The following is a 126,511-nucleotide window of genomic DNA, read 5'->3' on the forward strand; positions in this document are numbered from 1 at the left end:
TTTCCAAATTTTCAGTGGCCCCCTGACTAGCCATCTGAATTTCTTAACTACAGAAAGGACTTAAACTTGGCCTTGGTCTTCTGGTTTTTCCCTCTCAAAGAATCTTTGTGGAATTGTTCATTATTAGCAATCACCAAGGCACTTGCCCTTTGGGGAATCTTGACAACCAAACAGTCCTTTCTCCAAGATCAAGCAAAGGTGGAGACCATTGCTGTCCTGAAGTTTCTGAATCCAGATGTGTCAGCTGAAGCCTTCTGCACCTTCTAAAACTTCCAAATACCTGGCTACACTCTTGGGAGGTCTCATCACCTTGCAGCAAAGAAAGGATTGACTCTGAAAGCCAGCAGAGTCAGTTGACTGGGGTTCTGAAGGTTGGCATTGTATGATCCAGCCTTTGATGTCTTCTCCTGCATTTCTGGAAATGCTCTGGAGTTATTATGTATATGGGCTTTCAAGCATATCCTCAGGAATAAAAACCACATCACAGATCAGCCAAACTGTCTTATCATAGACTCTTAGCAAAAAGCTGATTCCCTTGCCACCTGGGGATAATACCAAGTGCCACCAGAAAACACAGTCTGTGTTTGCCCTGATGCACAAATTTGTTCTGCTTGTGGGGGAAATCTGGAGAACTCAAAAGTTACTGACCTACTATGCCACCTTCCCATATATGCTTTCTTGAAGTGGAAATTTATTGTTATGTATTTTGAATCCTCCCTGATGTTCTGTTGGGCACATGACAAAGTTCTGATTTGTTTTGTTTCGTTTTGTTTTGTTTTTGTTTTCCTTTTCTGTCTTTTTTATTCTGGAAAAAATAATCAAACCCAAATGACACTACACAAGAGGTTCATCTTACCCATTAAAAGTTCAATACATGTTATTAATAATGAAGAAGTAAATGAAAAAGCATATATTAAATGTTTATCAGGTGCCATACACTGAACTGAGCAGCAGAAAAACAAATGCAGAAGTGATACAGTTCCTGCCCTCAAGGAGCTTACCTTCTAATAGAAGGATGTAAAATTCACAGGTGGGTGAGACTGGGAAAGGGATCTCTGGTCTGGCAGTCTCCCAGATCAGGAAAGGGATCTTTGGTCTGGCAGCCTCCCACTTAATGAGTCAATCCATAGTATAGCCAGAAACAGTGGTATTGTTAATTTGATTATGGTGTCTGGAGTACTGGAGCTTACCTGTGAGTTGACAGAGTAGATGGAAAAATGGCTCAGGGAGATGGCTAGTTAAGAAATGAAGCTTGATCTAGTCAGGAGTCATCCAGGTATTGTGGGCCACATGAGTTTGTACTCTTACTTACTAATCAGGACAGCTCAGTCCAAGGGAGGAGTTCTTTTTTTAAACAGCATTTTATTTTTCCAAATGCATATATTGATAGTTTTCACCATTCATTTTGTAATATTCTTTTTTTATTTTTATAACTTTTTATTGACAGTACATATGCATGGATAATTTTTTTACAACATTATCCCTTGCACTCACTTTTGTTCTGACTTTTCACTTCCCTCCCTCTACCCTGTCCCCTAAATGGCAGGCAGTCTTATACATTAAATATGTTATAGTATATCCTAGATAGAATATATGTGTGCAATACCGTATAATTCTCTTGTTGCACAGGAAGCATTTCCACCATTCATTTTTGTAAAACTTTGTGTTCTAAATTTTTTTTCTCTCTCCCTTATCTTCTTCCCCCTACCCCCCACCCCCGCCAAAGCAACGAACTATCTGATTCAGGTTAAACATATGCAATTCTTTAAACATATTTTCACAATTGTCATGTTGTACAAGCAAAATCAGATGAAAAGGGGAAAAAACTATGAGAAAGAAAAAAAATACAAGCCAACAGACAATAACAACAAAAGGTAAAAATACTATGCTTTGATCTACATTCAGTCTCCCTAGCTCCCTCTCTGAATGCAGATGGCTCTTTCCATCCCAAGTGAATTGTCTTGGATCATCTTGTTATTGAAAAGAGCCAAGTCCATCATAATCTCATTTTCTAGTCCTTCAATTTGGACAGGAAGAGGGAGAGGGAACAGCAGTAGACTTGATTTGGGTTTGGGAAACAATGATTGGGATTTGGCCTTCTGGACCAGGAATGGCCTCTATGAATATGAGGTTATTCCCTTCGGTTTGTGTAACTTGCATCTGTATCAGTGCCGTTATGTTTCCCCAGAGAGATTTGATGGGCAGTACTCTGCTTCTGATATAACACATTAATGCTGAATCACACAATTCAAAGCCTTGCCTTTTATGACTTGGGACTTCTCGTGGCCACAGATGCAACCTGATTTCTGCCAGCGGTTCAGTCCTACGACAGAGGCAACTGCCATCAGCAGATTTATTGTAGAGGTTCATTAATTCAATATCTGCTGGACAAGGGTGGGTGGTGATTCTAGTTATTGCTATCTTTTTCTATTCTCAGTGGGCTCCTGGCACTCTAAATGGGTTCGAAGTGTCCTCAGTCCCCTAAACCATCAGCAGCTATTTGACAAATTGGAGAACTAACAAAATAAGGAGGAGATGCAATTTCTGGGGCACATGTGGATTTATGTTAGATGAAAGCCGTACAAATAAAGAATCCCCATAGCGGCAAAAGATCTGTCATGATGATGCTTCAAGATATTGCTAGTGCTTAATTTTCAGGTTTCCTGCTCTTTTAGTTCCTCTAAGCAACCTTCTGAAATACTCGAAACCTATAAATTAGGCTTAATATTATGAATTATGATGGGGTTACCCAGTTGCTTCCACAAAAGGAATTTCCACATAGAGTTCCCCACAATGCTGAAATCATAAGTCTGGGGGAGAAAGTATTATTGTCTCTATGGATACAAGTTAAATTCACCTTTCTATATATAGCATAGTCCCCCATGGTCCAGGGGACAGACTCATTCAAGAATCAGAACCTGTATAGTAGCTCAAACTTTACTTTCTATGACAATCACAACTAGGTCTTTCTACTGCCCAAAATGGAATCTGTCACAGAAAAGATTCATTTATTCACTCAAAAATGACCTTTTATACAAACTGTGTTTTCCATCCCTGTTTCTTCCCTGTGCTTAGTCCCTGTGATGGTAAAGAAGTAAAAAGATTAAAAAAAAAAAAAGAAAAGAAAAAGATACCCAGGTCAATGTAAATGTATTCAGACCAAAGCCACAAACAAATGATTATCACTATACCCTATGGAAGCCACAGACATAGGGCATCAAATCTGGCTTTTCTCTTGAAATGTGTGTGTGGGACAGGCTCTGGAACTCACTCCCAAAGTTCCATTCAGATTGCTTCCTCAGATTCCTCAGAGCACTGTTCTCACAAACTCTAGACATAATCCTGAGGAATTAGGGTATTTTTAAATATTATTACCCCCATCTGACAAATTCACCTCAATATCAATTAACTGGTTAGCACCTCCCAAGTATCAATTAATCAATTAATATAAATCAGCTTTTACAAAAAGATATTTACTAAGAAATTATATTGGGCAGCAAAGTGGTACAATGAATTAAAGCAGAGCTTCTTAAATTTTTACCACTTGTGATCTTTTTTCACCTGAGAAATTTTTACATGATCCCAGGTATATGGGTATATAAAACAGGTGTTCAAATAAATTATTTACTGATAATAAATCATAATTTTGCAAACCCCACACTCAAACCACAGTTTAAGAAGCTAGGGATTAGAGACCCAAGTGCAAATTTGACCTCACACACTTACTGTGTGACCTCTGCGAATCACTTAATCCTATCTGTTTAGTTTCCTCTTCTATAAAATAAACTGGAGAAGCAAATGGCAAACCACCCTACTGTCTTTGCCAAGAAATCCCAAAAAGTTCAGAAAGAATCAGAAACAAGTGAACAAGAAGAAGTTATGGTGAGGACCAAAGTACAACAATATTCTCCAGAGAATACTCTGTTCTATAGACACTCACTTGGTCTCCTTAGGAAAAGAGTACTTAAACTTAAAGGGAAAGTCACTCTTTCCCTTATCAGGAGTTATACTTCCTAACCCAAGGAATCCTTTGCTCCCTTCAAGAAGTCTCACAACTTTCCTTTCCAGATGTTTATCTTTCTCTCAAACTCTCCCTCTGAACTTCTTTGTGACAAATGTAACCCAATAAACTCCAGGGGCTTCCTATTATGTCCAGGATTAAATATAAAATAAAATATAAAAAAATAAATAAAATATAAAATCTGCTGTTTGACTTAAAACCTTGACCCCTTCCTATCTTTCTAGTCTTCTTCTACTTTCTTCCTCTACACATACTTTACAATCCAGTACATTGGCTATTTTTCACCTACAAATCTCCATCTTTCAGTTCTATGTATTTTCATTGGCTCTAGCCCATGTTTGGAATGTTCTCCTCCTTTACTTCTGTCTTCATGCTTCCCTGATTTCCTTCAGTTCCCAGCTAAAATCCCATCTTCTATCACAAGCTTTTATTGATTTCCTCTAAATGGTAATGTCTTCATATTTAACCTAGGTCAAATTGCTTGTTTTCTTGGAAAGAGAGGAGGTAAGGGAGGGAGGGAGAAAACTTTAGAATACAAGACTTTACAAAAATGAATGCTGAGAACTATCTTTACATGTATTTAGAAAAATAAAATACTTTTTAAAATTTAATTTAATTTAGAAATCAAAATAAAGAAATAAACAAACAAATCTTAATGCCTTTTCTGTAAGCTTAAGTCCAGTCTAACCTGTCTATAACTTATTCATACATGTTTATTTGCATGTCTCCCTCATTAGACTGTGATCACTTTGAAAGCAGGGGATGTCTTTTGCCTTTCTTTGTATCTTCAATACTTAGCATAATGCCTGGCCCCTTGTACATTCTCAATCTTATTTGATTTGATTTGATTTGACTCCAGTTGAAGGAACTTTTTCATATGTATTATATTGAAAGCCTTCATCCTCAAGATTACCATCTTCTCGAGACCCTGTAGCTTATCAATGTTCTTCCTGAAATGTCACACTTAGAACTAAGCACAATACAAGCAAACCTCAAAGATATTGCAGATTCCGTTCCAGACCACTGGAATAAAGCAAATGTTGCAATAAAGTGAGTCATGTGAATTTTTTTTGTTTCCTGTGCATATATGTTATGTATACACTATTGTAGTCTAATAAGTTGGCAATAACATTGTCTAAAAAACAATGTACATGCCTTAATTTAAAAATATTCTCCTGCTAAAAAAACGTAAGCCATCCTCTGAGCCTTCAGCTAGTTGTAATCTTTTTTGCTGATGGCTGCTGACTGATCAGAGTCAGAGTTGCTGAAAGTTGGGGTAGCTGTGGCAATTTAAAAAATAAGATGAAATTTGCCCCATCAATTGACTCTTCCTTTTATTTGAACACTTAGAGGAGATAGTAGGGTTATTAATTGACCTAATTTCAATATTGTTGTATTTTAAACATAGAAAGGCTTAAAGAGAAGAAAAGAGATGGGGGATTGGTTGGTGTGTGGAGCAGTGAGAACACATACAGCATTCATTGATTAATCTCACTGTTTTATATAGGCCCTGTTTGAGGTGACCCAAATAATTGCAGTAGTAACAGCAAAAATCACTGATCACAGATCACCATTGCAGATGGAAAAATAATGAAAAAGTTTGAAATATTTCAAGAATTATCAAAATGTGACAAGAAACCCAATGTGAGTAAAATGGCACCATTAAACTTGCTTGATCCAAGGTTGCCACAAACTTTCAATTTATTTTTTTTAAAAAAGTCCATATCTCAAAGCTCAATAAAATGTATGGCTGTAATCCAGATGTGCTTGGATCCAGGCTGACTTCAACAGAATCTGATCACCTCCCTAATCCTGGACACTATCTATGCCAAAGAGTTAATAGATCTTGAATTCTTAGGGGAAAAAAAATTGTTAGAAAAACAAAAGTTGTGAGTATTTTATTAAGATGCCAAGTGCTCTACCAGGAAAGGCTTTTGTTTATGAAGCTGTGGTTTGTTTTGTGGTCTCAGTGCTTGTTTTTAATCATTTCTCTTTCTCCCACCCTCTATATTCCTTTTAATTATATTAAACAAAATTTGCTGTTGAAAGGATCCATACGCAGTTCTTTGAAATCTTGCCTTGTGCAACTGGGTGTCTAGCCTCCCCTCCTTTTGTTTAATCAATAGAATCATTCACTTCAGAATTCAATTTTTTTTTTTGTTTTACAATACTAGCTTAAAAAACTTGTAGGTTTCTGCAGCTTCACTGAACATCCATTGGGAATAAACTCACTAAGTGGACTAAGTCACTTAGGAATCTGGCAAAAATAACATTCTTTGTGGGCAGATATCTGTTTACATCATGATAAATTTATTACTGGCTTAAAAAAGTCAGTGTTTTGAGAGAGTTAATCAGTGCAATTTCCAAGGACCCTAATAAAGTCAAGTCCAGTATTTCTGAGCGGCAGCTGGGAGATTGGACTTGGCGTGTAGATTTCTCCCTGTATCTGAGCATTTAAACTATTTTCATTGGCTCCTGTTTCTTTGGATAATTATTTCAACTTTCCAAAGCCATCTTAAAATTGATCTTCAAAGGAAGCAGAGGTATGCAGAGAGCCTGGAAGACTCATCAATGGCTCTTAGGCTCAGTGGTCCCCTTCCAAGATATGGTATATATTAAGTTCCCTCTAGATGTCTGGACCTTAAATGCTCACCCTTCTCATAAACAGGCCTTTTTTAAGGGCTTAGTAAAGGTTTTTTGATGAGTGTCGGGAAGGGGTGAAGAGAGGGAGAATATTTGTTGCTGAAAATAAAATTTGAAAAAATTTAAATGCCAAAAAACCCCAAATGTTCCCTGAGTTGAATGGAAGAATGCTGGAAAGATGCTGTGAATTAAGAATCTCATCTCTCATATAATAGTATGACCAGTGACCTAGGCTTCTCAATGGATATAAAGTCGTTCATTTAATGAATACTTGAAAATCATCACCACCATCATGAGTGTCAGATATTCACAAATTGAGAATGCAAGTGTTTGTTTATTGGTCCCCAATCCATAAAAGCAGACTTTGGATTTATTAATTTAATTTTCTTTATTATTCCTTAACTTTTAGGAGATATTGGGTATTTACAACATGCTTTATTGTTGTGTTTATAGCTTTTTTCCTTTCAGTAACTCTCTAAAGAGATAAAAAGCTTAAGATTAAGAAAGCCAGATTTATATTTTTTAAAGGAGGCTAAAACATACAGAACTTATATCAAGTTGTATGCTATTTTGGGAAGAGAGAAAAATTTGGAACTCAAAACATTTTTAAAGCAAATGTTAAAAACTGGGGGAAAATACTATTAAAAAAGGAGGAGGCTGAATATCCTGGATACATGTAACTCTTTCTCTGCTGATGAAGTTTTTCCTATGACCCCAAACAGGTATTTATCTATTTTGGAGAGTAAACAATTATAATCAGGTCTGGTTAACCTGCCTTTGGCTTAATCATTTGTCTGAAACTCAGAGATAAGCATTTCCTAAGCGGCATATGTCACTCAATTGTTTGTCTGGCTTTAGTTCAAAAGAAAGTGAAGTTTATGAACAGTTCACAAGGATTAGAGCTACTAAATGTTGTATATTGTTTAAAGTCAGACTGGAGAGGCACACAATCACATGGGTAGAAGACCACCCTTAGGGTTGAGAAGGCCTGATTCTGGGCATATATCTTGTGTTAGTGGCTCATCTTAATGCCTCAGGACAGAAAGTTATTTGTCCATTCTTGCAGTTAAGAGTAGTGCTACTAAACCCAGACTAAAAAAAGCCTGAGAATATAAAAATATGGGTTTTTTTTAACTTGTATTATTTTTTGCTAGTGCTTCCCAAAGTCAATTCTCAGGAAAGTAAACCATTTAAAGCCATTTTTAAAGAAAAATCTTAACCCCCCTTAATTCTTAAAATATTTAAATTAAATAAACAAATATTTATTAAGCATTCACTCTATTTAAGGCATTGTACTGTGAACAAACCAAAAAAATGTGTTCAGGGTAGAATGGTGCAATGGAAAGAGCACAAGACTTGGAATTAGAGACTGTAAGTTCAAATGAAGATTTTGACACTCCTGTAAAAATTTGTAAAATGAAAGGATTGAAACTTTGAAAAGCTTCTGATCTCTAATCAGTTCAGTGACTAGCCAAGATTTTAGTAGACAGATGAGGGAGCATACTACCCTCCTCCTGAGAGCAAGGTGGTGGACATAGAATGTGTAGTAAGACATACATTTTTAGATGTGAATGAAGTAAGAATTGGTTTTGTTTCCTCCATGTGTTTATGACAAAAGTTTTGTATTCCTTTCCTTTTTTTCCCAGTGAAGAAAGGAAGAATGGGGGGGGGATGTATATTTTTGTTAATTAGGAAGGAAAGGGAAGGGAGAAGGGAAAAGTAGAAAAGGGGGCAAGAAGGGAAGGAACATGGTGCATTGGATAGAGCACTTTACCTAAAGTCAAGAAGACCTGAGTTCAAATACAGCTTCAGACACTTACTAACTGTGTGACCTTAGGCAAATTAATTAACTTGTCTGCCTCAGTACCCTCAACTATAATATGAGGATAATAACAGTACTTATCCCCCTGGGTTGTTATAAAAATCAAACGAGATAATATTTGTAAAGTACTTAGCACAGTGCCTGGAATTTAAGCACTAAGTTAGAGAAAGGAAGGAAGGAAGGAAAGAAAGAAGAAAGGAAGAAGAGAAGGAAGAAAAGAAAAGGATCTGATTATATGATCTTCAAGGCTTCTTCTAGCTCTAGATGCTATGATGTCAATTTCAATCATATAATTTAGTTAATTTTATAATTTTAAAAATATTTTCTATTTCTAAATCTTTTCTAGCTCTAATAGTGAGCATTTATATAGCACCTTACCACATGGTATCTCATTTGATCATTACAATAACTCTGTGAAATAGGGGATTTAATAGATTTTTGTAATATGTATATATTCATATTTACATATTTTTCACATAATATTTGTATGTTTTGTATAAATATTTTAATATACTTTAATGAGATACTCACACTACATACTTGTGCTCACATATTTTCCTTTCTGGATTGATTCAGTAACTGGCATTCTTTTTCCTTGCTTGCTGAACACATGCCTTAAAATAAATACTCTCCCAGAGATGTCTCAGAAGCGTATATGTTTTAAGTGGCAACTGGAATTCATCTTTCCCAAGGTAGCTGAGTTAGCTGGAGCAATATGTAGCATCTGCTTTCACTCACAATAGGAATTTTTCTTGTCATGTGCCCTCTGATTTGGTTTGTTTTAAGAAGTAAAACCAATTATGGCTGCTCAAGTAGCTATAATTCTCCAAAATAAGATTTTGACTGGAAACTGAGTGGATGCCCATCAGTAGGGAATGGCTGAATGAGTTATGGTAGATGAATGTTACAGAATATTATTGTTCTGTAAGAAATGACCCACAGGATGATATCAGAGAGACCTGGAGAGACTTAAATGACCTGATGCTAAATGAAATGAGCAGAACCAGGAGAACATTGTACACGGCAACAGCAAAATTATGCAATGATCAATTCTGATGGAAGTGCTTCTCTTCAACAATGAGATGATTCAGGTCAGTTCCAATGATCTTGTGATGAAGAGAGACATCTGCATCCAGAGAGAGAATTATGGGAACTGAGTGTGGTTCACAACATAGCATTTTCATTCTTTTTATTGTGGTTTGATTGCATTTTACTTTCTCATTTTTTTCCTTTTTGATTTGATTTTTCTTATGCAGCAAGATAATTGCATAAATATATATACATATATTGGATTTAACATATGTATTTTCCCATGTTTAACATATATTGGATTGCTTGCCACCTAGGGGAGGGTGTGAAGGGAAGAGAGAGAAAACAGGAATACAAGGTTTTGCAAAAGCTAAAACATTATTCATGCATATGTTTTGAAAATTGAAAAGCTTTAATAAAAAAATAAGGTTTTGACTCTATTCTTCCCCTTTCTGAGTCTTACTTTCTTCATCTGTAAAATGGGGATATTCTCACCTACCTCATTGGATTGTTGGGATAAAGTGCCATTAACTAGAAGCTAGTATAATTAGTAGTATTTACACTTTTCCCCCCAGGACTTCAAACTTTTCATAAGAAGTCATCCAGTAACTGTCTCAGGTGTAAGGTTTAAGGATAATTTGCAAGTGAGGAGTGTAAAGGTATAGATGGAGCTCCAAGATCTTCAGTGCTTGGTTTTTTAGTGTTAAATATCATATTTGCAGTTCCTACCCCCTCACTTTTCATCTTCCAACTTTGCTCTCTTATTTTTAATCCAGAACAGGCATTCCTAATCTGGGGTCCATGAACCCACAGAGGAAGCATGTATTGATTTTCAAAACCCATGAAGTTGGAGGAGAAAAATTACATTTTTATTTCCATTCACTTGTAACTGAAATTGAGCATTTCCTTAGATTGTGAATGTAGATATTAAAGCTTGATTCCAAGGAGCCCACAAGCTTTATCAATGTACCAAAAAAAGTCTTGACACAAGAAAATTTAAGAACTCTGAGCCAAAAGTATATCAAACTCAACTTATGACTCAGAAAGAGACTCTTACTGGGGAAGAAGAAAGAAATTACACTAAACATTTGCTATTGCAATTTCTTCAGGTATCTCAAAGCAGTAGAAAGAAGGATATTTGGATTTAAAAGTCCTAGGTTTGAATCCCAGATCTGTTTCCCATTGTTAGCAATCTCAGGCAAGTTATTCTCTCTAGACCACAGTTTCCTCTTCTGTGAAAAGAAAAGGTAAAATTATAAGACTTCTAAAATCCTTTCTAGCTCTAACACCTAATATTAATACGACATTGTAGGGTTTTCAGAGTGCCTTACCACATAGTATGTCATTTGATCATTACAATAAACCTGTATGGTAGGGGATTTAATAGATGTTTTTATATTATATTTTTAAATTACTTGTATTATTTTACATGTGTATATGTTGTATATTTATATATTTTATAAATTTAGACATTATTTATATATTTATATTACATATTTATATATTATTTGTATATTTGTGTTATTTATATATTTTATGTATTTATATTTTGTAGTGTTGCTCAGGGTCACACAGCTAATATCTTAGTGCTGAATATATATTATTAAAAATATGAGGAAAAGTAACCAGAAACCTCCTCTGAGTGGATGATTTAGATGGTATTTTTAAGTTAGATTGAGCTTCTCAGAAAAAGGTGCTATGCTTTTCATCCTAAACCCAATTCTTCCAGAAGAGGGCAGAGGGGAGAAAACTCACCCTCCATTAACTTGCTGATTCTGACCTGGTACCAGCTGCTTACAGAACCCACAACAGTTGAGTAGGCCCCTTGCAAAGCTCTGAATGGAGGAGGGGTGCCTCAGCACATCCCCCCAGAGACACCCCTACTGCTTACAGTGGTGGATGCTGGAGCTGCTCCGCTCAGTGGCTCCCTGCAAAGCTGCTTCCACAGTTAGAAAGAGGGTCTCAATGTGGGTCCCCCCACTCGGACCTGAGGAAGGAGAGAATTGTATTCAGCACATAAACAAACACCAGCATCTTTATTTTCATGCAAATGTACCTGTGTCCTGTAGGAAAGAAAAATCAGACTATTAAATGCATACCTGGCACAGGGCCATGCACATTAGTAGGAACTTAACAAATGTCTATTCAAGAAACAGTAAATTTCTGGGTGTTAAAGAGAGACTCATATTCCCTCCATGTTGCAAAGTTTTACAACAGGGGACTTTTTTGTTGTGGGTTTTTTAAAAATAAAGACAGGTGTGGAATTTTTTCAGTGTGGGGGAAAAACCAGTGAGGAAACCCCCTTCACCAGCAGAGACTCTTGCATTTTAGGGTCTTTTATCCTCTTTTGTCTGCTACCAAATATGATTGGAGAAAGTCTAGCAGGTTGTAGGGGTGATCCACGAGAGAAAGTAAACCCAGCAAAAAGCATAAACATTTGGTCACCTACAGAATGCAAGAACCCTGGAAGGCCTAAAATCTAGGGGAGAGTTGGACAGAGAGAGAGCCAAGAACAAATGAACCTCAAATCTGAGGACATTTATACTAAATTAATCAGAGCTAACCATGGGTAATATTATTCACTTTTATCTTTGCTGATGGACCTAAGTCTCCCTCATTGTTTCCCTCCAGGAAAGAAAGGAAGAGAGAAGAATGAACTCCATCATTTCACAGCCATCATGAGAGAAAATTCTGAACAAGTAGGCTCAATATGTGTATATTTATAAATTATATAGCTGTTGTATTGCACTAATCATGAAGCTCTAAAATAACCTTATGAGAATTGACCCCAAAATAGAATTTATAAAAAAGAATGAACGAAAGATGAAGCAACATTTGGTCCTGGAATAAATTGGGAGCTGCTGGAGTTTGCTGAATAGGAAGTGACACGATCATGTCTTCACTTTAGAAAGATGCACTGGCAGTTCTTTGGAGGATGGATTGGAAAGAGGAAACACTCTGGATGTTCTTCACAATACATCCTTTCTTTGCTGCCCCCACAGCTGCCACTTTAATTCAATACTTTATTACCTTAAAAGAAACTATTGAGGTGGCGAGCCTCCTAGATGGATGATTCACTGTTCCTAGAAAACTGACTATGTCAAATAAGAATGATTTTTTTTCCTTCCTCTGCAACTTTGCTTCTCGTCCACTCTGTGCCTGGAATGTTCTCCTTTTCCCATCTTCACCTATCAAAGTACTACCTTTAAAATATAGTTGAAACGAACTCTTGCAAAACACTCTTTGTGGCCCCCCAGAAGTGATCTCTGGATTCGTCTGGCACTTGTCAGTCAATCAACACAATACATAATGTCTTCCATTATAGTTATAGTTATATAGTTATTATATGTTTATAACTATAAATTCCATATGAAGTTATATATATATAATTATATATTCGATATATATATATTCTATATATAAATTATATATATAAATTATATATCCCATATAGTTATAATATACATTATATATACTATGTTAATATATATATGGTATGTACTATATATAATAATATATAGTATAGACAACATATATATTGTCTTTTCTCCACTAATTAGAATATAAGTTTCTTGCAGGAAGAAACTTTTCTTTTCCAGCTCTGTACCCACAGACAGTATAGTACAGGGTCTTACACAACATAGGCATTCAATGGTTGTTATATAATTGAATAAAATTATTTTAAACTCAATAATAGTCACCTAGTATACAAAGATGCAGAAGATGGTTGAGTGGATAATAATAATCACAATGATAATTAACACTTATATAATACTTTATGAGTTATAAAGTACTTTATATATGGTATGGTCAAGGCTATAGAACTTCATTTCCTACAGTTCATAGCTGATTATAACATATAACGTTGTAAAGGTTATAAAGTGCTTTATATATAGTATGGTCAAGACTGCAGAAGTTTATTTCCCATAATATTTGGCTGACTGTGATATAGTAATATCACCAGGAGAAGATTATAGTCGATGGGAAGCAGTAAACAAGGCTTAAAAGGCAGAACAGCAGTGAATGGGAAAAACCAGGAGAAGACAGATTTTAGGATCTTGGGCCTAAAGCTGGAAGGGAAACTGGGGCCCAGAGAAGTTGAATAACTTACCTAATGCATATGTTGTTTGTCCTTTGTTTTCAAAGAGAACCAATCACTTCACAGGTGATGTCTTGACTTGTTTGTGAATTGGATTTAAGAGATGCACAAAGTCATCAGCCTTACTCTCTCTTCCATAGTCATCAAAGTCTAGTGGTCAGAGAACTGGCAATAGCCCAGTGGCTGACCATGACATCTCTGCTGTCTGACCAAGCTCTAAGGGCTCCATGGCACTTGTTTCAGTCACTTTCATGACCATTGGAACAAATTATTCTCATTCAACCAACTATTCCACCCAAGAAAGTCCACCTGCTTAAGGTAAACATCCCCTAACTCGCCAATGGAATACAGAACTGGAAGAGACCTCAAAGGTCATCAGATCCACTCCCTCCCAGATAAGAAAACCCAGCCCTTCTGAAGTTAAGTGAATATTGGAGGTGGAAGTGGGCCCAGGACCCCACCACGTTAGGCTTCCAGGAATGCTGTTGTTGTTCAGTCATGACTGACTCTCCTGTTTGTCCAGTTGTTTTCAGTCATGATGGCTCTTTTTGACCCATCTGGAGTTTTCTCGGTAAAGATATCAGATTGGTTTGCCCTTTCCTTCACCAGTTCATGGCCCAAAGGTAGGAGAGATGGCTGGCACACTGTATGACAATAAGAATACATAAAGAAAAATTGGACCAAATCCAATCTAATGGAATTGAATATAAGGAAAATAATTACATTTAGTTTAAAAGCATTAATTTAGCAAACAAAATTAAGGAAATCCTAGAGATTTATCTGAAAAAGATCTGGGGATTTCAGTGGGTTGTTCAATGTGATTCAAGTCTGTGGTGTGGCTGTGAAAAAACTAAGCAAATTTAGACTATGGGAAGAGAGGTGAAGTGTCTGTACCTAGGGAGGTGATGCTCTGGTCAGACAACATTCGGACTCGTGTCTTCAGTCCTGGTGCCCCATTTTAGGAAAGTCAGTGAAGAGTATCCAAGGAAGGGCTACCAGAATGGTGGAGCACATGCCATTTCAGGATCAGTTGAAGCAACTGGAGTTAGAAAAGAGAAGATTAATTTGGAGAAAACTGCAAAGACAATTTAAACATCTATTTATTAAGCATTAATTAAGCATCTACTGTATCCCAAGTACAATACTAAGTGTAGAGGTCATTTGATTCTCACAATAACTCTGCAAAGTAGGTACTAATTATTTTCCTCATTTTACAGTTAAGGAAACTGAGGTAGAGAGAGGTTAAGTGACTTGTCTAATATCACTCAGCTTATTAAATGTCTGGGGCTAGATTTGAACTCAGAGCCCAGTTCTCTATCCACTGTGTCTCCTAGCATGATAACTGTCTTCAAACACTGGAGGGCTGCTATGTGGAAGACAGTAATTAAACTACCTGGCCCCATTGGGCAAAACTAGAAGTAAAAGATAAAAGTCTCAGAAGGCAGTCTTAGGCTTGAATAATAATTTTAATAAGATCCCTCCAGAGTGGAATGGGTTGCCCCCCAAAAGTAGCATATTCACTTTCACTGAAGGATTTCAGGAAGAAACTGGCTGACCACCGATTAGGTCTATTGTAATAAGGATTGACTATTCATTGGACTAATGGCCTCTGAGCTCCCTTTCAGTCCTGGCACCCTACCAAACTGTGATATTGAGAATTTGGAATATTGCTTGGTCAGGATTCTCAGAACCAAGTCCTTAGGAGAAAAAATACTCCTCACTGTTTCACCGAAACATTCTTTTTCAGTGACAAAAAAGTAGGCAACTAATTTCTTAGATAATCAGGCTTTCAAAAATTATTCTTCTTATTGCACAATTCTGTTTTCCCTGGAAAAGAACAGCAATTCATAGCAAATTTCTTACTGCTTAGGATGAAAATCCTGTTTAATTCCAGAAACACATATTTTATACCTACAATCTACAAGCCAGTGAGAACTCAATGACAAAAAAAAGATATTGTCCCTTCCCTCAAGATGTTTCCAATCTAGGAGAGGGAAGGAACACACATAAATATCTTTGATAGAGGTTATAAAAATGATTAAATGTATTGGAGAAGTCAAATAGAGTGGTCTAAGAGATAGGAATTCAGGAGATACCCAGCTGGGGTCAGTCATCTGTTGCCATGGATTTGGCAACAGATGAAATGTGAAAAGTAAGGGAGAAAGCCACAAATGATTGCAAGTGTATGAGTTTAGGGGACATGGAGAATGGGGATACTATCATCAGAAATGTTAGGAGGACAAGAAAATTTTAGGTTGAGATTACCAGATTATCTATTTAGATTGAGATGCCAGTGGGACATATGAGTAGACACATCCAGGCAACTGGAATTTTGGGACAGGAGACCAAAGGGTTGGTCAGGGCTAGAAAAAGAAATTCAAGAACTCTTTATTTTCTCTTTTCTCTGGTTACAGGAAAAGTAGCTCTCTCCCTGCTTATTTATTTCTTTTTTGTTTTGAAAGGCAGTTGGGGTTGAGTGACTTGTCCAGGGTCACACTTCTTCTCCTTATTAAGGCTAAGACCTCCCTACCTTGTTGCCATTGGTGCCCTTGATCCCATTCCCTTCTCCCTACTTAAAAGATCTTCATTTTTAATCTGGAAGGAACCTTAGGCCATTAAGTCCACATCCTTCATTTTATAGATGAAAACACTTAGCATCAGATTGATTAAGGGATTTTCCCTAGTGCTATATTAGCTAACAAGTGTCCAAAGAATGCCCACTGTGTCACCTCAAAAATTTTGCGCCAATGTTCATCACTATCTTCAAATTCTCTCTTCATGAGCTTCTTCTCCTCTACCTACAAAGATACCTAACTATCTCCTGTCCTTAAAAAAGTCCTTTTATGATCTGTTTATTCTATCCAGCTTATTCCATCTCTCTCTAACCTTTCAATGCCAAATGTATTGAAAATGTATTCTGCCTTCACCCTTTCCTGAAACCAATGCATTCTAGCTTCTACCCTGCCATTCTACTGAAAGCATTTTCTCAAAGGGCACCAATAATCTCCTAATTGCCAGATCCAATGGCCTTCCCCCACTCAACTTCCTCCTTAAGCTCTTTGCATCATTTGACGATATTGAGACAACTTGGGGGGAGTACAGTGGGTAGAATGATGAAGTCAGATCTCCAAATTCAGCCTCAAACACTTACTAGCTGTATGATCTTGGACAAGTCATTGGGCATTTATCTGCCACCATTTCCTCAACTTTAAAATGGGGATAATAATTACATCTACCTCCCAGTGTTGTTATGAGGATCAAATGAGATAATAATTAGGAAGTACTTAGCATAGTGCCTGGTACATCAATACTTATTTTTTTCTTTTCTTTTTCCTTTCTCCTTCTTTCCTTCATCCTTCCTCTATTCCTACTGACCATGACCTCCTATTAGATTCTTTCCCATCACTTAGACTTCATCTAAGTCATTAAATATTACTTACCAAGTGTCAAATGAGACTCTTCTTCATCTGGTCATAAAATTGAGTTCACTCTTATTTCTAAAAACTCATTTCTAGTGACATTAATCTGGCTCAAGTTTGCCCCTATGTAGGGAGAGTTCATGGGCAAACTGGAATTTGACTAATTTCTATTTCTCACAAGGGTATTCATAGTTCATCATCAAGCACTAGGTTCTTAGTAAACACTCAAAAACATAGTATATTTATTAGATAAAGTAAGGAACAAAACCGGGATTCATCTCTGAGCCCAGTACACATTTCCCAACCAAATGTACACTATTAATAGATATATTCAATTCTAAAACTCCCTGCTGCCCTCTTCTATATGGCTTGTCCTCTTTGCAGAAATTTTTACCCTTTGATCTCATGTAGCAGTTTGTTCTATATCTATTGATTCATTGACCATGTGTTATAGTTATCTGTGTATGTGCCTTGTCTTTCACTAGATAGCAAGCTCTAGAAGAATGGGAAACATGTTTTAGCTAGCTCACAATAGGTGCTAATAAATATTGTTGAGTTAATTTGAATGTGCATAGAGGTAATAATTGAAACCATGGAATGGGCATGAGACTTCCATGACATAATGCAGGAATGTAGCATGGTGCCTGGAACATAGTAGGTACATTAAATGTTTATTGATAATTTGAGAAGGAAAGAAATCAAGCAAGGATAAAGCTTGTATATCATTGATATGTTGCTTCAAGTCCAAAAAGATTAAAAAAAAAGGTTTTACAGCCTTGATTTAGACAGAAGCCACATTGATATTACTGGGGATTTTGCCAAAGAAAGGATTACTATTGGAGCTTCATGACTTCATCCAAACAGTGCTAAATTTTAATGTTTTCATTTCACCAAACTAAGGTGTGTGTGTGTGTGTGTGTGTGTGTGTGTACATATATAATAAGTATAAGGGATGCAAAAGAGTTTGTCAGCAAAAGAGCTACAATGAATTAAAAATGATATCACAGAGATGCATGGTGAATAAGAATGATTAATAATAATTGTCAAGAAAAGAATGAGTAATATTGTTATAAAAATGGGAGGAAAAAGCCCTTTTTTAAACATTACGCAAGTGAACATGTCAAAACAAAAATTTTAAAAGCATATACAGAGCAACACCCAGATTCTCAAAATTTCCACCATCTGGTCTCCTATAATACCACTTGATAGATAGGGCTATCACCAAGGTGACCTCCTAATTGTCAAATCCAATGCTCTCTTCTCAGGCTTTCCCTTCCTCCCTTTTGGCAGCCTTTGACATATTGATCACCTATTCTCAAGTGGCAGGGCTCAATGATGGAGGAAGTGATGAAGTAAGCTGCATCTCTGTGACAAATGGATGCTTTCTAACTTCATCCTTGCCCTTACTGCTGCAAGTCATCCTTTATTCATTTCATTTTTGAGTCACTATCACTCTAGCACAATCCTCTTTCTTCAAGCCCACAATTCTATCCCTTTTGCGTTTCATTTGCTTCTTTTTCATTTCCTTTCTCCTCCATCCACTTCTGCTTCCTTCCTGATAACTTCAATTCCAATACATGGCATTATCTATTTTCAAATTTCAAGAGAACTAAGTATTTTAAAAGATGGTTTTGGGTTTTTTTTTTTTTAAGGATTTTGAGACATCATTTGAGGAAGATATGATAAAAAATAGCTGAGGGGATATCTCTAGTCATCCTGATCTATATCTTACCACAGAACCCAGAAAGTGAGACTGATGACTTTGCATAGCCCTCCCTCATTTAAGTCCAATTCATTTGCATATCATGGCATCAACTCCCTAATGTCATGGTCCTCTTCAAGACAAATAAAAAAGTAAGAGGAGAAGGAGAAAGAGGAGGAGGAGAAGGAGGAGGAGGAAGAGAGAAGGAAGAGGAAGAGGAGGAAGAGGAGAAGGAGGAGAAAGAGGAGGAAGAGGAGAAGGAGGAGAAAGAGGAGGAAGAGGAGAAGGAGGAGAAAGAGGAAGAGGAGGAAGAAGAGAAGGAGGAGGAAGAGGAGAAGGAGGAGGAAGAGGAAGAGGAGGAAAAGGAGGAGGAAGAGGAGGAGAAGGAGGAAGAAGAAGAGGAGGAGGAGGAGGAAGAGGAGGAGGAGGAAAAGGAAGAATAAGAGGAGGAGGAGGAGGAAGAGAAAGAGGAGGAGGAGGAGGAGGAGGAAGAGGAAGAAGAAGAGGAGGAGGAAGAGGAGGAAGGGAGGAGGAGGAAGAAGAAGAGGAGGAGGAGGAGGAAGAGGAGGAGGAGGAAGAAGAAGAAGAGGAGGAGGAAGGAAGAAGAGGAAGAGGAGGAGGAGGAGGAGGAAAAAGAGGAGGAGGAAGAGGAGGAAGAGAAAGAGGAGAAGGAGGAGGAGGAGGAGAAAGAGGAGGAAGAGGAGGAGGAGGAGGAGGAGGAGGAGGAATAGCCTTTATATATTGCTTTAACTTTTGCAAAGTCCTTTACATATCTTATATGTCGTCTGTCCATAGCAACCAAGAGAGGTAGGTAGGTGCTATTATATTATCCCCAATTTATATATGAGGAAATGGAGGCAGGCAGCAGTTAGGTAACTTGTACAGCTAATGAGTATTGGAGGCCAGATTCCAACTTAATTATTCCTGACTACTTCCTATGCTATTTAGCTGCTTGGACTGTCACAAAACAAGATTAGAGATAAACTGTCATAGAACTGGGGATAAAAAGATTATTTTATATCTCTTTTTAAAAAAACCTGCTACTTGAATTTTTTTGGAGAGGCAATTGGGGTTAAGTGACTTGCCCAGAATCATACAACCAGAAAATGTTAAGTGTCTGAAGCTGAAACTCAGGTCCTCCTGATTCCAGAGCTGTTGTTCTATCCATCCATTGCACCAACAAGCTGCCCCATTTGATGCTGATTTTTAATAATTTTATATTCATTTTGAACTTAAAGACAGAAAAGGACCAAAAAGAAAAAGAAAAGACCATTTCCATGTACACATTTCATAAAAAGAGGATTAAATATAAAATCATAAATTTCTATTTCACACTGTTTTAAAAAACACAATAAACTATGTAATAAGTACTAGACACCATTTTCAAAGCTACATAATGTTGATTTTACATTGACTATTTTACTGGGATTTCATACATAGTTTACAATATTTCTTTTAGCTTAATAAAAATCTGGAAGTTGGTTCCATAATACTTCTTAAATGAAACATTTATACTACATGAAAAGACATCTTTTCTTAATACACATGATTAACTCAGACCCTGCTAATGTTTTCATACTGAGCAGCAGTCTTGGGGTAGTGAGTGGAATAAGTGGGTGGATCACATGATGGGACTGCCACTGGCAAGAATGATAGCAGAGGCTTGGAGGGCTTCCCATTATGTCTCTGCCATCTGGCGAGCAGCAATAGCTGGTATGAGAAAGTGACATAGCCCTGGAGGAACTGTGAGAACTGTAGGACAGTGGCTTAAGCAATGATCATACTCACAGAACAAGCCAACAGTGGCAAGCAGAAGCTCACTTTTCTGACATAGTGCCAATTCCTGAATTGCCAATACCTTTAGACAAGATCAGAGCGTTCAGACATAGGGCTATTTATTAAAAATATATTGTGACCACCTTGAAGGTAATTCCAAGAAAAAGTTTCTTGAAACTTTAGAGATTTTTATCCATCTATTAAAACTATATCAGTTCTACCTATAATTTGTTACATTGTACTGCTAGCCATACGTACCCATTCTACAGATTGGTATAGTAGAAAGAATATTGAACTTGGAGGCAGGAAACTTGTACTAGTTTCTAGCACATGTACTGGTTGTACTTGTACTGGTTTTGCCACTTAATATCTGTGTAATCTTGTCACTTAATTTTTCTAAGCCTCTTGTGTAAAAGGAGGATTATAATATTTGTTCAAGCTGACATAAGGAAGGTGCTTTGTAAAATTTAAGGTGTTCTTCATAGCAGCACTTTTTATGGCTGCAAAAAAACGTAAGCAAAGTAAATACCCATAAATCAAGGAGCAATTAAAGAAATTATGACACATAAATGTAAGGAAATATTGTTCTGCAATGACAAATCATGAGTGTGAATGTTTTAGAGAAGCAGGAAAAGACTTATTTAAACTGATACAAAGTGAAATAAGCTGAACCATAAAAATAATGTAAACAATGCCTACAATAATGTAACCACAAAGAACAAAAATATTGAAATCAGATATTATGTATTGACAATGAGCAAATTTGGCTTAGAAGAGATGAAAAAATGTACTTTGCTTTTCTTTTAGGGGATAGGGTGTCAGATTTGGAAAATTGCACATACTCTCAGTTTCAACTGATATATTGTTCTTGTCAAATTATATATATTTTTTCTTTTTCTTTTCTCTTCTTTGATATAGGGGATAGCACTCTGAGTAGGAGATGGAGAAGGGATATGTTTAGAAATGAAGATTATGTAAAGGCAAAGTAAATCAATAAAATTAAAAAAACTTAAAGTATTATGAAAATATAAACTATTATTAGTAAATACAAATATCTACAATGCATATAGTCAATCAATAAGTATTTCTGTGGGCACATTGTGTGCTTAACACCATGATTGGTGCTGTGTGGGTAAATAAGTACAAATAAGCCATGGTCCCTTCTTTCAAGGAGTTTCCAATCTGATTGAAATATAGTAAAAATGAAGGTCTTCTTTCTTCATATTCTCACTTGTGATATATTGTGCTCTGACCCTTATAGGAGCTAGCATTGAACTTTTATTTTTTCCACCAATGAAGAGAATCTTATACAATGATGTGTTATAATTATATAAAACGTGTAAGTTATAATAGCAAAGGAAAGCTTACTGAAGTAAATGGGATTTGAGCTGGGCCTCAAGGGATGTATAGAATGTTTAAAGGCTGGAAAAAATAGTTTCAGAGAAAGAGCTCTAATAACCAGTGAGGTGTGTTTGGAGAACATTGAGGAAATAAGCCTAATTTCCCACAGAAATTCCCAAAGAAACCTTACCAAAAGGAATTGGGAGACCATAGAGACTCTAGGCTTTGAAGAAATAGAACAACATTTGTGGAGTTTTTTTGTACTCTTCTTCCCCAGTCCAGCCTTTATGATTTGCATAGAATAGAGAAGCAAAAGAAAGCAGCTTCACATATGATCTTTCACATTTGAGAAAATAAAGCTTTGAAGATGCATGTCCTAGCCAATGAGGCAGTCTAAAAATCAAGAATTAAAATTTATTTCTGACCATAAGTCATAGGACAATTGAAATCCAGGAGTAAAAGAGGTAGCAGAAGGAGTACTTAATATAATTAATGCTATTTTCTTAAATGATTAAATATGGTTTTCTTACTTTCTTGAGAATTTAGGTTTTTCTATACATTTTGGAGTTAAGAAAAGTACAGAATTAAAATAAAACTGTTTTTGATCCTATTATCTTGAACTTTATTCTCTGGGAAATAAGAACCAATTAGAAATAAGAACCAAATTAGAACCAATAATTTATTAAGCTGATATTAACAGCTAATAATAATGTAGGGCGTTGAGATTTTCAAGGCACTGAACATTGTTATCTCTTCTGATCCTTATAGCAACACTCTGAGGGAGTTGCTATTTTTATTCCAGTTTCACAAATGATGAAACTGAGGTTGAAAGATTATTTACTCAAGGTCCTCCAGCTGATATGTGTCAGAGTTGAAACTTAAATTCATACCTTCCTGACTGTGAAGGCAGCTGTCTGCCATCTGACAATACCCTTGAAGGGCAAGCATTTTTATCTAAATTTTGCATATAAGTGAACAAGTGACTAGGGTCTATTTACTGGTCAGTGATGGAATTAAAACTTAAGTCATCAATTCTGAAGCTAACACAAACTTCCACTATGCTACAAGGAAAGCAACAAACTTCAATTTTGAGGAAGACTGAAACTGTAATATAGATCATGTTACTTTCTGTCTTCATGTCACAGAAAATAGAAATAAAAAATTATCAGGCTAAAAGGAGAAAGAAAATAGAAGAATCTACTGAAGTATATAACTCTTCTTTTATGGCTTCAGAAATGAGAAAGTACTTGACTCCATATCTTTTAAATGTCTCTTCTCATTCCTTGTAAACATCCTTTTTATCCAGGCTATAGAAATTCAGTTTCTTTCAACATTTTTTCTTTGTGACCTTGAACTGATATATTGGAAATTTGGAATAATTAAGGATTAGGGACAAATCCTTTTTGAAATTTTCTATGAACTAATGAATGTGTGGCAGAATATTGAGCTATAAGAAAATGTTTTGTAACATATGGCAAATAGCATAGATTTTTGGTGTCCAGTAGGATAATAAAAATAAGAATGTGATTCACATTTTTATAGAGCAGCATAACACTTTTAACAGAAATTGTCAAATGTAAGCAGTACAAACTAATTCCCTTTTATTCACATAGTTTCCATTTAATGTTAATTCACCAGCCAGTAGTCAGTTTTGTCAAAGCCTACGCTAAAATTCAGCCCAATGAGTAGTATTTCAGATTTTTGCCTGAAGTGTAAAACCCTCATACATACATATATACATATATGTATATATTTATACATGGGTCATCACAGCCAATGCATTCCTCATCTGGTGGTCAACCAGCCTTTATGAGCCTATTGGTATTTAGCTAGCTTATGGATGTGCACACACATATTAACACTACTATTATTCATTAGAAAAACATCTATTTAAAAAGTTTAATAGTATTTTATTTTTCCAAATATACATAAAGATAGTTTTCAACATTCATCTTTGCAAAATCTTGTGTTCTAAATTTTTCTCACTCTTCTCTCTCCTATCCCTTCCCCCAAAAGAACAAACAATTGGATATAGGTTAAACATATACAATTCTTCTAAACATATTTTCATATATTCATCATGCAAAAAAAAATTGGATCAAAAGGAAAAAACACAAGAGAGGAAAAAAAAAACAAGCAAAAAAACAATAATAGTAGCAACCACAAAGGTGAAAACACTATGTTTTGATCCACATTTAGTCTCCATAGTTCTCTCTCTGGATGTGAATGGCACTTTTCATCACAAGTCTATTGGAATTCCCTTGAATCATTTCATTATTGAAAAGAGTCAATTCCATCACAGTTGATCATCACATAATCTTGTTGTTACTTTGAACAATGTTCTCTTGGTTCTGTTCACTTCACTTAGCGCCAGTTCATGTAAGTCTTTCCAGGCTTTTCTAAAATCATCCTGCTCATCATTTCTTATAGAGCAATAATATTCCATTACCTTTATATATCTACATAACTCATCCAGCCATTGCCCAACTAATGGGCATCCATTCAATTTCCAGTTCCTAGCCACTACAAAAAGAGCTGCTACAAACATGTTTGCACATGTGAGTCCTTTTCTTTCTTTTATGATTTTTTTGGAATATAAACCCAGTAGTGACACTGCTGAATCAAAGGGTGTGTGGTTTTACAGCCTTTGGACCTAGAGAACTACATCTTTGATAAACATAGCAAGTGGAAATGCTATTCCAGCACAGTCTCTGGTTCAAAGGAACCCTTTTCAATTTACCTATTGAGAGACTGAAAATTATAATGCAACAAGAAATGGAAACGTTTGAGCATGATTATTGAGAGAGTTATTCAGGCCCTTTTTATGGTTTCCCAGGTTACTTTAACTTACTTATCTAACACCATAGGGATGGCCAAAAGAAGAGATTCACAATCCTTTTGTTATTATTCTACTACTTTATGGTATCAAACTGATAAACTGGTTTTAGAAATAGAGTAAAAATAACTTAAAGCCTACTTTCCCTAGAAGTTTGAGATAATAGTTTAGGAAATAAGTGGTGAGAATATTCACAGCTAGAGTCTTACCTTTTGGTATATATCTTGTATTCTTTAGTTTCCATTGCTTAGATATCATAAAATTAATTCTTGTTGAAAGGAGGTTCAGAGAGAAAAACGCGGATGACTACTAAAACATGTTCTAAGAATCTGAATGTTTAGTAGGTTCCCTACACCAGGGCTTCTTAAGTGTTTCCTCCCTTTCAGGCAAAAAAAGGACGCCTGAGATATTTGAATATCTAGAAATACAACATAAATATATATTTACTGATAATAAATCATAACTTTGTGACCCCCTCATTTTGTTATTAGACCCTATATGGAATCTTGACCCACAGTTTAAGAAGCAGAGTTCTACCCACACACACACACCTACACATACATACATGCATACACACACACACATACACATATATGTCCTATATACTTCTTATCCTTTCCCTTCCATAAATTGTCTATGTTTTTGTTTTGAGTATTTTGGGATTATCAAGGAGCTTATGTCCCTGGATATGTATCTAGCTCTACCAAATTAGACTGGGAAATGCTTTATGTTAAAATATTTGCATCTTATTTATTAGACTTGCAAAGATTATATAGTTATATGATTTTAGAAAGAAATCATAGGTCTCACTATAACCCTCGTCAGCTGGTATGTACAGGATTAAAATTTAGTTCTGGACATCATATTTTAGTCAGAATACTAGTAAAGAGAAAAGTGAATGGAGGAGGGAAATCATGGTAAAAATCTTGAACTCATGCATAATGAGAATTAAATAAAAGAATTGGAGGTGTTTTATCTGGTAACCTCATCTTTATGATGTCACTTCAATATTTTATACTGACTAGCTATTAGTCTAATTCTTTTTGATAGAATGATGACATAGGGACAACCTACTAAAATCTAGTCTAGATTTGGGATCACAGGATTGAGATCTGGCAGATACCTTAGAGATTTACTCCCTTACCCTCTTTTTTTTTTTTTTTTCACATTCAGAAACTAAATCTGTTGAAGTTGCCCAACCACAAACAGGTAGCAAAGCTTATGATGTTAAATCCTGGTTATGCATTTTCCAATACAAAGTACTTTTGGTTACTGTTTTAATTAATCAACTAATGATATACAGTTTTTCTATAATCCATTATCTTTGCTTCATTCCCATTTGCCATTGTTTTTTGGCCATTTCTTTTTATTTCCTTTCATTAGTTTTTATTGTTTAGAATTCAGGGCCTTCTGCAACTTTTGGTTAACTGAAACGCTCTCTTCTGTTAATATTAAACACACCTGACTAAAACCTAACTCATGGAATAATAGTTTTTTTGTTTGTTTTTATTAAAGCTTTTTATTTTTCAAAACATATGCATAGATAATTCTGCAACAATAGCCCTTACAAAACCTTGTGTTCCAGTTTTCCCCCTTCTTCTCCTACTCCCTCCCCTAGATGGCAAGTAGTCCAATATATGTTAAACATGGAAGAAATATATGTTAAATCCAAAATATGCATGCATATCTATACAACTATTTTGCTGTACAAGAAAAATTCAATCAAACCAGAAATGAAAATGATGAAGAAAATAAAATACAAGCAAACAACAACAGAAAGAATGAAAATGCTATGTTGTGAACCACACTCAGATCCCATAGTCCTCTTTCTGGGTGTAGATGGCTCTCTTCATCACTGAATAATTGGAACTAGTTTGAATCCTCTCATTGTTGAAGAGAGCCACATCCATCAGAATTGATCGTTGCATAGTCTTATTGGTGCCGTGTATAATGATCTCCTGGTTCTGCTCATTTCACTCAGCATCAGTTCATGTAAGTCCCTCCAGGCCTCTCTGAAATCATCCTGCTGGTTGTTTCTTACAGAACAATAATATTCCATAACATTCATATACCACAATTTACCCAGCCATTCTCCAATTGATGGACATCCTTTCATTTTCCAGCTTCTAGCCACTACAAACAGGGCTGCCACAAACATTTTGGCACATATAGGTCCCTTTCCTTTTTTTAGTATCTCTTTGGGATATAAGCCCAATAGAAACACTGCTGGGTCAAAGGGTATGCACAGTTTGATAACCTTTTGAGTATAGTTCGAAATTGTTCTCCAGAATGGTTGGATACATTCACAACTCCACCCACAATATATCAGTATCCCAGTTTTCCCACATCCCCTCCAACATTCTGCATTATTTTTCCCTGTTATTCTAGCCAATCTGACAGGTGTATAGTGGTATCTCACAGTTGTCTTAATTTGCATTTCTCTGATCAATAGTGATTTGGAGCAACTTTTCATATGACTAGAGATGGTTTCAATTTCTTCATCTGATAATTGTCTGTTCATATCCTTTGATCATTTATCAATTGGAGAATGGCTTGAATTCTTATAAATTTGAATCAATTGTCTATATATTTTAGAAATGAGGCCTTTATCAGAACCCTTGAATATAAAAATGTTTTCCCAGTTTATTGCTTCCCTTTTGATCTTGTCTGTATTAGTTTTGTTTGTACAAAAACCTTTTAACTTAATATAATCAAAATTATCTATTTTGTGATCAGTGGTGATCTCTACTTCTTCTTTGGTCACAAATTTCTTCCTCCTCCACAGATCTGAGAGGTAAACTATCCTATGTCCTTCCAATTTGTTTATGATATCATTCTTTATGTCTAGATCATAAACCCATTTCGACCTTATCTTGGTATATAATGTTACGTGTGGGTGAATGCCTAGTTTCTGCCGTATTAGTTTCCCATTTTCCCAGAAGTTTTTGTCAAAGAATGAATTCTTATCCCAAAACTGAAGTCCTTGGGTTGCCAAACACTAGATTACTATAGTCATTGACTATTTTGTCTTGTGAACCTAACCTATTCACTGATTGACTACTCTTTTTCTTAGCCAGTACCAAGTGGTTTTGGTGATTGGTGCTTTATAATATAGTTGTAGAACTGGTACAGCTAAGCCACCTTCAGTTACATTTTTTTTTCATTAATTCCCTTGAAATTCTTGACTTTTTGTTCTTCCAGATGAATTTGGTTATTATTTTTTCTAGGTCTGCAAAATAAATTTTTGGGAGTTTGATTGTTATAGCACTAAATAAATAGATTAATTTAGGCAGTATTGTCATTTTTATTATATTTGCTTGACCTATTCAAGAGCATTTGATATTTTTCTAATTGTTTAGATCTGACTTTATTTGCATGGAAAGTATTTTGTGGTTATGTTCATATAATTCCTGACTTTCTAAGAGAGATTCCCAAGTATTTTATACTATTGACAGTTATTTTAAATGGAATTTCTCTTTGTATCTCTTGCTGTTAGACTTTCTTGTGCTGCATAAAAATACTGATGATTTATGTGGATTGGAATAATAGTTTTAAAGGAAGATTTTGACATTTCTGAGATAACAAGCCATATGAGAAGAGAATGCAGCATCTTAAAAACTTCCCCAAATTAGCTCATTTGTAGAAGAATTTCACTGATTCCAAGCCTTCATGAAATGTAAATCCCTTCCTCCAAATTAGCCCTTATGACTTCTTTAAAACATAATCTTATAGTTTTATAAGTATAGGATATTGCAAACTCAGTGTTTAATCGGTAAAGTGACTGAGTATACCTATAAAATCTGTGTACCTAGGTTTGTTTCCTTGAGGAAGGGATGAGATTATGATTCTATTTAACTAGATGTTTAACTTTTATGAAATTGAAGGAAACACTAGATAATGAATATCTCTTTTTTTTTTAACTTTCATGACCTGAAACAGTTTACAAGATTGTAGTAAAAGAATTATTTCTCATCACTCTGACATGATTTTATCTAGGAGACCTTTTAAAAATACTAATATAGATTCAGGTTTATTTATTTATTTTTTTGGTCTGACATCTGAACCTATGCTTAAGCATAATAAAGCTTAGGGGTTTTTTTTAATCCCTGTAATTTTTGTGTTGTGGTAGATATATATTTGGCAATAGTAATCTACCACATGAACTCAAAAAGGAGGTATTTTTGCCATAACTAGAAGCATTCTAAGTCACAACTTGAGAGTAAGAAAAAGTAAAATAAAAAGGTTCTAGATTTCATCTAAAAGCAACCTTTCACATAACTATCTATCTACTTTCAAAGAATGGATCTTCTAGCCCATTGCTATAACCTCTCAGAATGGTAGCCTCCTCTGATATTGTTTGCCCTTTGTTTTCAAAGAAGATCAATGACATCATGGATGATATGTTGGCTTGTGCCACGTATTGGATTTAAATGAGGCAGAGTTGCACATAATTGTCAGCCTCACTCTCTCATTCAGAATCATTGAAGTGCAATGGCAAGAGAGAAGTATGAGGTAGACTTTCTCCTAACTCATCAATAGTTTCATTGTAGAATTGAATTGAATAAATGTGTGTTGAAATTATTTGAAATAAGGGAAAGTCTAGTTTTGTATTTCTCTGCTCTCCTGCTTCAGGATTAAATTTACTTCCTCATGAGAACTTTTTTTGGGTACAGTGTAAATATTTGATGACTTTGATGTCAGATTACAAATTAAAATTGAACATTTACTGACAACTGTTCACACAGTATTTGATCACAATATTCAGGTTTATATAAAACCCATCTGACTGCTATATATATATATTATATATATATATAAAGAGAGACATATATATCGATAGATAGATATATGTATATATACACACAGACACAAGAGTCTGTATATACATGTTATTTTTCCCTCATTCTTGAAGAGGAACATGACATCAGGGGAGGTGATATTATGACATGCAAGTGATTTAAGTGAAGGAATGCTGAGCAAATCACCTGCCTTACTTTCTCCACTAAAGCCATCTAGGGTCAGTGACAAAAAATAATTCAAGCATGGAGATGGTCTTGGATGCCGTGGGAACTCTTGGACTTTTTAAGCTGAAGTCTTTCCCATGTCTCAGTTTGACTGAATGAATGTCTAATCTGTGATTAAAGCTAGGTAAGAAGTGAAGCCGAGAATGGCTTCTTTTTATCTCGTCAAAAAAACATCAATCTGTGAGGAGAAAATCCTCAGGGTTTCTGGCCAAAACAAAGAGGTGTGGAGGGGAATAGAAGGAGAAAGAGAGAGATTTTATTCTGCACATATCTGCATTGACATCAAACATTTCCTTCATATCATACAATATAAGCCAAGAAGGCAAGAAAAAATTATGAAACAGATGAATAGCTCTTCAGGATACTGCCAAGTAGACAGAGTACCAATGAACAATGCAGGAAAAATAGCTGTATTTTCTTAGTTGTAAAACTAGTGCTTACCAGGGAGAGGGCATTCTGACCAACAGAGCTTGGCAAATTATCAACAATTAAGAAATTTAGTGCTAAGACCATGAGAAGAGTCCCTGCCTTCAAAAACTGAGATGAAATTAAAATCTCAGGACAAGCAATATAAGAGAGTCATCCCAAAGTAAGATTTACATTATTTTAATTTTTTAAAATTGAGAATCAAAACTTGCTATACATATTATTTTCAAAATTAATACTTTTATTTATTCAAAAAATTCTAACAATTTGTACTAGGTTGCATATAGATCTTATACTTATCTTAAAGATAAACACATTTTAAAACTTATTAAGACAATACCTACTTAGAAAAGTGAAGCAAAGAGATTTTAAAACATTTGTATATTTTTTAAATGTAAAATTTGCATCTTTTTTATTTCTGAAGATAAGCTATTAGGAAAATACTTCAGAATTATTTTTTGAGTAATGTTTCCAGAAAGAACTGTGCCTTAGCTTTTTTTTATAATAACACATACACATGTATATATGTACACATATAGGAATGCTGAGAATTTTTATTTCAGGGTTGTTGTTTTTTAAAGAGTTGAATGGAGTCTTCCCTTTGCCTTCTGCTTCTAGCAGTTTTGTTTTATGATTTCTTGGAATATAATGTGTAGGCTCTTTTATGGTGGTGGATTTCAAGTAATCAAATGATTCTTAATTTTTTCCTCCTTAATCTGTTTTCAGTTCAGTTTTCTTTTTGTTTTACTTTGAGATACTTTAAATTTTATTTCATGTCCTTTTCTTTTTTTAATCCCATTTTATCTTCAATTCCAAATCCTCTCTTTCCTATTCCCACTCCTTATCCATTGAGAGGTCAAAAAAAATCAAGCCTATTTACAAATAAAGAGCAATGTAAAACAAATTTCCACATTAACTATGTTTCATATAAAAAAACTAAAGAAAAAGAGAAAAAATGCTTCAATCTATCTGAAGGTTATGTTTGACCTTAAGTCCTTTGGAATTGTAGTGGATCATTATGTTGAAGTGTTACTAAGTCTTTCACAGTTGATCTTCTTATAATATTGCTATTATTGTGTACAATGTTCTGGTTCTTTTCACTTCACTTTGCATCAGTTCATATACGTCTTCCCAGTTTTTCTGAAACCACCCCATTGTCTTTTCTTGTGCCATAATCCCAACACATGTATATATCATAATTTGTTCTGCCATTCCCCAATTGACAGGAATTCTCTCAATTTCTAATTCTTTGCCACACCACAGACACACACACACACACAAAAGCTATAAGCATTTTTATACATTAAATTATTTTTTCTTTTTCTTTAACTTTTTTGAGATGCAGACCTAGTAGTGATCTTTCTGGATTCACGGGTATTCACAGTTATTTTTGAGCATAGTTCCAAATTGTTCTCTAAAATGATTGGATCAGTTTACAGCTCCACCAACAGTGCATCAGTGTCCCTGTTTTTCCACATCCCTTCAATATTTGTCATTTTCCTTTTTCTCATGTTAACCAATCTGATGAGTGTGAGGATGGTATCTTAGAGTTGTTTTAATTTGCATTTCTTGATATGACTATTGATAGTTTTTGATTTCTTCTTCTGAAAACTGCCTGTTCATATCCTTTGATCACCTATCAATAAAGGAATGACTTTTTAAAAATCAGTTTGACTCTGTTCCCTATTTATTTATAAGAAAAACCTGCTGAACCTCCCTTCCAGTTTCTTGCTTTTCTTCTAATTTTAGCTGCATTGGTTTTAAATTTCATATCCTTTTATTTCTCATGATTGTAATGTTCTTTCTTTTTTTTTTAAATTTTATTTTATTTAATAATAACTTTGTATTGACAGAATCCATGCCAGGATAATTTTTACACGACATTATCCCTTGCAATCACTTATGTTTCGTTTTTTCCCTTCCCTCCTTCCTCCCCCCCACCCCCAAGATGGCAAGCAGTCCTATATATGTTAAATATGTTGCAGTATATCCTAGATACAATACATATTTGCAGAACCGAACAGTTCTCCCGCTGCACAGGGAGAATTGGATTCAGAAGGTAAAAATAACTCGGGAAGAAAATCAAAACTGCAAATAGTTCACATTCATTTCCCAGTATTCCTTCTTTGGGTGTAGCTGTTTCTGTCCATCATTTCTCCAATGAAACTCAGTTAAGTCTCTTTGTCAGAGAAATCCACTTCCATCAGAATACATCCTCATACAATATCGTTGTCGAAGTGTATAATGATCTCCTGGTTCTGCTCATTTCACTCAGCATCAGTTCATGTAAGTCTCGCCAGTCCTCTCTGTATTCATCCTGCTGGTCATTTCTTACAGAACAATAATATTCCATAACATTCATATACCACAATTTACCCAGCCATTCTCCAATTGATGGGCATCCATTCATTTTCCAGTTTCTAGCCACTACAAACAGGGCTGCTACAAACATTTTGGCACATACAGGTCCCCTTCCCTTTTTTAGTATCTCTTTGGGGTATAAGCCCAATAGAAACACTGCTGGATCAAAGGGTATGCACAGTTTGATAACGTTTTGGGCATAATTCCAGATTGCTCTCCAGAATGGCTGGATTCGTTCACAACTCCACCAACAATGCATCAGTGTCCCCGTTTTCCCGCACCCCCTCCAACATTCATCATTATTTTTTCCTGTCATCTTAGCCAATCTGACAGGTGTGTAGTGATATCTCAGAGTTGTCTTAATTTGCATTTCTCTGATCAATAGTGATTTGGAACACTCTTTCATGTGAGTGGTAATAGTTTCAATTTCTTCACCTGAAAATTGTCTGTTCATATCCCTTGACCATTTATCAATTGGAGAATGGCTTGATTTTTTATAAATTTGAGTCAGTTCTCTATATATTTTGGAAATGAGGCCTTTATCAGAACCTTTAATTGTAAAGATGTTTTCCCAGTTTGTTACTTCCCTACTAATCTTGTTTGCATTCGTTCTGTTTGTACAAAGGCTTTTTAATTTGATATAATCAAAATTTTCTATTTTGTGATTGGTAATGGTCTCTAGTTCATCTTTGGTCATGTAATGTTCTTTCTAAAATGTAATATTCTCTGTTGAGGTTTTCTTGGGGTCTCTGGAGGCAGGCTTCGTTTCAGTTCAGTAATCACCACACGTGCAGCCAGGTGTTAAAGTCCAAATCCTTTATTATCTCTTTCAAAGTCCTATCTCCTTCACTTGGGGCTTGGCTAGTTTTCTGGAGGCCTTCTGGAGTCTTAGTTTCAGCAGAGAAGTGAAGGAGGAGAGCCTGCCACCATGTCGGTATGAGATGGGATGAATCTATCTGAGTCCAGGGGTTTGTGCTCCAGCCTCCAGCCTCTAGCCTTCTGTCTGCTTGTCTCGGAATCTCTGAATCTCCCTGGCTGAGGCTTCTAGCTTATATCCTCCACACTGAGTATATACCAATTATCATATCACTAGGAAATCATTATTTGTAGGATTGTAGGACTAAATCAATGCTAAACTAGATTTAACCATTGTCTCCTCAATTCCACTTAGTACCTTGTTTCAAGTTCTGGCCCATAATATCTCCTTGTAGGATTAAATCAATCATACTGAACCATGCTAAATTAAATAACTATTGTCACTCTCAATTTTACTGACTTAGTACCCTGTAAGAATCCTTTGTTTCAAGTTCAGAGTTCTGGCCATAACACATGATCATCTACATCTTTTGTTTGCTCAAAAACTTCCCTTATTTAAATATTTAAAAGGAGAAATTTCCCATGCTCCCCTAATTTGCTAATTTTCTCATCCTTTATGTCTGAATCACATATCCACTTTGACCTTATCTTAGAATATGATATGAATGTTAGTCTATATCTAATGTTTGTCAAACTGCTTTCCAGTTTTCCTAGCAATTTTTTGTCAAATAGTGTGTTCTTGTGCCCAAAGCTTAGATCTTTGGGCTTAGCAATACTAGATCATTATGATCACTTAGTACCATATATTATTGTTTGTTTATTCTATCACTTCATTTCTTAGCCAGTATCAGACTATTTTGATCATTATTACTTTATAATGTAGTTTGAAACCTGGTTTTCTAGATTGCCTTTCATCATATTTTTTTCATTGATTCCCTTCATATTTTTGATCTTTTATTTTTCCAGATAAACTTTACTAATATTTTTTTCTGTCTCTATAAAATAATTCTTTGTTGGTTTGATTGTCATGACACTGAATAAATAAATTAATTTTGGTGAAATTGTCACTTTTTACTATATTGAGTTGGCCCATCCATGAGCCATTAATTTTTTCCAGTTGCTTAGATCTGTCTTTATTTTTGTGAAAAGTGTAATTATGTTCACATAGTACCTAAGTTTATCTGAGAAGAAAGATTTCCAAGTATTCTATATTGCCTGAAGGAATTTTAAATAGAATTTCTCTTTCTAGCTCTTCCTGCAGGATTTTGTTGGTAATGTATGGAAGTATTGATGATTTCTGTGGATTTATCTTGTATCCTTAATTTTGTTCAAGTCATTAATTGTTTCAATTAGTTTTTAATTGATTCTCTAGGGTTTTATAACTGTACCATCATATTATCTTCAAAGAGTGATAATTTTGTTTCTTATGGCCTATTCTTATTCTTCAATTTGTTTTTCTTGTTTTATTGGCATAGCTAACATTTCTAATACAATATTGCATAATAGTAGTGATAATGAACATTTTTGCTTCACCCTGGAAAGCTTCTAGTTTATCTTTACTACAGATAATGTTTACTCATAGTTGTAGATAGACACTGCTTATCACTTTAAAAAAGATTCCACTGATTCTTATGTTTTCTAGTATTTTTAATAGGAATGGGTATTGTATTTTTTTCTGTATCTATTGAGATAATATATGCTTTTTGTTGTTTTTGTTATTGATAAGGTTAATTTAATTATTATAGTTATCTTAATACTAAACCAGTCCTACATTCTTGGTATAAGTCTCACCTGATCATAGTATATGACCTTTTTGATATATTGTTTTAATCTCCTTGCTGGTATTTTATTTAAAATTTTTGCTTTCAATTAAATTTTTTTGTTCTTTCTTTAGCTCTTTTAGGAATTCTAGTTGGACTTGTATCCAATATGCAATTTTTTTTGAAGCTTTACTTGTAGCTACGGTCAGATTCTTTTTTATTATTGTTTTTTGCTCTTTATTCCAGTCTACTTCTTGACTTTGAACTTTATGGCAAAATTGGGCTGTACTACCTTGGCGGGGTTGGGGAGGAGTGGCAGGGAAGGGAGAGACACTGGCCTGAGCCTTAGATTTTTTGGAGATCTTGTTTTTGAAGCTAATTCTATTTCTTTGGAGAAAACTAAATGGTAATAGGAAGAAATATACTTTTTTCTCAGCTATATATGACACTTTCACAAAAATTGACTATATATTAGAACATAGACACCTCATACAGAAAAGCAGAAATATTAAATGCATTCTTTTTGAATCTATAATGCAATTAAAGTTGTATTTGATAAAGAGCTTTTGAAACACAGATTAAACATTAATTGGAAGCTAAATAAAAGGGTGAACATGAAAGAGAAATCACAAGGACTCCTGATGCCTTGTAGTTACAAATGCTATTGCTCCTCCGGGCTACCTGTATGCTGTACACTAGTGCTCTTCTTTACACAGGGACATGTCCTTTTCCAGCTCATTTTATAGATAAAGAAATTGAGTCAAATAGGGTTAAGTGACTAGCCAAGAGTCATACAGCTGTTGTCCTTTGTTCTTGAAGAGAATCAAAATGACATCATTATGCTGGGTTCAAGGTAAATACGTCCAATTGGGGTTGATCAGACCAAGACAAGCTTGGAAGGTTCTACCACAGATTAGGCACAAATAATCCCTATGAACATTTGGAGTGTGTATATCTCATTTTTATATTTCGCTAATTCAGTTCTTCTTTGTTCATAGGACAAGGAGCCTTCTTTGATACAGGCACATCATACTGGATGGTCCTCTGCCAGTATCTTCCATGTCTCACAGTTCTTCAGAAAGACTTTGAGAGTGTTATTGTATTGTTTTTTCTGACTTTCATCTGACCACTTGTCTTGTGTGAGTTCTCTATAAAAATTTGCTTTTAAGCAAATATATTTTGACATTTGAACAATGTGGCCAACCCATCAGAGTTGCACTCTCTGCAGTGGATGCTTGGAAATTCAGCTCAAGAAAGGATCTCGGTGTTCTTTCTTGATTTGCCAAGAATGTCTTGCCAAGTGATCTTCAGAATCTTCCTAGACAATTCAAATGGAAGGGATTCAGTTTCCTGGAACGATGCTGGTATACGGTCCAGGTTTCATAGGCATACAGCAATTAGGGTAAAAGAACAGTTATATAGATCTTCAATTTGATAGGTTGTCTAATATCTCTTCTCTCCCACACTTTCCTTTGGAGTCTCCTAAATGCTGAGCTAGCTCTGGCAATGGTGCATCAGCTTTATGTGCACATCTCTGGAAAGTATATTGCCAAGGCAAATAAACTATCCCACAGCACTCACAATGTCTCCATTTGCTATAAGTGATGGTTCCACATATGGATGATATGGTAAAAACCCTGAGTTTTCTTGGTATTAACTGTTAAGTCAAAATTAGCACAAACAGTAGAGAATCAACTTATAATTTGTTGGATCTCAGCCTCAGAGGCTGCATTGACTGCAAAATTTGCAAACAAAAAGTCACATCCCAACTCTCTCTCCACTTTATTCCTGTTTTGTAGCCTTTACAAGCTAATAATTCATTATCAATGAATAGCCAATCTTGCAGTGTCTCAGGACAGATTTGAACTCAGAAAGATAAGAACCACTTGAATGTTTGTTAGCATCAGAGAAAGAGATAGGAAAATATTGAAGATCAGAGAATGGTGAGGGCAATCTGCAAGAGAAGTTAAGAGGAGACAAGTCGAGAAAGATTTGGCCTTGTCTTGTAGAAGGGCCACCTCACTATCAGATTGGAGTAAAGGTAGAGATAATAAATGGTTTCAGAGAGGGATGAAATGAGAAAGAGAGGGGAAAAGGAACCTCTTGGTAAATGGAATTGATTTTTGCACTGAAACATGAGGTGAAATCCTCAATAAAAAGGGGAAGGGGAAGAAATGGGGTAGGAGATTAGAGAAGAAAAGAAAAGATGAGTTAAGTGGGAAATTGAATTTATTAGGGAGGAATAAAAGGATTTCCTTGCTGTAGTGAAGACACAATTGAGATTAGTTAGCATAAGTATATAATAGACCTATTTATCAGAATTTCATTCTGTACTCCAATTCTGTTCAGTAGTTCTTGAGTAGGATAAAGGTAGGAAGATGCTAGGATGAATACAGGTTCCAGGTTAACTAGGTGAGATCTTTAAAGGGCAGGGGAGCTAGGGATTTAAGAGTACAGTTAACTGGGTTCCCTCAGAGTTTCCACAGGGATTCTTCTCCATATTTAATTTATTTCATTTTGAAATATATTTTGTATATTATTTAGTTTCTTCATATTCCAGTTTGAACTGAATCATTTTAAAGACAGATTTTTCAAGATACTTAGGGTTTATAATTTTGGTTAGAGTTGAGATTCCAAGTAAAATATATGCACTAATAGCTAATAATATGGGTGTTAGTGAGCTGCTCTTAAAAACATGTAGTACATTTAGGGGTTTTCTTATGTACCTTAATAGTAACAAAATAAGCAGTGTTGAAAATATTAAATGACTAGGTACATTTGAGAAAACATTATGACTGAGAACATAAACTTGTAAGTTAGTATATGTGGAAAATATTTACTGTTATGTTAATTATTCTAACTACATTTTTTTCAATACTTGAAAACAAAATTTATCTTGAATCCAAACTTGTCCTGAAACATTCATTCTGACTGATACAAATTAGCATTTTTTACTGGAAAACTAAATGGAATTATGTTTTCAGTTTATGACTTTGAGCTCTAAGTTTTACTGTTGTTATCTAAAATTATATAATCTCTCTTGAAATGTGTACAAGACAAACAACCAAAAATTTTCCTCATTTAAAAAAAATTTTCGAGTTGGTTAAGGGTGTAAGTTTCAGAATACAATATGTTTTGCCAAAGTTTGTAATGCATTTTTTAAAATGTCATGCAGGGTGTGGTGCTTTCAGAGGACTGAATAATTAGTCTTGCTTTTATTATTTACTTGTTTCTTCCTTTAAAAAATTTTTTTAAAGGTAATACAAACTCAGCCACATTGGGAAAATCTGGGACTTATTATAAGCCCAATAAGGCATGTCCATGCCATTATAAATCAGAATTTTAGTTTTAGAGCCAGTTATCTGTTTTCTTCCCTGCCAGGAGTTTCATTTATGACCTTAAGACTTAAGACTTCAGTATTGGAGATCAATTTTTGATCAAATGTGACTTACAATACTTAAGAAATAACGTTGTAATGTGAATAATATAAAGAATGCTATTTTTCCAGATATTGAAAAAAAAAGACAATTGTTTATTGCACCAAGTCAGAATATCATTCATCACAAACACTGGTAAGTAGCTTTTTCAATAATCCATTTGAATATGAATCCATTAAAAAAATTGTGAAAACTAGTCTCTGGCAGATCTTCACAGAAGCACTGGGGCAAAGCCAGGAATCTCTGTATATCTTTTTATCATCTTTTCATTCAGTGAAAGACCCTTTTAATTGAAAGGGGCTCAGTTTTCAAGTAAAACTGTGACACACATAACACACACCCCTGAGACAAAGGAATATTATTTTGGAAATGGTATGTGTTCTTCAGGACCATTCTAAACAAGGGTTTGTTAGAGACAGTTATAATGGCTTTGGGAGAGCCGCTTGTTAAATTTTCTGTGTGACCATTCAAATCTCAGAAATCTGCAGTCTTCATAAATCAAAGCTTAATTAACTATTTTGTTGATTGCCTAGATTTAAGAAAGTGTTTATAATGCAGATTAAGCTTCCCACTCCCTTTCCTCCCCCACAAATCTGGTTGTCAAACATTCACCAGCACTCTCTAGTATTATGTTGTAAATACTCCTTGATCTCGGCTGGAGTGGAGAAAAAATGTTCAGGGAATGAAGTCATCACCAGACTAGAAACCTGGTGACTATAAACTAATCCTGATAATGACAATAATAATAACTGATATATACAAAGCGATTTAAGTTTTGAAAAAATGCTTTGCATCCATTATCTCGTTTGAGCCTAGAGGGACCAAGGTCTGAATATCCCGACTTTGTTTTATTTGCTCGAAGGCCCTGCTTCTCCAGAGAGCAATCCACTGAGAAACCAGAGGCCTGAAAATGCAATTACAAATCCCCACCCAGAAATCATCTGTCGCCTCCTTAGTCACCTCACACTCTTTTTTTGGAAAAATGAAACTATTGAAATGAAACGTTGACGTAAAGCAACAAATTGGGCAGGATTCAAGTAAAACTGGAGTTTGGGGTGTTTGTTTTTTTTCTTTTAGTAGATGAATATGAGGAGATATTGATGGAAAATCGAGCCTTTAATAGGCAAAGCCAGAAGGTCCACATACCTTCCTTCAATAAAATGGCATAAAAATCCACCTCCCCACCTTTTTCCCCAACTAAAAACTCCACCTTATTAAATTCCCACATATAAACACGCTGTTATGTAGCGTGCTGCCAAATCCATCCTCTGGTCTCATTCAGTGGGATTTTCTTTAGCACGCCCTATTCGGAAGTTTGAAATTCAGGAGTTTGAGAAGAGTTTTGAGTCACGGAGATGGGGAAAGGAGGAGGGGAGGAAGAGGAGGAGGAGGAGGAGGAGGAGGAAAAGAGGAGGAGGATCTGGTTGGGAAAGCAGCCTCCTCCTCCTCCTGCTGCTGCTGCTGCCCAGAGAACAAATGGTATATTCATCAGTGGCTTCTTGCTGCCAGAGAAACTCCTCGAGGGAAATTCAGTGTAGAGTCAGACTGCGCTGCAAGCCTCCCTTTAAAAGCCCTCCCCGCCGGCCCGAAAGCCCGTCTGTTCTATGTACACTTAGTGGCCTCCCGGGTGTGAGTGAGAGTAAGCGTGTGCGTGCGCGCGTGTGAGTGTGTGTGTGTGTGTGTGTGTGTGTGTGTGTGTGTGTGTCCGCCGTGCGTCTCCATCAGCCATGAGAGCCGCCTCCTGCATCCGCTCCTGGCTCTGGCTGCTGCTGGCCGCGGTGGCTCAGGTCTCCGGGCAGCCACCACAGGAGAGGTAAAGAGCCCGGGGCAGAGGAGCGCGTGGGGAGCAGGGGGAGGATGGGGCTCCGGGGAGCCGCGGTGGCTGCCGCTGCGCGCACGGCCGCTGGCCCCCTGCCTGGGACCCTGGTGCGGCCGCCTTTCTCACTCTCCTGAAACTCCCAGCTCGCGGAGGGAGCCCCTCTTAGTCGGCTGCCCTGGAGCCCCGTGCGCAGGGCCACTCCAGTACCGGACAGCTCATCTCTCAGCCCGCGGCATCCCTCCCCACTCCCTCTGGTCCCCATCGCTTGCTCCAGAGCCTCGCGCAGCTGTGCGCAGGGTTCCCTGGGCTTCCTTTCCCTGCCGACGTCCCTAAACCCGGGCACTTTGGCAAATTCCCTTGGGCCTCAGTTCCGGGGTTTCAGACGACCATAAGACGGCGCTTCTCTGCTTTCTGCCCCTCTCCTCTCCCCACCCCCTCCAGCTTCCCTGAGTGCAAGCTCTCCCTCTCCCAGTAGCCACTCTCACTCCTCACCAGGCTAATACCACCCTGGATACCCTTAGATAACGTCCTTTCTCCGCCCCATTTCTGCTGTTAGAAGCAGCTGGTGATGTTATCTTAACTAGGGTCATTAAACTAAATCCCTTCACCACTCCCGCCGAGCTCCCTCTTTCCCCTTTTCCGGGAAAAAATATAAAATTCCCAGTTCCATGAGTCAGTCTCTCTCTCTCTCTCTCTCTCTCTCTCTCTCTCTCTCTCTCTCTCTCTCTCTCTCTCTCTCTCTCTCTCTCCCTTTCTCTCTCTCATTTTCTAATTTCCTTCTCTTCTGGGAACTTTTGCCCAGTGACTAGTTTAAACCCAGGAAAACAACATAAACAGGACGAAAGTAATCCTGAGCATCATGCTGGGAGGTGAATTCATTTATTCCATAATCTCAAATCATATCTGCTCCACTTAGCTGGGGTCGAGCATCAAAGTTTTGTCAAATTTTACCTCCACCACCACCACTATCCTTCTTTCCTCTATGGAAATCCTGCTAGTAGAAAAACCTCAAAAAAAAGAAAAGAAAAGAAAAGAAAAAAGGAGAGAAGGGGAAAATACATCTGCTGGAGTCTAAGCAACTATCTTTAATGAATTGCTTGTTTTCTTCAAACTCCTTTACTCAATAACTACTCAATTTACTAATTCAATTTACTCAAATTCAACCTCCTCTCCTTCAGTATAAATCGTGGAAGCTGGAATTGTTCAAATATGTCCGTGGAAATTAATTGTCCGTTCTGATTGATTTTTACCATTTGTTGGGGAGGCTGTGCTTTTCAATTACTTTTTCTATCTTTGCTTTACCATGATCAGAACTGACTTGATTGAACTGAATGCCCAGGAATCAGTCTTTGAAAATACATATGTGCATTCTATACATTTCCTTGTGTTTATTAATTTGCATGAACATTATCAAGACTGGGATTAGTTATTGAACATAGACAATGTTGGTAGATTGTATTTCCAAGTGAAACTGTAATACTATTTTGTTGTTGTTGTTGTTTTCATCTTCCCAGACCTGTTTTCACCTGCGGTGGCATTCTATCTGGAGAATCTGGACTTATTGGCAGTGAAGGGTTCCCTGGAGTCTACCCTCCAAATAGCAAATGTACTTGGAAAATCACAGTAAGCACTTTCAATACACTATTCTGGTGATTCTGGGTTGCTGAAAACAAAGAAGAACTGCTTTGTTTATCTTTCCAATGTCAATGTGTGCTAGGGAGCAGATATCTGGAAGAGTGAAATGCTGAATTGACCTCAACCCTCTAGAAGATAATTAATAGAAATATTAGTATTCTCTCATCTTAGGGACTAAAGAGCATCATAAAGAGCACATGATAGTGCTTTGAGAATTAGAGGATAAACTTTTAAAGTAGAAATGTTGCTCAAAGACCATCTCACATGCCTCAGCTTTCTAATACATCATTAGGAAATGAGAACATCAGATTATTTGAAAACTGTAACAGCTTTACTCTTTTTTCCTCCTGTATCATAACCTTTCAAATTCATTGTGTTGACTTTGCTCCAAATAGATATTAGTGGGAAATAGTAATAACTGACATTTATTTATATAATACATTTAATATAAAGGGTCTCATTTAATACACTTGTTGATGATGATGATGAAGATTTGTGTTCGAATCAAATTTATTATCTGTGTGACTTTGGCAAGTCATTTTACCTCCCAGTCTCCATTTCCTTATCTATAAAATAAAGGTGGATTAGTTGATCTCTGAGGACTGTTCCAGTTCTAAATGTAGATCACAGGGAAGTCACATCATATCTCTTTGGGCCTCATTTTATTCATCTGTAGCTTGGGGAGAGTGAACTGGATGGCCTCTGAAGTCCTTTACAGTACTAAATTCAATAAAGGATCCCATCAGTTAAGTACAATTATTATCCCTATATTAAAGATAAAAAATAAAGATAAAAAAAATTGTGAGACAGAATTTGAACCCCCCAAATCAATCAACAAGCATTTATTTTTTTCAATAATATGTTATCAAAGAATATGCATGTCAACAAACATATATTCATGCTAAGCTATGGGAATTCAAAGAAAATGAAAAACAAAATGCCCTCTTCTCTCAAGGAACTCAGGTCTTCCTGATGCTAAATTGTATATTTTGTCTACTGTGTTATGCTTCCCTTGTATCAAGTTCAAAGAATATTTCCTTACCTTGGCATCTAAAAGAAGAATTTAAAATGTAGCATCCGACTATACTGAAATCTCCAGAAAAGGCAAGCTATCAAAAAAAGGAAAGAGAAACAACCCCATTTAAAAAAAATAGGCATTGGTTGTCTGTGCCAGGGAAGCATATTGAGTTGAATGTTGAGTCATGGTTAGATTCTGGAAAAACAAAGACTGAGGCAATGCAAAAATACCTCATCTTTAACATCAGACCAAACACTGGAATTTTTAGTCATTTCCCCATTTCCTTTGATAGCCACTGTCTGTTTTTTTGGATTTTTTTGTTCTTGCAGAATTTCATTCTAGCAGTTGCGTAACACAGCTTACTGAGTGTTTTCTTTATACAGTATAATGTTATCCACTTAAATGGGCTAAATTGACACTGAATTCAGGACTGTTCATAAGATGGGAAGGCAGATTCTAGAACTGTGCTTCTATATTCTATATATTCTATAGAGGCTATAGCCTGCAAAGAGACTTATTCACTGAGAAGATTCCCTGGGGCAAGTTTCCTTCTATAAATAAACACGTGTCTCATTCATTGTGGAAGTATTACTAGATCTAGGAAAATGTCCTTCTGCGGTCAGTTCTCTAGCCTGACAAACAATAAGAGAGTCTACAAGATAGAAATATAGATTATGAAGAAATGGCAAAAGTTTCCTGATCAGTGTCCCAGAAAATGACTTGGAAATAAGCATGAATTGGAAATGTGATTCTGAAAAAACTTAGATAATGAAATTTTTGCAGTTACCTCGAATTGTTGTTAAATGTATTAAATGTTAAGAAGTAATTGGCAAGAAGTAGATGAGAGAAATTAAATGTGCTATGAAGCTTTAGCGTGGCTAATTAAAAACTCTCCTTTGGAATAATTCTAGGAAAAAATTTTAGCAAAAGTTTGCAAAATGTGTTACAAACATTTGATCCCCATAACAGCTCAAAATAGGTGTTCTCAGATGAGAAATCTGAGGCTTAAAGATATTTAAGTAGTTTGCCCAAAATCATAGAGTTAGCAAATGTCAGAAGCAGGATTCTAATCTAGACCTTTTCTGACTCCAAGAAGAGCATCCATTATATCACTGATGTTCTCTAGAGAAAGTAGAGTTCGATGTTGCATCAACATCTGAACATGAGAGATTCTGCTGGAAAAGACACTGCTTTGGAGACCTGGCTTTGAGGTGTGGGGGTGGCCAGGATAGACACTCAGTTTTGTGAAGATGGTTTATCGTTTCACAGCCAATGGGTGAGGTGACATGGTGCCTTCCCCTCACAATTTGTTTCAGTCTTTGTTTAGCTCAAATGTTTTATAAATATTTCCATTTGTTATTGAGTCATTGCAATTATGCTTATGGTTCTATATAAATTAATTGGATCATAGGATAAATGGAAGAAAAAAGAAAAGGAAGGAAAAAAGGATGGATGGGAAGGAAGAAAGAGAAGGGAAGGAAGGATGGATGGAAAAAGGAAGGAAGGAAGGAAATTTCAGTGTTTATCATGTGCTGAGAACTAAGGATATGGCTATGGAGTTGACAATCTCTTTATAAGGGAGCATTCTAGTGGTCTGAGAGCAGGTAATTTGTCCAAGGTATTCATGTGAGTTTTTCGAGAGAGCCAAGATGTGAACCTGGATTTCTTGACTCTGAATCCAACATTCTTTACACTCCATTTCTCTGTCATTCTAAAAGAATACAGTTGTGGTTTTCACAGTTCAGATAAGGTCAAACCCACTTAGGCTGACATTAGTTAAGTATTTTGGGGTGATTGCCAAATAGGAATCATCTTTCAAAAAAATACAGTAGTTTTAGAATACATGAGCCATGTAGTACAAATAACTACACAAATTGCTTTTTAGAGGACAAAAAAAAAAGCTCTGAAGCAAGTGTTTGATTTTAGCCAATGAAGTTTGTGTTCTTCCAAGAGGACATCACTTTGATTTCTTGCTATAAAAACAGCTGCTCTGTTCTGAGAATGGCAAGGAGAGTTCAGAACATGCTCTTGGTTACTGTTACAGCTTTGGCAGGACTGAGTCACAGGGGTCCTCATTGACACTGACTCACTTGGCTACCACAGTGGACTCAGCTGGGAAGCTTTAATTTTCTGGATAGCTCTCATTTATTTGTAACCTTCAGTTCAATTCAACAGGCATTTATTAAGCCCCTAAAACATGCAAAGCACTGTCCTTGGTGCTGTGAATACCAAACCAAACCAAATCAGTAACAACAGTCCTTCCCTCAAGGAACTCATGGTCCACTGGAGGATTACAATAGGTACACAGATAAGGAAACACAAAATAATTGGAGATGAGACAGAGTACTACTAGAGATCAGGTGATTCGAAAAGATTTCTTCTAATAGGTGGTCTCCTGAGCAGAAGCTTGAAGGAAGGTGAGACACCTGAGAGGGGAAGGTGAGGAGAGAGTGCTTACCAGCCCTTGTGAGAAAGCCTAGGCAAAGATGGGAAATGAACTGCTGAGTTTAGAAGCAGCCAGTTGTCTCGTTTGGCTGAGACACAGAGGTCAGAGGCAATGAAATCTGGGAAGGAAGGATAGAGCTTTAAATGTCAAGAACACAAGTTTTTGTTTTATCCTGGAAGTAATAGTCACTGGAGAATTTTTAGCAGAAGAGTAACATGGTCAGACATGTATCTTAGGAAGAATACTTTGAAAAATGTTTTGTTGAGAAGATGTTTTAATTGGAGAGGGAGAAGACTGGGCTCAGGGAGACTAATTAAGAAACTATTACAATGGTCCAGATGAAAGATAATGAGGACTAGAATGAAGGAGGTGGCCATGGAAGTGGAGATAAGGGGGCAGAAATAAGATCTGCTGGGGAAATAGATTCAGTAAGACCTGACGCTGATTAGCTATAGGAGGGAATGTGTGGAATGTCCGACTCCGTGATTGCAAACATGAGTACATAAAGGGGAGATAGGTTCCATAAGTCTGGTGGCGGAGGATAAAGTCAGATGGCTGTCTAGTTCTCTTGGCTCCTCACTGCGGGATCCACATGTACTGTAGAACAGCAGGAGGGGAATCTTTCTCTCCATAGTTTCTACAGACTCTGGGAGAATAGGTGGAATAATAAATTCAGGTATAGCTTCCAGCCTGCTGGGACATGGGTTAATTTTGTTTTTCAAGCATTTATAAATGCAGTTAGGAAATGGTAGCAATAACTTGGAGACCTAGAAGATACTGGCTTTTGTTCCCAACAGTAATCATTCCTCCAAATACGGCCAAGTGCCCCTGTTTGCTGCCATACAAGTAATGTCATTGTAGAAGAACTTAGCAGAAGACTACATTCTGCAAGTTGAAGCCCCCTCATTCAATTATGGTGATAATAACAACTCATTTGCATTGTGCTCTGAGGTTTACAAAGTGTTTTCTTTAAATAACATACAAAATTTCTGTAGCTGCACGAGAACAACAAACAGAGCTTAATGTTCTGTAATTATGATGACAAAAGCCAAGCACAAAGAGAAGAGAAAATGTATCTCCCTCCCCTCTTTGCAGAGATGGAGAACTATGGGCATCAAATATGGTATATATTGTTAGTTTCAGGTGACATTTTGGTTAATTTTGCGGAACTGCTACCTTCCCCTCTCGTGTTCTTCTTTTTCTTTTTTTCTTCTTTGTTCCATGGTATGGTTTTCTGAGGATGGGGAAATAGGTTGGAAATGATGATGGTACAAAATCAAAATATCAATGCAAATTTTTAAATGAGAGGAAAAAGCACAAAGAATATTTTCTTCACAACATTTATGTCAAGTGTCAAGTGGTTTCCTCATTTATTTTTATAGCTCAGTAAACAAAGGTTAGGGGCAGGTAGGTAGCTTAGTAGACAAGATCCCCGAGTTTGGAGTCAGGAAGAGTCATTTTCATGTGTTCACATCCACTTCAGATAGTTGGTAGCTGTGTGACCCTGGACAAGTCACCTAACCTTGTTTTGCCTCAGTTTTCCTCGTCTATGAAATGGGCTGGAGAAGGAAATGGCAAACCACTGCAGCATTTTTGTGAAAATCACAAATGGAATCATAAAGAAGCTGACATAACTGAAGAACAACAATGGTTCCAGACTCAGTATGCTATAGTAGAGAGAGGATCAACTAGTCTTGGAATCAGGAAGAGCCCAGGTCAAGTCCTGTGTCCGACTGTGTGACTATGAACAAATCAATTGCCTCTCAGATCCCTAGACAATTGCTTAAAGAATTTCCACAAAGGGAGCTCCCTACACTGATGCAATCAAGCTTCCAGACCAAAATAAGCAAACAAAAAGACTCGAGGTTCTGAGAAGTGGAGAGATCATATTGCATTTACCGAATAGTTTGCTGTTATTGTTTTATAAAATGCTAGAATTTTTATTACCTTCTGAAGAAACTCTTTAGGTTTCCTTGGGATGTTAATAACCACGATTAGTTAATTTGGGGATCTAATTTGTGATGTTTATAGAGAAATGAGTTACACAAGGTTGGAATTGGATCCTTCCATTCCTAGACTTGGATGGCTCTGGCTGGCCTTAGATATTACAGATTTATGATGCCAAATCTTTTCCAGAAATGGATTGTTAAAGACTAAAGAGTGATCTTGAGGTTCAGGAAATACTCCGTTGATTGTACCACCATTAATTTGTTACAAGATCTTGGGCAAATCCTTTCAATTTTCTATGCATTGATTTTCCCTAAATTATTCACTTCCTGAGCATGTTGCTAAAATGGATAGCACAATATTTGCTTTCTTTACATAAGAGAACAATATTGTTTTTTCTTAAGCAGAACTAAGTAACATGAGTAAAATAAGATCTAGCTGCTCCAAGCTTGTCCAATCAACACTATTCAGAATAGACTTGCATAATGGTCATGTCAACTGAATTGTGCTCATGGCAACTATGAAAATTAGATTGATTTAGAGACTTGGAGGCTTCCCATTAGATGGCAATAGGCAAATAAGAATTTTAATAAAATAGCAACCTGCAACTAAATCAAGGTGGAGTTCCTTGAGCAGCTGCTGTTTTTACTATCATTAGTGTGATATTGACAATGATTACCAAGACTAGCAAAATAATGTAGGATCTTAGAGTTAGAGCTGGAAGGGACCTTAGAGATTTACTCATTTATTCTACAAGCATTTATTAAGTGCCTATATTAGATGCAAGCCATCCTGCAAGTTGTTGGGGACACAAAGACAAATTTTTTTAAAATTCCCCAAGGACCTTATATTCTACAAAAGGTGTATGCCATTTATACATATTATATAGTATAAAATAATTTGAAGAACAAGTACATTAATGATTTAGGACAGGAGTCCTTAAACTGATATCTGAATTTTTGTTTAATATTTTAATATTAACATAAATTAATATTAAAATATATTAATAATTTGTTTAAACTTTTGCTAAGTACATATCAATATGATAGTTTTCCTTTGTACACTTATGAATTTTATTGTATACATTTAAAAATATTCTGAAAAGGGGTTCATAGATTTCTCCAGACTGCCAAAGAGGTCAATGACAAACAGAAAAAGGTTTAAGAACCCCTGGCTTAGAGGACTTAAGACTTCCTATAGAAAGTGGCACTTGAGTTGAGCCTTGAAGGAAGCAAAGTTCAGGGAAGCCATCTCAGACAATCAATGAAAAGACATGGTGGCCAGAAAGTATCTATTCCAACTCCTTGATGTTACAGATGAGGTAAATGAGGCCCAGAATTAGGAAGTGACTCATCCAAAATAACACTGGTATTGAGTGGTAGAACCAAGATGTAAACCAAGATCCTCTGAATCCAAAGCCAGTCTTCATTCTCCTTTTCCACCTTTGGTAGATGTAGTTTGACTCATAAGTCAGGTTTATAAATTAAGGGCGTATAATTATTCTAGTGACAATAAGAGCATTATTGAATTAAGCATTATTGAAAGTGATCAGCAGCATTAACATGAGTCTTCATTTAGTGTTTTTAGCTTCAGAGGGGTTTGAGAAAGATTTATAGGTGAAATTTAACATTTTCTTAGTCTAAAACATGGCAAGCTTTTTTTTTTTTTTAAGACCTGTTCATCTATCTTTGGTATCCTCTTGTCACCCAACTTTTACCTATGGCTCCTAGAAGCTGTGTGACTCTGGGCAAGTCACTTAAACCCTTTTGCCTTGGTTTTCTTATATTTAAAATGGGCTGGAGAAGGAAATGGCAAATCACTGCTGTATCCTTGTCAAGAAAACCCCAAATAGGTCACATTCAAACATGACTAAAATGACTGAACAACAACTACAAAATATGGGAGGGCCGGAGTCAGAATATTTTTCTTTTTGTCAGAAAGGGAAGGGAAAACACATAGAAATTTTTTTCATATCTAAATGCTCTGTGAAGCAAAAATAGTGAAGAAAATGGGTTGAATGATGTCAAAATAAAATATAAATGAAACATTAAGGATTTAGATGGCAAATAATTGGCTTGCCCAGGAGATAATGGGGATGTCTAACCTCAGCACAAGGGCAAAAGAAGGGTTAAAGGTCATAGGAGCTGTACAGGATGGTGAACTGAGAGCCCTGAGTATTGGAAAGGCAATGATAACATGCTAATTTCACTTCATTAAGAATAGGAACAGCAAATTTTCATAAGTTTTGTAGAGACAGCAAGAGTCACAGGCTTTAACCTTGCTTCTGATATGCACTGTGTGACCTTGGGCAAAAAATTCCTCTCTCTGAGTACCCCTTATCTATGGAATGAGGATTATCATTACTCTAATGCCTCCCTCACAGGGTTGTGAAGAGCAGCAAATGAAATATTGTATATATGAGGACTGAGCAATAAATGGCAGGTTTTAGGATTATTACATCACACTATCCATTTCCTTGGAACTTCATTTTTAATTTTTAATTTATGGAATAAAATAAACATTCCCATAATATAAAATAATTAAAAAGATGATTACACATGAAACTGCAAATCTATTATCTTAAACTTGCTATTTCTTTCAAATACACAACACAATTATATTGTTGTTTATCTAAAGATGCTTAATTAAACAACTGTAAATTCAAGGTGAATCTAGCCCCTTTGATTTTCAGTAGTTTGGTGCTCTTGTGTGTTAAAGTCATTATGCTGATTCCGTCACATTGGAACCTTTGGCTTGTATCAGTGTGGAAAAGCAGCTCGGGGCTCATATGGGTCAGGTTCAGTCTCGAGGGCTTCTCAGCAGTCATATTCATCAGAACTTGAATTGCTATGGAGTCAAGAGACCTTAAAATCCATATGACTCATGTTAACAGTAAAGGGAAACGTTTGGGCTCTTGTTCCAAATTGTGGCTCCTTGCTGGACAGATCCTACTTCTTTCTCCTCACATCTCTGTCTAATGGAGGTTACTTTTCTCTTGGGTACTAAAGAATTCCCTGAAGGAAACAGAACTGAGTCTCAAATATATAGTCCTTGTCCCCTCTATCTTTGACCTTCCCCAGAAAGAACTTTTGTAGGCTAAGCGACGTGAATTTTGTCAGCCATGAAGGATCAATTCAAAGTCCCTCCTTGATGCTAAAACTAATAAATTGAGTGAATGCCAAGTCTATGAGGCAATAAGGATCCAAGAAAGGAAAATTTACATGTCACTGAATATGTATAACTCTCGTTAAAGAAACACAACCTTGTGGATAGGAGTTTATCATCCTTTGACAGTCACTTGCAAGTTAGAGAAGGAAAGCTGTAACTAGGGTAGGGTGATCAGAGATCAGAGAACTGAAATTTAAAGGATGCTAACAGCATTTGTTTTCCTTCAGCAGCATAGTAGCAGCAGATCTTAGCTTCTAGTTAGCAAGAAAAATTAGTAGTACTTCCTCCATTCTCTCATCGGCTCACCCTGCCATGGGACAATATCCCAACTGAGGGTGACTTGCTACCCCTTGGTCTGGACACTGCTCCTGGTGTTTCCCTCAAGCACAAAAACTCTCATTTATCAATCTGTCCAATGCTGTCTTGTTCAATTTAAGTGGCATTGACAGCCAGTCCAGAGAAATACTTAGTGGACTAAAAGTTAATCTTCCTTTCATGTAGCCATTCATTTCGTTCAGTCATTTGTGAGGTGATTCTCAAATAAGATTTAGTCTTTGCACGGTATCTGAAAGTAGGTGCTTAATAAATGCCTGTTGACTCATCTTGAAATAAGATCAGCTCTCTATGCATGCAGAAGAAGAAGACACTTAGTGAATTCAGCCAGAAACTTGGCTCTTAAGTCATTTGATTATACCCAAGGGCATGGTAATTGGGTCCAAGCTCACAGTAATTATTCCTCCTTGCTTTCTATGACCACAGCAGAGGAGATAGAGGGGAGGAATGTTGGCCTTGGCCACAGATTTCCTGGCCACAACTGCACTGGAGAATGTAGAACTATGAAATGATTGGAATTTCAGTCTTGACTGAGGTTTGGGATTTTTTTTTAAACGTACTTATATTTTCATTATATGAACTATTTTAGAAGTTTAAATAGTGCCCAACACTGCTTGTCCCAACCTCATTAATTAACAGCTAATTCACAAACAAAAGCGAACATTTTTTTTGGAGAATTTCTCTTTGACCCTGGGAATCATTTATCAGAAAGGGAACAAGATTATGACTCCAGCTTTTCCTTGAAAAACAACAACAACATGATTCAGAGGTTTGATGGTGATGAGATTGAACTATAGACAGACTTTCATTGACATTCACTGGAGCAAATAAAAAATGAGTTGAAGGCTGAAAGATAACCTCAAAAGAAACAGGAGGTTAAAACCAAGGATCATGTTTACATGGATTTATGCCTGCTGGCTTTTAAGGAGAGCCTAATTTTTTTTTAATCTATAAAGAATGGAAGGAAATAAGCATTTATTATGTATTCACTTTATGACAGGCACTGTATTAATATTATCTCATTTGATCCTCACAACAACTCTTGGAGGTAGAGGCTATTATTATCCCCATTTTGCAGGTGAGGAAACTGAGGTAGACAGGTTAAGTGACTTACCCAGAGTCACATAACTCATAAGGGTCTAAAGCCAAATTTGAACTCATGGCTTTCTGACTAAATACCCATTGCTCTATCAACTGCATTACTTAGTTGCCTCCAAATTTTAAAAAAAAAGACAAAAATAAAGCCATTTTAACTGACTCTTTTATTTGGACTATTTTATATTTAATGCTCTACTTAGGCAGATGTCCAGAAAGCGATTCAGTGGGCAGCTAAATGGATTAAAAAACTGGCCATAAAATCATCAATGGATTTCTTGAAGTGAGAGTCTTTTTCTGTCCTTAAAGGAAGTGATTTCTTATCAAGAAAAGCAGAGCACACAGGGCAAAGAGTGCTAGGCTCTGGGTTTGAATCTCCTTTTTGAGACTCATAGGCTGTGATATCATGGACAAGACAATAATTTATCCAGATATTTGGGGGGATCATTTACTACCTGTAGTGTTGAGCTCTCAGATTTGGGGTGAATTTCACAGAGAGTGACTTTTCAGCTCTCAAGAGGCAGAATAATTCAGTAAGAAGAGCAAAAGTTTTGGAGTCAGGGAATATAGATTCAAATCTCACCTCTACTACTTCCTACCTGATTCCAGGCAAGTCACTTATCTTTGATCTTCTACCACATTATCCTGATTAATTTATTCTGCTTAGTCCATTCTTAAGTTATCCATCTCTAAAACCAGCAAAAAAGGGCTCATCTCACTATAGGACTATTGCAGATACTTTCTTAACTCAAGTCTCTCCCTACTCGATCCACCTTCTGCTGAAGTAGCTGTTGAAGTGATGACCATGTCACCCCTCAATAAACCCCAATAGATCTCTATTCCCTGCAGATCAAATATAAAGTCCTGCTTGGTATTTCAAGTTCTCCATAACCTGCCCTCTTTCAACCTTTCTGTTTTCTCATACTTGACTCTTTTCTTCAATCCTTCTCCAGCTATAATATCTTACCTTGTTGTTTGTACACAGCTTTATCTCTCCTGTCTTTGGAGACATTTGGACCATCTCTCATGTCTTGCAAAGCTCACCTTCCTCACCTCTGTCATAGTTTGCCTGGCTTTCTTCAAGACTCAGCTGAAATTCCACTGATTACAGAAGGTAATTTCTTTCTTTCTGATTCTCCCAGCTCTAAATTCTTCCCTTTCGGACTACTTCTCATCTTCTCTCTGTCTGTATCTTTGTTTCTTTCTGTACTTCTTTGCCTCTTTGTCTCTGTGTGTCCCTCTCTGCCTCTGTCTCTGTCTCTGTTTCTGTATGTCTCTGTCTCTGGATCTGTTTTTCTCTTTCTGCCTCTGTCTGTTTCTGTGTCTGTCTCTGTGTCTGTCTGTCTATGTTTTCTTTCTGTCTCTTTCTCTTGTAGGTACTTAGATACTTATATGTTGTATCTCCCATTATAATGGAAGCTCCTTGAGGGCAGGAACAGTATTTTTACCTTTGTTTGTATCCCCAGTGCTTAGCATATTGCCTGCTACATAATCACTTTTTAAATGCTTATTGACAGAATAACTGAAGTTCCTGTCCAACTCTGAAAATATCTATTAATGTGGTCAGTATTTCTACAGTGATATAGTATGAAGATAACATCTATTAAATCCCATGTTAAAGGCAATAGAAATGAGAGGGTATAAAATTCTGTCAATTGGTACTTAAATACTTAGGGTATTTAGAGTATTATTCTGGGCATCGTGCAAAGTTTATATGAGATACATTGCCTGCCTACATGAAACTTACAGTCTAGAAATGGAAAGAGATAAACCTAGATAGCAATGATACCCAATATTAATTCAGAAGGATGAATGAATGAATTAAAGAGCTGATTATGCACCACTTACTGTGCTAAGCACCCAGGAAGCATATGCAAAAGCAAAACAATCCCCGATCTCAAAGAATTTACATTCTAAGGGAGGAAATAACATGAAAATAACTAGAGTTATTCCTAACACTCTAAAGGGGAGACAGATAATTTCTGCGGGCAAGGTGGGGGAGAAAAGACATTTTGACCTAGAAAATTAGAGGGATGGTGAGTAGGGCCAACAAGGATTCTATTGACCCATCTTCCAAAGTAAAGCAGTATAGGTTTGATCATGGTTCCAGAACTGGAGAGTAGAAAGGTGAAGGAAGTTAAGAGGAAGAACCCAGAATCATGGTGGTTTGTTGAGAAGTGGGGTGGTGGGTATAGCTTGAATTGCTCTGTAATAGTCTGGCAAATAGGATAGTTGGCTAGGACAGCAGAGCTCCAGGGCAGAAGCTTAGGGAAGGAAAAAGTTAAACCGTTTAAAGTCTGGTCTCTGCATCAGATTGCAAGCTGAGTAGAGAGAATGAAGTAGGGAATTTGAGAGATGTGAAACTCCATGCTATAAAAGGCGGATGGTGTTAGATCCCAGGCTTCATGGAAGAGTTGGACATTTAAGTTGGTCTTTACAGGTGAGGGTAGGAATTCAACAGGTCAAAACAAGGAGGGTGAAGAATCTTCTGGACTATAGGAAAGAGCCTCAACAAACATGAAAGCCATGGAGAGCACAGAGTATGTTTCAGGAACAGAAAATTGTCCAATTTGACTAGAATACAAAGTTACATATATTAAAGTAATTTGAAATAAAGCTAGAAAAGCAAGGTGTTACCAAATTGTGAAAAGACTTGAATATTAAACAAAAGAAGCTTGGGAGTTTCTTTGACAAGTTTTAGGAAACCCCAGAAGATCTTGGAACCAATGAGTGATATGATCACATATTTATGTATAAAGATGAATTTGGCAGTAGTGTTGAGGATGAACTAAGTAGAAGAAGTAAATCAGGAATACTTGCTAGGAAGCCAAAGTTCAGGTAGGTGGGTGACAAAGTTCTTTCCCAAGATGGTAGTTTTTGGAATAAAGAGCAGGAGAAGAACGGGAGATTTGTTATAAAGGTAGATCATCAGGATTCAGTAACCAGGTAGAAATAACAAGTGTCCTGGATTTCTGGCTTTGAGAGAAAAACATGCAACTCCAGACTCTTTTCAGGTCCTGAAGGGAAAAAAGATTGTAGGAAGGAATTGACATGTAATGGAAATGGGACCTCAATCATGTCATTATCCCCCAGTTTGCCATACTGGAGACTTCAGGGAAAGTTCCCTTGGGTAAGATCCAAAATACTCTCTCTTGCTTGAGCTGCATTACTTTGCATCCAATGAAGGTTCTCCTTCAGTCTGTGCTTTCTGGTCTATGTTCTCCTATCTCAATGTTCACTAGTTTTGATTTTGCTATCTACATGAACAAATGAGTTTATTTGCTATTTATTATACATGTTCATTGTAGCATTTGATGGGAAGAGAGTCAAACCTTAGATATATAGCTTAAGATACCCCTTCTCCATCAGGGGATAGTGATTAGGAGTTCAGCTTGAACCTACAAATTTATTTCCTCGACACTAATAATGTTTAGAGGGATTAATAGATCAAACAATAAATATTAAGCACTTATTGAGTGCTGAAGATCCAATAGAAGCAAAAGGTAGTCCCTGCCTTCAAAGAGCTTGTAGTCTGATAGATATAATTTTACCCTGGTGTCCTTTCTCTTAGGAGAGCAGGCAGAGTGAACAATTTATAGTTCCAACCTCTTACTCTCTTCCTGGAAAGAATCAAAGTCTCCTTTGAAGAATGATGGGTGGGAAAGATGCTAATGATATTTATTCATGCCTCTTTTAGAGTCACATATAAAAAACTGGGCACACAAAACATATATGGTCAACACAGCATCTTTCTCCCACCCCCACTTTCTTGAGGTTGGGTTCCAAGTCAAAGAGCTAAGTCATGGGAGAAAAAGTCCATAGATAACCTGGAGAGGAACGAAGAGCTGCCTGGTCTAGGAGTGCTCCTTAAAATGTGGTTTAAGGGAAATTTATAGTATACTATTATATTAATGGGACAGTTAGGTGGCCCATTGGATATAGTGCCAGGCCTGGAGTCAGTAAGACTCATTTTCCCAAGTTCAAATCTGGTTTGGGGCATTTACCAGCCATGAGACCTTAGACAAGTTACTCAGTTTACTTTTTCCTCATCTATAAAATGAGTTGGATAAGGAAATGGCAAACTATTTCACCATCTTTTCCAAGAAAACCCCATGTGGGGTCACAAAGAGTCAAACAGGACTGAAAAATGACTGAACAATAACCAAACAATTAAAGGAGCATTCTAATTAATCCCTCTTTACATAGCAACTTCCAAATGTTAATGATTGGTGCACCCATGACCAAATTTAAATGGCATCAAGGATTTGTGGATTAGCATAGTTCTCTGACATGGGATATAAATATAAATGCTTTATAAATATTCATTTCCCACAAAAGAATAGAGACTGGATCTCTGATTTCTTGTGTGTAGGAAACTTCCAGACCAGGAAACTCCCTTTACTAATGCAGGCTGGCACCTTTTCTGTGACATAGAGGTTTAGACAGTTGCTTAGAGCAAAGTTTCTTAAACTGTGGGTCTCGATTCCATATGGTATAATATAACTGAATGTGGGGATCATGAAATTATCACTTATTATTAGTAAATATTTGATTTGTGTACCTTTTTAATATACCCATATACACGAGGTCTCATAAAAATTTCCTGGACAAAAAGGGGTTATAAATGGAAAATAATTTAAGAAGCTGTGTCTAGAGCACTAAGCTCAATTACTCACCCTGGATCATGCAGTAATATATGTCAAAGGTAAAGTCTTCTTTCATTCAGTGTTAGATCTCTTATCTGCTAAATTCTTCTTCCTCTTCTTTTAAAGCAATCAATTTTAGAAAATAAAAACACAGCTATTTCTTTTGTTAATTGATTCAAAGTCAGATCGAAGAATTCTGGAAAAGGCCTCTCTCACCCTCAAGTATGTGGTGGGATCCAATAGTAATAATCCTTTCATTTCATATTACCATGTGGGAAATTAGAATCATGCTATTGTAATAAATGATTGAATATATGATATATTCTTTATACAGTGGGTAATTTCCTGCATCCAATAAGAATGTATTTCAGAATTGTGCTATGCTAAAAACAAACATTTTTAAAATATCTACTATATGTACGGAGCTATGCTCGTTCTGGAATACAAAGACAAGAACAGAATTGTTCTAGCCCTCAAGAGTTTACATTTTGCTGGGGGATACAATGTGATATTCACTAGTAAATATATACAAAGATTATATAGAGTAATATTAAATAATTTCAGAAGATACAAATTGCTAATAACTGAAAGGTTTCATGATGTTTGAATTGTGCTTAAAAGAATGTTGGGGATTCTGTCTCAGAGTTGAGAAAGGAAATGATGATGATGAAGGTTTGTTGAAATAGTAATTTTGGGGGTGTGTTTTGAAAATCTTTTTTCTTTCACATAACAATGACTAAGGGCATTCTTTTGCAGAACACAAAACAAATGATGATTATAATAAGCATTTGAAACATGATATAGTGGTAATTTTCTACATAATTATCTACCAGACTCAATCATGTGTTTGGAATAAGATTGTTACTGATTCATTCACTGTTTTCATCAGTTGTTACACTTGGCTGGTTGTCAACTTGGCATTGTATTCCTAGGGCATTGCTTCCCTTCTCAAAACTATACACACTAGTTTGTTACATTTTGTTGACCAAAAACATTTTCTTCATAAATGTGAATAAGTCGGACATGAATTGCTATGGTGAAAACATTTCAGAACTTGAATTATAGCCCGCAGAATGTTTGGAGCCCCAGGTTGTGAAGAATAACTCTAACCAATCAGCAAGAATCTGAATAATAGCTATGATATACAATTATACAATTAAAGCTGGTTTACTTGAATGGCATTGCTATAAGCTGAACAAAATATTAAATTTTAGGGTTTCCTTGGATCCATTCTCTCAGTGATGTGGGTACCCTTTCCTCTAAGGCAGGTTGAAAATGCCTCCTCATCCCATGGGATTCTTATGCATGTATTCCTATGATTTTTCCTTAGAGGACTGACTCAATACTCTAGAGATACTTCAGCATTTTATGGATACCTATGCAATACTTTAGATGGCCAACTGTTTTCCTTCTCACTTGCAACATGACTGACACGCACAGCAAAATATATAGTAAAAATACAGCAAAATGCTTTACTCTTTACATGATTATATTAGCAAGATGTAATACATAGAGTTCTGGCCTTGGGCTCAAAGTTTTGAGTTCAAATTCTACCTGAGACACTAGCGTCATGTCTTCTCTGTGACCAAGGAGAGTAACTAAACCTTCTTGAAATTCAAGCAGCTTTCTAAGAGTTCTTTACAAAATATAGATGGATTGTAATCTGACTCCCTAAAATCCTAGATATTTTATGTATTGGAATCATGGAACAGATGCATAATTTGTTGGGAATTAATCATGCACATTTACTTTTCAGTGATCTCTCCCTAAATTTTAACATTTCCCTCATCTATTCTAGACAAGAAAGGATAACCAAGCACTGGAGAGAATCAGAATCTCAGAGTTGAAAGGGGCATCTAGTTTACTCTGTAGAACATAAGTAAGAGCTTTGATTCTATTCCCAACTTTCTCTAAAATCCAGAGGGATGTTTAATGTTCCTCTGCATAAAATAAGTTTCTTGATGTTTGCCTTGGCATTGCAGGCCAAATAAATAAATATACATATACACACATGCATTTATGTATACGTGTATGTATATAATACATATATTTGTTGATCTTAGACCATATTACAAATTAGTTTACTACAATCAACTTGCTCCGATATTGTCTTTCATTTGGTATCATTGGGAACCATACAACAGACTGAGATCTGTTGGCTTATCTGATCTAAGATGGGAGGACATAAGAAATGTTATTTTCAGAGAAGTTATTTTACATGCATGTGTATATATGTTTACATATCTGTACATAGATATACATACATAAGCATTTATGTATACAAACATGTATACACATATATGTGTGTATGTACATATACGTGTGTGTGTGTAGTTCAGTTCTGGGCTAAATCTTACAATTCACATTGTACTGACAAATTAGGTCCCCAGAAGTTAACTCACTATTGCTCCCTTCAGATTTCTAAGGGTAACTCTGGAAATTGTAATTTCTATAAGTATTATTCAAGCCTTTTCTGATATAGCCCCCAATATCTGTCAACTGATTAATATAAATAAGAATTTAGAAAAAGGATAGCTGGGATAGTAGTTACAAAATCCTGGTGGGGGTGAGATTCAAAGTTAGGTTGACATATGGATGGGAAATATGTGGTGCTGAACAGTAGCTCTAAGCCCTGAGAATACGTATGTATGTATATGTGTGTGTATACAAAAATATATACATATATACATAATTCCAAGGTAGACTGCATAATAAGGTTCAAACTAAAAAGCTTCTGATAGAACAACATAAACATTTTAAGAAAATAAATAGCACGTCTACTCAGAAATGGCGAAATAGAATTTATATAACCAAAAGGAGAATGAGAATGAAACTTTACTCCCCCATCTTTCCCCATAACACATGAAAGACCTAGAGACCAACAATTGGTCACAAAGTTTTTCCTTCATAAAAAACCTTTCTAATGATTCTTAATAATTCAGAAAAGTTTTCCTTTTCACATTGTTACAAAGATGAAGCTTAAAAAATAAAATGTTGAACTCTGTAGAACGTTACATATATATGTATATGTGTGTACACATATATGTCAACACACATGTGTATTGACACAATAATTTCTATTTATGTCTATTTAGCTAAACTTATGTAGTGTTATATTGTGTCATATCATATCATGTATTATGTCATATGGAGTTGGCCCCCTCTCACCCTGAGCCAGCATGACACTGAGAACTTGTGCTAAGTCTAACCGGAGACTGTCAGGGGACCCAAGATTTATGAACATTTTCATAATGCACAGCTGATGCAATGCCTACATGGACTTTGGAACATCTGAAAACATTCTGTAACTAACTGTTTCCCAACTAAATAGGAGCCTTTTTAATTAGCTATGGCTGGGTAGCCAGAACTAAAGTTGCTTCCAAAAGGTACCTTGCCATCATTCTCTTTGAGTAGACTTCTTCCTACTTTCTGGTGAAAGAGATTGAAGGTGTAGATGAGAGGCTGAGGACTTTTAGGAATCATGAGAATGAACCACTGAAGAGATATGGGACCTGAGTTTTTCAACTCGCCTTTGAGGTCCAAGAAACTAGGAGTGACCTTCTTGCCCCAACCCAGCAGTAATTGAGAAAAGTGTTCCTTCAACAGCAATGGCACATTTGGATGTGAAATTGGTCCCATCATTGCTATGTTAGAACTGTGTGAAATCAAATTGAGAGAGAGACAGAGAGAGAAGAGAGAGAGAGACAGATACAGAGGGAGGGAAAGAAAAGAGAGAGAGAGACTCAGCATTGTAGGATCCAGTTTCTTAAACAGTATGTTGCAATACTGGATGGGGTCATGTAACTGAATGTGAGGGTTGTGAAATTATGACTTATTATTAGTAAATGTTTGATTTATATAGCTATGCTTATGCACCCAGGGTCATGTAAAAATTTTTCAGGCAAAAATGGGTCATGAGTGTAAACAGTTTAAGGAACTCTGATGTAGGGGAAAGTATTTCCCAAGATTCCCTGACTAATCAATAGGAAATATTTATACTTCTGTCCTTGCATATCTTTGAAGTAAATATCCCTCTGTAATTGGAATGCTAATCATTGGCAGCTAAAAATGAGGAATACATCCATAATTGGACCTGGACTGATAGCAGTAGAGAAAAACATCTATAAACCCTTATGGATACCCCTAGAACTCTGAGGGGGAGATATAGTCATTACAGACCTATTACGTTTCAAAGGTAGAATAAGAACTCAAGTCCAGTGCTCTATCCACCATGGAAAGCTGCATTATTCAGGTTCAAATTTAAAAGTTCCTGGAAAAACAACAAACATTTTAAGAAAATAAAGGGAACATCTACTTAGAAGTGGTCTTAAAGTAATCAAAAAGAACTCAAAAATGTCACTATTCCTTATTCCCCTCATCTTAACCCAAAGTATTTAGAAGCTCGTTAGAAGACTATTAATCAAAATGTTTTTCTTTGTTAAAAAAAAAAAGCCTTTATGATGGTTATTCTTCAAACAAATTTTCCTTTTAATTATTGTTACAAAGTTGAGACATTTTTGAAAAATGAAATGTAGAACCTTGTTGAATTAACAATACCACAATGAACAATACCCAATGAAATTTTGAAGTGATTTCAGATCTTGGAGCTCAAACCCCCACTTCCTCACCCAACACTTTCACACAGAATTGTTCTTTAGGAAGGTATGGTAGCTTTAAACTGGAACTCCTACCTCTAATCCCTATCCTAAGCACTCAACTACAGAGAGGCAGTGATGCTTGAGAGATGAGAACACCATATCTAGAGTCAAATGACCTGGATTCAGATCATGTGTCTGCTATTTAGTGAATGACCTTGGATAAAATATTTTCTTCCTTTAGTTCTCCGTTTCCTCATCTGCAAAAATATGGGATTGAGATCATTATATAAATCTGGAGTCAGGCGATCCTAGCAATGGGTTTCCTACTTATATAACCTTCATCTGTTCATCATTGTGGGCTTTCAGTTTCTTTAATCATCAAATGAATGGATCAGACTAGATGTGTCCCAAAGTCTCAGCCTGTAAACTCTAAGACCCTATAAATCCCACGATCAACTGCATGGAATAGAATGGTATTTTCTACAGCACAGAAATAAAGTGTTGAGGAAGCAAGAACTTCTTAGCAGAAGAGGGCCTGATCCAAGAGGCAAATACTGATGGATAGATAGACATAATAAAGCTTTCAAGCTTTCAGTTTCTCTGCACAGTTGCCTAATGAGTTATCAGTGGACCCTAGTGTGGTTTTAAAAAAATTAAACTGACAAGGAAAATTAAATAGTTTTATTCCTTTATTCTCAGCTCTTGCAAAGTTTTTCATGCTCTAACCTACCTCTAATATATAATTTCTTCAGAGCCTTTAGAAAGTTATTCTCAACCTCTCTTCCAATATGATCATTATGAGGGAAAAACATTGGTGGTATTCAATACAAGAGAGACCACCCTCTCACTTCCCATATACCCCAGCCATATGCTTTGACCATAGTTGACCTGTTTTTGGAAAGTTCAAACACCCACTGTTATTAGGGTTTTCTTCCTTTGAAAAATGGCCTTTGAGAATGCCTTTCCTAAATTCAAACAAGTTGTCCTTTTATCATAGTTTAAAAGAAAGTATTTCTAAGTGAAATATGGAATTATTTTGAGTTAATATTATAGTGGGTAAAGCCCAAGAAAGCTGGAAGTAATTTAAAGCCTGGATAAAAAAGATTGAGAAGCCCATTCCCTCTTTGCTTCTTCCTGTACTCCCATTGAATTATTCTTTGGAAGGGAAAGGAGGCTTCCTATTAAAATATGCACTGTAAGATTAGATACATATTTTAGCAGGCCATTTATTATTTTTTTCTGTACAAAGTTGTACAAAAGAGCACTGACATTTTAAAAGTATCCAACTTTGATTTCTGGATGTTCGCTTTTGGAAATGTTGGAATGGATTTAATCCTCAGCAACATGGTCAATGAGCATTTATTAAGAATTTACTCTTTGCTAAGCATTAAGAATACCAAGAAAGACAGAAACATCAAGGATAACAACTCTGAGATCCCAATCTGTGAGAATAGAGAAGTCCAGTGTAGAGAGAGAGCTGAGGGGACTGGATATTGATCAGGGCATAGTATTTTCACCTTTTTGTTGTTGTTACTGGTTGCTTGGTTTTTTTTTTTTGTTGTTGTTGTTCTCATTTTTTTCCCCTTTTGGCCAGATTTCTTGTGCAGTATGGTGAATATGGAAATATTTTTAAGAAGAACTGCACATGTTAAACTTATATTGGATTGTTTGCTGTTTGGAGATGGGGGTGGAAGGGAGAGAAGGAGAATAATTTGAAATTCAAGGTGAATATCGAAGACTATCTTGGCATGTATTTAGAAAAATAAAATACTATTTAAAAAAAGAAGGTGGGAGTAGTATGCATTGAACTGCTTTCAGACCCTATGATTCTCTGAATATGGATGGCATTTTCCATCATAGGTCTTTTGGAATTGTTTGAGATCATTGTATTGTTGGAAAGAGTTGATTCTATTGTAGTTGATAGTCACACAATATTCCTATTACTAATACAGCTATTTAAAATATAGACTGTATATACATCCACATATGGATATATATGAAACATTTTATGTTTTATATAAATTACATGTAAAAACATATTTTTAAAAAGTTTTGAATTCCAAATTCAATCCCTTCTTTTCTCTTTCCCTCAGTCTTCCCTGAGATTGTAAGCAATGTGAAATAGATTATACATAAAACACAGCTATTATTAGAAATTTTTTTTGAAGTTTCCCTATTTAAATAGAGATTGTCAAGAACTACTATTGTTTTCCATTAAAGTAGATTTGAATACTAAAAAATAAAATAAAATAAAATGGGCATCACGGTACTTGATGTCACAGAGTTGTTATAAGGACCAATTATAGGTTGGGAATGGTGATTTCATTGTCATGCATATTATCAATGAAGAAATAATTATAGATTATAGATTGAAAGCTGGAAGTGACCATAGAAACTATCCAATAAAATCCCTTCATTTTTCAGATAGGGAAAATGAGGCTCAGAGAATTTAAATGATTTGCCTTAAGTGCCATAGGGAGTGTATCTGAGATGGGATCTGAACCCAGACTGCCCTGGCCCCATAATTCACATTCTTTCTACTCCTCCCATACTATGCAAATGACCAAGTCTTCAACTTCAGCTTAGAAAGTTATCTAGGATACTGAAATGTGAAGTGACTTGTTAGGGTTACATAGTTCAAATTTGGCCTCAGTTGTGTGGTCCTGGGTAAGTTATGTAACCCTTTTTGCCTCAGTTTCCTCATCTGTAAAATGAATTGGAGAAGGAAAGGCAAACCATTTCAGTGTCTTTGCCAAGAAAGTCCCAAATGAGGTCCCGAAGAGTCAGACATGACTAAAAACAATTGAACACAACTGAATAAACAAGGGAATAATTCTGTTTATTGACTATACCAACTTCAGAGCTGAACTGGATAGGACAATTTTTTAACAATATTTTCAAGATAATTCTTGAAATCAAGTAGGAATAACCAAGAGACTAGCTCTCCAGATGCTCTACTGTGAACCTTAAACCTCTATAGAAATGTGAGTTATTATTATTATGAGACATTGTGGGAAATGCTAGAGAGAGACAAAGATGGACAGGAAAGGGAGAGGGGAGATTTTGAATCACTTCATGACTAACTTTAAATTTATTGGGCCTGTTTTCATAGACATAGGGGTCCTGCTTGCTTTTCCTTTCCTGGTCTGAGTGAAGCATTTATCCTTTTAAGTGTTCCAAAAAGCAGGGCCTCATGCCTTTGCACAGGAGGTCTGGCCCAGGTCATTTCCCTAAATGGAAAAGCAAGCCATAGTCATCTTGCACTGGGTAAGGCTTCTGGAAAGGAAGTAAAACAGGATGACTCCTTGGTGCAGTAAATAGAAGCAAAATAAGAAAATAATTATAGGTTCCTAGATTCAGAAAATATCTTTAATATTAACTGACTTATTCCCCTATTTTTACAAACAGACCTAGAAAGTTGAAATGACTTATTTGAACTCATTGAGCTGGTAAATGACAGGAGAGCTAGTATCCAGGTTTTCTGATTCCTAATCCAGTGCTCTCTCTGCTTTTCCAGTGGTCTCATTTTAATGTTCATAGAAGACCCAAAAGTAGCCTTTTGCTTTCCTTGTTCCTCCTGCTCCATATAGTTAAAAACTCTTGATTGTTATTTCCATTTTCTGTTGCAAGGCTAGGATATAATGGGGAGATTAAGTCTCTATTCATTCTTTCTTTGCTTTAGCCTTCCTTATAATACTTTTATATATCTGGGTCACTTGTATTCATTCTTTCTTAGTTATGAGTCCTTTCATATTTGGCAAATACACCTTTTCAGGTTCTGAATAATGTTTTATTTTTCCCATTAAGAAAATAATTTTTAATAGTTAGGCCTTTTTGCACATATATTTGTAAAATCTGAACTTAATAGAGCTCTCCCTTTGAAGTCATACTCCCTTTACTATTTCTTTAAATGAATCTTCTTTTTCTTTCTCCTTGACATTATTTCTATTTGCATTGTTTAGATCTCCAGTTTTAGAACATCCCTACTCCTACTCATAAGATTATATTCATATTTTCTCTTATATTTTTGAAGCCTGTTTTTTTTTCCTAAAAGCTAATATACCTCTATGATCTCGGATGATATTTTCTTCATTTTCTATTACAAATTCCAAGATGATATGGGTACCATTCCCCCAAATTCCCATTATTTGACAATTTTTCCCTGTAACTTATAACTGTATTGGAAATAGCAATTCCTCTAATCACTTCTACTTTCTGAGAGATGAAATTTCCATCATTACTGGGATATGCTATCATTGTGACAGTTTTATCTGTAATGGGAAAACATCATCTATATCTTCTATCTGGAAGGGTATACTGCCTTAAGCAGCAACACGCCTAAGAGCCATAAGCTAAATTAAAATATAATTGGGAAATATTTAATAAAAAAATTAAAATACAGTAGAACATAGATAATGTTAATATGTGCTTTTCTATGTTAATATGTAGCCCTCAGGGTATGATTTAATAAACCCATTTCTATTAGAATTTGACATTACTGGTTTAGAATATACAATGAGTTCTACTCTCTCCTTTTAGTTTCCCTCAAATGCTCTCTTGGAAATTCAAGTCAAAAGAGTGTTTCTCTTCCTGTCACTACCATTTGGGATTTCCTTCCTTGTTTAATGTTTAATGTCCCTGAAGACTACTCTATAGATTTGCCCTTCTACCATTATCTCATATCTATTTCTCATATGTCCCCCCCCACCACCAGTGACTCAAAACCAATGGAGAAGGTGAAGAAATAAAGTAGCTCCTGATTCCCATTGCATTATGGTTAAATGTATTTCCAATATTCCAAGCTGGAATCCATGGTCCCAAAGATACATTGTTCCATATGGTGGCTACATTTTAAAATGCTACTACTAATAGTATTTATATCCTACTTTAAGGCTCTCAAAGTATGTATGTTATCTTTCTTTAATGACATAACTTTGGGATGTACATGTTATCATTTTCCTCATTTTACATATGAAGAAACTGAAACATATAGGTTAATTGATTTGCCCAGGTTTAGTAGCTACTTAGTGGTTAGCTAGTTAACAATTAATAACTACTTAGAATCAGAGTTGGGATTTTGAACTTCAATCATATTGATTCCAAGCCCAGTACCACTTTCACCTCACCACATAGCTCCAATATGGTGCTGAACATGGCTACTACGTTAATAAAATATACGATTTTGTGATAAATAGATCAAATTGATAGTACATTTGTCGGTGTCATAATAATTCATCATACAATTCCCTGTTCATTTTTAATTGATTTGCAGAATGATGTTATATGATTCTTTGGTACCAGTTTCTTTTTAACACCTTTTCAAGTGGTTAGATTTAAAGGAAAGATAATGTCTTCTTTTTTTAGTTTTGCTAGATACCACTAATCAGGCTCATTTTTCTTTTCTGGATTAATTCTAAAGTTGTTTGTTGAGGACAATTAAGTTGGAACAGATTTTAATCTTATACGTACACAGCTCATCATAAATCTGAGTTAAGCCATTAGGCACAGACAGCTGTTGGGAAAACAATTCCTTTTGGGAGGGTTTTTTGTTGTTGTTACTGTTATGGGAAGCTCTCTTTACATTTCAACTGATCTGAAAAGAGCACAGGGAAATTCAAAAGGGAACACAGAAAAGCAAGGCAGAACAGAAATGTTCAGTCATGTCCAGCTCTTTGTGACTCCATTGTGAGTTTTCTTGGCAAAGTTACAAAAATGGTTTGCCATTTCCTATTCCAGGTCATTTTATAGATAGAAACCGAGAGGGTTAAGTGACTTGCCCAGTATCACACAGCTAGCAAGGGTCTGAGGCAAGATTTGAATTCATGAAGATGAGTTTTCTTGACTCCAGATCCTGTGTTCTATCCATTACATTGCCCTCAGCCAGTTGGTTCTACCATCTAAATGGACACTTTAAAAAATCCATGTAATAAAAGCTCACAGTTTCACATACAAAAAAATCAGCTGACCTCCGCATAAGAACTTTTATAATAACCCATAACTTATCTTAAGTCTGGATCTCATTTTCCTCATCTGTAAAGGAAGGAGCCAGGCTGGATAGTCTAGAAGTACCTCCTATTTCTTGTAGTAAATAGGAAATATCAGGAGCTTTGTTTATATATTAAGAAAGATGATTTTCGAAGTGTCTTTGTCCTCATTTCACCCTTATTAAGGGTTCCATTGTAGTGGGGTTTGTCCCCAGGTAGATAGTTCCCAGATCTGGAGATCAGGAGTTGTCTTTGAATAAATTCAGAGACATATGAAACCTCCTTCACGCCTACTCAGAAGCAGAATTTCTCTTCTGCTTTCAGCTGCACATGAGTTTTCTAAGAACCACCTGACATAGAATCATTGACATTGAATTCCCCCTCGAGTTAGAAAGAAAGTAATCAAACTTACTGTTGGGATTGGGGCAGGTTGGGGTTTGTTTGTTTTAGTTTGTAGATTCAGCATTATTGGGCACCCCTCTGCCCTACAGTAGGCGCTACATAAATGTATATTCCCATCCTCTCCCCTCTTTCCCATGGTAGATCAATTTTCAAGTTCTGTATCCGTACTCTTTGCCATCTCTTATAATTAAGGCAAGCTTCAGCACAGTGTAAACAGTAGTGCATTGAACTAATGAATGGTCTTGAAGATCTGGACCATTCATTAGTTCGATGCACTACTGTTTACACTATACCTTGAAGATCTGGGTTCAAATCCTGCCTTAGACACTTAATAGCTATATGTTCCTGATCAAGTCACTAAACCTCACTGTTTCCTCATTTGTTACATGAGGGAGCTGGATTCAGTGGCTTCTAAGATCCCTTCTAGCTTCACATCTGGGATCCTCTGACCAAAATAAATTGACCTTTATTTTTGAGTTCATGATGGGAGACTCTTTAAATATTCATGTAAGTATCACAAAACAGAAAGTTAAATGAGCCATAGAGATGGGGGAAGGGAAAGCAGGCCTGGTAATGAAAGGACAAAATTTAATCTCCCAATTTCCCCATTTTCCTAATACGTTTTTCTCTTCCTTCACCCTGGTAATCCAGATTAGTGCTGGAGAGTTTGTTCAGCTTTTCTAAATTCTCTGGGCTCTATCCAATATTTTGGGGACTGTTTTACAGCTGTTTGAACATAATGATTACATGGTGCTGGTGATTGTAGGCATTTGATGAAATTATAGTGTGTTTTAAAATTCACTCTGTATATTTCATCTCTAGCCTTGTAGTGGGTTTATTCCCTCAAATTTTTTCTCCCCAGGGGGAATGACATGAGGGCTTTTTTTTCCCCCTTTGGAGATTTAGTTATTGTTTCGTTTTTAAATTTTACAAGCAAAATTTCAGATACAACAGACTTAAAGGTGAATAAAATAACAATCTTCATTCATGCTAGAAAGTACTTTTATTTTTTTTTTTTTGGCGCGATTAGGGTTAAGTGATAGGGTTAAGTGTCACACAGCTAGTAAGTGTCTGAGACTGGATTTGAACTCAGGTTTTCCCAACTCTTGACATGGCACTCTATCCACTATGTCACCTAGTGTAATGCTGGAGAAACTGAGCAAGACAGAGACTAGAGAGTATTTAATAATTTATTAAATGAAGAGATATACTGGAACCAAATGGATCTATGGTTTGATCCCAGGGTTGAATGAGACTATTGTCAGCCAGCAATGTGAGTTCTCAATGACATATATACATGTGGCTCAGACACGGGGGTAGACTGAGGCAGGGGTGGAGTCAGGGTGCTGAGAGCTGGACGGGACTCTGACAGGGTGGGGTGAGCCCCCAGAGATGAGATGATATATCATGGTGAGGCACCCCAGACATGGAGAGGCATTCTGATATTCTAAAACATAAGATCTTTTATCCTTATCAAGTATTCTGATAAAGAGGGAGGAGTGGTTTTACAGGACTGAGTTTTTAGCTGAAGCAGAGAAACTGAGTCAGGACTGGGTCAGGATAATTAGGGAGACTGAGAACTGTGGCATAACACTAGCTGCTCCCCAATCATTTAAAAAATTTTTCAATAGTATTTTATTTTCCAAGTACATGTAAAAATAGTTTTCAACATTTGTTTTTGTAAGACTTTGTGCTCCAAATTTTTTCTTCCTCCCTTATGGCTCCCTTCCCCAAGAACAGCAAGCAATCTGATGTGTTTAAGTGTGCAATTCTTTTAAACCTATTTCTATATTTGTCATATTGTACAAGAAAAATCAGACCAAAAGAGAAAAAACATGAGAAAGAAAAAACCAAACAAACAAAAAGTAAAGATATTATGCTTTGATCTACATTCAGTCTCTGTAATTCTCTTTCTGGATGCAGATGGCATTTTCCAAGCATTTTTTCTTAATGAAAAAGTTTTGGCTTTGACTTGCCTTTTTTGACTGCATGCCCGGAGGAAAGTGTTAACAGGCCTTTCACAAATTGTCTTATGCCCTCTCACACCAGAGGGTATCAGTTGTGGGGAAGAATGGATTCATAATGTATTTTGTCCACTTAAATTCTAGATTTTTTTCAAGTTAAGTCAATTAACATTTAATAAATGCTTACTATGACTGAGACACTATATTAAGTCTACAAAAGGATGACTCTTCCTCTTAATGTCCCCCATCAAAGCTTGAACTGCTTCCTATTTTTTGTAGAACCCTGAAGCACAAGGACTTACTTCAGATTTCATAATTGTCAAAGGACATGTGTGAGAGATGAAAAAAAGTTGTATTCTTCTGGTGGGGGGACTGGGGTTGAGCTAAAGGGAAAACTCTAAGATCTCAATAAACTTTTGACAAAAGATCATTTGATATTAGCAAGGTTATAGCAATTTTGTTACAGGGGATGCACTTTTAATCTTTAGTTAGTTTAATTAAACTATTATATTATATTAAGACTTCTGAGCTACCCTGTTTAGTCACCATTTGCAGGAGGGCTGCCTACATCTGTGAGAACCCCAATATATATATATTAAACTTATACTGTGTATGAGACAATATGTTAGTCACAGGGCATATAAATTTAAGGATTAAATCAATCATTTAATTATCCTACCCTACTTAAAATAACATACATAATATTCAGACCCTGATACACTTATCAGGTGAGAACATAACTATCAATTAAAAACATTAAACTAATGTGCACTCAGTCACAATCTGTGCATTTCATGTAAAGTAGCAAGCTAGGTGGGGAGCCAGAGATTCAAGTGTCTGGAAGCTTAGAGCAGAGTTTTAGTCAAATCCTTAGAGGGAATCATTTGGGGAAGAGGGAGTAGAGCCCCTATATTCCTTAGAATAATTTCTGACCAGAGGATTACCACTGGGAACTTTGGAGGGATTGAGGATTTGTATTCCTCATCGGTATCCAAGCAGCATCCCAGGGACAGACATAACTGGGAACTGTCTAAATTAGGAGCTGAGGTCTATCTAGGTGAGAGCAAGAAAGGTAAATTCAAGGTTCTTCAAGGAGCCAAGCTTAAAGTTCAATTGTTTTACTTGTGTCCAACTCATTGTGACCCCATTTGGGGTTTCTTTGGCAGAGATACTAGAATCGTTTGTTGTTTCCTTTTCCAGCTCATTTTACAGATGACTAAACTGAGGCAAACAGAGTAAAGTGACTTACCCAGAGTCACACAGCTAGCAAGTGTCTGAGGCTTGATTTGGCCAGGTGCACTCTATCCACTGAACTACCTTGCTTGCCCAAGGGTAAGGCTACCCCAGACATATGGGAAACATTTTGAATACCCTAACAAAAGGGCTTCTAAGAATTGTGAGTCACCCCTTTGCCAGACATACTCTCTAAGCTGGAGTCTACTTTCCTTGGATTTTATATGTTATTGTTATTTGTCTTTCGTTCTGGAAAAGGACCATGATAGTATTAGAAAGACTCACACATTCAGGTTCCCCTGAAACCCCAAGAGAAGATGAAGCAGTTTAGCTCTGTAGGACCTGACCTACAAGTGAGAGGGGAAGCAGAAATGCGGCAGTGAGGTGATACAATGGATAGAGTCAGGAAAAAGCATCTTTTCAAAGTGATGGTGTGACTTATAAATGAATTGGGTTCTACACAAGGTCACCAGTTTCACTCCAGAGCCATCTGGGTCCAGTGGCCAGATATAGACCAGGATGATTGTAGATGGCTCCGAATGCAGTGAGAATATTGGTGGGAGAGTGTACCCCCGGAATGAAGAAATGTTTTATACCAACTATACTAGCACAGGAAATAAAATTCCCTTCAAAAATTTAATTCAAAAAATTAATTAAATCTGGCTAATTGATGTGAATTAATAATCATGGAATGAAATACACCAGTGGAGGTTTGTGAGCTGTAGTATTAGAAAGACTCACACATTCAACTTTTTAGGGTTCCCCTGAAACCCCAAGAGAAGATGAAGCAGTTTAGCTCTGTAGGACCTGACCTACAAGTGAGAGGGGAAGCAGAAATGCGGCAGTGAGGTGATACAATGGATAAAGTCAGGAAAAAGCATCTTTTCAAATATAAACCCAGCCTCAGACACTTAGTACCTGCGTGACTTGGAGCAAGTTACTTCTCTTATCTGTAAAATGAGCTAGAGAAGGAAATGGCGAACTAATCCAGTATCTTGGCCAAGAAAACCCCAAATGGTTTTCTTGGACATATGGTTGAATTAATTCAACAACAGGCAAATGCACAAATGCATGTAGGTATACACACATAGGTTTTCAATCAATTAATTAATTTTTAATACATATTATTTTATGAATCATGTTGGTAGAGAAAGATCACACATAACTTTTGGGGCGCATATTCTCTCTCCTTCCTAATTACATGTAAGCACTATGTAGAAACAGTTTCATCTTTTTGTATTTGTATTTCATCTTCTGGTGTGGAGTCTAGCACATAGTAAGTACTTATAAATATATTGCTTAATAAAGTGATTGATTGATTAATTCACATTTCACCTTCTAGAGTCTATATATTACTTAATAAAGTGATTGATTAATTAATTAATTCATATTTCTTCTACTAGTATAGTCTAGCACATAGTAAGCACCTAATGAATATATTGCTCAATAAAATGATTAATTAATTCATTTATAAACCTTAGCAAATCTCTCTATAAGTATGTGTAAAGTTTCTCTTTCATGATCAACACTTGACTATGGCTGACCTGAACATGTTGTTCCTGTATATACCACCAGGCCCAGTGAAACACACACAATTTGTCCTCTCAGAGTCCAGAGGACACTTTGTTCGATCCTTTGCTTTTCTGATTTACCCATGGCTTCTTTTTAAGATTTTTGATTTCTCTTGCCACTAGCAGACCATTTAAGATCAATGTCACAAGCCTAGAGCACAATGATTCACTGTCTAGTTTTAGGTCTGGTTCCTACTGAACAAACTGGCCTTTGAGACTTACTGTGGTTTCCCCTCAGTTGGGTTATTTCAGTAGCCTGTTGGTTGATGCTGTTTCTCTAACTTTTAATTCCACTTGAATTATAAGCCCAGCCATTAAACATTATTTTCTTTTAAGGACTGAAAAGAAAATTCTGAGCTGAGGTGAGATGCATTCATTTTATTCAATGACTTGAGAGAATAACAATTCAATTTTTCAAACATTTGCTAAAGAACTTAGTAAACATAAAGCACTGTGTTGGAGGGAATAAGACTGAAAAGGAAGATGGGAACCAGATTGTGGAGGGCTTTAAATGCCCTCTCCTTTCTGGACTTCATCTTCCTCATCTGTAAAATGAGAGAGTTGTACTAGATGACTTCTGAGGTCCTGAGGATCTCTATGATCCTATGCCTGTTTCATCCACAAAGAAACCAGGGGCTAACTAGGTAAGGGGAGGGAAACAGAGAGAGAGACAGACAGACAGACAGAGACAGAGAGAGACAGAGAAAGACAAAGAGAGCCATACACAGAGAGACAGACAGACACAAGAGGGAGGGAGAAAGATCTACATATTCACATACATACATATATACACATATATGTATTTTTATTTTAAAACAATTTGTATATATACACATATACATACACACGCATATATACATACATATCTGTATGCACATATGTATATATATGAGCATGAATAAATTATAAATTAATTTTATATATTTAGGTAGAAGTTGGGCTCTATCAAACTTTATTTAAATAGATATACTATATGAGATATATACATATACATACATACATGTTTGAATATATCTATATCTACTGTGTAAAGTTTGGCAGGGAATCCAGCCTTGATCTAATATATAAATAAATATATATGTGATGTTTATATATTATATGTATAAATATATATAGTAAAATATCTATTATATTATTTACTCTATTTAGTAAATATATACTATATTTACTGTGTAGCAAATAAATACCATATTTAATCTATATAATAAATATATGCTATATTTTCTATTTATTGAAGTATTTAATTATACTTTACACATATGTACATGAAAATATACATCTGTGTGTATGTATGCATGATATGTAAATTTTGGCAGAGAGCCTAACCTTTGCCTAAATGTTTTGGATTTTTCTAAGTGAAAGTTTGGAGCAATTGTGACAAGTCATAATTTCATTTAAAACTCATTCCCTAAAGCTGGAGAAAAAAGAACATGTGGACCTAAAGGGATATTACTGTATATTTCCCCATAGGCTTTAATGCTAATTATTGCAACATGGTGCTAACCTTCTGCCCTAGCAATTCCTTTCCTCTCTAGTATGAAGAGACTAGACTTCTGGAAGACAGGAAACAGTTTAATTATTTGCCTTTATATAATCTATCATGTCAAAGCAGACTTTTAACAAATGTGTAGTGACTGATTGATTTCATTATATATCATCATCTCCAAGCAGTATCTTATTCAAAAAAGCACATCTTTCCGATATTTTTAAAGACATATCTTTGAGGAGGAAAAGTCTTTCTAGACTGACCATATCCAACCAAGTGCTTTCTTTTACTATGTGATATGTTTGCTATATAGTTCCATAGCAGAGAGAACCCATACCTGGGAGGGAGAAGAAGTAAAGTCACACATGTGTTGTCTATAGTGGACTCTTCCACCCTCTAGAATTATCTTCTAGTCATTTATGCAACATTTACCCAAGTTAAGTTGTCAATTCTTTAACAACTTACCATGCCCCTAGAGAACACAATATTCAGTAAGGCGACTTCTAAGTGCTTTTTTCATTGCTGAATTTATTCCTGTGTGTAGTCCAAAAAGGCTTCATTCAGAATCTCACATTTCCTCAGTATCTCTTGATTAAAATTATGGGTCTCTCCCCTTTGGCCAAGCTCCATTGGCTGTGTTTCATGTTTGGAATGCAAGGGAATCAACCTTAATCCTTCCCACCACATTCTCACATATGGCAGCTTCTCTCTTAACCGTAGACTTGTCTTCTTGGAATAAGGGTATTTGAAGACCAGAGTTCTGCTTAATATAGTATTATTCTCCAGAATTTTTAAAAATTCTCTCTCCCTTTCTTAGTTTTTTAAAAAATAAAAGCTTAATCTAATGTCAAATTGATCATTATTTATAGTGATGGTAACTAAAGTTAGCGGCTTTGCTGAGGACTTTCTGTTAAAAGGAAGTATTTTAAGGTTTGGGGGTAGGGTGCTTTCCCTATTCAGTATTCCTTTGTGAAATAGGGAACCAATTTTACAATTATTTCTCAGAGAGGTGGTAACTTTTCCATGGTCACATTGCTCTTAAATGTTGGATATGGGCTTTGAATGGAGGTCTTATGACATCAGGATGGGGCCCGTCTTTTCACCTCACTAGACCAGCTCTCTATTTACTACTCCATACTGATCAGCTCTGGGCTTTGAAACATGGGAATACTAACCTTTTTTCTATCATAGACCTTTTTTGACAATCCACAAGTAACAACAATAGGTAGCATGTATATAGCAATGTAAGGATACAAAGAGCTTTACAAATATCCTCACAACAGCCTTGGGAGATAAATGCTATCATTATTCTTGTTTTGCAAATGAGGAAACCGAGGCAAACAGGATTAAGTGACTTTCCCAGGGTCACACAGATAAATGAATATCTGAGGCAAGATTTGAGTCTTTCTGACTCCTTAGGCCCTTAGTAGTTTAGTAGTAAAATGAGCAAGAGAAAGAAATGGCAAACCACTCCACCATCTTTGCTAAGAAAATTCCCAAAAGGGTCATGGTGAATTAGACACAATTGAAAAATGACTGAACAACAACAACTTTCTGACTCCAAGGTCAGCACTCTATCCATTATGTCACATAATTGCTTATGGATCCCTTCTCAGACTAATGTTTTTAAATGCAAAGGATTGCTAAGGGGAAAAAAGTTGCATTAAAACCGAATTGTCAAAATATTTTTAAATTTTTTTTTTAATTTTAAATTAAAAAAAAATTTTAAAAAGCAAACTAAGTTTACAGATCTCAGGTTAAGAAGTCCAGATACTGATTCTATGGCCCAGAAAGACCAAGTCCCTTGTCCAAAATTGCATAGGAATTAAGTGATGAGGCAGGGTTTGACAACTTCAGAGCCAGCATTTTTCCATCACATGCTACACTTCCCCAGGAAATCTATGAGGTGAAAAAAAAATCAAGCCCACAAACCTAGATGTTTAAGTTAGGTCCTGAAGCTTTGTTATAGGAAAATACATTCAAATGATTTGTTTGTGTTTTAATTGCATCCTGTGATTCCATTGGCACAGGGAACATGCAGTGAGCAGACTCCCTCCCTGTTGACATCAAGGTATATCACCTGCACAATCTTAAAATGTTGAGAAATTAGGATTTCCCAGGGTCACACAGCCAGTGTGTCAGAAGCAGGGTTTGAATGTGGGTCTTCCTGACTCTGAATCCAGTCTTTCATCCACTAGGTCACGAATGACTGTAATATTTTCTCCATCTTGACCCAGCCATATTCTCCTAGCTCCATTTGACCTCATCTTGATGTCATCCCAGAGAGTTGGGATTGTTTCTTACAGTAGGTAAAGTGAATTTAATCCATCCTAATTATATGCTTTCCATTGTCCTAATGTGTCACTAAAGCAAATAAATAGATTTTAAAAAATCAAAAGCCCATGATATTCTTGCACATTTGGGTCAACTGTAATGAAGAAAATCTCAAAGGAGCATATGGGCGACAGAGAGTCCCATCAGACTTGCTTTGTCTTTGTAACAAACTCCAGGAGCTTCTCCAGAATACCTCTCCATGTGAGGACCAAGAAGGGCATTAATAGCCCCTAAGTCACATGGAGTATATATATTATAGCCTCAACCTAATATAAGATACTGTGTATACCTTAATAATGTATATTATATTATTGTAGTGTGTGCTATTATAGTATATTAATAAATGCTTGTTGCATGCATGAAGGAAGGAATAGCAAACTAGCAAATGGTAAGTCCTGTCTTTTTCAATGTCTAAACATATATGAAGCTAAATTCTCCAGCATTACTCCTCATAGGATTGCTTACCAGTGCTGGTGCCTTGGGAAGACAGGTATATTTGGAGTCAGAAGGCTTTGACCCAAATCTCCTCTTCTTCCAAGTATCTGTGTGATCTCAACAAAGTCACAACTTCTCTCAGTTTGCTCAATAGTAATGGGATTGGTTGGATTAGACTCGAAATGTCATACTCAAGCAATGTAGCTGACCTACATTAAAACATAATTAGGCAATGTTTAACAAAAAAAGTAAAAATATAATACAACATAGATAATTTTAATTGTTGTTTTCTAAGTTAATATGGCAGCCCGCAGTGGTAGAGTAGATTGAGATTTGGAAGCCATCACATTTCAACCATCTCATTTTACAGATAAGGAAACACATGTCTGCCGTAAGCAGCAGGGTTTGGTTCCAGGTCTTCCTAACGCCAAGTCCATCATTTTACTTGCTACACCATGCTGCCTCCTCCAAAGTCCCTTCTAGCTTCTCGTTCTAGGATTCTCTCCCCAGGATTTAAGAGATGTAGGTTCCAGTGGAGACCATGTGGAACCTAATGTGCAGTTTTTTCACTCTGACACAGGGACGACTTTGGCAGGAGAGAACAGACTTACCAGAGAAAAAGAGGATTATATATACACTTTGATACTAACTGAGACTTTATGAAACAATCCCGTAAATTCTTCATCTATGAAGTTTCTTACATGGATAAAATTACAAAAAATAATAATTATTATTATTTTAACCCTCTAATAATCCATGATTTCCCTTTGGAGAGACTGGGTCGGCATGGTAATAGCAGTCAGACAACCTGAAAAGTGATAATTAGAATATTTTGTGTTTTCTCAAGCAGTAAATTAAGACAGAAACCTATTAGCCAAAAAAACAGGGTGGGGTGGGGGGAAGAAAAGGGAGGGGAATGGGAATGACCTTTTAATCAAGCAAAAAATGGAGAAGTTAGAGATTTTGAAAGAATAGAAGTAAAGGAACTTTAGAATTAACCAGTTTAATAAATCCATTTTATACACAACTTGTCCAAGGTCACACAGCTACTTGGTGATAGAGCAATTTTCCTATTGTGCTAGACTTAGGATGGAGCTCATCCCCAGTTTTCTTCAAAGAGAAGGTAATATAGAAATAAAATTTAAAACAGGATCAAACATTTAAAATCTTATCATATATCTTCTTTGATTCATCTTATCACAGGAAAGTGGACCCTGACTCTGTATTTCAGGAATTTCTCCTTTCATCAAAGAATCATTTTTATTATGTTATCACAAGAATAGGAATTATTTTGTGGCACTTTATTTCATGAAGGATGATGCAAAAAAAAAAAAAAAAAACTGGTTCATGTCATCCTTGTATCATAGGAAAAGCACTAGTTTAGGAAAAAATAGAGGTAGGTCCTAGTCTGAGTTCTGTTATTTACGGTAGCCCACAGAGGGCATCTCTTCTTTAATTTTTCAATAGGCCAGATTGTCTTTTGGAGGCAGTTGGCTTTAAATGAAATCTTATGTCTGAGGTCACATTTGAACTCAGGTCCTCCAGGGCTGGTTCTCTGTATCACTTAGCTGCCCTAGATACATGTTTTTAAAAGGAATATTAATTTTTGGAGAGTATTTGGATAAGCATTTGTAAAGTTCTTACTTCAGCTTTGATTTTCTTTCCTCTTTAGGGATACAGCACTATATTTGTGTATAAATGCAATTCTCTGGATTGTATCTAGGTTACATGAAAAGACAGCTGTTGAGCTGTCTAATTCTCTAATTCTTATGTAAATTATAATGCTAGCACTTACAAAAAAGCAATAATACTTTCTCAAAGGTTTATTTGTGGAAGAGGAAAATCTCAGCCCATTAAAATGACATTCAGTTTCAGACACATTTTTGCACAGCCATAATATGGATAAAGCAATTGGGACTTTGTCCAGGGCACAGCATGGATGGGGGTACACAGTGGTTCTCTGGGGTATGTGACTGCCCTCTTCTTTGTACAGCATTAGATACTATCTCCATACAACGAGAAGGTTAAGGAGGTTTCTATGGAGGAAGTGTCTGGAAAAGGACTTTAAACAGGGCTTTAGGAAGGACAAGCGCTAATCAAGAGAGGAGACACCCAGAGTGGAAGGCTGTCCAAGCAACAGTGCTTGGCTGGACAGAGAGACCATGTTGAGATTGAAAAGACATTAGCCATACTGCTGACTGGATGACTGAATGGTCAATCTTGCATCCACTTTGGCTGGAATTGCTTCCACTTACCTACCCCCTATCAAGTATAGGACAGTATTTATTTCCTCTACCTTGAAAGGAAGTACTTAAAGCACAAAAGACTCATAAGTGCCCATTGATAAATGTTTAAAACATGGAACAGCAAGCAACCCAAGACTCCTGCTGTTCTTTGCCAGAAGGTAGACTTTCTCAAAGATATTTCATGTTCACCTTCTATCTAAATTGTCTCCTGGCAAGCCAGGACTTAGCTTTGATTTTAGGAACTCTCCTGGAGGTGGTGCTCTTCGTCTCTCAGAAACTTTACAGAAATCATCTTCTAAGCAAAAGGAGGAGTGGAAATGGCCATTTCTGAGGATCCATGTTCAGTGATCTGGACTCAGGAAAAGAAACACAAAACAGAAGCAGCCAGGGACTTGGGGTCCAGTCTCAGGTTTACTGTTCAATAATCTGCATTTAGGAAATGCTAATCCAAGAGATAGCCAAGGTCAATCTCAAGTTCATCTAAGCAAACGCAAGTTCTCCTTTCTATATGTGTGTGGTCATAACTGGTGGGACAAGGCTTAGGGGAGAACAATCCCATTTAATGTTCTTTGCTGAAAGGTTAAGGGGTTGACTGTGTCCCAAGAAAGAGCAGTCCCCTTATAGACAAGAAGCTGCGTCTTTTCAGGAGATGGCTTTTACTGGCTCAGTTGCCAATATTTTTGACATAACCTCATGTAAATACACAAAGATCCACAAGCAGTTTCTCCTTCTACATGTTCTTCAATAAAAGGTGAGAACATGCATCCCTTCCCCATGGAACCAAAGCATGCATTTGCAGCTCTGTGAAAAGTACTCAAGTCCAAACCTCCACTTAGGTCTTCCTGACTCTATGCCCAGTGCTCTATCATTTAGGTTCAAAAAGTCCATTTTACATGTATATAATGAAGGTAGCATGTATAGGGGAGACGCAAAGGAGAGAGTGCTGGGTCTGGAGGAGTCAGGAACCCATGTTCATGAGCTCCAATCCCTCCTCAGACATTTACAAAATGTGTGACTCTGGGCAAGGCCCTTCACCTTGCTTGCCTAAGTTTCTTCATCTGTAAAATACTACTCCACAAAGTAGTTTCAAATGAGATAATGTATGTATCCGACATTTAAAGTGCTAGCATCTAGATGGCCCTTCCCTCTGCCGTTCCATTCATTTAAGAAAATGATATATTTACTCATCAAGCTGCAAGTCTAATCAAAAGGACCTTAAGGTTTGCTATTCCCACAGGAAAACACTCCTCAAAAGAAAATAAGCTGGAGGAATCACATTTGCATTATACCCACATGAATCCCTGAACCTAAAAATTCAGAGTGTGGGCTTAGAAAGTAGTCGTTGACTTCTCCTGGCACCGATCCCAGTATCGAGTGATTTGGCACATTTACATGTGACAACTTAGCGCCAATCACCACAGGGTGAGTTGAGGACGAGGTTTTAGCTTCAGGCTTTGGCACAAATACAGATTTGGTTGTTAATATGAAAAAAAACACAAACAGAGAATTGTTTCTCTACCGAAGCATAATAAATCCTCCAGTAAATACAGAGCAAAAACATTCAGGGTTGCATAATTTCCAAATAATATCTTCTTAACTGTGTTTCTACAACAAGTATTAGCATTACAGTGTTAAAGTATAAAATCAACTATTTTCAGAACATATTTCTTTTCTCTTAAGTAAATAATGGCTTAGCCACAAAGAACCCCTTTTATCTGTTTTTAAACTAAGTACAACTCATTAGAAATTAAGAGATGCCGTTATCTAATACCTATTGAATGGTTTGTGGAAAGGAGCTAGTGAGTTCAGCCTAATTCCCTGCAGAGGATCCATGTCCTGGTGATAAGTGCTGTTAGAGTATAGCATCTCCTTTGGGGGCATTTCCCCTACTCTTGTTCCCATTGGTGAGCCATGTCCCCGGGGAGTTGCTGCTACTACTCTTTCAGGGTTCTAGAGGTAACCCTGTTCTAGTGCTGTTGGTCACAAGCCCCTACCAGCATGTTTCCCATTGATTATCAGACAACAGCTCTTTTTAGTTTTTTTTTGAAGCAAAGGTATTTATGAATGTATTATAGAAAAAAAAAATTGGTGCAAAACACTCCTTGGAATAATAATAAAACAAAGCAAAAATATTTCCCTTTGGTATAGTAAGAACAGTTATTTTTTTAAAAAATTTCCTCTAAAAGTCTGAAGCAAACTTTCACACAAATATACACATGGGGAGAATGGCCACAAATTTATAATATAATGTTAATGAGACACATGTGAACAATACATGTGTGTCAAGAGTAACTCCCAGTTCTTGATACTTTATGGTTTGGGAATCCTCTTTTGAATTTATTATTGAGATTCCTATCTGCTGCAAAGGGTCATCCTTCTCGAAATTTCTTCCTTCCTCAAGTGTCTGTCTTTTTGCATCTGGGTTTGTCCATGTTTGTCTTCATTGAGTCTTAGTGAATCTCTCTTCTTGAGATAGTCACTCACAGCCAACAATTACTATTACCTTTGGTGGGTGCTGCTTCTTTTATCATCCAGCTTCAACTGCCCACAGACTTGTGGATCTCATGAACTCCCCAGGTCATCTGGACACTCCCATCTTAGAACACTCATTGGCCTAAACTCAGGAAAAGATAAACAGAAAGAGACAGAAATAGCCATGTGCTCACTGCCCAGTGGGAGACAGAGCAGGTATTCTTCTACCGGGAGGCAGCCCAAAATAGCCCTCATTCCTCAAAGCCCTCTTGGAAATAGAACAATTTAGGGGTGGGTTGCCCCTTTTGTATATCCACCCAGTTCTGGTGCAGCAAACCCTGAGTTATCAATTATCCTATCCCCTCAGCCACTTAGATATATTTCACCATTGGACAATATAACGACCTTCATTCAGACATGGCTAGACTCATGCTATATAGAATTCCATGTGTTGGATGGGTGCCAGGTATGGAATATTTGTTCATGCTTTGATTAATCCAGAAGGGAGGGCAGATCTAAACATGACCTCCCTTTAAAACAGTTTTTACTGATAACATTAGCTGACTCTTAATGTTTCTAATTTATACTTTAACTCATGATTTCACAAATGTGTTTTTCTCCTTCTCTGGTGCAGGTGACAATCCAACCACCCCTTCTTGTTCTCTGAAGTTAACATCTATGTATTTCTATAAATTCCCAAAAGGATCTGTCCAATATCCTGGAAGCCTTCTTCTACTTCTGCTTCTACTTCTACATCTACTTCTACTTCTAATATTTCTGAATGCCAATGTGATCCCCAAGCTTTCTATTAATTGCCTATCATTCCTTTTTTTTCAAAGCACATTTTTATTGATAACATTTGTTTTCATATTGTCCATATTTTCCACTATATTCTTCCCTGTCTCCTCATTCCCACAAAATCATTCCTTATAATGGTAAAATTTAAAGGGAATTTTTAAAAAGTTCAGCAAAACTAACCAACATATCCAAAAAAAGATTTATACATAGTGTTGCAATGTCCTCTCAATACAGTCTGCAAAGAAGCAAGGAGAGTTATTTTTATATATTTCTCCTTTGAATTTTTTACTCTTGCTATATACTTTTGCTCTCATATTTTTGATTAGGTCTTTTAAAGCACTTCCTTAAGGCACAAATCATTATGGGTAATGTGGTACAGTCAACTTACATCTATTCTCTGTTGGTCCATTGCTCTTAGGGTCATCTATAATTTTTATTCTTGGTTTTCTATATTTCACTGAAATAGTGAGGCACTGAAAGAAAATATGGGGTTTTGCCTCAGTGAGCAGCATGGAATCATTGAAGAATATATAATTTCCCAAATTTGGTCTAATTTAAACTCTTCCTATTCAACTCTGAAAAAAAGCCATTGTCCATTTGCAGTGCCTAAGAGTGTATGTGTGTGTCTGTGTGTGTGTGTGGGGGGGGGGAGTAGGTGGTGCATGGATAGAGCACCACGTCAGAAATCTAGCCTCTTGGACAAGTCACTTATCCCTATTTGCCTCAGTTTCTTCAACTATAAAATAAGCTGGGGAAGGAAATGGCAAACCACTCCAGTATCTTTGCCAAGAATATTTCAAATAGGATCATATATATGTATGTATATACATACATAAGGATCTCAAGGATCTTATATATTTCTTCTTATAAATTAGATTTACACAAAGAGAGAGAAAGAGAGAGAGAGAAAGAGAGAGAGAGAGAGATAGAAAGAGAGAGAGAGAAAGAGAAAGAGAGAGAGAAAGAGAGAGAGAGAAAGAGAGAAAAGAGAGAGAGAGAGAGAGAGAGAGAGAGAGAGAGAGAGAGAGAGAGAGAGAGAGAGAGAGAGAGAAAATCCCTGCTTTCAAGGATCTTATATTCCTTCTAACAAATTAGACCACACACACACACACACACACACACACACACACACACACACACATACCCACCACCACCACACTTCAGTGCTTAGATTTTCTAATATGATTATGTCTGAGGCACAGAGACCCCCAATTCAAACCCCTCATTATACTAATGAGGTGTCAAAACTCAGAGAGATTAATTAACTTGACCAATGTCATAGAGTAATGTGGCAGAAATGGATTTTGAACCCAAGTCTTCTGCTCTCGATTCATTACTCTTTTTACCTTGCCATGATTTGCCTCTTTATGCGCTTATCAAAATCATACAATACATGTACCATGTATGCACATACATCAACACACACATGTACTTCAATGCACTTAAATTTTTCTAGCATGATGTCTGAGGCTATTTATTCTAAATTACTTTGGATTTCCGCCCATTTCATTACTTTCATTTAGGAATAGGGACTGCGTCTATACTTTTATTTGTTTTGGGAACTTGAAAATGAGAAAACTTCCTCCATTTATGCAGACCAGCACCATCTCTATCAAGAGGGAAAAAGAGTCATTTTAGGGAAGTCAAATAGCAACCATAGCAGGATTGAGAGAAAATGTGCATACTCTTACAATTCTACTATGCTATCGAGAAGTGAATTGATATAATTTTTTCAAAAAGCAAAATGATATTATGCTATAAAAATTGATTATACCTTTTGACCCAGTTATCTCACAAGTAGAAAGATACCCTTAGGATATCATTAACAGGAACAGATATCTTGTTTCTATAAATATACCCAGCAGAATTATCCATAATCACCAAAAAGTAGAAATATAACCTATTTCTAAAAGAAAAGATAAATGTGAAACATCCATGGAAAAAGATGAATGCATGAAGTGATTCATAGTGAAAAAAGCCAACCCAAGCAATAAAATTCACAGTGACTAAAACTAAGTAAATAACAACAAGAACAAAAATCCAGAAAATTAGTTCAAAAGAAGACATAGCAAGAATATGACTTTGTTGAAGTTAATATAAACCTTAAAACCCCAAACTGTAAATAACAGAAATTATTTTATTCATAATCTTTCTTTTCTATATGTGGATTGAATAGTTGTATTTGTTAATGATATTTAATTGTGTATTAAAAAATCAAAGCAAATACATATATAGGAGAACTAGTGAGTGCATTCATTTACTGGTTTGGAGAATATCCAGGTAGCTGCAAAGTTAACAGCCTGGCACCATAAGGCTCTTGTAGGACAGCTGACTGCTTAGGTGGCATGAAAACAGAGTTCAGTAGAGGCAGTGACGGTGGGTCTGGAGTAAATAAAAATAAGTGAGAAATTCCAACACATATTGTGGGTTTTGGGTGAAATAGCAGATCATTTTAGAACCTAGGAAAAAAATTTCCTAGGCAACAACCTCTGAGAGAATGATTTAGCAGGGAAGAATAAAGTCTAAGACTCCTCCTTGATAAGAGGAAAATCTTGTGTATTTGGAAGACCTGAGATTTATACTGTTTCATCTGTTGTCCTTACAATAGCAAGGATTGCTGGTAGTGAGTGCATTAAAAAATCAAAAACACACTAGACAACTTGGGGAAAGTCAGCTTCAAGACTCTACAAAGAACCTAGAAAAAAAGGACTTATCTTATATTCCTTCTAATAAATTAGACCACACACACACACACACACACACACACACACACACACACCACCACCACCACCACCACCACCACCACCACACCATCACACTTTAGTGCTTAGATTTTCTAATATGATTATGTCTGAGGCACAGAGACCCCCAATTCAAACCCCTCATAATACTAATGAGGTGTCAAAACTCAGAGAGAAGAGGAAAGAAAGAAGAAAGGAAGGAGGGAAAGAAGGATGAAAGAGAGGAAGAAAGGTAGGAAGAAGGGGAAGAAAGGATAGAATGGGAAGGAAAGAAAAGAGAAAGAAGAAAGGAAGAGAGGAGAGAGGAAAGAGGGAGAAGAAAGGAAGAAAAGAAAGGGGGAAGCAAGGAAGTCAGACAGGCAAGTTGGTAGGGAAGAAGGAAGGAGGAAGGAAAGAAGTGAAAGGGAAGCAAAGAAGGAAGAAAGGGAGGGAGGAAAGAAGGGAGAAGGAAGGAAGGAAGAAGGAAGGAGAAAGGAAAGAAGAGAGAGGAAGGAAAGAACGAAGGAAGGGAGAAGAAAGGAAGAAAAGAAAGGGGAAGAAAGGATAGAATGGGAAGGAAAGAAGGAAGAAGAAGGAAGGAGAAGGAAGGAAGAAGGAAGGAAGAAGGAAGGAAGGAAGGAAGGAAGGAAGGAAGGAAGGAAGGAAGGAAGGAAGGAAGGAAGGAAGGAAGGAAGGGAGGGAAAAAAAAACACCATACCTAGGAGGGACTTCATGAGTATCTCCCAAAGGAGAGGAAAAGACTTGAACAACCAGAAGCTGTGAATTATTCCTTTGCCATGTGTGCTCATTAAGCCTATGTCCCCCTGAAATTTGTATGTACTAATGAAATGTGTCACAGACTTTTGAATGTATGTTTTGAATCAATAATTTTATATACTATACAGTATATACTATTTATACTTACTATATACTATATCACCATATTAAATTACCCTTCTAAAAAGCTAATGGAGTCTGGCTGACTTAATTGATATAAGCAAAAAATCACAGGGGAAAGCACACCAGTGGGGGATCATAAGCTATGATATTAGAAAACCACCACTACCCACTCAAGGTTTATTTGAGAATCCTGAGGGGACATAATAATTATACTCTGAGGATCAACTTGTCAGTTAAAGCAAGTATTGAGACAGTAGCTCTAAAACTTATGTTACATCTGAATCACTGAGTTAACCTCCAGCTTTCTGTTCTGGAGGCAGATCGCCTGGGGGATTACAAATTTATGCAGGGCATCTTCCATGATGCTAGTTCCCTCTCCTACCTTCTCTCCCATCAGAAGAAAACCCTTTTGAGGGTCGGGTGTGTATCTATGCCAATTCCACGTTCACTTGATGTTATTACATAGCAGATAATAGAACAAAGTCGTGTCTATGTTTGCATCTGTCATAAAATATACATGAAAGACTCCTTGTTTAAGAAGAACATTTAGGACTGCATTTTGTTCTATTGAGCCTCTATGTGTGTGTGTGTTTTAATATACAGGGTGGCCCAAAAGTCTTACTGCAGTTTAAAGCTTCAAAAGCTCATTTATTTAAACTAAAGCTTAAATATATTTATTACATATTTTACATTTACAAATATTACATATTTTAAATATTTCAATACAAGTGCTTAAATATCTTTACTTAAATTTAAGTATATTTTATATTTTAAAGCTATATAAAAGCTATGCAGCTTGACTCAAAAGTCTTAGGGCAATTTTAAGCATTAATAGATTATTTATTTAAGCTAAAAATAAAAGCTTAAATAATCTGGTCTTAAGCTTTAATAGCATATTTATTTAAGCTATAAATGAAGACTTAAATAAATATACTGTTAAAGCTTAAAACTTCTCTAAGACTTTTGGGACACACTGTTTCTGTTTTATTAATGCCTTTTTTAGCTTTACATCATACTCTGAAATCCTTGTTTATTTTTTGATAAAACCAAAACAATAAAGCAGGATCTTAAATTCAGTGTATAAGTAGAAAATACTCTGTGAATTTTTGTTTCTTCCATTCTCATATTTTTAATGAGGTATAAATGCATTCATAGACCAATCTCAAAGATAGAGAGTTTAATCAACCAGCCAATTTATTAAGCTCCTACTATGTTTCAAGCACTGCTAGGGGATGAGAATACAAAGAAAATCCTTGCCCTTACATTATATCAGGGGAGTAATGATATCATACCTAAGTTTATACAGAATAAAGGCAAAATGAATGCAAGATAATTTGGACAGGAGGGCACTGAGCTATCAAGAAATATTTTCTGTAATAGCGTTGCTTGAGTTCTTGAAGGAAGAGAGGAACTCTATGAAATCAAGGCAGAAACAACACAAAAGCTTGGAGATCGAGTTAAGTGTAATGATTAAGTAATAAAGAATTCTTATATTCCAGGGCAATTATAAACTACATCAGTTGTGAAGAATTTCCTTTGCAGATGAAGGTATTCCAATGCTTTTTTCTCAGTCTCTATATTCATTTATGCTCAAATATATCTTGCAAAGAACCTTCCCAACAAAGAAGATAATGGAGTAAATTACTTTGCCTTAATTGGATGTATAGACAATATAGAGAATAAAATTTTGTGACCTGTGTCTACAGGTTGAAGACTGAGCTTGATTTCTTCCTTGAGTGCTTCATATCCTGAATAAGACATTTGTAATGTGAGAAAGTTTTTTCCTTTACTCAATGGGGACCCCATCTGGTGGATAGTTAGTAAAAATGAATCAACTTAAAACTGATCAAGGCTCCTTTTGTATTAAGTGATGTGAAGATGGAATTTACAAGGTGACAAACTTAGGTTGAAATAGAATTCTGTTGATCAAAGATTATAGTGAATATTATAATCCATTTTTCACATGAAGGAAGAACAGAATCTTTTGAATGACAAATCTAGGGGGAAAGGACATGCAGAAAAGCATGGAAGGAAAGTGGTTTGTGTTTCATTATTACAAGATTATGGGAGTTTTACTCTTTGAAATGAAACTTTGTATCTCTGACAAGAGTCGCTTCAACTATGATTGGGTTACTTTGAGCACCATGGACAGTTCATCTGAATAATTCAGTTCCCAAATGGATTTGCTTTGATCTGAAAACTCACTTTGGTCAAATTCACTGGATAAGTGCCAGATGTCTCCTTTGTTTTGTGATCCATAGGCATAACCTGAGGCAACATGGTGTTATGTAAGTAGTCCTGGCCTTAAAGTACGAAAGCCTGAATTGGAATCCCCTCCTTCGTGGCCTTGAGGCTTTAGAAGTCACCACTATTACCCTCTGTTTTCTCAATTATAAAATGGAAAGAATATTTGGCTCCAAGTACTTCAAAAGTTCTTTGGGAAGCTTCTATGACGTACTGTCGGTGAAAACACGGTGTAACCTCTGAGTGCTCTGGAAATGCAAGCTATAATTGCATGTTGGAGTTTTTCTTTTATTTCATTTAAGATGAAGTGAAGACAAAGTACTTTAATAGCCAGTTTGTTAAGCACTTGACCCAGCCTCTCACAAAATATCTTAGCAGATGTGCTTGAGAGCTAAAACCTAATCAAAAATTTGCTTTACAAACTATGAATCACCAATTAATAAGTGTTTTCATCCACTTTGTTTAGAAGGACTCTTGAGGAAGAATTTTCTTCTTTAGAGAATATGGAAATGTTCTTTAGTTAAGCACTTAGATTTTCTTAGCAATGAGAAAGCTGTTATCAATTTTGCTTCTTTTTTCTTCGTAAATTCTATATTCTAGCAATCTTGCTAATTTTTAATCCATGCACACATTCATCTCGTACCTTATCTTTGCACAAGCTGCCTTCCATTCCTATGTTTGAAAGGATCCCCTTCTCACTCTCAACTCCTTTAGAATCCTCTTTCCAAAGCCTTTTTTGATCCCCCCAAGTACAAACACCTTACTTTTTATTTACTTATCTAAACATCAGTTATTTTCCCCTAAAGAAGTTCCTGGTAATGATAGGGACTCTTCCTATTTTATCTTTGATTCTCCGGTTCCTAGCATAGTTTCTGACACAAAGACATCTACCCATTTCTTTCAGGTTAGAGTTGGGAGAAGTTGTTCCCTAATTCAACGCTCACCTTTTAGCAGAAATACAATGATGGTTCTCATTCTCTCCAGAACTCATGCTCTTAACAATTTTTTTCTCTCTACAGGTACCTGAAGGAAAAGTTGTTGTTCTTTACTTTCGGTTCCTGGACTTAGAAAGCGATAACCTGTGTCGCTATGACTTTGTGGATGTGTACAATGGCCATACCAATGGGCAACGCATTGGTCGCTTCTGTGGAACTTTCAGGCCAGGAGCTCTTGTGTCCAACAGCAACAAGATGCTGGTACAGATGATTTCAGATGCCAACACAGCTGGGAATGGCTTCATTGCTATGTTTTCTGCAGCAGAACCAAACGAAAGAGGTACTTTCCATCACTGAAACACAGAAGCAACTTCCTGGTCCTTTGAGCAGTCCCAGTGTATGGCATTAACACTGCCACTCTGATGTAGTCCTGTATCTTTGCTATGAGCCTTGTGCTAGTGTAGCAGGTGTTCCTTACCATGAAGAGATTCCAAAAGTCATGGAAGTAATCGATTTGAGTCCAGTTCTTAGAGAGTATCATAGCACAGATGATTTGGATGTTATCTTTTGGAAGAAAATGGATTAAAGAGTGGGGACAAAGTATGAAGAATTGGTAGTTTTATTTTAGATAACAGAATGGTTTGTAAAACCTTCTAGTCTGTGGAACAAAGCAGGATTTAGGAAGTTTAACATTTATATTTATAAATGATAGTGTATGCTGAACATCTTTTATTATTATTATTGCTGCTGCTGCTACTATTTTTTTTTACACTTAAAAATTTTGGTTTTAAATTCTCTTCTTTTCCTTCAACCCCTCTCCCACCCATGTACAATTATTATCTCAATTTATCCTTAAAACAACCCTAGAAGTTAAAAGATATTGTCTCCATTTTGCATATGACAAAACAGAGACAGAGGTTGAATGACACAGCAAGTAAGTATTTGAAGGTAAATGTAAATCTAGATCTCCCTGACTCCAAGCAGAGAGCTTTATCCATAGTGTCAACTCCCTGAATAGGGAAAATCATGATTTTTTTCTTTTCTTTTTTAAAAATTTAATTTTCCTCCTAATGAACAACACAAACTTACTTTTTCTCCTTCCATCTTCCCCTCCTCTTGAAAAAGAAAATAAGAAAAAGGAAGCTATTTTGAACATCTGGCCACATAGTACCATTCATTTCATCAGAAAATCAAATTACTTAAAAATAGCCCCATCTAAAAATAAGCTCATCAAAACTCTCTTAATTTTTCAGTGTATACTATCATCTGTTAGTGAATGGCACATAAACTTGCTAATTTCTGCTTTGGTCCTGTTTTGCCTTATTAACTAATATTGCTTTTTTATGTTTAGCCTCCAGATGTTTGGTAGCTCTCCTCTGGCTCTTTGTGAGATATCAACAAAAGGATGTGACAGTTTTGATGGACTTAAGTAGTAAAGTCAGTCAAATAGAGTATCAATTCAATTTTTTTAATGGCAGTCTTCTCTTGATGAAATTGAGTGATCAGACTAATTGGAACCATTACATAGCCTGGTGTATATTAGCACTGCCAGAAGCACATACAGAATGATAAATATTTAGTGAATATGACACATCAGCCTTTGCCTACATTTTATGATCTCACTGTTTGGATATTCCTAGTTATTTAAATTACTATCTATTTGCTTCATCTGCTTAGCCTATTCTAAGTAACTCATTCAGTTCTAATCTATGTTTTTATAATTATAGGGGATCAGTATTGTGGCGGCCGATTACAAAGACCTACAGGTTCCTTTAAAACACCCAACTGGCCAGATCGGGATTACCCTGCAGGAGTCACTTGTTTATGGCATATTATAGCCCCTAAGAATCAGGTGAGATTCATTTTTCACAACTCAAAAAAGCTACATAAAATGAATGATCTTTGTAATATTAAAATTATCATAGAATCATGGAATTTGAAAATTGGAAGGACTTTAACAGCCATGTAGTTCTGACAACTTTATCAGAAGAGTGTTATCTGGTTCTGTTTGAAGACCCCAAAGGATAGGGAATCTACCATCTCTCAAGGCAACTAATTCTACTTCTGAACAGTTATAATTGTTAGGAAACTTTTTTCTAATACTGATTCTTAATTTACTTCTTTGAAACTTCCACACATTGTACCTAACTCTCGCTTCCTAGGCTAAACAGAAAAAGTGTGACCTCTTCTCTACTTAACAGCCTTTCTGAATCTTTGGAAGGGCTTTAGGCAGCTAGATGGCACAGTACATCTAACACTGGAAACTACAGTCAAGAAGACCTGAGTTCCAATGCAGCTTCAGGCACTTTTTATTTGATTAATTTTTTTTTTCTAACAGCAAATAAGGATAGTCTAGAATGACCTGTTTTTGATGAAGCCATGATGCCCTATTGTAATAACCATTTCCCTCTCTAGAGGTTCATTAACTATCTTTTTAATGATCTGGTCTAGAATTTTGGAATTAAAATCAAGTTTACTTATGGCCTATTGTTTCTAGGATCTGTCAATTTTTTTTTTTTGAAAATTAAGACATTTGCCCTTTTCTAGTCTTGTGGTACTACTCCTGTTTTTCATGAACTTTCAATATCTTTGACAGTGGCTTGGTATATGCAGTTGTTTCAGAACTCAAGAGTGTAGTTCATCTGAGGCAGGTAATTTGAATTTATCAAGGGCACCTGGCTGCTTTTTTACTATCTCCTTCCTCATATTGTTTCCATTTCTTCTTAGTCATTTTTGATCTGTCATTTTATTCTGAAGCTCTAAGGCCATTTTCCCACTGCATTGGAAAGTTATATGTAGGGATGAGTGTGTGTGTGTGTGTGTGTGTGTGTGTGTGTGTATACACACACAACATATATATGTATATATACATATACTCAATCCAAATACTTAAATGGTTCTGTGCTATTGATTCAGATGTTCTTTCCAACAAGGCAAAGCACTATCCCATCCATGCCTGCCCATTCTGTATGACTCTAGTCCATTTTTCCTCATAACTTTGCCATAAGGAATCCACCTAACACTCTAAGGAACTTCCTCATCTTTTTTTGACATCCAGAAAATGCATGTGCAATCATAATTCCATTACTTTTCTTAAAAACTCTTTTTAACATTGAAAAAGCAACTTTATGGAATAGGAAATTAAATTTATGTAACATAGAGTTATTTTATGTGTCTCACAAGGAGGAAAGAAGATATAACTCTAGTCTCTTCTCCCCTACCCTTCTCCAAGGGAGACTTTAATTACTGCCAGAAGGGAAATAAGAATTTTATGGCTGCTTTGTGACTGGCTGCTTTGCTCTCCTCAGAGGGAGTGCAGGATTGCTTCCTTAAATCTTGTTAGTATAAAGGAAATAACTTTAAGATTTAAAGTAAGGTCCTAATACCTATTCACTAATAGGGAAGGAGGGGAACAAGCTTTATATCTAAAACTTGATGCCCCTTACCACCAAATACCAGTTCCACAATGAAGGCACATAGCAAAGAAACTCATTTGCTGAACTTGATAGCAAAAGAGAAATCAGAGAAAGTCTACTTAAGAGATTATTTGTTGTTGTATACTTGCTTCAGTCATATATATGTGTGTGTGTGTGTGTGTGTGTGTGTATTCTCATTTCCTTCTCCAGCTAATTTTACAGATGAAGAAACTGAGGCAAACAGTAAATTACTTGCCCAGAGCCCACAGCCAATAAATGTCTGAGACCAGATTTCAACTTGGTCTTTCTGACTCCATGCCCCATATTCCATATACTGTACTACCTAGGTTGCCATATGGGAAGATATACCAGATTATACAGATTGATTGATCTCTCCCTTTGGGAGCAAAGTAACTCATCTCAACCAAGAGAGAGTCTCAGATCTTTCCCAAAGGGAAATTCGCTGAAGTCTTTAGTGTGGCAAACTGAGAATATGAACATGATTAAAGTTCTACATTTTGGCTTCTTCCCAGAGTCCTTCTTTCCCTTCTTTTGATCTGAAGAGAGTTTGCATCTCAGATTTTCTCTGTCAAAGTTATAAGCCAGAAGATCCCTGGATTCCTTTCTATTTTTGCTTTTACCCCATCTCACCCTCTCATTCAAGTGTGAGATATTGATCTCAACCAATGAGGAGAGAATCCCCTACCAATGGGTTTTGGGTCTTGGATTAACATACACAAAACAAAAGAGGGGATGGGCTGATTTAATTGACTTCTATATGCCTCCTTCTCTTAACATAACTCCTGGCTTCCCAATCAGGATGATTTATAGATAAACTAGAGTCTCCCCAGTTATCAATTGTATTTTTCATGTCTTTTCATTATCCTTTGGGAGATAATCAATTGTTTATATTTGTGTGTGTATGTGTATGTATACTTTTATTTTAATCAGAGAAGTTAGAGATTGCATTCCTTAAGGCTTCTTGGGCTGTAACAGAATCAATGATTCTGTTATTATTATTATTGTTTATTATTGTTGTTGTTGAGACAATTGGGATTAAGTGACTTGCCCAGAGTCACACAGCTAGAAAGTGTTAAGTGTCTGAGACCAGATTTGAACTCAGGTCCTCCTCATTTCTGTTATTATTTTAAACATGAGCATACATGAAATTAAAAGGGCATTACCACAGATACATCTTTCTCCTTGTCTTATTCAACCTGACCTTGTCCAGGAATGGGCAGGAAAATGAGAGGGAACCAGAAGTCTTTCATGGCAACAGAAAACAAAACCTCTGTAGGCCAGAATCAGAGAGTCAAGCAATAGGATGAAAGCAATAAGAATAACCATGATAATAATAATAAAAGCATTTTATAGTACTTTAAGGTTTGTAAAACTCTTTATATATATTAACTTATCTGAGAACCTATACTAAGTTTTCATCAGAAAGGCCAGAAAGAGTCAGTTAAAGAGTTCATTATATGTACTGTATCAGAATTATTGGCAGCTGGAAAGCACTAAGATCTGAGTGTGGAGGCAAAAATTAATGAAGCCTAACACAAGAGCCAGCTAATTGGAAAGAAAGAAGTCAATAAAGATAGGCAGGAAAGTATCATGGGAAAAATCCTGAATTTGGGAATAGAAGTCATGGGTTCAAATCTCACCTTTACTACTTACTATTTGCATGATGTCAGACTGATCACTTCCTCTCTTAATCTTAATAAGAAAGTTGGAATTGATCTTTATATTCTTGGCTCCATTAATATAACTGTCAAAGTCAGAACTTGGTCAAAAAGCCCGTCATCATTTGCCATGTACTTCATTAGCATACAGCTTTTGTCTAAAGCTGATAGCTAGAGAGACTCCAACTCATTTCCAAATCTTCCTGAGTGGGAAGCAGCAAATTGTGTTAGAGAGAGGCAGAAAAAAACAATTCAATCAGGCTCTTTTGTTCTGTGAAATTCTTCCAATTGCAAATTTAATTTCTTATTACATTTTTCAATATTCAAATCCCAAATCATGAGGTATTTTTAGTTGTTTAGAAGGCAGAACAAATACCATATTCGGTATGTCAAAGACTGCCATTCACAATCATCAATCTATGGTAAATTTAAGATGAGCATTTTCCCTTATTTCTAATAATAGTCATCATAACCATTAGTCTCCACTAATGCGCTGCTCCACTGCCTCATAATAGCCTGGACATGACCTTGGGGCTTCAAAATACAAACTCAGACAAATCTTGAAAAAAGACATCTATCAAAAATGTTTCGAGTCTGAACCACTGTGGCCTTGGTCCAATGTCCCAGGATTATTCTAGCTAAGTTTAGAAAGACTTATCATATAGGAGTTGGCCACCCAAGTAATGACATTTTTGCTACAGTAATTCATGAAGACAGTCTATTAAGAAATAGAGAAGTTGTAATATGTGCCAGAAAAGAGAGTCTTTATTCCAAAAATAGAATTTGCACCCCAGCAATATCACAAGACTTCCGAGTATTGAAATATAACTAATAGTAATTAATAATGATGAGTAGCTAATGAAGCATTAACATCACAAAAGAGCAAACCCACCTTTTTTTTTTTTTCTTCAAAAAGCAAGAAACATAAGCTGGATCGGTGTGTGAGACATCCTGGAGTTCTTTAAAAGTGTGTGTCTTTCATTTACGAGATGTTGTACAAGACCTATGCAAAAGAGATTGATCCCTAGCTTCCAAGAGTAAAGGAGGTGTATATTTCTCACATTGTTTAGTTCATTGATTATTTAAATTTATGTGCTTTCTGGGAACTTAACTAAGTTTCCATATTTAACATGGAAAAAAAGAGTCAAAACATTCTAGCTTCTAAATGTAGAGGCAGACCAATCCTATCTTCAAGAATCTGAACTGCACATATTATTTATATAGGGACCACTGCTGTATTGTTTAGTGAAGTCTTTAAAGACATACCTTGGGATTAATATTGGGACGTGTTTCCCAATATTAATCTCAATACTTTCATTAATGAGCAATTCAAGTCAGTAGAACAATTGTGCTAATCATTGGTCTGCAGGATATAAGTCTGGGAGACCTCTGAGACTTTCAAAGGGCCCAGAGGTCAAAACTATTTTCACAATAATAATAAAACAAATTATTTCTATATGTTAATATCAATAGATAATTCAGATAAATAAGAGCTCTTTGAGAGGATCCTCAGTTCTTTTTAAGGGTCTAAATGGGTCTCATGATCAAAAAGTTTGAGAACCAATGTTGTTGATTATGTGAAATAAAAATTTTGTTCATGATACTGAAATTCATTTTTATTTTAATAATAAAATTTGCCAATTTATTAATGAATACTACTAGATTTTATAATCTATACCACAAGCTTTCCTATTTATTTTTATTTTAGTGTATTAATGAATAGTACAAGTTTTTATGAATTAAAATTACATTTCAGAAAATATAATTTTAGTTATTATCTAAAGTAGCCTTTGAAATTTAATAGGTCACATTTGCACTTTGTTATAAACTTAAATTTCTTTCAATACCCAGTTCCTGAGCTATTAAATTAGATTCACATATTATATTTCAGAATACTTTTATTATTCTCTCTATGGTTAAATTGTATTTCCTTTTTTGTATTTATATCCAGTTTGTACACTTTTATTTTGTTAATGTAATTTTTGGCTAGATAATCTTGAATTTTTTATCATCAGAGAAGTCTTTGAAATTACTAGGAACTCTGTTTAGAAGAGACATATATTTTGGAAAAACTGAGTCTTAAATAATTTAGGAGCACTTTCTCATCCTACAGAATTTATGGGGTGTTTCCTGTGTTTAAAATAAGCGTTTCATTGAAAGAAAGCCCCCTTTCCTTCTCTCTGCTTTTATCTTTTCTATAGTATTTCTCCCATCCCTTCTAAATGGGAATATGTGGTGAATTTTAAGGTCTAAAGATAGAAGTTTAATTTTTAATGACCCATTATCTTTAATAGCAAATATTATTTTATTCATAACTATTGAGAAGTCATTGTGTACAAATAAACCCCAAACATTAATAATATACCATAAGGCAATCTCATAAATTAGTCATCTGCCCTCTCCATATCCTCCTCCCTCCTCCCTTAGTCACACTCAGGGGTGGGCCATCAAAGGAACCCGACTGCCTGCCAGGCCAAACAACCACAGAGAAGAGTGTAACTTCAGTTTAGGTCTAGGTAATTACAGGACAGTTAGGTCATACAATACATGGTGCACAGAGCACAAGAACTAGCTGGCTGACCCTGGGCAAGTCACTTAACCCTGGCACATTATGTCTAGTACAGCATTTCTTTTAAAAAGAATCTATTATTTCATTTCTTCAAGTAACAAATTTTATTTATTTATTTGTTTGTTTATTTGTTTATTTTATTTATTAATCTGACTCTCCTATTGTCTCTCCAAGGGAGCAAATTAAACAAAACAAGCACCTCTTCCTTTTCAAAAAAAAATCTACAATACATAGCTGCATTGTTGGGGATAATAAATTCCCACATCTGCCATGTCTAATCATGTATTTCTATTTTTAGTGTTTAAGTTTATCCTTTTTTTGTCAGAAGATAAGTTTCCTATTTCATCTTTATTCTCTTGTACTCTTGGTTTGTCATCGCATCAATAAGTTATAATATCTTTCAAAGTGATTTTTCTCACTAATGTTCTTATCACTATCTAGATTGTTCTCCTTCTGCTCTCTTCATTCTGCATCAGTTCATAGATATCTTCCCTGTGTCCTCTGAAGCTACCCAAGTCATCTCTTTCTTGGCACAATAATATCCCTTTATATTCAAACCACAACTAGTAGGGTTTTTGAGTCCTGGGCTACTGAACTCATACTTTCTGTTTGGAAGGAGAGTGCCCAAGGAAAGATCCTCAGTTAATTCAGGCATTGGACACCTTAGCCTTTACTTTGTGCAAGATGCCAGGCTGAGCATTTTAAGGCAAAGCTCCTAAAACTGTGGACTGCAACCCTACATAGGGTAACATAGCTGAATATGAGGGTCACGAAAAATTTGGCAACACTAAAATGTGTCAAGTTAATTTGTTATTTAAAAATAAACAAGCACATCCAGCTCATTAATATGCAAATTTGCTTTTATCTTTAATAAATGGTAAAATTATATAGGTACCAAAGAATTGTAAAATAAATTTATTTAAGATTTATTATCAGTAACTGTTTGATTTGTGTATCTTTTTTTATATACCTATATACACCAGGTCACGTAGAAATTTCTTGGACAGGAAGGGATGACAAGTGGAAAAAATTTAAGAAGCCCTGCTTTAAGGGATAAAATATGGATGACATTTAATCTTTGGTTTCTGAAGTCTTGTTGTTGATATTTCCTATTCCCCAATGGGATCCTAACACACACATACACACACCATACTGAATTTTTTCAGGTTCAACTCTTTCTTACTACCTACATCTTTTCTCTGTGTTCTTTCCACTTCATTTATTTCTGGTCTCTTACTACCTCCCACAGTGACTTCCTAGCATTCAAGTGAGCTTGAATTCCCCATCCATCACATTCATTCTTTGTCCTTGAAATTGACCCATAAGCCAATCTCCCTTTTTCATATCCTGATTTTGAATAATTTGTATACAGATATCCTTTTAGCTCATAGGAGTTAAGCTTAAATAAGCTAAGAAGACACTAAATCTAGAACTGATGTTTCCTGAGCTATATCCTGGTAAAGTCATTGCCTTCTACATCATAAACACTTAGTAATTATACATTACACTTGGATCAAATGAGATCATATTTGTAAAATGCTTATTTAGCACAGTGCCTGGAACATAGTAAGTGCTATAGAAATGGTCATCTCCTTTTTCTTCTCTCCCCAAAAGATTTCTTGAATGAATTTCTATCATTTGGCTATCTCTACATCAACTTAGTCCTTCTCTACCTTATAATGAAAAGCACTTTCCCATTTTTCCTTCGCCATAGTTTTATTTCACATGTATTATTTGCAAATAAGAAGGTTGCTTTTACTAGAATTGTTAGTGTATGGGCTTCACTGATAGCAGAGGTAAGGAAGATTAATTCAAACAAACACAGGTAGGGACAGCCTCTGCCTGTAAGAATAGCCCACCAGCTTTAGACCTCTGAGCATATAAATTTGACCAAAAGCTATGATAATAATATTCCTGGTTTCTGTGAAGTTAATCTATCCTGGTCTAACTCTGATGTCAATTGCCCAGTAAAGATTCTCTGAACCCTTCTTGCTAAGAACCTATATTTGTCTCCCTTGATTTCTGCTGGAAATCCCTTCAGTATGATGCAACCTTATTCTGTGAGACCCATCAGCATTCTCCAAGTTATTCTGTCTTGGAAAAATCAGTAATTCCCCATCCATCTATAAAATCTTAAATGCTTCCACAGGTTATAGTTCTCACAACCCTGCCTACTAGAGATACCTTAATGGAGACTATAGCATCCTTTAATACTTCCTTTCCTTTCCTCACCCCTTGCCACACTGACATTACAACATTACTGAAGAGAGTTTATGCTCCCACTCTAGTAACTCCTAATTGAAATTACCAGCCTCCAGGCTTACATGGCCACTAGCAAATGAGAAAAGTCATTGCTGGACTTGTTAGACCCATCTCCCCAAACCTCTAAACTTCAGCCACTTGGTTTAGCACACTAGAGATATTTTCCTCACTGACTGAAAAAGAGTATTTTGGGTCCCTGACTCAGAGCACTCATCAAACTGTCTTAGACTCCACTTCTACAAAATCATTTGTGATCAAGATCAGCTGGACCACTAACATCTGGTGGCATAGTGGATTGAGTGCCCAGCTTGGAGTTCGGAGATCCAAAGATAGAAACAGCCTTTTTCCAGGTCACAAGCTCCTAACTGTCAGAGCTAGGATACCAGTTTAATTCTCTCTGACTCAGTCCAACATTCTTTTCCATCAGACCACAACTAACTACTTCAATCCATTCCAAACAGTGAGTCATGATTTAGCTTGGAACAAGGCCATTCTAATGGAATAATTTGTCAGTTTATATATTTGATTAAGTATGAATTTGTCAGCAGCTTATAGATTTGATTTAGAATGAACTCACAAGAGGGGAAGTGGATGACATATCCCTGCCCACTCTAATTAGGTAGTTATCCCACTATGGAGAATAAGAATTGTCCTGGTAGCTTTGTTCTACCCTTTTCCCCAATCGAATATCACTCAGATCCCATAAATGACCTATAGGAATCAAATCTGTAAGATGGTATCTGCTTCCACCAAATCCCTTTGGACTGGTTCAGGAAGCTGGTGTACTTGTCCTGTGGGGAAATATGACCAGACTATCTACCCTTCTTGGGGATAGGAACCCAAAACAAAAGGAATGAGAGTGACAGGTACAAAAAAGTCACGTTATGACGACATCGTCTTCCTTGGACTCCTTCTTACGAGATAAAGCTGGTTTGGACTCTACTCTTGCTAGTGAATCTCAGGGTTTGTTTTTGTTTTGTTTTGTTTTTATCAGATCCATTGGATGCTATTGTTGGATCAAGTGGACCTCAATGAAATTTTGAACTTTTCATTGGTCTGACTTTGACTTGGGAGGAGGAATCAACCTTATATCTCTCCTATAATTATTGTAACTATTGATTTGTGTCACCTTTTCGTAGGCACAGTTCCTATATGACTTAGGAACCAGCACATAGTAGATATTTTATTTAAAGGCATGTTTGCTTGCTTGTATAGATTAGGGCTTCTTAAATTTTATCCACTGATGACTCATTTTTGCCCAAGAAATTTTCATGTGACCCCAGGTAAAACACTCTCCCATTTTTCCTTTGCCATAGTTTTATTTCACATATAGTATTTGCCCAATCCATTCTCCAAATAAGAAGGTTGCTTTTACTAGTTCTGACAGCAGAGCTATGGAAGATTAATTCAAACAAACACAGGTAGGGCAGATATACAAATCAAACATTTACTGATAAAAATTATAATTTCACAAGCCCCACATTCAGATATGGGACCCCCATATGGGGTGGTAAATCACAGTTTAAGAAGCTGGGTAAATAGATAACCGTTAGGAAACTCTCTCCCAGTATCTTATCACTTCCTTCTTGTTCCCAGTGCTAGGGTACATAATTAGCTGCACTTCATCTTTTGAGCTATAGGTTTACAATCCAAGCAGATGCTGATCTCCATTCTCTACCATCAAATGAACCAGAAATTTCCAAATATCTTCAGTTCTTGGGAAGCTAGAATTTAATCCCCTCATTTAAAATATCGATATTGGGACACAGCTCCAATTTGGTAAATTAGGAAGGCTATGTGAAACATGAAGATGAGCATGGGAGTTCATCAAGAAATTCAAAGTTCCCCATCTTGTGCATGTCTTCTGTGACCTGAAGAAAAACAACAATAGCTGATATTGCTAGAACATTTCAAAGTTTGCAATGCTCCCACGTGTGATCCTCACAATAGCCCATAAATAAATACTATACGTATTGTTATTGTTGTTGTTCCCATCTTACAGATGAGAAAACTGAAGCTTAAGCCCGGTTAAATGACATTTTAATAAATACTGGGGAAGGGAACAAGCATTTCTTAAGCACTTGCTCTGTTTCAGACACTATGTTAAGCACTTGACAGCTGTCTCATTTGATCCTCACAACATCCTATGAGCTCTGTCCCACTGTGATCTCCATTTTACAGTTATGGAAACTGAGGCAGATTGTTTAAATGATTTGCCTTGGGTCACATAGCTATTATCCCTGTGGTTGAGTAAATAATCTTTGTTATTCCTCTAAGTGACATCCTATCTCTCAATTCCAGGCATTTTCCCTGGCCGCCCCCCATTCCTGGCATTTTCTCCTATTCATTTTTTCTTCTGACTATTTTTCGAATCTTCGCTTAAGTTTCATCTTCTATAAGAAACCTTCACTGTTCTCCTTAATCTTAACACCTGCAGGACCAGAGCTCTATCTGCTTTGCCACCCAGCTGCCTTTGAGGCTGTTGGCTGAAGGCTTCGAACTCATATCTCTCTTTACTCCAAATCCTGTACTCTCGTTGCTGGTCCTTGGTGATTTGTGGCTGGAGCATCCCTAAGAGCCCCAGCTCTGAGTCCTGGCAAGGTCCCATTGTAGTGGGGGTGGTATCTGGATGACACTGCCAGACAGCACAGGTGTGGAGAATTAACAAAGACACAGGTGGCCAGGATTTGTACCTACAGGTAAGAACAGCCCTCAGGGTTCACAGTTTAGAGAAGACACAGCCTGCCCCTGGCTCTGAGAACTCCAGACCCCACTCCATATAACTGATCTCTCTGTGTCCTGTTTCCTGGACCTCCATTGTCAGAAAACCTGTACTAGTTCCTTCTTTTCTCTTGGAGGAATTTTCTTGCTGTGATTCAGTCCCTTAGTGCCAGTTGTTAACACCATCCAAACCACTCTCACAAGGCTGCAGTCCCACAGCAGGGAATACATAATCGTGGTGTTCTTGACCATGTCACAATCCACTTCAAAAAACTGAATGATTTTTTAGCCTTGATCTCTGTAAGTGGATTCAATAAAGTCTTTAAGACAAAAACAATTCCTCTTCTGGACTAAAGCAGACATAAAATTCTTTCAGTACAAGGATTTGAACCACAAGTATATCCTCAGAAGCAATAGGACATAAGAGATAGATAAAATGCTAGGGCTGCAATCTGGAAGACCTGCCTCTCACTGTGGTACTTATCTCACCTTAAATGATGAGAGCTAGTTGCTATCAGGAACACTTGAATTCAAATCCTTCCTTAGACACTTTCTATGTGGACCTGGGCAAGTCATTTAAATTCTATCTACCTCAAATTCTTTATAAATAAAAGGAGGATAATAATAGTATCTACTTTCAAAGGTTATTGTGACTATCAAATGAAATAATATTTCTTTAATAGCATTTTTTCCAATTACATGTAAAGGTAGTTTTCAACATTCATTTTGAGCTTAATTTTTTTCTTCCTCCCTCTCTTACATTTCCCTTCCTCAAGACAGCAAACAATCTGATATAGGTACAATTATTTTAAACATTTTTCCGTATTAGTCATGTTTGGAAAGAAAAATCAGGACAAAAGGGAAAAACTACAAGAAAGAAAAAAAAGTGAAAATAGGCTATTTTGATCCATATTGTCTTCTAGTTCCTTCTTTGCATGCAAATGGCATTTTCTATCCCAATATATTGCAATTGACTTGGGTTTGGTATTGCTGAGAAGTGCTAAATCATTTGTAGTTGATTATCACACAATCTTATTATTACTATGTATAATGTTCTCCTGCTTCTGCTCACCTTACTCACACATCAGTTAATATAAAATTTCCCAGGCTTTTCTGAAATCAGCCTGTTCATCATTTCTTATAGAACCATAAAAGTCCATTACATTCATCAGCCATTGCACAGTTGATGGGCATCCCCTCAATTTCCCATTCCTTCCCACCACAAAAAGATCTGCTACGACATTTTTGCACATAAGGTCCTTTTTCCTCTTTAATGAGACAATATTTCTAAAGTCTTTTGCAAACCTTAAAGTGCTTTATAAATGTTATTACTATCGTTCTCATCATACTGATTGACTTGTGAGTCACGATCCCCAATCACTAAGAGTTCTTCTTCAGTGAAACAAACCCTCCGGATGAATCTTCTCCTGAAAATAACCTTTCAGTTCCCTCCTTTACTCATGCAAACTGCGTAGGCTCTCATCCTCAAAGAAACTCCTCCCCTGGTGCTCCATCACTCACGATGGCATGAGAAGAGTTTGAGGAGGGATATGGTACAAGAGGTCCCAACTCATGAATGGATTAGACTAGTGACTTCCAAGGAAAATTCAGTTTACTTTTTATAAGCTTCTTGAATACTTAGATATAAGGGTCTGCGTGCCTCATTGTTTCTGCTTTAACTTGAATCCAACACTTTGTTTCTCTTGCACTAGAAACTGAGAGATATATTCTCTTTGCATCTTCCACCTTGGCTTTGAGCATTTACAACATCCCCCCCATACTCCCCTTATTTTTCAGAAATGCTAACATTCTGATTTTTATTTTGCCACAGATTCATTTTGATGGCCATTGTAGGGGAACACTATGAGGAGAGTAGAGTGGCTAGCTCCTTCTGGTAGCCTCCTATTGCTGCACTAGCTTTTTGATTTCTCCCCTGGGATTTGGAGATTGTGATACTGGATACCCTTGGGTTATGATGGAATAGACTTATTATCCCTGCAGAAGTCAGACCTTGGATCAATGAGTGTTAGAAGAGGGCTCAGCTGTGAGTTGAGACAAACTTTGTAACAATTAGAGTAATCCAAAGAATGGAACAGATTCTCTTGTTAGTAGGGCTCTCGTCATTGGAACAGATCAAAGGGTGGGTGAATACCGTTCACAGAGGTTCCAGCAATTCAAAAAACATATGATGATGATGATGATGATGATGATGATGATGATGATGATGATGATGACGACGACATCAAAGGCACTGTTAATAGATGCTGGGAATTTAAAGATGAATATCAGCGCAGTCTCTGCTTTCAAAGAGATTAGAATCTAATAGATGTTCTTGTATCAGGTAGCAACATTAGATTTAACCTGTAAGATCTTTTCCAGTTCTGTGATCCTATAATTATCTATTTTAGATCTTCAAGAAGTAATTTATTAAGAGCTACTACTCTTAACCCAAAACACTGTGCTAATCACTGGGGGACACAGAGAAAGGCAAAAGTCCTCAAGAAACTCACAGTCTAATATGGAAGAGAACATACAATTATATACAAACAAGATATATCTATAAAAAATTGAAAATAATCCCAGAGGGAAGATACTAAAATTAACGAGAATAGCTTCATGCACAAATTGGGATTTTAGGTGAAACTTGAAGGAAGCCAGGTAAGCTGAGAGAAAATGGAGAGGAGAGGTCAACAGGTATGGCTGATAGCCAGGAAAAATGGCAGTGGGTGAAAGGAACAAGGAGACTGGTGTACCTGGAAAACTGGGAGTTTGGATGGAAGAAAGTAGAAAGGGTAGAAAGATTCACAATATAAAAAGGGGCCAGGGTCTAAATATAAATTATAATTCTGGGCTCCCAATTAAAAATTTTCAAAAGGATCTCTGTGATTTATTAATTGCAAAATAAACATGCAGCCAACATCAAGGAAAGGACACCAATAGTATCCTCCCTGCCCTTCACATCCACAACACAAGGGAGTGACCATGGACCATATTTTTATGTGTATGATATTCCTTTGGGGAAAATGAAGGTGAGCTAGAATTTTCATTTGTTCATTAGAATTACATTATCCAGTGCTTTTTACCACACTGTGAACTAAATAAGATACCTGAGCCTAATGACACACTGAGAAGGCAATGAATACCTGTAGTCTGTGTTAACTGCAATTGGAGTGACCTTTTGGAATGATTAAAATTTTAAGAGAATGAAGACAATAAAGTTGTTAGCCAAATCAAAGAGTTCAAGAAATCTAAACAAGCATGACTGAGAGGGAAAACAGCCAAATAGGAAGACAAGGAATTTCAAAAAACATTGTTTTTCAAAGGAGTGTCTTGCTGAGGTCCCCAGATGGGGAAATTCAGGTTTATGGGAAGCACACTAGCACCATTCCTATCTGCTAACTTTCTCTAATGCTGCTCTTTATCTGCAGGTAATAGAGGTCAAGTTTGAGAAGTTTGATGTGGAACAAGATAACTATTGCAGATATGACTATGTGGCCATATTCAATGGGGGAGAAATCAATGATGCTAAAAGAATTGGAAAATACTGTGGGGACAGACCACCTGCGTAAGTCTTTTTTATTTTTTCAGCTTCTAAGTGACTTGAAATCATTTATTCTCAGGTTTTCTAAATGTATCTTAATTTGCATAAATTTCTTTTTAAAAGCATTTGCTAATCTGTAATACACGCCTCAGGAAGATCTGAGTTCAAATCTGGCTCCAGACATTTGCTAGTTGGTGACTCTAGGCCTTTGTGTGCCTCAGTTTCCTCAACTGTAGAATGGGGCTAATAACAGAACCTGCCTCCCAGAGTTTCTTGTGAAGATCAAATGAGATCATAATTAAAAAGCACTCAGCACAGTGCCTAGCACAGGCACTTAATAAAGGTTAGCCTCCTTTTTCTTCTTTCTTCTTCTTCTTCTTCTTCTTCTTCTTCTTCTTCTTCTTCTTCTTCTTCTTCTTCTTCTTCTTCTTCTTCTTCTTCTTCTTCTTCTTCTTCTTCTTCTTCCTCCTCCTCCTCTTCTTCCTCTTCCTCCTCCTCCTCCTCCTTCTACTTCTACTTCTTCTTCTTTCTTCTTCTTCTCTTCTTCTTCTTCCTCCTCCTCCTCCTCCTCCTCCTCTTTCTCCTCCTTTTTCTCCTCCTCCTCCTCCTTTTTCTCCTCCTCCTCCTCCTCCTCCTCTTCCTTCTCCTCTTTTTTCTTCTTCTCCTCATCTTTTTGTTCTTGTTCTTTCTCTTGTTCTTGTTCTTCTTTCTTTTCTTTTCCTCCTCCTTCTCCTCCTCCTCTTTTGTGTTCTTGTTTTTCCTCTTGTTCTTGTTCTTTCTTCTTCCTCTTTGTCTTCTTTCTCTTCCTCTTCTTCCCTTGCAGCTTTTACACAATGTATAGAATGATGGTCCTGGAGTCAGGAGAACATGAATCCAGATCTGGCCAGAGATACTAGCTGTACAAGATATAGAACACTAGGTTTGGAATCAGAAAAACTCATCTTCCTTAGTGCAACTCCGGCTTCAGACACTTGCTATCTGTGTGACCCTGGGCAAGTCACTTAACCCTGTTTGCCTCAGTTTCCTCATCTGTAATAGGAGCTGGAGAAGGAAATTCCAAACCATCCCAGCATCTGTAAAGAAAATCCCAAATGAGGTCCCAGAGAATTGGACACAAGTGAAAAACTACTTAACAACAGCAACAACAATGACCTCCAGTTATGTGAGCCTATGTAATTTCTGTTTATCTCATTTTTCTCATCTACAAAATGGGGAAAATAAAGGTATCTATCCATCTCCCTGGATCTTTGTGAAGAACAAATGAAATCACTGAAAAATGTTTAGCATGGTGTCTGGCACATAGCATTATATTAATGTTGGTTGTTTATTATTATCATTATCATTATGTAAGAGATTTGCAAAGGACTTTCCTTACAACCGCACTGTAGGGTTGGCAGTAGCAAGATTATCATTCCTGTTTTGTCACTGAGAGAACTGAGGGGCAGAGACATGAAATGACTTGCCCAGAGTGACACAGCCAGTAAGTGTCATAGCCCAGCTCAAACCCAGTTCTTATAAATGTGTTTTGGCCCTTTTCTAACTATTCCATGAATCTCTTGAATTCCCAACCTGTAGAACCTAATGGATGAGCTTCCACAGCATTTCTGCAGGGGGACTTTTACCCAGAAGGATCACATTCCGCCTCTTGGGTTTTCCTACAGGGCTCAGTATTTTTCCTTCATTCTCCCTCCATTCAGACTTGGAGTCATGGAGTCCAAACCCGAGGGCAGCATTTTCTCCCCCACTGAATATTTCTGCTCAATAGCAAGGCCTCCACACTGGCAGAGGTCAGAATGAGGAGAGTTCCCTGGGCTGCTTTCCTCACTGGCGAATGTGGCCCGAGCCAATGTCACCTGCTACCTACCTCTCGCATGGAGTATTCTACAATACGGGCAAGGGAAGAAATGACTTCCTGGCCCTGGACTCCGGTTTGTTAGGAGAGAAAGTCCACGCCAAAGTCCCACCTTCTTTCTTCCCAGATGCTTGACAAGAATCCACAGGTAGAAGGCTTGTTCCCCATGAAATAAATGCCAACTCCTAAGTCCCTGCTAAGTCTAAGATTCAGCAAATAGTAAGAAAATAAGTCTTCCTTGCAGTGATAATTACAATATTCCAGGAGAAGTTTTAGCTTCAGCATATTGCCTCTAAAATTATAGTACTAAGGATGGAGTCTGACCTAAAAAGAGGGCACTGAAGAATCACAGTAATTATAGCATCATACCCAGGATGCTGGCTGAGAGAGGGCTCAAGCATAGCACATCTTCTCAGCTGCTCTCCTCTCATTTAAACAAAGAAGCTCTATTTAGACTTAGGGCAGGACTGTTGTTAAGTGTGTGAGGATCAAATAATTAAATGTAGGTAAAGGCACACGTAATCATAAAACTCTGTGGAGTGATCATTATTACTTCCCCATATCTAATAACAAAAGCAGGAAGCTGTTACTCTAGCTCCCACAAAGCTTTTATAGTTCAAATTTTCAAAGGAATCGGCATGTTTCCTTTGAAACAACAATTTGCTGTTGTTCAGTCATTTCAGTTTTGTCTGATTCTTCATGACCCCATTTAGGGTTTCTTTGGCAAAGCTATTGGACTGGTTTGCCCTTTTCTCCAGCTCATTTTACAGATAAGAAAACTGAGGCAGAGTTAAGTGACTTACCCAGGGTCACACAGCTAGTAAGTGTCTCAGGCTAGATTTGAACTCCCAAAAATGAGGGTTCCTGACTCCAGCTCCAGTGCCCCATCTACATCACTATCTTGTAGGTCACCCTTATCATAATAAACATAGCACTTAAAAGTTGCCGAAGCTCTTTCCATATATTATCTTATTCGATCCTCCCCACAACTCTGGGAGGCAGTGCTATTATCAGCTCCATTTTACGGATGAATAAACTGAAGTTGAGAGAAGCTAAGCAACTTACTGATGAGCCTTGGCTAGTAAGTCTGTCTGAGGGCGAACCTGAATTCAGGTCTTCCGGACTCGAAGTGCATGAGGTGAGCCCTTTTCAGGGCTGCTCATCCACCTTCGGTGTCTACCTCATCCGACTGACTCACCTGCGGCTCCAGGAAGCGGAGCGTGTGCAGTAGCCAAACCGTGGTAAAACCCTCTCAGGAGATGAAGTGGACAGAGGATAACTGAGGGGTCTCAAACCCAACGATGAGTGAGGGGGACGTCTACCCTAACTACGTGAAGACTTCTCCCTACGGAATGGGCGGAGGAGGACAATTTGGTCCAATGGCCACGAAGTGGCTGAAGCGGGAGCTGTCCAGTGCTTAGAGCTTGATTAGCCCTCAGGGCTCCGAGCTCACCCACTGCCCCTACCCAGCACCAATCATCCTGATTTTTGACCTGCCCTGCACTTTGATGACTCAGGAAGAGAGAATGAGGCTGACAACTTCATGTCTCATTTAAATGTAGTCCATGAGCAAATCAAGATACCACCCTGTGATGTGATATCCTTGGTCCTCCTTGAAAACAAAGGACAAACAACAAAATACTCATTCCACCGAGCCATCTAGCTGCCACTTTTTATACTTTATTTCTCCACGATGATTTTTTTAAATTAAAGCTTTTTATTTTCAAAACATATGCCTGTATCATTTTTCAACATTAATCCTTGCAAAACCTTGTGTTCCAATTCTTCCTCCTTCCTAGATGGCAAGTAGTCCAATATATGTTAAACATGGTAAAAAATATATGTTAAATCCAATATATGCATACATATTTCTTGCTACACAAGAAAAATCAAATCAATTGGAACACAAGGTTTTGTAAGGGTCAATGCTGAAAAAATATCCATTCTTATGTTTTGAAAATAAAAAGTTTTAATGATAAAAAAGAAAAAAAATCAAATCAAAAAGGAAAAAATGAGAAAGAAAATAAAGAACAAAATGCAAGCAAGCAACAACAGAAAGACTGAAAATACTATGTTGTGATCCATACTCGGTTCCCACAGTCCTTTCTCTGAGTGTAGATGGCTCTCTTCATCACAAAATCATTGGAACTGGCCTGAATCACCTCATTGTTGAAAAGAGCCACATCCCACACGATGATTTTTGTGAATAAGACTTTACATATACACATGTAAGTATACATATACAATATACTAGGCCAGCATGTTGGTCAAGAAGATCCCAAACAGGATCATGAAGAGGCAGACATGACTGGAATCACTCAACAACAACAAAAAGTACATGTGTTCATGCATATGTTAATATATATTTATAAATATTTGCTTATTTTTTAAATGTTCTACCCCTTTACTCAGAAGGAACACTAGTCAGTTCAGAGGAGGCAGCACCTTGGCAAATCGGTTCGAGTCTGGGAGGACATCAAAGCAACCAGAAGTTTAAACATTCCCTCTAAAATCTTGTTTGTACATGACTCATTTATTCTGTAAGTCTTTTCAACTTCAATCTAGTCATCTCCTGCCAAGTATTTCAAATTCTAAATTAGTAAAACCCAAATTAATAAGGTTTTTCAATATTTATGCTTATATATTTATCCAACTTATCTGAATATTTCAAACAACAAGCTGTTTAATTTACATGATGGCAAACAGATGTTTTGACGTGTATTTTTTCACTAAATTAACAAGGGAATATATTCAGTCCAAGGAACGTTTATTAATGCTAGGCTTTATTAAGTACTCAAGGAGCTTACAATCTAGTAGGGGAAGACAACACACAAAAGTATGCTGAAAAGCAGGGGGGGCATGAGGAGCTATCCTGCATGGAAGCAAGTTCCAAGGAGCTTAAACCAAAAAGAGCTGCTTGTGGAGAATGTAGGGTTCTCTCCGTTGTGCTTTCTGTATTGTGCTGCTGTTTTGAATATTTTGTGGAGACATTAGTCAACTCAGAGGAACAACAATAATGTTGATGATTATAATAACTACATTTATATGTTGCAAAAATTGTAATTGTATTTATTCCCTCATATCAGCTCAATTAAGTGACCCGTTTGACTGATTGTTTTTCACTGAATGGACCATATTTAGACTTTCTTTTGGGATCAGAGAGCTATCACCTGAATAAACCACTGGTTCTGATGGGATGTGGATTTACTGTTTATATTTACAAGGAGAAAGCTTTTATACCTACTTATTTAAATATCTCTCTTATTTATTGTTATTGTGTGGTCATTTCAGTCCTGTATGACTCTTTCTGACCCCATTTGGGGTTTTCTTGGCAAAAATACTAGTCTGCCATTTCCTTCTCCAGTTCATTTTTCAGATGAGAAAATTAACTAAACTGAGTTAGGTGATTCTTCCAGGATCACACAGCTAGTAAGTGTCTGAAGTGTTTCTGGCTCCCCATGCAACCTATCTCTTAACAATCAACCACAACAGCTTTATAATACAATATATTATATAAATTTGTCAGGCTATAAATTATTGAACTGTTTATTGGGAGTGGGAGAAAAAGTTTCCTCACTGGGACTGAAGTCAGTTCGAGGCCCCAGGTTAGGATTAAACTACATAAAGGTATGTGCTAATAATTAGAAGTTTGTCATTTCAAACAATGATATGACATAGCATATTTGTTTTTAAAATTTCTTGCAATATATTGCATTGCTTGTTGTCTAGGAGGATGGAGGAAGGGAAAAAATTTGGAACACAAGGTTTTGCAAAGTTGAATGTTGAAAACTATATTGCATACATTTTGAAAATAAAAAGTTTTTCAACAAATTTCATGCAACTCTTTAACCTTTAATAGGGATTCTGTTTTATTCTGCTTCCTGCACAGACACTACCTATACCCGAGTTTTCCATAACATAATGCTTCTTTTTCATCTTCTAGGCCCATTGTGTCTGAGCGAAATGAACTTCTCATTCAGTTCTTATCGGACTTGAGTTTAACTGCTGATGGTTTTATTGGCCACTACAAATTCAGACCAAAAAAGTTACCTACAACCACAGTGCCTCCTGTTACAACAACATCTCCTGTGCCCACAAGTAAGTTTTCTGCAGGATATTATGAGATTTAATAGGATAAGAGAAATAGGATAAATATAAATATAACAGGACAAGAATGTTTAAGCGTAAGAAAAAGTGTTCTTATTCAAAGGAAATAATTTCTGACACTTGAAATGTTTAAAACCATAGGAACAGAGTATTTATCAGGTGGTAAATTTATTAAGCACCTACTATGTGCCAAGCATATGACAGCCAGGTGGCTGTTAGGTGGCTCACTGGACAAAGTACTAAGTCCAGTTCCACAGAATACTATGTCTGGAATCAAGTGTGACCCCAACCACTTACTGGCTGTGGGTAAACCTGAACAAGTCACTTAATTTCTCTTTGCCATAATCTATCGGAGAAGGAAATGGCAAATCACTTCCAGCATCTTTGCCAAGAAAACCCCATGGGCATATTGATGTGCTGTGGTCCACAGGGTCATGAAGAGTTGGACACAATTGAACAACAAGAACATGTTCCAGGCACTATACTTAGCACGAGGAATACAAAAAGAAGCAAAAGATCATCCTGTCCTCAAAGAGCTTACAGTCGAGTGGGGGAGACAACAGATAAATATGGACAATCAAGCTATAAACAGACCAAAGAGAGGGAAGGCACTGGATTATAGGAGTTGGGAAAGGCTTCCTGTAAAAGATAGGATTTTTGTTGGGACTTGCAGGAAGCCAGGGAGGACAAGAGTTGGAACAAAGGAGGAAGAATGTCTCAAACATGGGGAAAAGCCAGAAAAAATGTAAAAAATCTCAGAGCTGAGAAATGGAGTATCTTGTTCCTGCAACAGCTAGGGGACTAATGTTATTAGATCAGAGTTTGTACTGGGGAGCAAAGTATAAGAAGACTGGGAAGGTAAAAGGAGGCTAGGTCATGAAGGACTTCGAGTGCCAAACAGAGCTTTTTGTATTTGCTCCTGGAAGTGACAGAGAGCCACTGGAGGTTAAGGAGGGAGGAAGGGAAGGGTCTGACATCATCTAACCTGCATTTTGGTAGTTAAATGGAAGATGGATTGGAGTGGGGAGACTTGAGGCAGGCAGACCACCAGTAGTGCTGGTATAATAAGGTGATGGGAGCCTAAGCCAGATTGATGGCAGTCAGAGAAGACAAGGGAGGGGGGTATCTGAAAGATATTGAAAATGAGAAATCTACAGGCCTTAATAAATGTTTATTGATAGCGTATAGGAGAATAAATCAAATCCATTTCCTTAAGGTAAGAGGCTAAAGAGAAAGGGAAGACTTTATAGGTTGAGACTCTGTTTATAGATTTTATTTAAAAACGTTACCTGAGAAAAATCACAACCTTCATTTGCTTCTACTCAAATCATCCTTCAATGCTTCATCAAAGTGTGACAGTGAGCCTGAGAGTTTGCAGTGCAGAAAACATCTGCTAGGTTCCATGTCTATCTGGAGAGGCTTTGGGTCTGTCACGCAAGAACACAGAGCTTCATCACTAGCAAGGGAGTATTTTCAGCCTCAGTTGCTTGTTGTGGATATTGTTCCATTGTGAAACAGCTGTGTCTGAATTTTTCTGACTCTATTTGAGGTTTTCTTGGCAAAGTCACTCGTGTGACTTGCTATTTCCTTCTCTAGCTCATTTTACAGATGCAGAAACCAAGGCAAACAGGGTTAAGTGACCTGCCCAATGTTACACAGCTACTAACTGTCTGAGGCTGGATTTAAACTCAGGTTTCCCTGACTCCGGCCCTGGTTTTCTGTTCACTGTGTCACCTAACTGCCCTCAGCTACTTAAAGTCCATTTACTGAGGTAAATCATCAGGGGAGGTTGATTCTGATTAGACTGGAATGTGTATGGATGTCAAAGGATAGCCAATTCATGAAAATAACAGCATCTTTATTTAAATATGTCACATTGGAAAAGACTTGTGAATAAGGTATTTTCAGTACAGAGATGTTCACGTACATAAAACATAATATAGCAAATAAAGATGGAAGCAATGTGATAATATGTTCTTCCTATTAGATAGGGCCATTTTTCAGAAACCCAAACCAGCTTGCTAAAGTAGTAACATTGTGTATGTGGGAAGGTGATATTAATTTACCTTAAGTAGGTAAGCTTTGAATTTTTTTCCAAAATCAAGTTCAACCAAAAGAGCAGATAGTTATTGATTCCTTGTTACATGTATTCAGCATTTAGCTAAAAACTACAGGAGAATGTAATGAAATACATGTTGTGGTTTTGGTCTTCAAAGAAATAGGACATAAAAAACATATATAATTTGAAATTGCAAGAGGATTTAAATAACAGTTAATAAATAATAAAGAGCTGTTAAAAACAAGACATGATTAAAAACCAAATGAATATTAGAGAAGATCCCCATGGGAGGCCAGAAGAGGAAGGGCTGACTTCAAACTGAATTTTAGTTGAGTTGAAGATGTAAGCATTTGCTCTGTAACATAAATTCAAGCGTTGCTGGAGTTCTCGAGATGTCAATTTAGTGATTCTCTAAGGGTTTATCCAGGAGATATATAATTTTGAGGTGCTACCATGGCAATAAAATGGTGAAATAGCAGTTGGTCTGTAGTCAGGGAGAGAGGTTCACATCCATTCTCAGACATGTACTGGAGATATGACCTTAAAGTGGCACGTCACTTAATGTCTGCCTGCCTTAGTTTCCTCAACTGTAAATTTGAGACTAATAATAGAACTTGCCTTACAGAGTTGTTCTAAGAACCAAATGCACCCGGTACATAGGAGGCGCTAAATAAATGCTTTCACAAGTCATTAGACCTGTTTCTTTAAGCTAAGGAAATTGTCAGGATTCCAGGATTTAATTAAATTACCTTCACCTCTTTATAAAGACTATTTAAATTCTTATTTACTATCTCTTTTAATCCTAAAAGATCCTAGCCCAGTCTGACAAGAATATAAGAGTTCCTGCTCTACTGTATAAAATGCTAGACCTGCTTATAAAACCTGGTTCACTAATCCTTAAATAACTATGCTTTAGTTAAGGTGGATTAAATATTTCAGTTTAAAAGAGTACATGTAATACACTGCGGGGACACGTGCTTTGCTTTCAGATGGTGACATATTCACAAGGATCCCTAAGCCTTTCCAAAGCTGCCTTTGTCTACTCAACCTATACTGAAACAGTGGGATCCTTCTGCAGCAGGAGCCAGTCTGCAAGTGGGGTGCAGGAGTGATACTAGATTTGCCTTTTCTCTTAGGGAAAGTATCATTAGTTATGTAATTTCTAGTAAACACAGACAGGTCCTTGATGGGTAAAGTCTTTTCTAATAGCAATTCCTATAGAATATGAATTTTAGGGTATAAATTGGTGTGCCATTCTAGAAAGCAATTTGGAATTATATCCCCACAATGATTAAAATATGTGTATATTTTGACCCAGAAATACCACAACTAAGCCTATTCCCCAAAGACATCAAAGAAAGATGTACAAAAAAGACGTAAAAGCTGCTCTTTTTGAGTTGGCAAAGAATTGAAAACTAAGATTATTCTCATCAATTTGGGAATGACTGAATAAATTATGTCACTTGAATGTGATGTAATATTATTAAGCCTTAAATATGACAAAAAGGATAATTTTTAAAAATTAGAGAAGACTTATATGAACTGATGAGGGATGAAGTGAACAGAACAAAGGGAAAACTGGTTTCTATAATAAGAATATTAGATACTATATAACAACATTGTAAAAAACAAACTAATAATTTTGAAAAATATAAGAACTTTGAACAACACAATGATCAACCAAGGTGATTCCAAAGGATTTAAGAAGTTGTTTTTTTTTTTTAATATCACCCGCCTCCTGAACAGAAAGACATTGGATTAAAAATAACTAATAACTAAAATAATATACAAAACTGGACTATATGACTATATGAAAAATGAGATACAAAGTTTTGGACAGGGCCAATGTTGAAAGTTTTGTTTTTCTTGATTGCGTATCCATCACAAAGGTTTTGCTTTTCCTCACCTCTCCAATCCTCAACTGGAGAAGGGGTAGGTAGGAGGGAAAAAATGTTTGATGATGGAAAAGTTTTAATTAAAAATGAAAACCAAACAAAAATAAAGACATTCATGCAGTTAAATTGGACTTTTTTTCCCCCACTGTGGAGAGATTAGAAAATGAGTTCATGCTGACAGAATTAAAATTTGTAATTTCTAAAAGCTTTCATGTCCCCCTAGAGGTTTTTGTAAGCTTTCAAAATTCTTGCCATGGCAAGTGCCCATAAGTGCTTAAAAGCAATGCCAGCAGAGTTCTGGCAGGTCCTATGGTTGGGGATGATGATCTCAAAGATTACTTATAGTTCTCAATCCTATCAGACTAAGTAAAAAAGACTTTAAATGTGGGCCTGTATGTCTTTTGTGTAAGATGGGGAGAGATTCATTACCAGAAGGATGGTCACCAGAAATTTATTTTTAAAATTGTATCACCTCATCAAGACCACTGTTTTCATGGGAAGGTATAGCCAACCAATAAAATAATAGATTTTTCAAAACAGAACTTATGTATCCGAATTTGAGAGGCAAGTTCAAGTTCAGAGGGAACTACTTTCAAAAAATGTAACCTACAGTCATAAAAGATACAGCTCTACATGCTAAGAAATTAGTAACAGCAATAACATTAACAATAATAATGGTAGTTATATTTATATAATAATTATGACAACTAGCATTTATTTCTCCTACTATGTTCAAATTACCTCAGACACTTACTAGCTGTGAGACCCTAAACAAGTCATTTAATCTTAATTTAGTTATTTTCCTCAGTTGCAATATGATGGTAATAAAAGCACCCATCTCACTGAGTTGTTGTTCAGGATCAAATGAAATATTTCTAAAGCACTCAGCATAGTGCTTGACATATTGTAGACACTACACAAATACTTACTCCTTTCCTCTTTCTTTCCCATGTGCCAAGCACTGTGGTAATCAAATTATACATACATTATTTCATTTGATCCTCATAGCAGCTCTGTAAGGTGAGTGCTATTATTATGTCCATTTTACAGCTGAGAAAACTGAGCACTATTTGGCTCAAGCAAATCAAGCTTCTTCTCTGGCAGAAGACTCTTAGAGTCTCATTTTCTTCATCTGTAAAGTGGGAATGAAAATAATATCTGTTGGTCTACTTCATAGAATTGTAAAAATCAAATGAGATGAAGTATTTGTTTTTAAGGGGCTTTGAAAACTATAAAATTTATGCAAATGTGAAGCATTTCTGTTATTTAAAAATCTTCAAGTACCCTTGATATTGATGCCTTTAATAAACCTGCCTATTGTTATGATTCACAAGTTGTAACTCTAAGATCAGATTTTTATCTACTTGGCTTTCTTAAAGCAGGGTGCCTCTTTACAATATATCCTTTTTAGAAAGTTATTTTAGGAAAGCATTGGTTGAAATAATTAAGAAAGCAGAGAATTGTTTGGATCATCTTTGATTCGAAAAATTGCAAGTAGCCTATTGAGTTGCCCTAGGGAAATTAGAATAACTGTTCATAACAATGAAAAATTATGAAAAGAAGTAATCTCTTTTGTGTGTATTACTCTTGAATTTCATTGTTGAGGTTTAGACCTAGCTATGTATGCAGATTGGTACCCAGGGGGATAGCTGAGAAAGTCAAATCTGCAATCACTAATTATGCTTCCATGCATGCCTTTTTGTGAATTATATGGCTTTTATTTTTTTGAATAAAGGTTCAAGACCTACTGTAGCTCTATGTCAACAAAAATGTAGAAGAAGTGGGACTCTGGAGAGCAATTATTGTTCAAGTAACTTTGGTAAGAAAAAAAACCACAGCTTTTTCTTTGTAAAATAAGGCCTGGGGAACTGCATGATTATTCTCAAAAGAATTACTGAGAATTTAAATGTAAATGGTCAGTAACATAATTCACATAAGGAGGTATTTGCATTCCACTTGATCAGTAATTAATGTCTCCTTAAAAACAGACTATTTCTCTTTGGTCTACATTTCAACTTGCCTTACTTAAATTGGGTCAAAATCATAAACACTAGACAATTTTTTGGTTGAGATGGTATGTAAGAACGGGTGAAAGAAATCCAGCACCTAGGTCAGAGAAACGTTTCTAGACTGACATTTCATAGCAGAAAGTCAAGTTGAAAATAAGTTAGAGTACAGGGAAGACTGAATGGTGGGAATGGGACAGTTTATGAACCATTGGTGAGATGTGATTTTTGAGACCTTACTAGACTAGACTTCTGGGTGTCAAGCACATCACAAAGGCGCTATTTTCTGACCTATGTTAAAACTTCTGGGGGGACAGCCCTGCTCTTGGAGAGATATCGAGGGCTCTGTGAGCCTCTGAAACAACAAGTAGCATCAGATAAATGGTTTGCTATGTAAAATCACTGGCACAGTGGCTTTTTAAAGGACGTCAGCTCCATGGTTTTTAGATATTTCGGTACTAGCATTTTTCAAATGTGCATTTCTAGTTTACATACTGATCACCAGACAAGGACCAATAAAATCCTAGTTATGAAAGAAAGAATAATTGACAATGTGATTTCACTTCTGTCAAATCATTTTGTACTGAATTTGTCAACATCAGGAGTGAATGAATGAATAATCCAACAAAGTGGAGCTTTCATTAGATTGTTGCACCTTAATCACAAATTACCTTCTTGTCCAGCCAGGTCCATCTGGAACCTCAAGAAATACAAATTTCATTCTATTCAATTGAGGTACAGAATTGAATTTGGTGGCCCATGAGAATAAACTGATAACTTTTATCCACTGAACAACGGATAGAAAACTTCTCCCTCTCCCATTAAAAAGGGCCACTAATTCATTGCAGGAAATGGAGTTAGCAATTCCTTTGAGTTTTCTTTATTTTTTGAGAGAGAAATGTAATTTCCCATTCATCGGCTTCTAAAATAAAGGGGGGAAATATAGGTTTTAATTTTTTAAAAAAATACATCTTATTTTTCAATATGGTGGAAAGAATTTATGAGATTCTAAAGAATGAGAGAAAATCATACAGATAGAAGGGAGAGTGAGAAATTGCTGGAAACAGGTAGAAAGATAAACAGAAGTAATGAAATAGATAAAAATCATGAAGAAAAAAGCAAGGGTAGACACAAAGAAAGAGATAGACATATCCTCAAAAAGACTTTAAAAAAAAAAGACTCATACTTTGACATTGCAACACCTCCCTCCTGTGGCCTTTTAGAATACTGCTATTAAGCAGTGGTGTATTTTCACAACTATAGGCATAAGTAGGGATGTAAACCTGGCTAAAATTAAGCCTGGAACTTCCCATATCTGTAATAGATAATTGAACTTTTGTTTTAATCTAGTGTGGATTTATTTTTCTTGTACAATCAAGTAGTCATTCTCTAACAAATGTAATATCACAAGGAACTTTCTAATTTCTCCAGAATTCTGGTAAAATTAAACATGAGGGTTTGACCAGGTTCTTTTCGTTAGCTTTCCAATATTTACTTCTGAAATAATGACAAAAATATTTCCTTGTTTTCAGTCCTGCTCACTTGGTACCTCCAATTTTCACATACTAAAAAATTGCTTTTTTTCCTAGTACTTGCTGGTACCGTTATCACAACTATGACAAAGGGTGGAAGCTTGCATGCGACAGTATCAATCATCAATGTATACAAGGAGGGAAATCTGGCAATTCAGCAAGCTGGCAAGAACATGAGTACCAAGATCACTGTTGTTTGTAAGCAGTGTCCTCTCATCAGAAGAGGTGGGTACATCCCTGAGCCATATGGGGGGCACAGTGGGCAGAGTGCTGAACTGGAGCCAGTAAGACCTGAGTTTAAAACCAACTTAGTTCTCAGCTGTGTGATCCTGGACAAGTCACTTCACTTTTGCTCACCTCAGTATATTCATCTGTAAAATGGAGATAATAATAGAGGATCAAATGAAATAATAGTGTAAAAAAAATGCTTAGCACTATGCTTGGCACATAGTAAATGTAATATAAATGTTAACTATTATCAATAATTACTAATAATTAATATTTATAAAGTGCTTTGCCAACCTCAAAGTTCTCTACAGGCGTTAGCTATTATCAGGTATAACACTACCTGCTCCTGACAATTTTAAATATATTTTAGCAGAATAATAGAACTAGGTCCCACAGTACAGCAAATTAAAAATGCCCCAAGGACTTTCTGGTAATATCTGGCAAGTCTCCGATTTGTACACACACTTGATATATGGTCAATCCCTCAACCACCAATCAACAGCATTCATTAGCACAATTTAAGTGCCTACAATATAGTTGGCACTTAAATATTTATTAACCAACAACTAAGTGCTAGGTGCTAAGGATAAAAAAATGACACAATTTCTATTTGCAAACAGAATACATTCTAACAGAGGAGACAACAAGGACTTAGCTAATTATATCCAGTATAAAATTAAAGTTAATAATACAAAAACATTCAAAATAATTTGGGGAAGGAGGGCACTAAATGCTGAGAGTTAGAGGAGAATGGATCAGGAGAGGTTTTATGTATAAAATGTTTGAGTTGCAGCTTATAGTCTGCTGGGGAAGTTGACATCCCAATTGGATTAGATTTCAGTGTGTGAAAGGGGGGAAATGTCCAAAAATTGGGGCCAAATTGGGAGAGGTTTTAAAAGCCAAACTGAAGCATTTGTCTTATTTTATGTTAGAGGTACTTGATTGAGTAGGGAAGTCACATGGTCGGATTTACACCAAAAGAATCAGCAGTGTGGAAGATATATAGGAGTGGGGAAGCTTTTGGAATCAGGAAGGTTGTTTAGGATGCTGTTACAATAATTAGGCAAGAGGTGATCAATGAATACGCCATGTCTTCTTGCCCTGGAATCCATAGGAAGTAAAAAAAAAGGTCAAGAAAGGCTCTCAGCACACTGCCTAAAGAGGAAATGAAAGAATAAGCACAGTTGTTTGTTTTTACGTTGTTATTATTATACATGTTGTTCTCCTGGTTCTGCTCATTTCATTCTGCTTCAGTTCATACCAATTTTCCCAGATTTCTATGAAACTATCCCTGTCTTATATTTCTTTGCAAGACATACATACACATAAACACACCTACAATTATATATATATGTGTGTGTGTGTGTATGTATATATATATGTATACGTGTAAACATAAATATCTCAATAACTAACATTTATGCACTGTTTTAAGATTTGCAAATCACTTTCCTTAGAATACCTCTGTGAGGTAAATAATTAACATAGTATTTAACAGATGAGAAAACTGAACTTTGGGGTAAATGACTCGCCCATAATATTATAGTTTGAATCAGTCTGTGACTACATATCCAGTGCTGCTTCTACAATGCCATGGAACTGCCTTCTTTATATAGTGTAGAATCAACTTATTTTAGCTCTGAAAGGAAACTGTCTGAATGTGATAGACTTCAACTTTTATAGATTTTATCTATTTGTTTTCATCTGTCTGTTGTCCACCCTTACAGATGAAAGGAAAAGCGAAGTCTAAAGAGATAAATGATTTGCTCCTAGAAAACACAGATCTCTGATGACAATGCTAAAAATTAAAAGGCAGAATGGTATAAGGTAAATATCACAGCATGAGGGAGACATGAATTTGAATTCCATCTCATTACCCAGAGAATCCTGGAAAATCAACTAAACTTTCTTGGCTTTAGTTCATCCTTTGTCAAATAAGGAGGTTGGACGAGATAGCTATTAATCTAAATCTATGTAGAGGTACCTATTCAGATAGCTCTATAGCTATAATTATTGATTGAATGGCGAATACAGTAACTACCAAAAAAATCAAATATTGCATTAATGTGTTCAGAAAAAAATTACATCTCATACTTTCACTTTTGTACCTTGCAGGTTTAAATTACATCATCATGGGTCAGGTAGATGAAGATGGGCGGGGGAAGATCACACCAAACAGCTTTATCATGAATTTCAAGATGAAGAATCAAAAGATCCTGAATGCCTTGAAAAATAAACGCTGTTAAAGAAGAATATCAATTAAAGCTGCATTCCAGTATATCTTCTGAAAGATCTATTTTCATTCAATAGAAGGAAATCTTTACAATTAAATACTGAGCATTCCCAAAAGATCAGCTTGATAGTTCTTGACCTCACTTAATAGTGATGGAAATTCTATGCACAGTCATTGAGGCACAGATCTGATTACCAACCTTGAGACAAGCTGCAGTAATCACATGAACTGAAATGTATGAAGTTCTGAAAACTTGGAAGCTATTAATTTATACATCTTGGTAAAAGGAGCTCTTTTAGAAATGAATTTTGTGAGGATGTGAAAAGGAAGATTTATATAAGTGCAATATTTATAGTGATATGATTTTTAACTTTTAGCTTTTGCTCTGAGTTTTTATATTGTTTTCCTGCATTTTTATCTATGCTTAATAAAATATTTTAAAATAAAATATAGCAGTCATTATGTTTATTCTACAGTAAGCTGGGTATGCTATGCATAAACACAACATGCTTTTTGGTAATCCACATGGAGGGTCAAGTTTTTGTGGGATTCATGTACTTAAAAATTCCCTAAAGGATTAACATTTTATTTATTTTTCCAACTAGACTTGTGATTTCATTGAGGATAAGGAGATCTCAACATGGAATAACTCTCTACCAATGCAAATAAGCTGATTAATCCATTTGTAATAACTGCAGATCTCTATCTGCCCGATTCATCTATTCCTGGAGTGCTCAAAAGGCTGTTTACTCTATTTGTAGATGTGTATTATATTCGGATAGACCTCTTCCAAGTTCAGCATTTAATATATTCAGACCATTCAGGATTTTCAGGATGGGATCCAGACATAGTAATTCATGGTCTTCAGATCATTTTCTCTTTTGTGATCACTTCTGTTCCATTCCTGACTTTTATCTGTTTTCTCATCTCTGCTATTAGTGCCAGCCTTGTTCGTTCGTTCTCTCTCTCTCTCTCTTTTTTTTTTGCAAACCTATTGGTGATTTCCAGCTGTGGACCTACTTTCAGTTCTGTTTCTGAATTGAAAATTAAAAGTCTCAGGTAAAAATGGTCTCATAAATAGGCAGAGATCGGATATATATTCTGCTAAGCATATCTATATATTTAAAACAAAGGTTCAAGGAGAAATTTATCCTAAAGATGCACATCCACAAATGGGAGTAAATAAGCTTTTAAGCACGCCAGCATTGGATAGGTAGAGCAGGTAGCGGGGAAGTCCCATCTGCAGTTATTACAAATAGATTAATCAGCTTCAATAGTCATCTATCCTGACCCCCAATTGTGTCTCACAATTTCATTTTTCAAAGAAGTATTGTTTCCAATGAATTCTGACCCATCTATCCAAAAGTGCTGTTTGTGAATCAAAAACAAAATCCAAATCAGCCTCAACTCAAGTGAGGGTTATTCACATTCACTAAAGTAGGATGAAATACACCTATTAATATATGAAGGACTGTTAGAAAGAATACAGTAACTAGTTGTTTGCTCCTGTTTTGACTCCACTAGATAATGCTTCTAAAGACAGAAAGAAAGAGGAAAACATTTAAACTACAGCATAAGAAGTTTTAGGCTAAAGATTTTTCTGATAAGATTTTTAAATATCATAATGATTTTTAAGAGTGAAGGTGGGGGGGAGTAGATTCTCCTTCTTGGTAAGTCTTGGTAAACCTGGGAAGGTTTTCATGTATTTTTTCCTGGTGGGGGATGGACTAAGTGACTTTCCTAAAGCTAAAATATATACTCTAAAGAATACATATGGCAGGGGTGGGGAAAACAAGCCTACCTGTCAAATATGTGATTAACTGAGACAGTTCTTTTTTTAAACCCACATTTACCTCCTACACAAGCCTGCTGTTATGCTACTTGTACTACTGTTATTTGATTTACATCAGAAATAATGAATCCTGTGAAGATAGCTATTTTTAAAACATGTAACTACCACAGTTTAAAATTTGCCCTCAAATTCTCTTTGTGTCACTCATTTGGAGTATCTCTTCCACATCAGAATCCTGTAAACATCCACAGAAGCTAGCAAGATCATAAAGTTGCCAAACTAATGATGTCACTGTCATGACCAAAAGGATTTATTTTTCCTTCTAAACATTCAGGTCCCAACTCTATAACAATTCCTGTCTCACATTCTACTTCTGATCAGTCATGTTTATTTTAAAACAACAACAGTGAAGTAGACCCTTCTTCTTTATCCTGTGTCTTTAAACACAGTGCTTTATTTAGAATAGAAAGACAAAGCTTGAATGGTGAGAAAAAGCTAATGAGACCAAAAAACCCCTCAAACCTTAAAGTTCAAACAAGACTGAGATATTTATACAAATGTGTTAATATTTGCTCTATAAGCAATAGTAAAAAACTGGAAAGAACCTAAATATTCTATGATCAAATGATTGGTTGGTGAGTGTCTTATGAAACAGGTTACAGAAAAGTTTTGCTTTTGAGAATTTCCTGGTAAATGGTGAAAGGCAAACAGAGCTGGGTCAAGCTTAAAATGATCAAATACAGCTGTAAGTTGACAATTGATACCGTCCCTGTTTTACAGTGTATTGACCCATCAAAAATGCCACTAGAGGGTAGAACTGGAACGTGTTAAAGCTTCTCTTGGACATTTTAGATACTGTGGCTATAACTAATATAATTATGCAATAAATATTCAATGCTAATGAACCAATAAGTACTTAAGCACCTACTATGTATCAGGCTAGGCAGTGAAGACACACAGATAAAAAGGAAGCCATCCCTCCCCTCAAAAATCGTTCATGCTATTGGGAAAATGATATGAACATAACTATTCTATACAAAATTTTTTCAAAATAAATACAAGGTAAAAGTTAGGGGTGAAGTACTAGTGGAGGGATGGGAGTAGAGGGAAAAATGAGCAGTACTTGAGCAGAATGTTGAAGGAAACGAGATGGGCATAAAGAAGTATATTCCAGGCATGGGGAATAATGGGTGCAAAGACATGAAAACAGGGTGATGGAGTGCCAAATGTGAGAAACAACAAGATTACATTGGCTGGACCACAGAATGCAAGAAGATCAACATATAATTCGTTTGGAGAATAGTTAGAAGGATCAAGGCCTTTTGTGGCCAAAGGGAGCTACTGAAGCCTATACAATCAGAGGTTCATTTGAGGAAATCATTTTAGCAACTATATAGAGAAGAGATGAGGGAGAAGAACCAATTAGGAGGTTTTTCAATAGTCCAGGTAAGAGGTGATGAGAGCTCAAACCAGGTTGGTTGCCCTTTATTAAATATGAGAGAAAGGAATATAGAAATGGAAGATCTGACAAAACTGATTTTATGTGTAGGGTGAGGAGTCTAACATAAAGCCAAGATTACAAACGTAGGCAACTAGAAGGATGCTGCTGCTCTTGACAGAAATAGGGAACTTATAAAGAAGGAGAGATTGGTGGGGAAGGTTTATTTTAGAAGTGTTGAGTCTGAGATGCCAATGGGACAACGTTGGAATATCCAATAGGCAGTTCTAGATATGTGACAAGCGCTCAGGAGAATTCTATAACATAGTAGTGTATTTATATAAAATATTACAGTGAAGTGGTCAACATCTCAAGGCGAGTCTATGATGAGACTGTAATTTATATTGAATAGCAAGCCATGCTGTGTATCTAAATAACAGTCAGAATTCTTCCTGTCCCGTTTTTAGAAATGTGTCTAAGAGGGCAGAATTAAAAGTATTAGATACAGCATACCACAATCAATAACAACTGGTTTCAAGACAACACAATCTTGTTGAAAATTCAACTGGGCAATTGACTAAATAATGTATTAGCAGAATCTCAGAACTGGAAGGGTCCTTATAGTCCAACATCTACAACACACATAAAGTGGTTTTTCAGCAATGGTTTTGAAGACCATTGCCTCTCCAGTAAGAGACAACTGATAGTTTCCAAAAGTAGTGTCTTCTAGTATAACTGAGAGAAGCTTTGGTTCACATGAAGCTGATCAGGCCTAATCCCACTTCTACTCAAAAACCCTTTGATATCTGACATAGCTAAATAAATTTGGACACCGTTAAATTCTGAATTCATCACTTTCCTGGTTTTCTTGTTTTGAATGATCTCCAGTTTATCAATGGCCTTTTAAAAAGGTATGATGGGATTTGTTACTAATTATTAGCAAAATTGTACTGAAATCACCTATTTCTAAGCAATTTAATATAGTCTATAGACAATAATCACTAAATGAAAAAATGTTTGAATGATAGTGATTAGAAGAAACTACAAAGGTAGTTCCTGATAAAGCTGTTACTGATTATCTGTAATGTGCTTGTTATTACAAAGTTAATTAAGCAAAAAAATTTACAATTATATTTTTCCCTATTTTCCTATTTTTGCCTCTTTTTTTTACCTTTTTGCCTCCTATTTTTACCTGTTTACCTATTTTGCCTCTTCAGATAATCAAACCAATAATTTTAAACAGAATGAGTTTATAAATTTGATTCAATTTAACAAGTATTTAAGTATCTGTTCTGTGCAAGGCAAATGCCTTAGAAATAGGGACTACAAAGAAAGAAGTCAGACAATCTCTGCCCCAAGGAACTTATGTTCTTCTGAAAGTATATGTACAAAGAGAAGGACAACACAAGATAAGTGGAGAAAAGAAAGGACACCAGCAACTGAAGGAATAATAATACAAAACTTTGTTGAGGAAATGGTACCTAAATGGACTCCAGCAGATAAAAATTCTAAGAGGCAAAGATGAGGTTGGTATTCATTCCAAGCATGAAGATTAGCAGGCAAGTAAGAGGGAGAGAGATGGAATATCAATTTAAAGGAACAACTGACTTCGTTACCCAAACTGACTAGAAAAGAGCTTATTAAATAGAATGAACATTTGTTTCAGTTTGTATCATTGTTCAAGATAATAATGATGCTGATGGAGATTCAGCTAAAAGTATATAAGTACATCAATCAAGCAGTAAGATTTAAGGTATTTTTAAAAAAGGTTTTTGGCTTAAAATTTTAATATGTAATTCATGCTAAATGATCAAATACTATAGGTCAGTCATGGATTCACAGTTGTCTTTAGGATATGATGTTAATTTATTTTATCAGACACTAATATAAAGCCTTACACAATTTTTGGAAACTTTCTCTCTAGAAAACTACCATGTGAGAAATGATTGATGATTCAATCTAAATAACAGAAGGATCAATAAGGAGAATAAGGAGACCTATCTTATTTTTTTTGAGAGAGTAAGTAGAACATATGTTACAATTTAGAGTCTAGAACATCTTAATATTGAAATTACCCAAAGTGTTTTGAGAAGGCAGCATAGCATTGTAGAAAGATGCTGGACATCGAAACAGAAAACCTGAATTCAAGCATGTCTCCACTCCTAATTGGCTAAGTGATTTTGGATAAACCTCTTGGCCTTTCTAAAGCAGTTTCATGCTCTTTTTTCTTTGTATAGCCT

The 126,511-nt window shown here is 36.3% G+C and overlaps 1 protein-coding gene across 1 annotated transcript; it reads left to right on the forward strand.

Moving 5' to 3' along the window:
- Window positions 1–40,205: 40,205 nt before the first annotated feature.
- On the forward strand, window positions 40,206–121,489 carry PCOLCE2 (procollagen C-endopeptidase enhancer 2). Its single transcript, XM_051983336.1, has 9 exons — window positions 40,206–40,325; window positions 41,846–41,954; window positions 89,026–89,281; window positions 90,669–90,793; window positions 105,017–105,153; window positions 110,925–111,079; window positions 116,778–116,861; window positions 118,638–118,805; window positions 120,924–121,489. The coding sequence occupies exons 1-9, from the start codon at window positions 40,240–40,242 to the stop codon at window positions 121,052–121,054; spliced, it is 1,251 nt and encodes a 416-aa protein (XP_051839296.1). The 5' UTR covers window positions 40,206–40,239; the 3' UTR covers window positions 121,055–121,489.
- The last annotated feature ends 5,022 nt before the right edge of the window (window positions 121,490–126,511 follow it).

The sequence above is a fragment of the Antechinus flavipes genome, chromosome 3, assembly GCF_016432865.1.
Source record: "Antechinus flavipes isolate AdamAnt ecotype Samford, QLD, Australia chromosome 3, AdamAnt_v2, whole genome shotgun sequence".
NCBI classification, from domain to species: domain Eukaryota; kingdom Metazoa; phylum Chordata; class Mammalia; order Dasyuromorphia; family Dasyuridae; genus Antechinus; species Antechinus flavipes.

What these genes read in the sequence shown, in the direction of transcription:
- PCOLCE2 (XM_051983336.1), top strand. Translation starts at nt 40,240, where the DNA reads ATGAGAGCCGCCTCCTGCATCCGCTCCTGGCTCTGGCTGCTGCTGGCC. An exon ending in GGGCAGCCACCACAGGAGAG is followed by an intron (nt 40,326 to 41,845) that starts GTAAAGAGCCCG and finishes TCATCTTCCCAG; the next exon opens with ACCTGTTTTCACCTGCGGTG. An exon ending in GTGTCCTCTCATCAGAAGAG is followed by an intron (nt 118,806 to 120,923) that starts GTGGGTACATCC and finishes TGTACCTTGCAG; the next exon opens with GTTTAAATTACATCATCATG.